At 42.2% G+C, this 125,098-nt stretch overlaps 5 protein-coding genes and 1 long non-coding RNA gene across 10 annotated transcripts; 5 read left to right on the plus strand and 1 right to left on the minus strand.

Moving 5' to 3' along the window:
• Positions 1 to 1,396: 1,396 nt before the first annotated feature.
• On the plus strand, positions 1,397 to 6,169 carry NRROS (negative regulator of reactive oxygen species). Of its 2 annotated transcripts, none has more exons than XM_030494551.1 (3): positions 1,397 to 1,550; positions 2,734 to 2,857; positions 3,107 to 6,169. In XM_030494551.1, the coding sequence occupies exons 2-3, from the start codon at positions 2,750 to 2,752 to the stop codon at positions 5,072 to 5,074; spliced, it is 2,076 nt and encodes a 691-aa protein (XP_030350411.1). In that variant the 5' UTR covers positions 1,397 to 1,550; positions 2,734 to 2,749; the 3' UTR covers positions 5,075 to 6,169. The 2 variants fall into 2 exon arrangements, with proteins under 2 accessions (XP_030350411.1, XP_030350413.1); XM_030494553.1 differs by lacking the exon at positions 1,397 to 1,550 and adding an exon at positions 2,110 to 2,349.
• A 2,216-nt stretch (positions 6,170 to 8,385) lies between these two features.
• LOC115611520 lies at positions 8,386 to 13,075 on the plus strand. Its single transcript, XR_003992603.1, has 2 exons — positions 8,386 to 9,398; positions 12,730 to 13,075. It is a non-coding gene; the product is annotated as an uncharacterized LOC115611520 (long non-coding RNA).
• WDR63 (WD repeat domain 63) lies at positions 9,916 to 36,100 on the minus strand. 3 transcript variants are annotated; one of them, XM_030494548.1, is made up of 23 exons: positions 35,388 to 36,100; positions 33,106 to 33,193; positions 31,727 to 31,765; positions 28,179 to 28,360; positions 27,513 to 27,617; positions 26,483 to 26,644; positions 24,809 to 25,008; positions 24,413 to 24,529; positions 23,588 to 23,778; positions 22,581 to 22,705; positions 22,387 to 22,476; positions 21,873 to 21,944; positions 21,019 to 21,147; positions 18,997 to 19,070; positions 17,476 to 17,623; positions 16,013 to 16,100; positions 15,153 to 15,232; positions 14,232 to 14,295; positions 13,683 to 13,813; positions 12,822 to 13,026; positions 12,327 to 12,418; positions 10,704 to 10,837; positions 9,916 to 10,155 (listed from the first exon to the last, which is right to left on the minus strand). In XM_030494548.1, coding segments are annotated over exons 1-23 (2,607 nt in total). In that variant the 5' UTR covers positions 35,478 to 36,100; the 3' UTR covers positions 9,916 to 10,154. The 3 variants fall into 3 exon arrangements, with proteins under 3 accessions (XP_030350408.1, XP_030350410.1, XP_030350409.1); XM_030494550.1 differs by lacking the exon at positions 33,106 to 33,193 and having other exon boundaries at positions 21,864 to 21,944; positions 35,388 to 35,405; XM_030494549.1 differs by lacking the exons at positions 33,106 to 33,193; positions 35,388 to 36,100 and adding an exon at positions 32,125 to 32,435 and having other exon boundaries at positions 21,864 to 21,944.
• A 3,591-nt stretch (positions 36,101 to 39,691) lies between these two features.
• On the plus strand, positions 39,692 to 55,761 carry MCOLN3 (mucolipin 3). Its single transcript, XM_030494554.1, is given in 16 exon segments — positions 39,692 to 40,115; positions 41,987 to 42,216; positions 44,003 to 44,170; positions 44,717 to 44,870; positions 45,356 to 45,440; positions 45,523 to 45,527; positions 45,530 to 45,606; positions 45,608 to 45,619; positions 46,233 to 46,332; positions 48,343 to 48,455; positions 48,536 to 48,685; positions 50,655 to 50,756; positions 50,867 to 50,989; positions 51,536 to 51,742; positions 52,103 to 52,232; positions 53,838 to 55,761. Coding segments are annotated over 15 exon segments (1,674 nt in total). The 5' UTR covers positions 39,692 to 40,115; positions 41,987 to 41,988; the 3' UTR covers positions 53,858 to 55,761.
• A 2,716-nt stretch (positions 55,762 to 58,477) lies between these two features.
• MCOLN2 (mucolipin 2) lies at positions 58,478 to 82,666 on the plus strand. 2 transcript variants are annotated; one of them, XM_030495341.1, is made up of 14 exons: positions 58,478 to 58,666; positions 62,493 to 62,652; positions 65,454 to 65,627; positions 69,910 to 70,054; positions 70,575 to 70,662; positions 70,822 to 70,918; positions 71,364 to 71,463; positions 72,967 to 73,082; positions 74,482 to 74,631; positions 75,981 to 76,082; positions 76,202 to 76,324; positions 79,141 to 79,347; positions 80,298 to 80,413; positions 81,729 to 82,666. In XM_030495341.1, exons 1-14 carry the CDS (start codon positions 58,617 to 58,619, stop codon positions 81,763 to 81,765), a joined length of 1,665 nt encoding a protein of 554 aa, XP_030351201.1. In that variant the 5' UTR covers positions 58,478 to 58,616; the 3' UTR covers positions 81,766 to 82,666. The 2 variants fall into 2 exon arrangements, with proteins under 2 accessions (XP_030351201.1, XP_030351202.1); XM_030495342.1 differs by lacking the exon at positions 58,478 to 58,666 and adding an exon at positions 58,731 to 58,955.
• A 9,844-nt stretch (positions 82,667 to 92,510) lies between these two features.
• LPAR3 (lysophosphatidic acid receptor 3) lies at positions 92,511 to 103,782 on the plus strand. Its single transcript, XM_030495884.1, has 3 exons — positions 92,511 to 92,806; positions 95,597 to 96,354; positions 103,093 to 103,782. Exons 2-3 carry the CDS (start codon positions 95,619 to 95,621, stop codon positions 103,440 to 103,442), a joined length of 1,086 nt encoding a protein of 361 aa, XP_030351744.1. The 5' UTR covers positions 92,511 to 92,806; positions 95,597 to 95,618; the 3' UTR covers positions 103,443 to 103,782.
• Positions 103,783 to 125,098: the final 21,316 nt, after the last annotated feature.

The raw sequence follows: 125,098 nt of genomic DNA on the forward strand, positions 1-125,098 counted from the left end.
GCAACATCATGGGAATTTTACCCTGTTGCAGAGCTTCTGCCATCTGCTCTGGTTCACTTGGATGAGGAGTGCTTCTCTCTTTTCCTTCTTGATTTTTATACTTCAAACTTCCTTGAAAATGGAGGAAATGAAACCACAGGGCTTTTTTGTGAGTGACATGGGAGAGCTCAGGCTCCTTCCAGAGAAGAAATGAAATTTAGGGTGAAAAAGGCAGAAAAAATCCCTCCTTCACCATTTGTGCTGGCTGCAGGAGTTTGGGGGCCATTTGATCTGGGATGTTCCTTGGTGGGATGCTTGGTGTGCCACAATAACACTGCTCATCTTCCGAACTGCTGCAGAAGGTCGCACCAACGCTTGGGATGTGGAGCACAGACATTGCAGGGCAGTACCTGCTGATCCCACCAGGCAGGGTCCTGTTGCAGGGCTGAATCTTTCTCTGCAGTTTTGATTCCTTTCCCAGCTAGGTAAATCCAGGCAAACTGTTTTCTCCCTCAGCAGATGGACTTGCTGGGGATTTGGGTGCGCATGAGGACCCTGGGAAGAGACATGGGGTGGGAAGGGAGATAGAGAGCAGGGATGGATGGGAGTGAGTAGAAACGGGGCCTCCTGTTCATATTGCCTTGGAAATGTGGGTTTTTGTCTGACTCTGTCTTAGCAGATGTAGGAAAAGCCATTTATGATGACTTGCACAGGGATTGGCACTTGGGAGGGCTCTGTATCTGGATGGGTCTGGGTGCTGGGTTTGCCAAAATCCCGAGCAGCCCCAGGAGACCCAAAGGTCTGCAGGTGGTGGGATCTGAGCACTCTGAATCTCACCTGGGCTGGGCACTGGTGTCCCAAAGTGGGGACTCAATCCGGAGACATGTTCACTCTCATATTGGGATGTAATGGGAAGTAACAGCATCTCCTCCCTTCCCTGTGGGAAGGACAGCCCTTGGCTCCTGTTGAAGCCCCCGTGCTGGGTGCTGGAGGCAAGCAGGGGACTAGAGGGACACAGTGCGAATAGTTGCCATGTGGGGGAGCGCTGCCCAGCCGGTGGCTTTTCTCCAGCGCCAGGAGGGTCGGTGGCATGGCTCTGCAGGCAAGAAACCCACACCTCCCCAGTCACTAACTCTGCTGCCCGAAACCCTTGCAGTATTTCACTGCTGGGACTGCGCAGAGGAGTCATGGTGCAAGGACTGGCCCCAGTGCTGGCTTGTCCCCAGGAGAGCCAGGAGCTACATGGCCCTTAGCAGGGGCTGGTTCCCCTTACATCTCCCTCCTGCCTGCCCGGTCCCCGCGGTTCCTCCTTGCTGGGGAGCTGTGTGTGAGTGCATGACCCGGGTTGTAAGTGCTGAGATCAGTAAGCGAAGTGCCTGGCCGCGCTCTCTGCCTCCATGTGACTGCAGTTTCCGTTGGCTCCTTCCGCAAAGGCTATATTAGCACTAAGCGAGGACGCGGGTGGGAGAGAAAACCCAGTGGGTTGCACCTACCCTTGGCCCCAAGAGCACACCGGAAAGGCCACTGGCTGCAGGATGAGTTGGGGACAACCCTGTGCACTACACCACGCAGTGAGTAACTGGCCCCTGATACCTTTACCAGGGGAAAGCCCTGCGGGGGGGTTTTGGGGAGCCCCCCCTGCCACCTTGAAGATCTGTGGTGGCCACACGTCACTGATGCCCACAATCCCAAGAGCCGTGGCTGTGTGGGCCGGTGCCGATGTGCACCCCAGGCCCTCCCAGACCTCTTGCATGTGGGCTCCTCTGTAGGGCTGGGGTTTCCTGCTGGTGATGCTGTCACTCCCCTAGCTGGGCAGGCAGCATCCCGGCAGCCCCATGGAGGAGTGTGGAAGAATGAAGGCTCTTCTGGTGTTGGGGGAGGCCAGCGCTAGGTGGCAAAGGAAGGCTGAGCTGGGTAAAGGAATGTGTGAGCTTCTGTGGATGGGTTCAGGGGCCGAAGGCCAGCTGGGGCCAAAGTCCCTATTGTTTTGGATGCAGTGAGGACAAAGCAGGGTCTCCTGCCACTGTGTCTGGTGCAAGGCACTGCCGGAGGGTGCAAGCTGCTGGGCACCAGTGCCAGCCTGGGGAAGGGGGCTTCCTCTCCATCCCCACCAGAATAATAAATGCTGTTTTGATAAGACACCAGCTTATTGCTTTAGGCTGTCCCAAGGAAGGAGACAACCCAGGATATGTTCCCTGCTCCCTCTCTGTTACGAGGCTTTGACCTGGGCTGCCAAAAATAACCCAGTTTCTTCTTCACTGGCAGTTATGAAGGCACTGCTTGCTGAGTCCTCACCGAGAACTTGCTGCTCATTTGCCTGAGGTTCATCTTTTCCCCAGATGCAAATGCTGTCAACTCCGGTTCCACCAAGTTAGTAACAGGGTACCTTGTGCTGGAGACCCTCTGCTTCCCCAGGAGGGGACCTCCAGCATGGGCAGGTGCTGGAGGGGACTTGGTGGTGGCTGGGTTGGTGTCCCCTGGGGGAGCATTCAGCACCAGAGGCGGAAGACACGAGCGCTGGCATGGGGAGAAGCCTCTGCTCGAGGGTTGCAGTTCAGTGGTGTTTCTGAGCAGCTGTGCAGTGAGATGGTGCCTTTCCCACATGGCAGCCCAATCCCTATCTCTTCTCCTGCCTTCCAAGCTCTCCTTGGTGGACCCCCACAAGGGCTCCTGATGCGGTGGGCTCCCTGGAAAACCTGTGCTTTTTGGGATGAGCAGTTTTTGACCTTCTCATCTCTGTCTCCATCTCCGCAGGAGTGCCACCGCTGAGATGGAGGCCCCGCTCCCTGGTCTCTTCCTGCTTCTGGTCCCCCTGGCAGTGGGATGGGGAAGCGGGGCGGTCACAGCCTGGGCAACATCTTCTGGCAGCTGCAAGCTCGTAAGTCCACCCTTGCAAACTCTCACCCTTCCGACTGCTTGGTCCTGCTCTGAAAATCCCAGGCACCTCAGCACCTTCTGTCCTTCCCCCCACCTGCTATTAGCTTAGCAAAGGACTAGACTGGGGTGCCAAGGCTCTAATATAGAGCCACCTCCTCCGTCCTCACTCTGCTCCCCAAACTGTTCCCTCCCCATCTCTCTCCACCTCCTGCCTCTGAGGGTGGCATTACAAACCCACTTCTTGCTTTAGGTGCAGAGCACCATGGACTGCACTGGGAGACGGCTGAGCTCTGTCCCAGGAGATCTTCAAGGTGATACTGAGGAACTGTTGCTTGATGACAACACTATTTGGGTTCTGGGCAATGAGTCTCTGCTCTCATACTACCAGCTGCGGTGTCTCAGCTTGACCAAGAACCGGCTGGAGCTCATTGAGCCGGGTGCTTTCCTCAGCAGCCAAGGCCTCCATGTGCTCTCCTTGGCAGACAACCTCCTCTTCACCAACTACTCGCTGACAGCAGCTGCTTTTTCTGCTCTGCCGGCTTTGAGGAGGCTGGATCTAGCTGGAAACCACCTCACTGAGGACATGGTATCAGTTTTGGTCTGGAACCTGTCTTCCTTGGAGTCCTTGTCGGTGGCCAGGAACATCATCATGAGGTTGGACTCATCCATCTTCACGAACCTGACACAGCTGTTGGAGCTGAACCTGGAGAAGAACTACATCTTTGAGATTGACGAAGCTTTCACAGGGCTGCAGCGGCTGCAGCGGCTCAACATAGCTTATAACTACCTCCCGTGTGTAGTAGAGTTTGACCTGACCCAGCTCAGGGTGCTCAATGTCAGCAACAACGCCATCGAGTGGTTTCTGGCCCTGGAAAGTGATGACCTTTTTGAGCTGGAGGTGCTGGACCTGTCCCACAACCACCTCCTCTTCTTCCCTGTGTTGCCTCGGCAGAGCAAGCTGCACTCCTTGCTGCTGAAGGACAATGAGATGAGCTTCTACCAGCGCCTTCCCAATGGCACATCCCTGGCGGATGTCACAGTACAGTTCCTGCTCATTGATGGCAACTCCACCAACATCACAACGGTCAGCCTCTGGGATGAGATCTGCCACAGCAACCTCTCCTCCCTGCGCCTCCTGGACATGAGCCAGAACCAGCTCTGGTACCTGCCGGAGGGTTTCCTGGCCCAGATGCCTTCCCTGACCCACCTGAAGCTCAACCAGAACTGCCTGGAGATGTTTCACCTTTCAGAGAAGGACCCTTTAGCCATGCTGGCAGAGCTGGACCTCAGCCAGAACAGGCTGGTGGAGCTGGAGGTGGAGGTGGGTGCCAGGGATGTCCTGCCCAATCTGCAGCTCTTCAACCTCAGCACCAACAGGCTGCAGGCGCTTCCTCCTGGGGTTTTCACCTACACCAGGAAGATCACTACCGTGGACCTCAGCCGCAACCGGGTTGACCTCTGTCCCCAGCCAGCTGTTGCAGCTGGGGCAAAGAGTCCCCCCTGCGTGGACATCAGGGGTGTCAAGACCTTGACTCATCTCTCCTTGGCTGGCTGTGGTCTGAGGGGACTAGAGGGCCACCCCTTCCAAGGGACATTGCTGATGCATTTGGACCTCTCTGACAACCATCAGGTACTGTCTGGGGACCTGGGCTGGCTGCAGGACCTTGCTCTGACGCTGCAGGTGTTGTCTCTGAGGAACACCAGCCTCTCCTCCACCACTGTGGACTTCTCTGCCTTTAACAGCCTTGCGCACTTGGACCTTTCGGGGAATTCGTTGACTGCCTTCCCCAGCTCGCTGGGTGCCCTGAAACTGCGCAGCCTGAACCTGCGGAACAACTGCCTGCCGGCTCTGCCGGTGGACGTGGTGCAGGCACGGCTGGGGAAGAGCCTGCGGGAGGTCTACCTCAGCCAGAACCCCTACAACTGCTGCATGCTGGGCTGGTGGGACTCCCTGCAGCGGGTCGAGGGGTTGTGCATCCCTGACAGGCAGGAGGTGACCTGCAGCTACGCCTCCCACACACTGAGCCCCAGCGCACTGCCCGAGCCCGTCCTGCGGAGCTGCCGCTGGCAGACGGCTGACGTGGCGCTGCTCTACCTGGTGCTGGCCCTGCCCACGTGCCTGACACTCCTGCTGGCCTTCGCCATCATCTTCCTCACACTCAAGCAAAAGCTGCTGAAAATGGTGAAAAGTCAGTGCGGAGTGTCCAGCCCTTACTGATGGCTGAGGAGTAGGAGGAGGAAGGGCTCAGGAATGGTGAATGCAAGTGAGTTGTCAGGATTACAGGCAGTAACCCCTCTGAGGTGGGTGAGAAGGAGACTTAGTGGATGGAGGATCCAGGGGGTGCTGGGAGAGCTGCTGTTCCTGCTATAGATGCCCTAAGGGTACCTGAAGGGTGTGGGGCCATGTCTGGTGATGGAGCCTGAGGCCATGCTGAGCATTCTCCAAGTCTTCAGCAGAAACCATCAGCTGATGTTGGCGAGAGTCATAGAAATCAGAGAATCAAATGGTTTGGATTGGGAGGAACCTTAAAGCTCATCCAGTTCCAACCCCCTGCCATGGGCAGGGACACCTTCCACTAGAGCAGGTTGCTCCAAGCCCCGTCCAACCTGGCCTTGAACACTGCCAGGGATGGGGCAGCCACAGCTTCTCTGGGCAACCTGTGCCAGGGCCTCAACACCCTCACAGGGAAGAACTTCTTCCTAATATCTAATCTAAATCTCTCTGTCAGCTCAAAGCCATTCTGCCTTGTACTGTCACTACAGGCCCTTGTAAAAAGCCCTTCTCCAGATTTCTTGTCAGCCCCTTTAGGCACTGGAAGCTGCTCTAAGGTCTCCCAGAGCCTTCTCTTCTCCAGGCTGAACAAGCCCAGCTCTCTCAGCCTGTCAAGTTGAGCAGACATGACACCAAACACCTCTTGGCCAAAGTGGCATGGACAGTTTCCCCCAGTGCTGTTCCCCCCCACCCTCCTTCAGGCAGTTCCTTTTATTTATTCACCCCAGCAGCCAACTCTCTGCTGCAAAACATCCTCCAGGTCTGCAAACAGCCTCTGTGAATTGCTCTGGGCTGAAGCAAGCATGACCAGGGCGCTGCAGAGAAGGGTTTCCGTGGCCACAGCTCCAGCAAACACACAGGCAGCCCTGGGCATGCACCCCAGTGTGTGTGCTGATAAGACAGGTGTTATCATTAGGGCTGAAAGACATGTTTTGGGGCGTGTTGCTTGGTTAAGTCGCAATCCCAGTTGGAAAAAAACATTAAAAATAGCCCAAGCTGCAACAATGTAAAATACTGATTGAAAAACAGGAGAATAAATTATATCACTGGTAATATTTTATTGCAGATTTCTTTTTCTCCAGTAACTGCTGGATTAAACAGATGCAAAGGAGATGAAACAAGAGAAAGCCTTCCTCCTTGTTGTGTATGCCCTGCTCTCTGCTCTCATGGGCTGTCAGCTCTAGCGGTGGTTTCTCCACCCAGCCCTGCTCACAGCAGTACCCGCACTCTTGTACCAGCAGCACTACCTGGGGGAGTGCTGCTTTGTTCCTGGGAGAGTTACTGTGGGTGGAAATGAGAAGTGATGGTGGTTTGTGTTGACTGAAAAGCCCTGCTGAGACCTGGAGTGGCTTTATGCCCATGGTACTGTAGGGCTTTTTCCAGTCTGCACAAAATGCAGTAAAGCTATTAAGATGGACTAATGAGATAGAAATTATAGTGTGATAATGGGTTTATTTCTTAAACTCATCAGGTTTTTTATCCTTTCTAGTCTCTCATTGCAAAGATTATCTACTGTTTTGAGTCAGGTACACAGTTCATGATGGATTGGGAAAAATGAAGGAATTCACTCTCTACACTAGAACTTATGAAGTCTTTAAAGTATTGAAGTCCTTAAAGTATTGCCTCTACACTCTGATGCAATCAGTAAAAGGCTACACTTGTCTCAACAACTACAAAAAAGAGAGTCTCTACAGCTTCACCTATATTGCAGTACTGCAAAGAAGGATTGTACAGTAATGGCTCAGCTATGGAATATCCAGGCATAACTTCAGTACAGGATCAGAGAATTTCTGAGACTGTGGCTCTGTGTGTTACTAGCGATTCTGAGTATACCTCTTCACCCTTATTTTGATACTGCAAGGAAATGTGAGAATATCCAGGTTTATTCTTGAGCAGAGAATTAACACCTGTCCATTGATGCAACCTCCAGCAATGATATTTGGGTCGCTTGGACTGAACTGAAAGCAGTAGATGTCTTCAGGACACTCCAACAGCAGCTAGAAGGAAGAAAACCAAAATAGTTGAGAAATACAAATCACACAGATTGTTTGTTCTCTTGTTGTTCAAACACCTGACATCTTGAAAAGTGCTGATGAAATACCTGAGGCTGGATAGGGTCAGAAATACTCCAAAAAAGTATTGCTGATTGCTGCAGCAATGACTTGTCAGAAAGGTTAACGTGTTCTTCATAAGCAAGCCTCTGTCTTGCTGACACTGCTATGATCCCTGATTGAGAAAACAAGTTTTCTCAGCAGAGACAATTCAAGTTTCAACATGCTGTTAATTATTGAGTGACTCGTACCTTCTGAATACAGTGAAAAACAAAACCAAAACCAGCCCCCTGAAAAACAGCCATGTATTGATATTTTTCTTTTTACAGATCAACTTTGAGCAAATTGGTTTTGTTACTTTAAGTTATTTAACAATGAGCCACAGAACATAAGCTTCATGATAAAATTCAGCTTTTTTGCTACTACTCCTGAATGGGGTAATACTGCACCTGAAATGATGTGACAGGCTTCTAGTGATGGCACCCATCATGAAATGAAATCCTCTGTAGCTGAATTCCTACGGGGGCTTGTGGCAGGTGCACAAAAGCCTAGACAAAGCGCTGGACAAAGCCCATGAAATCTGTGAGTGCAATGGCAAGCTCCGCCACAGACAGAGCCTGGGAAAGCTCCCTGCATGTGCAGCTCTTGTCCCACACACATGCTGTTGGTTGGTGGGTTCAGGGGCAGGAAGTTGGGTCCTGGGGAGCTACATGACCATGTCTGACCACAGGTTCGGTTAGGGTATAAAATGAGCCATTTTGGGCAGCCATTGGGAGTTGGTCCTCATCAGAGCAGCAGGTCTGCAGCTGGGGACTCTCACTTTGGGTTGGGACGTTGTCCAAGGTAACCTTCAAGATCGAGAGCCCTCCCTTTTGGGTGAGTGATTGTGCATTGTGGATCATTGGTCAGAAAGTTTAGGGTTCAGCAGTGTAGTGATGAATCCATGTGACATCCCAAATCTGTAGTTGATGGAGCTTTAATTGATTTTGAACAATAAATTTCGTTTAACCTCAGTTTGTGACATTAAACTTGGCACAGTCTGCAGGATGTTCACATAGGAATTGTCACGGCGGTAGGGATGCGCCCCTTCTCTCCCGGGTGTACAGTGGGTGAAGGAGGAGCGGTTGGTCGCACGGCCGGCCGTGCAGCGACCCGAGCAGTGGTAACGGGAGCGCGGGCGCCATCTTGGGCACGTGCTGGGTACAGGCACTGCACAGCTCTGCAAGGAACGGTTGGGAGAAGCCGTTGGAGCGGAACGTTTAAAAGAGGAATTGAAAAGAGAGCGAACGCGGCTGTTGGAACTAAGAATTAAAATTATTCTGGCACGAGCAAAAGAACTCCACCACAGTACTGTCCGAATTCGGGAGCTGGCTGCGGGCACAGTCTCGGAGGATTGGGACGGGGATACCTGCAGAGATTGTGAGGAGAACGGTGCTGAAGAGGTGAAGTTGCTGGAGGAACTGGACGTGTGACCTCTTGTTAACACCGAAAGGCAGAGGGTGCGCACGGCGGGAACCCCCAAACCACGGTCCGCGGGTTCCTGCGCAGACCTGTGCTCAGGGAATCGTACATGGAGTTTTCGCGCAAACCGGGCGAAACGGGAACGGGGCATCTGTGGAGAGCCCCTGACGGGGGAGGTCGGGTACTGCTCAGTGACGAAGAAGGGAGCGGGTTTGGGCGTCCAAGAGTGGTTGTGAGCAACGGACCGGTGGGCGATCGCCCAGTAACCTCGCGAGTGGCTTCTTGGGCGGGGGGTAGAGCCCAGGAGCGAGGAGCGCGGGTCACTCTGACAGTGGAAGGACTGTCGGAGCTACCGGAGGGGGTACACACTGCTGCTTGCATCCCAGCAGTGCATGAGAGAGGACTGCACGGGGTACCGATGGCCGCGCCGGGAGACCCCGGCCACCTCAGACCCCCCTCAGAGGATCACCAGATGCCCTGAGAAATACCCGTTCAGTCTGTAATAGGGAGAATGCCGGCAGCCATTGGGCACGATCGGCCCCTCAGAACCGCCCCTGCGCGTTTTGACTCGGGCGGAGACGTGACACAACCTAGGGCAGGAGGAGGGCTGGGCCGTTCCGGAGCGGAGCGCAGGCGGGGGCTGGAGAGAAGTGGTTAGTGCTGTGATTGGTGTGGTCATCTGAGATACCCGTGTGCCTGCATGCTTCCGCTTCCCCCTGCAACGGCAGCTCAGGGACACGGGGCTGCAGAAGCCGCAGGTAAGCGTTCTTTGCTCTGGAGTGCTTGTTGTCACCGTAGCTCCAGAGCAAGAAATATCCTGGACATCTCAAAAACCCTCAAACAAATCCAGACAAAAACAAACCCCAAACAAAACCCCAACAAAACCCTACTGCTTATCCCTCAGTTTTCAAGAGGAGTGAATACTTAGGGGATGAGGGAGGAGGTGCTTGCAGGAGCCGAGTAGCAGAATTTTGGTAGCCTATGTGAATGTAGCTCCTGGAGTTAGAAACTGTCTTCCTTTCTGGTGGGAGCAGGTGGAGGTGGATGTAGGGTGGAGGGTGGATACTAGCACATGGTGGATACAACAGCTGAGTTGTGTTTAAGATTTTTACAGCTTATAGAGTCCTGACAGACTTAGAACTTCGAAAACTATTATTTAAACAGACAGAACATTCATTATAACAGTATTAATGAAAGATAGTGGAGGAAGTGTGCCCCAAATAGTTGTTCTCTAACCACGTTGTTAGTAAGCAAATAGATAATGAAACACAAATCTCTAACTGCAAAATGCTTTATTTCTGAAGCTAAACATGTTCTGGTGCAATAAAGAGGTCATGAAATAAAAAGCTGGCTGGTTCCAAATGTGATAATGGGCTCTAAGTATCTGATGAGGAAAGTATTTCTTGCCCCTTTACTAGTCCTAAATCCTTTAGTATCTGCTTCTTCAAGTCCAGAAACACAGTATAGTTTGCATTTTCTTATGCCTCCATCTCTTCTGTTTTATGTAGTCATGCTCTGAAGGAAAAACACATACCAGGCAATAAGCTTTGAAACTTGTACATCACCCCATCGCTTTCCAGTGGATAGGATCAATGCTAATGCAAGTTAATGAAAACAGACATCACCTAGAGCTACGTTAACTGAATTGTCATTTCCTTGGTGGATTAGTTGGTATTATTACACCATTTATCAAAGAATGGATTATGTGAATGAAGAATGGAAGGCTTGAAGGAGCAAGGTTTATAGAGAAGTTGCCAAACTACTAACTTTTTGAAAGAATAACTGATGTAAAAAGAAAAGCAAATTCATAGTTGTTAAATATTGGTAGGCTTTAACTCTCTTGTAGGAGTTTCACTTGACCAGGAGCTGAACTCAAATGAATTAGGACCATCTATTCCACTCCTGAGATTTGTAAATATGAAATATGGAGCTGCTAAGCTATTTTGATTATGTCCATCCTGATTTTTGAAAATACTATGGGAAATCTTGCCTGGTGAAATAGGTGCATATTTTAAAGACCCAAAAAACCAAAGAAAATTCTCTTAGTTCCAAGTATAACATACTATTTTCTTCCTTTGTGCTTCCAGAAGGATTTCTGTTCTCTTGTGGCTTGAAGGTCTTGATATTCTCTAAACTCATGTTCACAGTGCTTCAGATATTTGACTTCTCTTTCAAAGTAATCAAGTACGCTGTCATGCTATTAACAAAATGACAAACAAGGGTCATTACACACCCAAAGACACAGAACTATTGCTGATTATTAGTTTATCTATATTGGGAATATAGGTATCTGTTTATCCAAATAATTTGCAGCAAAGCAATTTAAAGATGTGCATTGAAACCAGTTGATTTTGGATATAAATATGCATGGAGTTAAATAATTTTTATTACACTGATTCTCAGGAGATCATGCTTCAGGAACCTGCACTGAAATAACTAAACCAGTTTTAGGGTAGCGATTTTACTAAATCGGTCCAAATCCACACTGGCCCAACTTAAGGCACAAAGAAACCATAAAATACCATACTTCAGTATCACGCTGTACACTTACCTGGGACTCTGTGTTTTAGTTTTCATGAGCCTCTACAACCTTGGGCAACATGGTCTAGTGTGAGGTGTCCCTGCCTATGGCAGGGGGTTGGAACTGGATGATCTTAAGGTCCTTTCCGACCCTTAGTATTCTATGATTCTATGATTTTTCATAGAATGCATCAGTTAGAATGAATGTAATCTAAATATTAGTGACTGCTCCTGGGTTAATAATTCTGTGCCTTAAATAGCGTAGCTCTAAACCACACATAAGTTGGGCAGAAGCAATGTTATAGCACTTAGTTAGCTCCTACCTTGCTTTAGAGAAGAAGTTACTTTTACTAAAATGAGGCTGCTGACCTGGTGCTACACTGCTACATACTGTAGCTCTGCAAACAGCAAACCTTTATGGGACATTTATAAACTATGTAAGTGCATACATAACTTAAAACTGGGATAGGATGGGAAGATCTTGTGATGTAAAAACAACAGACTAGCTAGCAGGCAAGACTGCTAGACTGGATGAGATGAAAATGGTAGCTTGATCTTTGGCTGGGAGGTGGGGGGGAAAGAAAACCTGAAAATTATGTGGAAATAAAAAGAAATTAAATTGTTTTCATTGTTCCCATGGTCCTAGGGTACAGGTAGTCCTTATTTCAAAACAGAATGAATGAGTGGTGATGTTAGTTCGCTAAATGTGCTTTAACTAAGCTAGAACCAGCTGCTCAGATGTGTACATTGAAGTACCAAATTTATAGGGAAAAAAAATTCTACAAATGCGGACAAGAAGGTGTAAAGAAAAAAAGAGAAACTCAGTATATTTACATTACTGTGCCCTATATAGCATTGGTTTAGTGCATGAAACTAGGTGTCATTTTATGCATGTAGCAAAAAATGCTGAACTCTTCACTGTGTTTCCATGTAGCCAGGTTGGAGCAGTGGAATTCTGCCAACTGCCACCCAGTTTTCCTTTAGGTGCTTCCTATGTGAGCTCTGTGCAAAGCCAGCTTTGCTACAGGTGATCTTTGCAGAATATGGCCATACTGATCTCAGGTTATTGCCATGCATTTGAAGGGAAGTTTTTCCAGGCAGGCTTGTTTCTGTGTTGGAGTTTTCAGAATAAAGTGTCACAGAGATGAATAAAAATTCTTACCAACCTCATTCATTGAAGGGTCACTTAGTGCCTGACAGATTTCCAAAACATGCAGTACTCCAAGATCATCAGACACCGCTAAAAAATGCTGCTTTGCTGAAAGATATTTCACAAAAACATATAAACAATGTAAATTCCAACAGTAACACATACCTCCACCCAAACACAAGCCACAGAGTGTTCATTCTTCTTGTGGTCTTTTTGGTTTATTGTTCTCTGCAGCAAAAAGGCAGCCTTATTGCTTTCTTATTTTCTTAACAAATGAATTTCCCTTTAAAGTTTATACTTTTTTTTTTTAAATAGTTTTCAGTTGCTTTATGCTGTGATAGTATGCTTAGAACTGATATATGCCTTTGTACATACAGTGCAGTGTTAGATTAGTGGAAGTATGTACTTATCTATTATAGAAGATCATCTGTTACAAGATTAGTGTGCCTTGGAGTCATGGGCCGTTATGCAAACAGGGTGGCACAGGAAAGTGCTATCACCATCAACATACATGAGGCAATCCAGGGGCTGATGAAAGTGATCTTCGATTCGGAGATGTTCTGGAAATAAGATGGCTCATGAGTTTTCTTCAGTAAGTCCCAAATATCTACATTTCCATCGTCTCTGCCAATGAAGAAAACTCCTGGTCTTGTTAAGGACCATCGTCCTGCAGTGTATCTTCCTGAAGAGCAGCTTGACTGAAGGATTGCTCCATACTTGATTTTTTTTAAACAAATAAAAGATAAACCTGACAGTAAAACAGTACTATCCATTCACTACTTTAAATCCCCTATTGTTGAAGAACATGCACAATTTAAATGATCCTATTACAAAAATTGTATCAGTGGTAAAATTGGTATCACCTTCTGCAGATAAAGAGAATTGTGGGGAAGTAAAAAACATCATATCTCACTTCCAGTCTCTTAAGGTAATCTGTTTATAATCTGTCTACTCTTAAAATGTATGATTTTGAGATTTTGCCAGGTGTAGTGCATGAGAGGAACTGTAAAAATCCCCATGTTGGCTTTGTCTTCGCATGATTAAAAGACTGCATTTGAAATGAGTTCTTCAAACTCATTTGGCACACATTGCCTTTATTCTTCTATTTCCCTAGCAGCAGAAATAATTTGTTGAGAAGCTACAGTTTTTACAAGGTTGGAATGAAAGAAGGTCACTTAATTTCTTTCTTGTAAAAGGCAAGTCTACAATGCTATTTCTAAAACAGTTTTCTGATGTGAAGAAAAAAACATTTCTTATACCCAATTCTAACTATGAAGCTTTGTGACATACAAACATTTCTGAAAATACAGTTTCTGAGGCTATTATGGTTCTGTCTTGTAATTATGTTTCAGCTGTGTTCAAGGAAACTTACTGTAACCTCTTCTTTCCAAATGGCAAAATTCCGTCCTCCGATGCTTAGAACAATGTCTTTAAAAAACGGAGATCTCTGGAGAGTGTTGATAGTTTCAGTGTGGACGGTGTGTTTCTGAGCGTGCTTCTGATCTAATGGAATGAAAAAGGCAGTTGCTTGTAACTAGCGCTTTAGTGATCATCTTCACAGTGGGAGTTATATGGGGGGAAACAAGAGTGCAGGATCCAGCACAGGTTTCAAAGATACTAACCTCATTTTTTTGCTGACAAGATACAGGAAATGTAATTGCTGAAATCTAGTTACTTGAATGATTTGTGCCAATGGGTACATAGGGATGCACCTGTGCTACTGGAGAGGGCTTTTGCTATTTTGTCATGACAGCTAAACTGCTCACGCTTTTGAGGTGTACTGCTAAATCCTGGTGTCATCAGTGAGATAAACTATTACAGCAGATGAACAAGAACATTAAAATGACAGAGTATAGGTGCAAATATTTTAAAGTTGGCAATGTATTAAGGTTTAAACACATATTGAGAAACTTCAACTTACTGACTGGTATTGCCAGGTCGTTCTCGATTTCAATTTTCCAGTCAGAATAAACAATTTCTCCATCCTGTGATGGCAGAAAAATCAAGTAAATGCTAATGTTGGAGCTTGGTGTCTTATGGCAGAAAAATCAAGTAAATGCTAATGTTGGAGCTTGGTGTCTTATAGCAAAGTGGCTTGTTTTTAAGCTGTGACTATACTTAATTATAACCATCATTAAATATGTTCTGAGCAAATTAAAACTTAGACTTGCAGCCAGTGACTGAAAAAGCACTAAAGTTTTGGATCACCATTTTTCAGTTACATATTGCCAAAACAGCTTTAATTTCCATGATGTATGTAGGCAGTTCTTGCTGCAGAATTAGGTGCTTGGTTCATGCATTGCTCCAGTATTTGGGTAAAAGGTGATCAGAAGCAAAAAGGTAGCTACAAGCCAAATTTTCAATTCCATATGAACTCAAAAGTAGGAAAGATTTTGGAATTTTAGGTACATTGGGTAGATGGAGGGCTCTGAATAGCTGGGACTTCCCAAGTAGAAATAAGTTGTGAGAAAACTGTACTATAAGCGTTTGCATCTGGCATTTGGGGAAACACTAAAAAAATATTACTAATCTTATGGGTCCTGAAATACTGTTTGGTTCCTGATAGCAGGTAGTTAAGTTTGACGTGTTTTAGAAATATCTTCTAATTCTGTCCTTGAAGTAAGGGTTCACAGTCTACCAAATATTGGGGTTTTATTTTAAGCATGTAGCTAAATGCATGAAAATGGGAGTAAAATGTGGCATGCCTAGAAAGATCTTTTTAGTTAACACCTGAAGGAAACATGCAAGTCCATACATTTGTGAAAACTCTGTTACTTAATTGTTCAGTCTTTTAGGTATCTTGGATTAACATTTTCATTCGTAACCTATTATTTTCACTTACTTCAGTTCCAACAAAAAAATCAGTGGAGATATCCTGGATCCCTTTCAGACTTCTGCTCATCCCTCTGGCAGACACCCTCTCTGGGGAACAGGATGGATACATCTATTTATTATACACTAGAATTTGTCAGACCAAGAAAATACTTTGTCTTATAAAGGTAGTTCACAGCTAAGGGGAATTTCAAGAAGAGAAATGAAGAAAAACTGCCAAGTAAATCACCAGTTTTGTAGGTTAATTGTTTCCTGGTGGCATCTACCCGTTGCTGCAACTGCTCTAAAGTTAGTGCTTCTCATACACAGACAACTACTTAGGGTAGCACCATTCTATGCTTCATCAGCTTTACACAGCATCAGTGTCTCCATGGGAACTGCCCTTACGCATCCCCCTTAGCTGCTGCAGCCGGAGGGATTAGCAATGTGTCTCTACCACAAAGTACCATAATAAGAACTGATTAATTATAGAATGTGAAGTTCTGAAGAGTGATACCTCTCTCCAAAGCACTGCAGAAATGCCTACAATATATACTGTTACTCCAGGATTATTTTTCTAAAAGTAGTATTCAGTAAGGGCTGAAAAGGACATAGTGGCTCAGAGATAAAGAGACTGGGTAGAGGACTTGCATGAGCAAGTGAAACCTGGCCAAGCTACCTTGAATACAGAACTGTTCTTCTTGTATTCAATACAAGGATATATCATTGTAGCTAATACATGTATGCTGCAATTTGAGCACCAGTATATTTCAGAAACCTTTTTCCCCAGATGCATTTAGCTATACAACATTGTGTTGCTCAGCTTTCATTATACTGAAATATAAGCTTATTAAAAACATTTTCTCCAATAAGGTGTAATCAAAATATTACCTGAGCTTTTGAAATTGCAGTGCAGTACCCTTAAACTAATCCTGGTGGGACCGTACTCTCTGTTGATGCCGCTTTCGCACAGGTTTATCTGTTCAGAAAAAATGCATTTGCTAACTCACTTTGTCAGATCTTTGAGGTACAAGACTAAACAGCTTGCTGCTGGAACAGGTCTTTTCAGTTCGCCATATGTCTGTAATATTCCACAAACAGTATTTGTTGCCTCACATGCAAGCACAAAGGAAACACAATCCTGTGGCTTCTCTTGTGTTATTGTAGCCTTAAATCTTAAACTAACAATAGTGTGTGTGCCTTTACCATAGTGGAATACACCAAACTGTTCTAACTTACTAACACGTAGAGAGAAAGGAATGTTCAGCTGATGGGGGAAGGAACATCATAGGACTGATAACAACTAGGAAGACAGTACATAAGACCAAGGATGTCAGCCTTCAAGGTAGCAGAGTGGTGCCCAGCGTGGAGCAAGACTGGAACAGAACAGAAGCAAGGACATACCAGCTGCTAACTCCGCGCTAGAACCTTGTGAGCGTGCGCAAGCACTGAGGTCATGCAGTAAACACAGTGAGGAAGACTATCAGCGGCCACCAAAGACCCCCACTCAGCAAGAACGCGCATGTGTAATTAGGATGCAAATATTATAATTAGTTCCTGGAAAAGCTATGAATATGCATGAGTATGCTAAATATATAGCCGCTGTCGGCAAGTGTCGGGTGCGCTCACCTTTGTGAAATGATTCGTGTGTGTGCCCAGTACTGCAGTAAAGAATGCCTGCTTTCTAAAACTCCAGATTGAGTCTTAGAGAGTTTCTCCGACCGACTTTTACAGTAACATTATCCTTCTGTGTAAGGATTTTGCCATGTTTCTAGCAAAAAAAACCCCAGCTCCAGTGGTCATGCTTGTTCAACAACTGTACCAGCTGCAGCTATTCCGAGCAGCACATATCAGCAGGTCCAATATATTTATTTTTATATAAAATATGTATGTATATTTTTTTTTAACTGAACAGATTATTTTCAGCCTCACTTTTTTCGCAAACTGTTGTGACCATTTTCATCAGACTGACTGTTGGCTTGCCAGTAATTATGGTTCTATTGACAGTGACCATGTTTCACAGTTTGGGACCCACTTGGGACCCACTGAGATAGCACAGCTGTTGAAAAGGCTGATGGGAATTTACACTATTAATACAACTACTTCTGCAGCTATAGCAGTTTTGAAGAGGCAGCCATGCTCTTTCTTGCGAGTTAGCTTTTCAAAATGCATTTTATTGAAATTTCAGAGGAACACTGAAGTCTTTCATTTCGTGATCAGAAGGAAATTCACAAGGAAGTCATAATTTGCTGGAAAAACTGAAGAGTTGGGAAGCAAAAGAATACATTGCTATGGAGTTCTGGCCATAGCTACAGTTTGGCTTAATCCTTCTGTTCTATATTTATGTACACTACCTTTATGAGAGGTTTCCAGGAGAAATCTAGATGCTTAGAAGTATCTGGACCACCACGGGGTTTATAAAACATGTTTATCTCTGTTACTGTCTTAGATAAAGGTTCTTCAGAAAGTTTGGTGTCTGGAATATCCCAAAATAATACTGAGCTGCAAAACGATTGTGTAATGTTATTTCCTGGTTTTGTTTCAAAGTCAGATGCAGTTTTCTATTCATTTTAAAGTTGTTTCTTTAGCCTTTCGTGTTCAAACTTTACATAGAAATAGAGATTCTGAAAAGCAGACAAATACTAGATACCTAGTTGCTTCTTTTGTTAATGATGGCATATTTTCCTTTATACACCATTTCATCAGTTGTTAACTATACTTAAAGCAGCTAGACAGCACTCATACAGTTTGCTATGGAAAGTTACTGGGTGAAGTTACTGGAGGCTGAGAGAACTGGACAGAGGTCTGCAGTAGGTAATCTAGTAAGCCAAATAGAACCTCATTCCCAGTTCTTGTGTGTAACAATTTATTTGCTGACATTCAAGGCAAATGGTCCCACTCTCTTGAATCTGTCATCTCATTGGAGTTTTCAGCCTCTGATTGTTTCTGTTGCTCTACTCTGGACATTAATTCACAGATAATTATCCTCATTGCTGACATCTCTTTCCCTTTCCTAACAGGAGTTGCTCAGGGACTTGTTCTCTTCAAGACTTGTTCTTGGCAGTACAGTGATTTCCCTGCTCTTACTTTAGCCGAATACTCTTAACTTGGAGCCCTGGTGTGTGAGTAGTTTAAATTATTTCTTCCCTATCAATTACTTGCATTACACTCCAAACTTGTTAACAACCGTATGTACGCTCATTCTTCTAAGTTAATTCTTTGAACTCTTTATTTGATTAGAGAAAATAACTTTGTATCATTACCAAATTTTGCTCTGACTCTCCTTTTCTAACGAGCAAATATATGATTGAGCCCAGCTTTGCAGCCTTGAAGCCTTAAGCTTTTTGCCATCATGAAAGCTAAACATTTATTTCCACATTTTGCATTCTGCCCCCTTTCCGGTCTTTCACACACAATAATATTTGATTGTAATCATCATGACTATTAATTTTACAAAAGAGGAGATTCATAGAGAATAGTTTCACCCACTAAGTCTTCAAGTTTAAATCTAGTTTACAGTATTTCTGTGGCCTCAAAATCTTTAACAGCTTTTTGTCCAAGTCCCATAATCAATGTATGTCTGGAGGTGTGGCCCTCCAGGCCAATGCATGTGTGATCAACACTCTTCCTAAGCTATACAGAGAATATGAACATATACTTCTGAGGTTTTTTCAGTTAATGAACCCTTAATGCCATTACTGTAAAGGGCTTAACTGGCCAACAATTTGACGTGCTTGTCTTCTGCATACAGAATTTCAGTATTCAGGATAGGCTGATGGGAATCCAGAAGCGTGCTAGTTAAATAATGGAGTATGCTCCATAAAGCTTTCCAAAGGAAACTGGAAGACATCCTGTAGAGTATGTATTATATATACCAGTCAGGGGAGCAGGTTACAAACTGCACAGGAATTTCAGCTTTGTTTTCAGAAGCAGCACCCGTTCGGTTGTCCTAAAAATAACAGTAATAATAATTACAGAGTGAGAAGATTATTAGAGAAAAAAATCATACTCTGCTAAGAACTTCCATATGTAAAATGTGACTTCTAGAAATTAAGTCACTATTTCTGCTTGGGTGAGGTTTGAAAATTAGGAGTTACTAAATCATAGTTATAAAGTCAAGCTATTTTATAAATATACTTACAGTGAACTGAGAGCAGCTTTGCCTGCAGAACACCTAAAATTCTAAATTGAGTCAGCAGGACAAATACTTGCTGGCACCACTGCTCTCTCTGCCATGTTTGTAACGTTTTTTCATCCATCTTAACCAAAGAGCAAATCATTGAGAAATTTATCTCAAACAGTAAAGTGTACTGGGAGTGGTATCTCTTTGCCAAGTTTACATCATGGGTCATGTCTCTTAAATTGTCACTCAGCTAGACCACGCTGTGAGATGGGAATGGTGCCTTCAAATGTTAATTATTAGTAGTTTAGTTTGTGTATGTGGGATCCTGCAGGTTTTATAGTACTTATCATTTACCAAGTAGTCATTGTTTTATACCAAATTTATTTTAATTTATTCAGAAAAATAAAAGTGTAGGGAAACACACAAACAAATGATTATAGGCTGTGCCATTATCAAATATAATTTCCAGTACATGCAAAACATATAGTTTGGCTAAAACTATATTTATCAACCATATGGCAAAATTTCAGCTACACTTTTTTCCCTTCATGAGTCGCCTACTGGAGTCAAAATGGTAGTCTCACAACCATGCAAAGCTGAATTAGGTCTAGATATAACTTTAAATACTTTTTCATTGATACATAATAATGAACTGCAGATTTTAGGAACTGTGCCATAAAAACTGCAATGCTGTGCAAAGGCTGACACACATTGCATGTTTATATAACCAAATGTCCCAGCACATGTTGCTAAATATTGACAAAGTGATTCCTTTGTCAGTATTATTTATCAAGCAGGGGTTTCCTGCATCTGTTATTCCAGATGAACATGAAAACAGCTTTCTGACCCTAAACCTTGGAAAAAAAAACCCCACTGAAGCAACAAAATCCACATAGCATTCTGCTAACCAATCCCTTTCTTCATGTTTTACATCTGGTACTGATTCGTATCCATGGGTACTAACTGTAGCATAATTTAATAATGAATAATTGTATCAGCTTTCTTTTTATGATATATGTGCACCCTTTCCCTCACTCTTCTAGTAACGTTGCTATGGACTGCAAGATCTATGAAGTCTTAAATTTGTTTTAAAAAATTACTGATATATTCATTTGCATAAACGTTTTAAAGATCTCAGTTTTCTTCCTCTTGGCCTGCTTTTCCACTGCCATTATTTTGCATTTGACTACATTTGCATTTCAAATTAATTTGGGCAATCATTTGCAGTACTTTGATAGTAAATGAGCATCCAATATTCTTGTAATAGCATTGGACCCTCTAACTACATATACTCTAAATACCATAGAGTATTAAAACCATCACGGAAAATGTAAGTTTTGAGTACACAGGCAGGACCTAGAAGAGTTAAGGTAACTACAGTAACACCATTTTCGGGTGCCTACATATTTAGGTAATTGAAATAATTTCTCATAGTTCTTGATGGCAGACTAGATTGCTCGCAGTAGAAATTCAGCATATTTAGATATGGAATGCTTATTATAACAACTTTGAATTGCAATTTTCGGTAAAGCTGCAGAGATTTTTCCAGTATGAGCAGATTCATATCAGATTGAGAACACAGCACAGTTGTAAAGCACAGTGAATAGGACAAGTGGCAACAGGTTATTTAATATTTAGGAAATGCAGTGAGAAATAAAAAAGGCTATTACAAACAATTGAATCTTTAATATTTTATCTTGAGTTTACACTCTGGTTTCTGAGGTAGTATACTAGGAAAACAATAAAAAGAAGAAAAGTAAATTTTTAAGCTCACCTCAAAATAGTTTAGCAGCCAAATTATATCTGTTACTGGTTTTTTATGAGCATGCTCTATGGGCGAGTCCGCACAGGGTTTCACTAGAGGTGGCTGTGTGCTACTCTGCTGATCTTCCGCAGCTGATGGCTAGAAATATTTTAAAAAGAAATATCTTAGTATTTTTCCAAAATACAATAGTAGACCTGTCAAAGAAAAAAGGTTACTTTACATACTGTTAATGCTGCTTCACAGATTTCAGATCAGTTTAGAGAATTTTCTAGGCATCTAATACCTTCCTACGTTCTCCCCTTGGGCAGAAAAAAACCCATCAGGAAAGCAGCAAAACAGGCTTTTGAATAGGAAGCTCTAAAAAGAATTCCAATATGGCTCCACAGATACATGCACATCCACTTATGTTATTAGTTCCTCCTCTGCTCTTAGGTCTCTCTTCCACTTATTCCCTTTATAGTCTTCTTTCACTGAAATCTTCTTCTCATTTTCCGAGCTACCTTTTTCCTGTCCATAAACTTCCAGAATAATTTTCAGTATTACATTCAGCAACAAATGCTATATGTCTTTCATAGGCTTCATAAGGCAACAGTTGAGTACATGCTGGTGCTCATTAAAGAACAGACTGAAGTTTAAGTCTGCACAAAATGCAGTAACGCTATTAAATGGACCAATGAGGTAGAAATTATAGTGTGGTAATGGGTTTATTTAATGAACTCATCAGGTTTCTTGTCCTTTCTAGTACCTCATTGCAAAGATTATCTACTGGCTTGAGTCAGGATACTGTCACCCATTTTCCCCCACAGACATACAGATGTACTACAATCTGGAATGGAAGCATTTATCATACTAACAGCTGTTACCTCATTTCCATCAGCATCAGTTTTTGTATTTCGAAGCTTTTCTTTATGTTCAGAAATATCCCACAGTATAACCTACAATGAAAAATGAGTATATTAAGAATTATTCAATCCTTTATATTAAACATATTTTTTCAAATACAGTTCATGGAGGCTAGGGAAAAATGAAGGAATTCACTCTCTACACTAGAACTTATGAAGTCTTTAAAGTGTTGAAGTCCTTAAAGTATTGCCTCTACACTCTGATGCAATCAGTAAAAGGCTACACTTGTCTCAACAACTACAAAAAAGAGAGTCTCTACAGCTTCACCTATATTGCAGTACTGCAAAGAAGGATTGTACAGTAATGGCTCAGCTATGGAATATCCAGGCATAACTTCAGTACAGGATCAGAGAATTTCTGAGACTGTGGCTCTGTGTGTTACTAGCGATTCTGAGTATACCTCTTCACCCTTATTTTGATACTGCAAGGAAATGTGAGAATATCCAGGTTTATTCTTGAGCAGAGAATTAACACCTGTCCATTGATGCAACCTCCAGCAATGATATTTGGGTCGCTTGGACTGAACTGAAAGCAGTAGATGTCTTCAGGACACTCCAACAGCAGCTAGAAGGAAGAAAACCAAAATAGTTGAGAAATACAAATCACACAGATTGTTTGTTCTCTTGTTGTTCAAACACCTGACATCTTGAAAAGTGCTGATGAAATACCTGAGGCTGGATAGGGTCAGAAATACTCCAAAAAAGTATTGCTGATTGCTGCAGCAATGACTTGTCAGAAAGGTTAACGTGTTCTTCATAAGCAAGCCTCTGTCTTGCTGACACTGCTATGATCCCTGATTGGGAAAACAAATTTTCTCAGAAGAGACAATTCAAGTTTCAACATGCTGTTAATTATTCTGAGTGACTCGTACCTTCTGAATACAGTGAAAAACAAAACCAAAACCAGCCCCCCAAACACCAGCCATGTATTGATATTTTTCTTTTTACAGATCAACTTTGAGCAAATTGGTTTTGTTACTTTAAGTTATTTAACAATGAGCCACAGAACATAAGCTTCATGATAAAATTCAGCTTTTTTGCTACTACTCCTGAATGGGGTAATACTGCACCTGAAATGATGTGACAGGCTTCTAGTGATGGCACCCATCATGAAATGAAATCTTCTCTAGCTGAATTATTTTTCTACACAGGCTGCAGTATTGGCAATTAGTGTGCAGCTAGGACATTTATATAGAATTTAATTGTGCCTTTAAGCTTGGTTGTGTAGAGCAATAATCCATGGCAGGGAGGAGACATTTCGTATGCCTCGTTATGCTCCCTAGCACTCAGCAGAGCCGTGTCCCATTGTGGCTGTAACATTCCTAGCAAGTATTAGGCATGCATACAAGATCCAGCCATGGGGAAAAAGACAGTAGTTTGCAGAGCCACAGGAAGGACCCGGCACAGTTGCAGCCTCATTTAATTGAGCCTCATAAGGGAGAAATTTCCCTTTCCTATGATCTTCACTTACACTGTAGTGTGAGGGACTTTGCATGGCCTGTCCAAACTCTGTCTGTCTCATTTTCCACTTTGTCCCAAATCAGCAGTTGAGACAGACATACTGAATCTGTTTTGGTTTTAAATCTTGAAGCTGATAATTTTATGAAAGATGCATATTTTATAGCTCTCAGGATACATGTAAATCAGGTCTCAATTTGATATTTTAATTGCATTACCATCAATGTTTGGATGCCAGCAAACACAGCTAATAGTTCTATCCTTGGGATAACGCAGATCTGTAAATGATTCGTATGCTTGAAGATAAACATCTGGCTTGCCACCAGAACTGCTTTCATCTTCTGCTAGGGCCTTCCAGTCATCAAAAAAAGGGTTCATAATTGCATTTTGCTGCAATGCAATTTCCATTCTGTTTTGTGGAAAGAACAGTTAAGACTTTAAATAATCCAGATGTGACTGCTCAGTAGTAGAATCACAAATCTTTCTGTGTAAAGAGGCAGCTTTTGTTTTACACAAAATTATGACCACAGTAGTAAAAAGAGAAAGTATTAATTCCTCAGTGATGCATCACTGTAAGGAAACCCTCCTACATTTAAGTATAAATAACTAATTACACCAAGCATTTAACTCTCATTCTGTGTGGATCAAGTACAGTGCAGTTGTTAAATTCTTGTGCAAAAAGTGTTGATAAGTGGGATTTGTCCCATGACTACAGGCTGTAGGACAGCATCTTTGCTCTTTTGCATACACCTCTGCTTCAGTGAGCAGTTTTTGAAAGATCTGCTTTGCAGCTTTAGTGATGTAATACTATCAGCTTTAATAGTTCTAATATCTATTTAAACCATCATTCATCTATATGGCATAGACTTCATGTTAATTTTCATAGAAACAAATATTAATTTAGTATCTGTTAAAAAATAAGCAAGAGGAAAAACAAACAAAAATCCCCCCACCAAAGCCAAACCAAAAAAGTATATAGAAACAATTAGTATTTGATGAGACCAATGGTCCACTCCAACAACAGTTCTTGCTTGTAATTTTACCTTAAATGTACTGATGTAAGAAATCCTTTCAGCTTCTCAGATGACAGACACTCTTCTTTCTCTTCATCTGACAGCTGTCTAGGAGCATACTGAGTGGCTGCATTTTTTGGATAGGTCCTAACCAATTGGAATAATTTCAATGTGAATAAGTATAGAAACAATTTCAAAGACAGAAACCCATGTAATGTGTAAAATTAAAAGCTAAATCTATTCATTTTTTTCTAGAAACTCTTTGGAAAAGTGAGAGAAGAAAGATACAAACAGACCATCCAGTTCTGTTCTCTTAATCAGTTTGAGAAACTCCAGGAGAGTTGATTTAATTTACATAACTTTAATTGAGATCAGAAGTAGTGTGTAGCTTAATAAATAAGCAGATAAATATTTTCTCACACTTACCATTTTGTCTGAGTACCACTTTCTTTTACTTTTGGAACCATTTGTACGCCCACATCTTTTTCAAGCATTTTAATACTGAAAGTTTTGTCTTGATAGGATGTGCATTCAACATAACTGTCTTTTACATCTGAAGCATTGTTATCAGTAAATGTAATTGGTGCACCAAACTTCCTGCGTACTCGAGAAATCATATACTTAATCTGGAAAAGAGGTATTTCAGTAAGTTAGCAGAGGAGAAAGTTTTTGGAAAGTGTGTTTTGTAAAATGGCAGCATTTATATAATTGAGGAATTAGTTCTATTGATGATTTCTGTGCTGAGTTTACTTATATTTCTACATTTTGAAACTCTGAAATGCTCATATAAATAACCTATAACATATGTAATAAAAGACTGGTTTGTATTTCTAAAACAAGAAGTTGCCTTTACGTAATGTTTTGTCTAGTAGGATAAGAGAATTATATTTTCTAGTTCACGTAATATCAAAACTGCTCCTTTAATTAAAGGATTGATTTGCAGTTCCTATGTGATACTGCATTGGACATCCAAGACCCAGCTTTTCAGCTCTGCCTTCTTAGTGCAGTTCTCAACATTGGGTGAGGTATTTCACCTTCCCTTGCAGGGCCTAGGGAGAGAAAAGTACAATGAAGAGGATCCATGAAAATTTGAGTGAGGAGTTTCCTTATGGTGAGAACTAGGAAGGAAGGGATTTGACAGAGAGGTAGGCACATGATTTCAGGCAGCAGAAAGGTATTGCTTTGTCTTGGAGTCATAGCCAGGTACTTTCTCCCAGCACCTCCCACAGAAATGGAAAGGAATGTAGGTTGAAAATACTTCTGAGTGGACCTTGCCAGCAAGGTACAAGAATACTTGGACTGTGAATGTGGATTGAATTTCATGACTGTGAATTAGCTGTAGAACAGTCGGACATCTTTTTTAAGTATAAGCAACATGTCCAGTTGCTGAGAACTATCAAAACTTCGCCAGTTTTCCCTGAACAGGGATTTAGGTATTGGGTAAAAATCATAGATGGACAGTTAAATGCTTGGGGATGCCCCACACATCACAAATTAGGTGGCAGCTGTTGAGTAGATCTACTTTTCGGGCATAATTTTCTCAGTATAATACGTAGGTGAGGTTAATCAAGTATGTCCTTCTGTAACGTCAGTCTGTAATACCTGTAGTCAGTAACATTTATTCTGAGGTAGAGAGCCCTTGAAAGTTTTGCATGCCTCTTAAATGCCATCCATATCATGAAACAAGAGTTCACTGGGCTCCATGGAACTAGAACTAGGTCTTTGGGATATACTTACAGTGACTCAACTTGTAATTTGGCCAGATAGTAATTTCAGCAAAAAGCGGCAGAGGTGTTACTGACGAAAGATGATCAGGACTTTTGAACTTACAGCTTAAAAAGTAGATATGTCCAATGCAGTCTCACATGCCTTATTTGCAGGATTTAAATAGAAGAGAATTAAGAGAGAAAAAAGAAAATCTGCAACTGCAGCACTTTCAGTTTTTGTTAAAAGTTGAGATATTTCTCTTTGTTTTCTTGAAAGACCCCAGGCAAACCTAGGATTGCAACTTCCCTTTTTCTGAACTTGTTTTTAAGGAACTTGAAATATTTTTTTTCTTTTAAATATTTATTGGATTGACTAACATCTGTTGATTCTGACCTTTGTAACAGTGTCTTTAACAGATTCTTCTTCAACTTCTTTTTCGCTGCCAAGAGAAACCCAAGGTTTTTGGACAGGAGGCCTGTAAGGTTCAATTTCTAGAATCTCCTCTATATGTTCTTCTTCATTTTCTTCCTGTTTTTCTTCTGCAATTTCTGGAGGCTGTGACATCAAACAGTCAGAAATGGTACTTTTGCAAAAATTTGTTACTGAAACGTAAGTATGAACTAGAAACACAGTTTTCGGTCTTTATCTACACATTCTTTATCTTAATGCAGCAAGTCTGGCTATTCTGTGCCCCTGGGTATGATTGGGTTAAGTCCCATTCATTCATTTGTGCATTAGAATTTTCCGATACATGTTACGTATTTAATATTTAACTATTAAAGAGAAACCATTGTCTTGAAAGCAAATCAGTGTTATATAAAAAGAATTTATAGTGATTTCCTACATTAGGCCCTCCTGCCTGGAATTGCAGTTTGCTTTTCTATTAGTCATTTCTTCTCCTGATGCTGAGTTACAAACTCATGTTGAAAAATTATATAATCTACCTAGCCATAAACCTTTTCCTATGATGCAGTGCACAAGGGGAAATTTTCTATGATGTATGTAGAATTATTTAGAACTCAAGAACATTCTGAAGTATGATTTGAAGACTATATATATACATATTATGAAGAATAAGTATAATATTTCTTTGAAGATGCCAAATATAATCTTTTCTTTTTATGTCTTGCTAAGAAACCTGGCTCTTGGCAGAGGAAATTAATGCTTATGATAAAATGCAGCAGTGGGGGTTATAGTGGCTCACTGAAGTAAAATACAAAAATTTGATTCAGTCTTTCTCAGTATAAAAGACATTTTTACAGTGATACATGTGTTTTTCTTTGATCAGATTAACCTTTAGAGAAGCATTTTGGCATGCCAACCACATCGGATGCTTACAAATACAATACTGGTATGCGTTTGAGACAAGATTCTGAAATACTCATAGAAAGAACAATGCTGAGGTATACTTATATTTTCTTACATTCAGAAGGTTTTCCTTGGCTTCCTCAGAAGCAACGAGGTAAAAGTTCTGTCCGTACTGGAAATTTGCATCTAAAACTACCAAAAGTTCTTCCCCTGGATATTCCTGTTTTAATTAAAACAATTAGTGGAAAACTGAAAGCAAATAACACATAAAACAGACATGAGCCTGTGACTGGCAAAGCTACCACTAGTGTAAAATCAGTATCTTCGATTAATCTTTAAGTTTTAACTGAAGATTACATGTGCCAATTGAAAAGAACAGATGGATTTTATTTTGTAATAAGAATTATTTTGGGACCAAACTAATCTTTTCATACCAAGAATTGAAAAGAAACTGTTTTAATGATTCTCAATAAATAGGCAATGAATTAGGCGAGGCCAGAATATGTGAAGCTCTGCCAGTTCAGAGAATCAAAACTAATAATATTTATGTTACTTTTAGCATATATCAAATCTAGAGTTAGTTAAAAAAACCCAAACAAACAAAACTGTGCATGGTGAGCCATGAGAAACTTCGAGTTGACAGTGGTCCAAGACCTATAGCCTTTGGATATTACACCAGTAGTGTTTTTACGCAGAGTCAAACAAGGTCAAACCTTATCATTAAATAGTATATACTCTGAGAGCATGAAGTCTTAAAGCGAGAACGAAATAAGCTGCATACTAGGATAACATTTTTGATAGGGTAAAAATCAGAAATTTTAGCTCTTCTTTTCAGGTCCTGAATGATGTCCTCTTTTTTAATGATTTTGAAACAATTTTCTTCTGTGACATCTTCATCAACTCGGCAATTGAAAATTTCTTGGGTCTGTGTAGTGAAAACTAAAGGAAAGATTTCTGTGTGGCCTGTAAAAGAAAGCAAAATTCCTTGATAAACAAATTCAAAGTGTTGTTTAAACATAAACATGTACTTTAGTAACTTTTCCTTTACTGTTTCCTAGCAGAATGCCTTTGAATCTCTTGGCTTAGTTTTTGGTATTTTGGAAGGCATGGAGTAAAAATTGTATTACATTTTATTAATCTTGGAAAAAACTCTACCTAACACTTCCTACTTAATGAATATGTTAGTCCTAGTATAAGGGGTTTTTTTTTCCTCTTGATTAACAGGTCATTAAGAACTTCAGTGAAGAGTCATTAAATGGACTTTAATTCATTAATTAATGGTTTTAATTCATTAAGGACACAACTGCCTGGCTGTGATTTAAGAGAGCCCGTGAACAAATACACTCTAATCCTTCACTGTAGAACGTTGTCATGTTAAGCCAATGTTTGATCTAGGTGAGGCTTCAATGGCCTCCCAAATAAAGATGTTTTTCTGATTTTGGACTTTCATCTTCCTCTCACTGAGTTCTGGGTGCAGTTGAGTCTTTCTTGCACTAAGCAAGCAAGACTGAAGTAAGGTCACTAAGATTCAAGTCAGGTATTTATTTTCAGCTTTGCTGGAGAATATATAGCTGTTGTTTCCTACAAACATAGCCTCCATTAGGTTCATTCATATTAACTCAGAACAAGCTATTTCTTATCCTACCTCTGGCACTGTTATTTTCACTAGTTCTAGTGAGGCTGACCTGTCAACTGCACTTTGCAAACATTCAGTCTGAAGATAATACACAGTGCCTCTTGTTAAGTGTGCCACCTGTACGTATGTAGCACTGGTTCTTCCCATAGAACATGTTTTGCCCTCCAGCTTACATAACAGCTGTGTTTAAGATCATTATAGGCCCAGCTAGTTGAATCCTGCTGCCTGCGATAATAGCTGATACTATCTATAATCTTTGTTTCACTCTTTTTTCTTAGTTTGAGTTATTTAATATTTTATCTTAATTCCCAGCACCTGTGGTATTTTTATCTTTGTGTATGCCTTAAATTGGAGGTGATATATCGAAAATGATGATATCGACCAGCTGGCTCAGCATGTTTTGAAAAGCCATTTCTAACTCAAGCCAACAAGGACTGATAAAATGATAAATTCTCCTTAATCTCCATCATTTAGGAAGCTAAATCTCTGCATAAGGCTATCACATAATACATAACGTTTGACAAATCTGACATTTATCCTTTAAAATCAAAATCTTTCAGTGCTATTCCTCTACTGCATCTGCTCTGCTATAGTCATCCACTAAAATTAATGACATACTTGATGCTTCTGGTACACCCTGCACTATACCAAGTATTATTTACTTAGCATTCACTAGTAATTTTGTAGCATGCACAATCCATTTGTAGCATGCATAGTCCATTAGTTCACTTTCTTCACAAGCTGTGGTCAATACTGCATGACTTCCTTTTGATATTTTGGTGCTTTTCAAGATTTCTGTGTGGATGCTTCCAGAAAATACAAAATCAGAGGGATGTTGATAGCGAAAAACCTCTGAAAGTCATTTGGTTCAAGCTCACTGTTGGTAAGACCAGACCAAGTCAGGTCTTCTTTATCTTCAGGAGTCCCTGTGCTTGCCTTTTTGACTTCTACTCTCTGTAGGTAATGAGGCCAAGAGCTAGATTCTTTTGCTTATCAATTTGGCTCTGAGATGAGGCTCAGAAAAAGTGTTTATTCCAGGGTGACTTGAAACATTTGATGCCTTTAAGGAACTGCAAAACTTGATCTGCACGACTCCCAGGTTACCCTAGCCAAGGGCATGAGGCCTCATTAGGGTGTTATAGCAATTAGGAGGGCTAGAAGCTACAGAAAATTTATAAACATAGTTAGCTGATTCTTAGGTGATTTTTTTCAGAAGATTATTCCTAAGAGTCTCAAATAAAATAAACCCAAGCAATTAGATTTTTATTTTTCTATTCATAAAAAAATCTAACCAGTTTATTCAAGAAGCTTCTATGATGTTATTTTTAAAATGATGAATTGTGCATACAGTCTTTCCATAAATGCTAATGCTAAAAAAACCCCATCTTCTCAAAGAGATGTAGGTTTCAGTGTAAAACAAAACAATACAAGCATGCTTTAAAGTTAAGCAGAAATACGATAGACATGACTACAAGAGGGAGCAGAGTTGGACAGAAAGTCTTATTTTCTTCAATGCTTTCTTGCTGGAAGTCCAAGTTAAAAACAAATTAATGATCCAAATTAAAATATGTACATCTTTTAGTCTAACACACGGGGCTGATGCTGGAATTCTTACTATTATGAACATTTTTAGTGAATGCTCTTTTCCCATAAAAATTGTGTAGCATCTAACCAGAGGCTTCACATCGTTTTACTGATGGTATATTGTATCATAACTTTTGTAACAATCAACAGCTCTTAGTGCTGTGAGACTTCACAGAGGACCAAGAAGCTCTCAGAGAATTAAAGAACACTTGCAGGTCTTATGCTAAGGAGATACCGTGCACAGTCAGTGTCTGCATATAGTAGCATTATTTTCCTGCTTTTAGCAACAAGTGTTTAGCAATAGTTCAGCTATTACGGCTATAACCTTATTTGCCACTAGGTGGAGGTAAAATTCTCTCTTACTGACAAAACGAAGTATCTCCAGGAACACCGAAAACACAAATTTTAATTTATTTTTAAAGTAACACTTTCATCATCTGAGGGATCATTTATTGTCCATTTTCATTAGCTGCAGCGTAGCCATTTCGGTGACGCTAATCAAAGTGCAATTTTCACACGCACACATGTGTCTACCTGTTGCACCCATGTAGGAAGACAAGTGCAAAAGAAATGCTTGATATCTCTGTGACTTTTAAATGGCAGATTTTTTCCCCTACAAAGTAAAATATGTTACTCAATGTCTGTTGACATCTATGATTAACAACCGCAAGTGATACGCCAAAATAATCTCACCAAATTTAATAACTATTTGATAAAGATCAAAGATTTTGAAATTATAACAATATTTCAAGTTTTTCTTTCAATTGCTTAATTATTACTAAATGCAGACATTTTGCACCCTATAATTCTGTTGTTATGCTTTTTATTTCCCCTGGTCCCAGATCCTCTCAAACCAAGATAAAAACATCTTCTACAAACCCATACCTGTTTTGGCATTCCTTGCTGCACTGCCTGCTACTCAGAAAGTGCTTCTGTAATCACTGCTGTAATAGCTGTAATTCTTCATAGTTTCTAAATTTTCTCATTCATAAAAAATCTTTCAATTTCATTCATTTCATGTTCCTAATTTCATTAGTAACACTGAAGCTTCAAAACTCTTCAAGTGTTCCAAAACTATTACTTGAAAGCCCAGTCATCATAGCACTTACCTATACTAGCCATAGAAAGATCAACTTCATCTTTTTCATCTGAAATATAATGACATTACCAGTAAGTTTCTTCCTAACAAAGTTAACTATAAATATATAGTCCTTTTCTTGTTAGGCAATATATAAAATCTCTGTGTATATTTAAAAGTAAACTGTGAAGAGGAAACAAAATCATTTCTATTCAGTTTGCATTTAACACGAGAAATGAGTGAAGCCTTTCAAAATAGGTCTGTATCTTAAAGAGATGTTGGCATATTTTGAAACTATGGAGATGTAAAAATAATTTTTATTTTGAGCAGGTGTCTGCCTAAGACAGAAACTATAAGATATCTGTCATCTTGTGGTGCACACTGCAGTTTCCATGGTTGAAAACCGGACTGACTGCTGCCTGATAGTACCTGCTTGGGGCAGCTACCGTGTGAAGAGGAGATAAATGGGCAATGCTCACTAAGATCGGACAGTAGAAGAACTGGCAGGCGTGCAGGCAGGAGTGGACATTAGTCCCCTCTGACAGTGGTGAGGTGGGCAGGCTTGCTCTGGTAGCAGGGTGCTGCAGGAGCAAGGCTTTTTTCAGTTCCTGAGAGAGGATCTGCAAACCTCACAGCAAGGTAGGACTGGAAGAAATTAGCAGTGATGTGCAGAATATTCTCTGCAGCACAGCAGCTGTTAATCAGCTGGGAAGGGAAAGGTGATTAAAAGGCAAAAGCAACTTCAGGAAGGTGGCTGTCAGAGCAGAAAAAAGAATTGCTGAAACAAACCAAATAAAACCCAAGCAAGAGAACATCCCCACCTGTTCTGACAACGTGCATGCCACTGGAAAAAATACAGGCAAAGGCTCATTAGCCTTACGCTTCATTAATATATACACTTTATAAGTGACAGAAGTGAGATAGCACCTCAGCATATCTCAGAAAAAAAACCCACAATAAAATGCACTATGAAATTAAATTGTGAGACTTTAGTATATTTTCAAACTCTGTTATTGTACCTGTACAGTGTGATCCTGAGCCCCGGAACTCCTGCTTCTGGGGACACCTCCCTCTGCCTGATGCTCTCTCCCTGGGTTGTTAGCTTTTATGAATCTCCCCACTTAACATATATTAAGCCTCCCAATTTCCCATTCAATACTGTTATTATGACACCACAAATTATTAAATCTAAACTACAAAGACAAAGTGTAAATATTGCAATGTAGCTTTGTTATGTTCCATATACTGGTTACAAAACCATAATCATTAATTGTAGATCTCTCATTTATATAAAATAACATACTCTAATTTATCTCATGTTTACTTAAATGCAATGGCCCAAATAATCTAAGTAGCTCTTATGTGAGATCCTATTACTGCTTGTTTCATTGCCGCCTGTACCTTACATACCAGGCTGTTTTCCCTTCGGGGGATTTCTTGGCTGCGTTTTCACCTTTCTGTTTCTTTGCCTTTGCTTGTGACATTTTTTCAGAGTTCTCTAGAGAAAGATACGTATCATCAACAAACTGTAAACAGACAATGGAATGCACAATGCGTGAGTGAGAATTTTGCCCATGCTTTTCCGTAGTTTTATAGTAGTAAAGTTCATACACAGCCAAAGGTATGTTCCATAATTGTAAACCATAAACTGTATTTTTGATATGATATGCAATAGTTGGAAATACTGCTTCTTTCCAGGGTGGTTAAGTATGGGCACTGATTATCCAGACAGTGCAAGGTTGAATTAAGGGGAGGGTTTTCCCTACAGAAAGCTAAGGACATGAGCTTCAGTGTGAAGAGAGAAGAGTGAAAATTTCCAAGTTACAAATATTTGGCCCAATGTCCTTAAGTGTAAATCAACTACTCAGCTGCACAAAGCATTTCTGTGCTTTTCTATTGGCCACGTTAATTTTTTCAGTGTGGCTCTGTGGAGGGCAAACTTGGAATAGATAATGTATGCATTATCGTATGCCATGTACAGACCAGCACAGCTGGAAAGGGATGCTGTAATAGAAGGAGCTCGGTCTTAGTTCATTTATTCTCCCTTCTTCCGCTAATATCCAGGAATAAGGACTGATGAAACAGCAGTGTCAAGAAAAGGCTCAGTCCTAATTGCAACAAGAGGGTCGAATCAGTACAGGCTTGCCCGCAGTACAGCTGCCTCACCAGTACAGACAGGACAGCCCACCACCCACAAATACAACTGCCAGCACCAATCATGTGGAAGGTACACACATAGCAGATGACCAGAACAACTAAATCGAGATGGTCCAACTCTGTTAGAAGTATTAAGAATCACTTGATGTTGTTACTGAACAGCTGGAGGCTGGGATTCAACTGGGATAAGGAACAATGGGACTTTCAGTTTATGTCCTCTGTCTTCTGTATTCCCACTGTTTTTAAGACTCTAAATGGATCGGGAGAAGGAAACTATTTTTTTAAATGTCTAAAAAACACTACAGTAATTTTGGATGCTATTCTAATTTTAACACTTACAAGTGGAAAGCAGATGCACTGATAGGCTGCACCATCAAGAACTTTGTCATGACATAACTATTTCTGATGAACTCTTACAGGAGCTATGGCCTGTCTGCCTGCACATGTGAACAGCACATTTACTGTCAGGATGCTTTAAGATGCAATGGTGAGTTTATAAAATAAGTGTTATATCTTGAGACTTCCCCGATGAAAGGCCTAAACCAGTGTAAGCATTAAAACAAACATGCCATGGCCTGTGAATTTGCAATTTCAGTGGTCAATCCCTGGCTTTGGGATGGTCATTCCCAGAATGAGAAACAGCATTTCTGTTTTGTAACACAGTTCTCAAATACTCCAGAAGCAATCAATTAATTTAGCTTCCAATCTGAATTTTAGTTTGGAGATGGGCCCACTGAATGGCAGATAAAGGTCATGGATTAGAGCCTGGGTTTGGGATCTATGTTAACTTCCCAAGAATTCAAGGTAAATTTTGCTGTTGACTTTAATCGGAGCAGAGTCTGAGTGTCTTATTACAGTAATGCATTTTTCTTTTTCACTCCAATCAAAATAGAAAAATATACTCTATAAAGCCTCGGGCTCTTTTCTCTGACATTCTGTATCTTTCAGACCACTGGTGACAAGCTGCATCCATGGAACGTTACTGCATTTCTCTGTTGTTTGGTCATTATTGCGAATACAGCCCCTTCATTAATTCATCTGAAAAACTGTAGCAATTTAATCTTACACTTTTTCCAAAAAGTAATGATAATACCAATACAAAACAGATTAATGTTTCAGAATTCTGAAACTTTTGCCTTGTAAGGGATGTTTTTGGAAGATTAAAAAACCCTCACAAGTTATGTATAGTGAATGTAAAGGAGAAAGGAGTTTTTTCTGCCCTCATTCTCCCAATCTTTTTGTCAAGTACAGGGCTACAAACATTGGCAGTATATTTATGTTTAATATTCAATATATTTTCCCAGTTATAATCTTTCAAAGAAGCCTCTGCACTGAAAAATATGCTTATAGTACTGAAACACTTAGGACTACTTAACTTAGAGTGCATGTCAATTCAGATGGTTATAAGCGGCTAATTTTCCCTTATTTAAAAATAAAAGTGCAAAGCTATTTCTTATCCATCTCCTTGTATATTTTATGTAAAAAAAATTGTGACCCATTTTATAAATGGATTCTGTGACTAATTTGAAAGCAACCTTGACACCTCTGGATAAAAGAGAGAGTCCTCCAGGATAGGAGGAGGGGCCAGCTGTTTTAGAAATCGGTTGAAGAACAATACGAACCATCTCATATATGCTACAGTCACATTGGTTTACTTCACCATTTCCTAATTATACACTGAAGCAAAGCCAATTTGGAAATGTTGAGTTTTTTCTTCTGAGTAACCTAAACCCTAAGTCACATGAGTAGAGGAAACACAGAGGGCTGAGATAAGTCACATGCCTATGTTTAGTACAACAATTTGCAAGTAAAAACATCCCTTTTCCTTCAACTGACTTCACATATGTATTATACCTATAAAAACAGTTAAAACGTTTGAAAATTGTCTCCCAGTAATGCAGTTCCTCCTCGTTTACTGAAAGAATCAGGTGTAGAGGCACACACAGCACTATACAGCTAAGGGCAGTACTGGTGACCTATGCATATGTTAGTACAAAAAGTATTGCTGTTTAAGAGTTGCAAACGAATAGAGCAACCAATAGGACTGTTCATGGTTCCATCCCTGATGCACAGAACCTCACCAACTGGAAAGCAGATAGAAAAGTACAAGGTGATTATCTCCTCTTACAATACTCCTAACACCATATCGCCTCTGTCCCTTTGTCATCCTGTGGGCATATGATTGTCAGTGCTTAGGAAACATGTAAGGCCTCCAAAGAAAACAAAGGCAGAACTTCTGAAGACTTCTCTGGAAGCATTATCAAGCCCATAGCTGTTTACAAAGTATGTATGCAAAGCTGGTTTTTTACCCGGGATTAAATAACCTACTAACCCCGAGGTGCTCGTTACAGGAAGCCAGCATGCACTGAGAACTTTAAATAGCTACTGAAGAGCAATCTTTTGCACCCCTCCTCTTCCAAAACAGAAATAAAGGAACAAAAATCCTAACGGTTCTTGATATGTAAGATAAAAGCTGGTATTTTCAGAAGTTGCCTCTTGCTTCAGGGGTTTGGTATTTTTCCACTCCCTAAGTTTTTACACAAAGTACCAAATCCTATCAAGAAAACCATGAGAAAAAAAGTGTCTATATTTGAGTACTGTCTGAAAATATGACAAAAACGATTATTTCTTTAATCTGTGGTTAGTTCCTATCCTCTTAGGCATATTTCTGTATTGCTTATTTAGAAAGGACTCTAATAGGCATATTTGTCCAGAACCATGGAAATGTATTATGCTTTTCCATTAATGCTTATGTAAATTCATAATTCTATGATTGAGAACAGAGGTTGGAAATTACATTTAAATTAACATAATTTGAAAAATTTGAGAGTACAAAACTTACAAAAAACTCCAGCTTTGATTGAAAATCAATTGTCATAAAGATTGCCATGTATTTTGTTTTTTAAAAGTCAAGGCCAGGTTGGATGGGGCTTGGAGCTACCTGGTCTAGTGGAAGGTGTCCCTGCCCATGGCAGGAGGGTTGGAACTGGATGAGTTTTAAGGTCCCTTCCAACCCAAACCATTCTGTAATGCTGTGAATACTAGAATTCCATTAAATATGTTCAGTCTAATTTTTCAGTCAGTTTTCAGTGGAATACAATGTTACATTATTTAATTGTTAAAGCCCAAGTAAATATTTGACAACTTTGTTTAACATCTTGTAGCTGAGTTTATTTATAGATGCCTGTAATATTTTGAACGTTAGGCTCAAAATAAAAAATAAGCTCAGAGTGTTCTCCTAATTATTTAGTGTACTGAAACATTTATAGTTGTAAACCATATGCATGAAGTTGCTAGGTACTGCACCAGGGGAAAGTGAATTAGCTCTCAGTGCTACAAAAGATGCTGTCTGAATCGAGGACACAGAATGATTCATTAGTTGCCTAATTGAATGGTTGAAGGTCAAGCCTGTGTCCATTACTAACTTAGCACTGCAATTTACTACAATTTGCAATGAAAGATTGAGAGCACTTCCATTTAACAAAAGCACTACAAGGAAATTACCAAAACCATGTGCTGCTTTTTATGTCACTGTCAAGCTAAAAATCACATTTCTGTCTGTAAACATTTAGGAACTTGTTAAAAATACTGTCTTGAGGATGATGTAGTCTCTCCAGAAGTTCATACACAATGTTCCCTTTAATTACATTTATTCTACTTTGCTCTATAATACAAACACCTAAAGCTTGTGTTATTAATAATGCTTATGCACATTTGGACACAACTTCTTTGTATAAGATTTAGAGAGTAAAGCTGAAGTTTTGGCAACTGCCAAATCATTTCAGCATATGAATGGTTCTATTTGAATGTACCTGATTTCACACGTACAATTTCTCATTAAATTAGGCCTACTTGAACCAGGTGTAGATTTTGTTATTTGATAGAAACCAGTAGAGGTAGGTAGAGGCTCTGGGGTGATAAGCACAACACATGTAAAATTAGGTTAAGAATTAATAAGAAAGGCATAGACAGCAAAGTTGAGAACTTCATTAAAACACTGGATAATACTGTGTTCTGTTTCTCGCTTTTCTTTCATGAAATGAGAAATAGAATTGGAAAGGGTATAACATGGATGATTGAAGATCTGTTTTATGCTAGGAATAAACTAGGATTCTGCTTAGCCTGGACTGAAGAGGCTATGATAAAAGTCAATAAAATCATGAGAGGCATGGAGAAAGTGAGCAGGGTGTGATTATTCACCATCTATAATGTATAAGATCTAGCTAGCATCACATGAGCTTACCAAGGGACAGACTGAAAACAAACAAAAGGAGTAGAGAAGTGTTTCATTGCACAATAGATAGTTGAATTATGGAGCATACTGCCTGTGGACAGGATAGCAACCAAAAGCACACGATTTCACAAAGTAACAGGGTAAACTGGCAGATGAAAAACGATGATACCTCTATTGAATGAAGCCATAAAATATAAGGGGAAAAAAGGTGTGAAAATGGAAGTATGGCTTTATTACAATCTTACCCAGGCCCTTACTGGCCCAGACAGAACCTCTGGTGTGAGGCAGTAGGTTGCTAGAGGACAAGCACGTACTGGGGACTGGACGAGTGCGTGTTAATTTGGCCGCCATGTGCAGCAGCACAAAGGGTCGGGGTGTTTTGCAGACCGATATAACTGCAGCCTGTGGCACAGCCACCGGACCGGCCGGGCGCCTTCAGGCGCGGGGCAGAGGAAGGAGACGCTGCCCGGTTGCGCGTGAACGGACACGGCTGAGGCAGGGCACGGGGCAGGCCGCGCGCTCCGCGCCGCAGCCTCGGCCCGGCCAGCGGTGATTCCCTGCCGGCTGCTGCCCGTGCCCTGCCGTTTTTCACCCGCTCCACCAGCGCCGCGGGGCCGGTTCCTCGCGGTGCCGGGTCCCTCCGCCCCGGCTACCTGCGCGCCACCGCCACCCCGGCTCCAAAGCGTCCCCGGCGCCGCGCCGTTGTCAGGGCAACGGGGCGGGCCAGGATTGACGCTTCCAACTGCCAATCAGCGCTCTGCTTTTCAAACCCGCCCCTGCCAGGGACGCGGCTATTGGGGGTTCCTCGCAGGGGCACGGCTGCTCACATCAAAACTACACGTCCAGCATGCCATGCGCGGTGGCTCGCCACCGCAGAGCTGGGTGGGGCGCGGAGCATCATGGGGGCTGTAGGCGGCAGCTCCCTCCCGCGTCCGCCTGCCCGGCGTCCCCTCGCCATTAGCTGCCAGGGGAACGTCCCCAGCTGGGAAGGAGGTTTAGGTGGTCCCATGCGATTCGGCAATATGAAGATTTGTATTCCACATCTTTCATATTTTTGATGCATAAAATTAGTTTGCTTTGCTGCGATGTAAAACGCAGGAGCCCCGAAGTATCTGTCCCTCTGTGGAGTACCCAGCGGTAGTCCCTGGTGGCACGCAGGGACCATCCACCCTCCTTACGGCAGGCAGAAGGGATCCTTGCTATCTGCCATGTCTCTCTCTACAGCTCTCTTAAAATGCCCACCACTCTTTTTGGTTTAGCCTTGTCCTTATTTCCCCTTCTCCTCTCACACCAGCGCTCTCCCGCGTTCCTGCAGCACGAACTGGACAGCCGGTGACCGGTCGCAGCTACGGCAACGAAGGCTTTATGCCGGGCATTGCCCCCGCCAGGCAGCAACACCGAGGGGACCGTATCCACGGTGCGGTGCGAGTGGCCGAGACCCAGGACAGGAGACCGTTTCCTTGAAGTCCAGTTAATAACTTTAATCGCTTAATTGCATGTAAGTGGAATGACTCAAGCAAGTCAGTCATTCCACTTAGCTCACCGTGCCGCTGGCTGCCCTTTGTAACTACAGTTCTTTGACCCGAAGAGGGATTTTATTAAAGATGAGGCACAACTAATGATAACATAAGCGTTACCTTTTTTCCTCCTGATGCAGAAGCCCAGGTTAATAAATTTGGAAACGCCATTACCATCCCTCAGAGAGTATATGTCCCGTGGGGAGCCCTCACTCACGTGCGGCGGGGACGGAGATATGAAGCAGAAGGTGACAGACGCCCTGTGCGCCCAGCCCTGCCCCCGGGGCTGGGACGGACTAGCAGAGGCTGACGGAGCCGCCAGCACTGCTCCCCGGCGAAGCCGCGCCGGCCGGGAGCGCGGGGGACCGGGATCGGGGCCGGGGTCGGTAGCGGCGGGGTGTGTGTGGCGGCCGGGCCGCCCCGCGGCATAAGCAGCCCCGGCCCCGCTGCCTGCGCGGCGGGAGGGCAGGGAGCGGCGGGACCTCGGCGGCAGCGACACGCCCCAGCGGCAGGTATGCGGTATGCCGTGTGCTGTACGCCGCAGTCTCTCCTTTAAAAGCGCGAAGCGGTGCTCTCGGCCTCCAGCTCTTGGCTTTAGGATGCCACGGTAAACTAGCGCCCGCCGGGCCACGCCACGCCGAGCCCAGGAGGGGCAGCGGGCGGCCGCGGCTGCGGGCGAAGCCGGCGGCGGCGTCGGCTGCTCCTGGGGAATCGCCGGTGCCCCGCGGCGGTGCGACCTGAGAGGCTGAGCGAGTCCCGGCTGGCTCCAAGTGCGTTGCTCAGCCATCCGTGGCGGCTCGGAGGAGCGGCGGGCGGCACGGCACCGGCTGCGCTGCGGGGACGGGGCGGGGGACGGGACCGGACGGGACGGGGCGGGACAGGACCGCCGGGTTCGGGCGCTGCCGCTGCGGCGCCTCTGCTGCGGGGTCCGGGCTGCCTCCGCATAACACTGTGTGTTGTGTTTGCCTGGAACATCAACTCAAGCCGGTACCGTGAGGTCAAGAAGTATTATTTATATATTTATTTATAAATCAATCACGCACATTGCCAGGAATATTGCAGTATCAGAGTAGGGCTTCACTTAGAAATGGTTGATCAGTGGTAAGAAAGACTAATGGGAACAGTGGCATGCTGTATCCTGCAGGACAATGGCGACCTGGTGAAACAGGAGCTGATTTTTTTTTTCTTAAGCCTGTTTTTATGGGCCTGTTCTTAGTGTTAAACTGCTGATTCAAAACTTTCTTGCCCTCTCTGACAGCTGGGGAAGTTCAAGGTCTTGAATCGTATCTGAAAACAGCCTCGTGTTCTGCTGTGTGCAATGGTTGCTGGAGGAGAGGGGATGTGATCGGTGCGGTTTTAAATATTCATCTTGGTGGTGGCTTGTTAAGTTCTATCAGAAACTTTCCTTATGCAAATTGAAAATGATTTGTCCAATATGACACATCTTTAAATTTATTCACAACCTAAGCTGTCTCTTCTGTTCTTAATGTCAAGAACCTTTAATCTGAAATAAACATTCCTGGCTACCTCTTAAGTACTTCATAAAGCATTTATAAAATGCTTGGGAGTCAGTGAAGTTAATAACAGCTTAACATCTAAACATGTTGAATACTATGGAAAGTAACATCTCAAACTGTGCTTATAAGGTTCTTTTCCCTCAAACTCATCTAAACTGTGAGCCTCTGCAGCTAATCATGATGCTTGGATACAATCACCTTTTGGTCTTTTTGTCTGGTTCATGATCACCACTGGTTTGCACTCAGTCTTTTATGGCTGAAGGAATAGATATAATCTTGCTAAATGACAAGTTAATGCACTCAGATAATTTATCTGAATTGCAATCTGGCATGCTGGGTCTCCATTTCCAAGAGTGCTAATACTAATGTCTAAGAAAAATGCTGCCTGTCTTGGAAATTCCATTTCTTTCAAGGACTGGACAGCAGGCTTGGAGACGGGGGGGAATGCTAGCTACAGAAGTAGGTAAGTTTCCCAGAAGAGTGAACACTCATGAGAGGCTTTTGGTACTCTTCTGGAAACAGAAGGAAATGAGTCAGGATGTCTTGCATGTATGATGATGTTGACAAGTGAGAGAGGAAGAAGTTTTTAGCAAGTGACTCCATAATTCCAAAGGGACAGAAATTCCTCTGTTAAATAAATGTCCTGACAGCCTATCTGCAAATTTAAGAGCTTGCCCAAACTTTTCTTTGGGTTCTGCAGAACATGTGCAATATTACGAGGAAGGTCTTAAATTCAGTGTAATGTGCAAGTGCCTTTCACAGAAGATAAACATGTTTGGAGTCCAATTGTCAGTGCAGACTGATGGGATGCTACTATATTCATGCTTGCCTGTTTTCTGACTGACATGCACTTCTCTTCATTTCAGAAATGGAAAATCCTGAAGTGGCTGTGAGCGGCTGCAGTGCTCACGATGACGAAAATCTTTGCAACTACAAACGACATCCGTCAGTATCACAGGAGGGGCTTTTGGAAGACCAGCTTAGAAGGAAGTTAAAATTCTTCTTCATGAACCCATGTGAGAAATTCTGGGCCCGAGGCAGGAAACCTTGGAAACTTGGGATTCAGCTGCTCAAAATAGCAATGGTTACTGTTCAGGTGAGTAACTATAGAAGCAGGGATTCTTCTTAGCCCATGGGAAGTCAAATGAGTGCAGGTGACAAATGCTACTCATGGCATGGTGCAGAGAAGGGGAGAGGATAGACTGCAAAACTATCCTAGTTGCATATGTGTAGCTTAGATCTCAGATGTCATAGTTTTATTATAAAATTATTGACTGAAAAAATAGCTTTCCTAAGAGTAGAAATGAAAGGAACCATGTTTAAGGGCTCAGCTTTACTTCTTACTTTACTTTTTTTCACCCCCCCCCCAAAGGATGGCATCTATTTCCCCAATACCTTCTTCTCTATGAGTGTCTGAGGGAACGAACAGTTGCTCATGTTTCAGTGTCACAGTAATAAAACGTGAAACTGGTGGCTTTTTCACTATGTTTGCTTGTATCTTGTGTATGGTATACAAACTCTTGTATTGAACCCCCCCCCCCCAAAATTCTGCTCCACTCTTCCTGTCACCCAGACTTGCACCATAGATTTCAAATAACACATTTATCTGCTGCACAAAGGCAATTGATTGTCTCAAAGTTTTTGTGGTTTTGAGGTTAAGGAGGAAGAAGATCTTTCACAAAACCTTTCTAGTGCCTCGGATGATGATCTTTGCATTTCCCACATGTGGCTTACCTTTATGGTGGTGTCAGTGCCATGACAATACAAGTATAGGGAAGAATGTTTTCCATGGTTGCATGACTGATGGGACAAACTGCAGAAATGTTAGTTCGCCTGCTATACATCTGGCATCATGTTTGTAACCCTTCCTTACTGCTTCAGTTTTAAATGTATCATCATCCTCTGATTGTCATCTGTCCCGTTTTGCAACTAGAATAAAATCTGATGGTGGAAGAACCTAAACAAGAAAGAAACTAATGCTGATTTACCCTTTTCAGAGAAAAAACTGCCTGTAGGTAATTCAGTCTTAGCACTGTTTATTTGCTGGTGTATTCCTTGTGCCTAGCATGCTGAGCTTGCCCACAGAGCATTTTACTATCTCTGTAACTGAGTTGTCCTTATCAAAACACACATATCCAGTTTGCATCGTGGCCATAAAACTAATCTGTAGGCTACTGATTCAGACTTATCTCTGATGAGTTTCTTCACAATGCTCTTGGCACTAGATTTGAAACAATAGTCACTGAAGAGAATTGTGAGCTCCCACAAACAATATATCACATTCTTCTAAAAAACTTTTCCAGCCTGGATAGTAGAAAGCAGGGGTTTATGCTATTTTTTGTTGCAATATATTTATTAATTTGTTTGTCAGAGGTTATGCTGTACAAGCACAGTTTTGATCAGTTATTCTCAGAAGCACCTTTCACTGAAACCTGAGAGAGTGATGCCTTGTTTTTCTGTCCTCAATTGCCTTTTGTGTGCTGGAGTAAGGACTTCAAAGCAGGGTCTGGCTAAGTCCTTGTACTGCCTTTTTGCTGAGGCAACACTGATATTCTCCAAGGCAAGTCATGTTACTGTCAGGCTGAACTAACAAAGCACCTGTAACAGTATATAGGTAGCTTGAATTTGAGATGGTATCTTTTTCTTTGTAAAAATGCAAGTCCTTGGCCAAGATGCTGGTAAACGTGTGAAAGGAACATTCTTGAAACCTATTATTTCCTTAAAGTCAAACTTCCTTTGACCAGCTGCGAAATGGAGTAGCTTGCATGCAACTGCTGTGTCTACCGGTGTGAAAAAAGAGTGGCTGTTTGTAGGACAGGATTCATATGCTAATACAGAAGCCAACTTTGTCTTTGAGAAGGAAATATAAATGTCTTTTTCAGCTGGTGGTTTTTGGACTGAGCAATCAAATGGTGGTTGCCTTCAAAGAAGAGAACACTGTTGCATTCAAACATCTCTTCTTGAAAGGATATATGGACAGAATGGATGATACCTATGCTGTATACACACAAACAGATGTCTATGACCAGATATTCTTTGCAATAAACCAGGTAAAGATTGTTGCTGCAATATATACCATATATATGCTCTTTACCTGAGTACCTTTTCTTCTTCCACCTTCCGTAATGGTGCCTGGAACTGAACTTCTGAGCCTGTTGCTTAAGACTGGAGTGTTGACTCATTTAGGTTTTCTGTCATTGCCAGAGCATTGTACTGTGGCAACATTCTTAAAGCTAATCAGCATACTACTTCTGCACTAAATGTGCAGTCTTTGGAGTTGAGCCAGAGTTCTTTGCAAGTAACAAATTAGACTTTCTAGTAAGGATTGTAAAGAGAAAAAAATAATAAGCAAAAAGGTACCTAGACCCAAATCCTGCACTTACTGTGTTTGTCAAATACCTTAAAGTATTTGAGAACTCAGCTGTAGTGTGGTGTAGGTTTCCAAGTTCTTTAGGTGACCTTTTAAATGAAAAAGATGGGTTGTGGCACAGATCCAGACACTTCTGGCTTGTTTTTCTGGTTAGTTGGGTATTTTTTCAGAGACTAGCAGTTTTGGTGCCATCTAAGTTGGTTTATCTGTTTGTTCTGAACTTTAGTACTTACAGCTGCCCAACATCTCCGTTGGAAACCATGCTTATGAGAAGAAGGGAGCAGAAGAGACAGCTCTGGCCCTCTGTCAGCAGTTCTACAAACGAGGAATAATCTGTCCTGGAAATGACACCTTTGATATAGATCCAGAGATTGTGACTGGTGATGAACCTAATCTATTTTATCAGTTCTTTGGGAGGGGGACCCTACATTTATGATAAATTCTTAAAAACCCCTCACTGTACTGTATAGTCCTATCACATGATCTGTACTGAACTTATTACCAGCCAAAACTGGTAAGAAAACTAGCACGCAACTAACCTCTAGCCCTCACCTCCGTGGTAACTGTCTTTTATGTCTACTGCCACAGAACAAGTGATGAGCTGTTGGCACTGATGGCCATCTAACACAAGTATTTTGGGCTAATTTCAGGAGCCCTCCCTGTGCATTCATGATTAATAACTTGGCTAGTGTTCAGGGAAGCCAACGTATTTGTCAGCTGGCTTCTCAAATGACCCCTCACTTAAGTGTGCTATCTTGTCTGGTATAGTCAACAGCTCTTTACAGCCTCGGGAGTGGGAATGGCAGATTACAGTTAAACAGCGTGATAACCCATGAATGTTGTTGTGAGTCCTTATCCATTGCAGACTGCTTGTACGTTGAGCCAATGACGCCGTTAGACAACACAACAGTGGGAAAGCACAATTTGAATTTCACTCTGGATTTCCACAGGTGAGGGGGAATCAGCACCTCCTGTATTGGGGTATTTCATGCATTTCCTCTGCTGAAAAGCTAATACGAAGCTCTCTTGCAGACTGGTGTGGTGGAGCTCAAGTTCAATCTGAAGGCAATTAACCTCCAGACTGTTCGTCACCATGAGCTCCCTGACTGTTACGACTTTCACTCTGAGGGTATGTACGAAGCCTGCCACGTGTCTTTCTGTTCCAAACCAAGAGATAGTTCCTGCTGATTTACCATACACAGTCAGTGCAGGTGCTTTCTGAAGTGTTGGGCACCACAGACTTGTCCCCACTGGTGGCTGGATTACTCTGTCGTGGCTTAGTGTACCCTGTAAATACCGCTGGTTGTCACTGTGGAAGGTTAAGATATGAGTGCTCATGACGTGGTCCAGAAGCACTTGTTTGACATACAGCCTTTTGTGCTATAATCCATCTGAAGTATAATGAAAGCATAAACCTCTTCTCTTCAGAAGATGCTTCTAGGAAAGGTTGTTTTCAAGATCACAGAGGAATGAGACTGTAGTTTAAAAGAATTTCATGTAGTATCTACTTGATCAATCAATTCTATGGCAAATATATGGTTCACCAGATTTGTCTTTCACTTTGACAGCCATTTATTTGACTAAAACTCGAATTGCCTTAGGCTTAAACATATTTCGTAACTTCTCCCCTAGGAGAATTATTCTGAATCATTATGCAGGCTTAGCTTACAGTGTGCTACATACGTAATGGTTTAACTTTAAAAAGACATGCACTTTTTTGTTTGTTTGTTTTGTTCACACAGATAGTGTTTGATAACAAAGCACACAGTGGAAGAATTAAAATAAGTCTAGACAATGACATAGAGATCAGGGAATGTAAAGACTGGCACGTTTCTGGATCAAGTAAGTGACATAAATACATTCAAATTTCATGTTAAATTTTGCCACACTAGCACAATGTTTGTTAAACTCCTTCTTTACTAAAAGATGAGGCACTATTGACGTACATTCTCTAGTGGCTTGGCTCTAAATCCTGATTTTCTAAGGAATTGTTCTTCAGCCTCTGATCTGAAACCCTGGGAATCCAGCCACACCATTATTTTCCTTAGCAGTTCTCAAACCTTGCACCATTGATACTGCCCAAGCAAAACTTTTCACACCTCACTGTGCATCCTTCTAGCTTCGGCTACTGAACTTATGCTCCTCGTTGCTTAAGGTAGGCTGTGAACTGCTCTTCCAGCACTAGGCAACAGAAGGACACATGATAGTGTTGGAAAGTAGAAACCGATTCACTCTTATTTCAGGATGTAGCACCAGGAAAGATAAGGAAGCGCTGTTGATAAGGCTTGCTAGAGTGGAATTGCTAGAAACACTTCTACTGGTGCTTAAATGTTGTTTGGCATGTATTTTGGTGTATCAGAAATGCACAGAAATGCATTATAATATAGTGCCTAAATTATATTAAATAGTTACTGACAAGAGCACCCTTGTTGGCAAGCTGTTGGGTCTGGTCAAAACATTGGCTGAGATCTTTTTTGATTAGAGAAAATAATATCTTTGAAAGTCAGAAGCTTTCCAAGACTTTACATTCCACTTATTTTTCATTTTTTGCTAAAGGAAGCAATAGGATGAATCAGGTCCATTTTTCTACTTGGCCACTTTCCCTTTTGCTGTACCTATATCAGGAAATGAAGAGCTGGTAGTGAAAAAAGAGAAGTTTGGGGTGTTTTTTTTAAAGATCCATATTGGAATAAATTTGGAGGAATTTAATGAAATGTATTACAGAGTACAGAACACACCCCTTAAGCAAATGCATACTCCACTACACACTGTTTACAAACTAGCTTTGCTAGCTGCCGTGTTACAAATGCACACCAGATGGCATGCTACCTCTAACAGATTGCTAGTGCAACAGTACAAGAAGGTTTTGATACCAGGCTTCTGTAATAATCCACATCTGATGTCTGTGTAGATTTCCTCTATAACAGTTTTACAAAATCATCTCCTGGAGTCACTGTATTATTTTCTGAAAGCCAAGGAAGAATACAAAGGTAATGATTACAATTGGACAATAACAAGTTGTTGCTATTCTGGACTACGCTGCAAACCCAGTTTAAATGGCAACAGTACATGTGTTAGTGACTTTGGTATAAGCAAGAAGTAGGTGAGCTTTTTCTGAGTAGTGCAGTGAAGTCAACTAGAACGTCAGTATAGCATTTTGGAGAATTGCTACATCTTCTTGAAAATTTAGCATTAATTTATTTCAGTTGTTTTTCTCAATCACTTTTTTAGCATTAAAAATCTAATCCTTACACTGTCTCCCTGAGCTTCAGCTATATGATAGGTATGAAAAAAGGGGTCTAGTGGTAGATTAGGTACAAAATTTGACCTTAGTTGATCAAGACTGTGAATTTTAGTAACATAAGAGATGGAGAACTGAAGTCTAGCTCAATGTTGGTCTTGGCTAGCTGAGCAGCAGTGCAAATTATCTGTGCTAGTCTAGGACAGAAAACCCATCTGATAGTCAAGTACTGGTCTGGAACAGAAGATGCAACGTTCCTGGGATTTTTTCTTTTTGACAAGTTCTGTCACTCCAAAGGCCATTCCAGTGCTTGTAAAATGGACGGTTCTAATTCTGCAGGGCTGTAAGAAGCACTCACGCTCTGGTATACTTTTGATGTGGTATCAACCTTCCTAAATTAACTGAAGTGGTGGTGTCCATAGTGCAGATGCACTTGTGTCTCATGAAAATATGTCAGATGATAAACTTTTCCGGGAAAAATGCTAATATTTTTCTTAATTTAGTTATATAAATAAAGTTCACATCAAAACTTGATTCTTACTTCCATATTCAAGATGGTCAACAGGATGAAATGCATCTGACTATAAACATATACATTTTTGTTCTTGCAGTACAGAAGAACACTCATTACATGATGATCTTTGATGCTTTTGTTATATTGACTTGTTTGGCTTCATTGATCCTTTGCACACGATCAGTGGTTAAAGGAATTCAGCTCCAAAGGGTGGGTATAACTCTTTCCTTGGAAAGTCTTCATGTCTTGTGTAAGTCTGATTAACTTTTTTCTTTCCTCCTTTCCCGTAGGAATTTGTAAGCTTTTTCCTCTATTATTATAAGAAAGAAATATCTTTCAGTGATCAAATGGAATTTGTCAATGGGTGGTACATCCTGATTATGGTCAGTGATGTCTTAACTATTGTTGGATCAACTCTGAAGATGGAGATACAAGCCAAGGTGAGCTTTTTACACTGTCAGGTGGAAGCAAAACTGATTGTTTCTGTCCCAGCTAGGTTTAAATCTGTCGGAGGACTTTAGGCTGGCTATACTTCATTCTGTAGTGGCATGAAGTTTTAAAATTCAATCTTCTCTGGAATTGTAACTGAGATGTGTTGTTTCCAGTTGAGAGATTAAAAAAACTCCAATTATCTCTAGATATTTTAGTTCTAATTAACTTTGCTTCTTTGTGACACCAAGGAATAAAATTAACTTAATCTCTGGAAGTCTGAGACTGTTGACTTTCTCTCTTCCCCATTTAGGACCACTTATAGTTGCTTATTTTATGATTTTTATTTTTTTTTTTAATTTAGCATTTAACTTTCTGTTCCCTATTTAACAAGTGTTTAACTAGCACAGAGACTCTCTCCTTAAACGTCACTTTGCTGCTTTCCCAGCTTCTGGTTTCCAGCATGTATGTAACAGTCAGCCACAGCCAGGTTCTAGGCCTTCAGTTTCTAAAATAAACTTGATAATGAAAAAAAAAGGCCAACTTTTAAAAACATATTATGTGCAACCAGAATTAGGGAAGAAAAATTATTATAATATGCAATCCTGAAGCACTCTAATATTCAGATAATGTTGTTGTTCACCAAATCTGGACTAGACTTTGAAGTGTGACATTGCAACACAGCAGACTTTGGACAGCAGTGATGAAAGGATGGGTCTGAAATCATCTGGTGACAGCTTGACTATCCTTAATGCCCCGTACAAACTGCCCTATCTTACCTTAGGAACTATAAACTCAGGAGTAGGAAGAAGCTGTGAGGAAGTCGGCTAAGAGATAGCTTCATCCTGCTTCAGGAGAAGCAAAGACAAGAACGAGACTGCAATAAAATCTTGTATTTGGGATTCCAGTATCTTATAAATACATCTATTTATATATGTTTCTATTCTAAGAGAGTGTTTTATTAAAACTCTTTTCTACTCATACATTTCATTTTGCAAGCCTTGCAGACCATAACAAGAAGATCTTGTTCCATGTTACTGTGCAAAAGTCAGTGGCTGAATAACAAGTTCACATTAAAGTAGCCTAAATTTGTGTTTTGTCAAGCTGTAAATGATTTATGCTAATATAAAAAATTAGAAACCCCTTAGGGGAATAAAACCAGATAATAGTGAAAAATTCTTACTCAGTAAGTTGTCATGATCCATTTCAGAGTAGAGTGACAATTCAGGGAAAAGGGTATATGCTAACTTGGATGAAAACAAGCCAGTATGTATATGTGGAAAAAAGTAATGAAGTGCCGATAAAATATAAATGAAGTTCTGGTTAGAATTAATTAGAAGCTGATTAGTCTTCTCCTTGATAACTTTCTATACTTCACAGTTCCTGGCTACCTAACAAGATCCTCCTTAGTACTTATCTGAGCTCTGCTGACAAGTCACACTGTTTTTTAAAAACTGCTTCATGTACATACTGGAAGAACCTTCTATGCTCTGTTGTTCTAAAGTCACATCGACACTGTCCACTAGGATGCAGTGGAGAAATTCCCAAGCTGTTCTGGGGAACCTGCCAATGCAGATTCCAGAAGCAGTTGCTGCAGGTCTGGAAGATGCATGAAAATGTTTGCAGTGCCACTCTGCAGGTCTCAGTGAGCCATGTACAGGGGGGGTGACTCTGCACACGCCATGCTGCTGCGATCTTGGCCTTGCAAATGAAGCTTGTCTTGTTAGGAATCTGGTTTTACAAACAGCCAGATGTAAAGGCATGTGAAATAAGTTATACTTCAAAGTGCCCTTCCTCTCTGGTGGGACTTCCGCGCTCTAATGCATATTGCCCCAAACTAAATTTTAATGGGAGAGATTGCTAAGAAAAATTATCTTTCTTAACAGATCTTTGTAGTAATGAGTTGCAATTTAGAACCTGACAGTTGTTTTAATACTTGATATATATTTTTTATTTATTTTTCCTTTTTTTTTGTTTTAGAGTCTGACAAGTTACGATGTGTGTAGCATACTCCTGGGAACATCCACTATGCTTGTGTGGCTTGGAGTCATTCGCTACCTAGGTTTCTTTCAGAAGTATAATGTAAGGATCTTCTGGGATCTTCGTGCTGTTGGTATTTATTCTGTTTGTTGCTATAAGAGGGCTGGAAGAAATGCCTGGTTGAATTCTAACTGTCTGCATTCTTTGTGCAGCTTCTCATCCTAACGCTGCGAGCAGCATTACCCAATGTTATGAGGTTCTGCTGTTGTGCTGCTATGATCTACCTGGGCTACTGTTTCTGTGGATGGATTGTACTGGGACCATACCATGTGAAGGTAATATACTTACCATGAAAAAAGACAACTTGAATAACAGAATGGATTCCAAACAAATGAGAGATTACTACTGTTGTCTTCTAAGTTTCCATGTCAAGGCTTCCCTTAATATAAAAATAGCGCATCCTCAACATGATGCTGCTCTGTTTGAGGAGTCTGGCTTCCATGACTCAATCAGACTTTCCTGGAGTTATGAAAGCTCTGAGTCAGAAGTGGAAGCTGCTGTGACTCCCAATCACATGCTAGTATTTTGAGAAATAATTTTCATCTTGTGGAACTCCAGTGTCAGACTTAAGCTTTGGACTTTATACTTATCACTTTTAAAAGTGAAAATGGCTTATCTGAATTGAATGTGTATATGTACAGGAGATGCCAAACATTGCTCATTCCTCAAATGCTTTACTGTTTGTACTTTGTCATACCCTGAGTGTACAAAGAGATCCGAGGCAGCAAGTCATCAGCTGTGCATCTTCTTCATGTTATGTACAGCCTTTGGATCCAAATAAAGCAGCGATGGATGTCCTTCTCTTCTTCTCTCCTCTCTAGTTTCGCTCTCTGAACATGGTTTCTGAATGCCTTTTTTCACTGATCAATGGAGATGACATGTTTGCTACCTTTGCAAAAATGCAGCAGAAAAGTTACTTGGTTTGGTTATTCAGTAGGATCTACCTCTACTCCTTCATCAGTCTGTTCATCTATATGGTTCTGAGTCTCTTCATTGCACTCATTACAGATACATATGAAACTGTCAAGGTAAGCATGGACTCTTTGTTTGGAATAAAAAGGCAAGATTGGTTCTGTCAAGACTCTCATCCCCCTCGATATTGTGACTTGCAGTGCATGCCAATATAAAGGATAAATATAATGGCTACTTTAGAGGGTGTAGAGTGATGAGAGGCTTTAAATCCCTTCCTACTTCAGTTTTCTTACAAGCCTATCTGATTTCCAGCTCCAGTGGAAGCTAAATACCTACTAAAAAGCAGTAATTTCATATTCAGTTCTGAAAATCTTATAATTTCGGACTTGAGCAATGTTTGAAAAGCAGTCTGGGGAGAATTTGGGTTATTTTATGTTTTAGCCGTGTCAAAGGTTTAACTAAATATCAATTCCTAGCACTACCAGCAAGATGGGTTTCCAGAGACAGAACTTCAGAGATTTATATCACAGTGCAAAGACTTACCAAACTCTGGCAGGTACAGGTTAGAGGAGGAGAGCTCTGCATCTCTCTTCTGTTGTTGTAACGGTATGTATCTATATTAAAATTATACATTAAGGTATATGCAAAAGCAGCATGGCACAACATGTCCCTGTTATAATGTTTATGAAGAGCACTGAATTTTTTGCGGGGAGAGGGATAGAGGGAAAAAAAGCCCCGCCAACGTAAAAATCCCAAACTGTTTCTAAAACTTTAGAATGGAGCACTTTAGTGAAATGTCTGCAGCCAAAAAAACCCCTAGGAGAGGTGAAAGAACTTTTAAATTAAGAATCACTTATCATGAAAAATAGTACAGAAAGTTAGACAATATCTATAGTAACTTGGGAACCCCGTATGCGTAATGTGCAAGCATTAACATTGCCTGTACTCGCTGCAATAGACAGGGCTCGTTCAGTGTCATCTTACCCGCTTTTTAATGATGCCTTGTGCAGTAAGGTGTCCTAACTTAAATGGTAGTGGGCCTAAAACTTAGGGAGAAAAGCTTGCCAAGGTTTTTTTACCTTAGCATGCAGTTTAAGGTATTATCACAGCACCTGGAAAAGCATTGCCTAACAACTTGCATTATGGAGAGGTTAATGCTTCAGTTATTTGAAGCTTTGTTTCTTCAGGAATACTGATTGCAGGATATGTGGTTTATGTTTAACCTGGCTGGCAGCAACTCTGAGTTTTGCTTGCTAAATGGTCCCTTGGTGGGGGAGCCTTAAAATATTTGCAGCTTGGTTAAAAAGATCAAAGACATTTGCAGATCCTTGGTATTGGGCTTTTCTGGGGTGCTCTATTGTTATATGCCAGATAGAATATATTTATGAAGGGGAGGAGATGGGGATGTATTTCAGAACAGGGAGAAAACAGAGCCTTACTGGAGATGAAAGTGTGGGGTGAAGCAGAGCAGGGCATCTTGCTCCTGGGTAAAGGGCACAGACATGTTAATATTTCCTTTTCCGCACACACCTCAGCTTAACCAGGCAAGAAACCCAACATGAGGCGAGACAGGGTGGGGATGTACTTTTCCCACTGACTGTAGAGCAGGGAATGGACCTGTAAAAGAGCATTCAAAAAGGAAAACTTGGATAGTCTCAAGCAACTTGTTCTTCAGGAGTATTGGGCATTTAAGTACCTCATTGCAGAGCTTTGTTTCCTAAACAGATTACCTGCTCTTCAATTGTTTTATCCTGGTGCCAAATGTCTTGGTCCACTTGCATGCCTCATACCATGCATGCTAATGTTACAAACTGGTTTTTGTGTGGAAATGGTGTGTTTCTTTCTTTAGAAGCTAGATCAGGGGCTGACTTTGCAGTTGCCTATAAATACTGGACATTGCTCCATTAGCTCTATTATTGTGGCCTTCTGGTTTGACTTTAAAACAAATGATCTGTAGGAAGAAGTAAGTATCTTGAGTGGGATGTTGCATTATGGCTTCTGCTCCTTCATTAGTTGTGTGGTCCTACAGGACATGCAAGGCTCAATTCTTTCACATGGTCAAAATGTTTTATGGTGATTCACCGCAGTTTGTTATGAGGGTATGTCAACTTAGTAATTAAATAGTTCAGAGGTATTTTTAAGGTTCTTTGTACAATGAAACTATTATTTTGATGCATGTACCTGACAAATTTTTCGCCCTCTCCTGTACAGGTTGTAGTGAACATATGTAATGGATTGTGGGAATGTATCATGGAGGCTTTAAAGGAGCACATATCGCAAGAACTGGACAGTGGAGCTTGTGGAAAACCTTATACCTAAAGCCTGAATTTGCTTTTCTCAAAAACCAGTGTAAGCCTGTGGCAGAAGCTTATGGTAAACTTACAGTCTTTCTGATTAGGCACTCTCATTACTAGTTCAGCGGTTTGGGAGGGGTGGTTTTTTGTTAGCTTTGTTCTATTTGTTTCCTCAGTTAAATTGTGCAAAGGGCATTAAAAAGCTGTCTTGTGTTCAGACACTTGGCTAGATTATGTGAGTAGACTAGAAATGCAGTAACTTTCAACAAGAAGTAAAAATAGTGCTAGACAACTGCAACTTTGAACACCAACCTAGCCCTCAGTACTGCAGGCATTATCTGGCTATGGCTGACCCATCACTGAATGAATGAAAACTCACTTTAGAGCTCTTAGCATCTTTTGTTTATTTGCACTCATAGTACAAATAAACTGTAATTTGTTTCTGGAGACATTAAAATATAGCTGAGAGCATAAACCAGGTATTTCTATAAGCATAAGTACCACTTTCTATAAGTAGCAGTCTCTTCTCAGAGAGGCCAAGGATATGCCAGGCCAGAACTGAAGCTTGAGGGGTTTGTTGTGGAGAGCAATGTAGATGTTCTCCTATATCCAGTGCTGGGTAGGATCAGTTACAGTCTTCAGCTTCGCAGTGTGCTGACCTGATGCTTTTAAAGGAAAACTCAGACAAAAGCACTTTCAAAATATCTATTTTTTTATTTGAAATCTTCCTCTGGTACACAAGTCTGTAAACCTGAAATCTAAACTAATTTAAATACAGAGAAGGTATGTCTCTGGGAGTCATTTCCATGTGTTAGAAACTGGATGTTTCCTACCAACCTAATAACCTGGTACTGTCGGTTGCTGTCTTAAATTTTAGATCTTATAAAAGTTCAGTTTTCACAACTTAGTTTATAGACCTTGTTGATTGTGATACCATTTATTGGATGCCTTATTTTCTGTAGTCTGTTCACTCTGGGAACAGAACAGAAAACCAAAGGGAAGCGTATTTTAGATAACTTACATTTGTGAGCAACATTCCTGTAGCTGTGTGTGATAACATATAATGCTGTGCACAAAAGTGGAGGACACTAAACATGTTCCCTCTGAATGTTTAAACATAGTAAATGTGCTACAATAAACAGTTCTGGCTGCAGTAAGAACTGGGTGTGCCAGTATTCATTTTAAGAGTAAATATGTCGTGAGGTTAATATGGGAGCTTTTTTTTTTTATAGCAATACGCAATAATTGGCATGAAACTGTGTGGAGTGCATGAACTTGCATTTCCTGTAGTCAAGATAGTTCCTGTGTACCCTGGTGAAGACCTGTTCCCATGTGATCATGTTCAACGGCATTTCAGAGTTTGCCATATGAACAAGTCAGCAGGTATTAAACCTTATGCTCCTGTACATTATGTGAAGTTCAGCAAAAGCAAAACAAATGCAACATGTAGGCAGAACAGATGATTCACAGTATCTGAGTTTCCTGTATTGAGGTCCTTGTCTTCCAACAGTCCCCTAAGATTGGAAGATTTGAAGCTTTTCAAAAAGATTCAAGGCAATCTGGCCTTGAAAAGAAAACAGTAAGTGACCGTGTTTTCTGTTGACACATTAAACTCCTTATGGATCTTTGACACCACATGATATATGTAACGTGAACATCACTATTGTATAAAATAGTTTGTGCAAGGAATTCTGACAAGGATGGCAAGCACTGTAAGATCACTCAAATGCAAGCAGCTGACTTACTAGCAAAGCTTTTTCATACAGAATTAAGAGAAAGCTAAGATTAATAGTTTGCTCAAAATACAGGTGCATTTTGTAAACAGCTATGGACTTCTTTGTTTGTCGATACAGTTATAAGGCAAGTAGTAGTCTGATTTCATTTAGAAATGGGGCAGAGCATATGCTTTGTCACTATTAACTTACGAAACTGGCAACAAATTTCAACAAGATTTGACAGAGCTCTAAAATATCAAATTTCTATAAAGTTTTATAGAAGCAGAGAGAAATCATCTTTCCCAAAGCAGGAAAAGATATTGTATAGAGATTCGTTCAATTCCTGACAGGAGGAATCTTCCACTGAAGACTGGTTTCTGTTGCCTGAAGGACAAACTTCATTGTGAAGCTTGTTTTGCAGTTAAATCCATTAGGGTCTTTAAGTAATGACCTGTGCTTCTGCTACAGCTAAAAAGTCAATCAACTGAGACACAGAAATTCAATTGAAAACCACACTCTGTTACCTCTGCTGGAGCACACAGCTTTTAATATAGCATTGCTGGCAGTTGTGTGGGTTTAGGGAGGAAAGAGTTGATGAATGGTGACTTGCCTTCAAATAGTAATGGGCAGGGTCACAGTGTGAAGCCGGGGGAGGGGGGGCTAACTAAAAGGAGTAGACAGATGTGTAAAGCAAAGGATCTGATGGGGTGGGAGGAAAAGAAGGGACAACTGCTTATGAAGATAGCACAGCAACAATTGCAGGCTGTTACGTAAAAGAAAGAACAGTACCCTGAAAGGTTACTGGCTTACACCTCCTCAAAATGTCCGGTTGTGACTGGAAAAATAAATACTGCTCGTCTTACATATCTGATATCTATCTGTATTTTGTTTAAGAAAACCAGACGCTCAAGCATGTATTGTTCACCTGGGTAGTGCTGCTGGCAGTTTAAGTGCTTGCTGTCCGGGTTTCTGGCCTTGATCCTTGGTGTTCAGGATCTTCATCTGCCCAAGTATTCCACCCACCTAAGAAGCCAGTCAGTGCTGTGTTTTCTAGCTTAGTGGCTGCATTTGAGATGAGGTGCAGCCCTGCCAGGAGATCTGTGGCTGCTGCTGTTCTGTGTGTGGTGGGGATTTTAAATCTCATTTCGTGTCAATATATGATGTGCTTGTTGTGGCCTTGCAGAGACAAGAAGTGAAACAATGATCTTACTCAAAAAAAAACACAACCCCTTGTGCCTTCAACAATATCAGTAATCTCAATATTAGCAAAGCTAGTAATGCATGTAAAACTGCATCCTAGAGACATCGGTATCTTTATGCTGATACAATCAAGCAGGCATAGGTAGAACTGTAAAATGCAGATTGGGGAGAGCAAAGAAGCAGATAAAGCTTCAGATAAAATTCATTATGCTTACAAATACCATCCCAAGGAAAACAGGGCTCTTGGTGCTGTCCAAGAAGGTTCAGAGGGGTAAGAGAGTTCCTTTGTTCTAGCTCTCACTGCTCTGTGGAAAGAGTTGCCCAAACAATACTGATAGCATTTCCTCATGAAAATAAGTTGCAGGGTGCTAAACTTGGGTAAAAGCTGCTCCCCACCAAAGCTCATTTCAATGCCATTTCATGCTCAGGCAGTGAGAACTTGTTTTCAGCAGAGCGCTGAGCTCTTAACAGAATGAAGTTACACTGAGGGGAAGAAAGAGGTGGGGGCCATACTTGTTTCTAAGTGCCAGTTTCCATGCTGGATCGAGGCATATGCTCAAGGGAAGGCAAACAGTGTGCATGCAAAAGAGGAAGAAGTCAAATCCATGTATGCTCGTATCTTTCCAGTTTAAAAAAAAAAAAAAATGTGTAAAGGCATAATTTATCTTTGGCAGATGGAGGAAAAACACATGCTGCTGTAAAAGACCAAACCTGTGATTGCATATGTCAGGAGCACTGTCCTGCCTGAGCTAACTCCAGATGCTTCTGTGGAAGTCTTAAAAAAACCTTCAATGCAATAGCTGCTATAATGCTCTTGCAGCTAATTTTGAGAGGCTGCACACAGATGTTTGCCTGGGCTTTTGCTCCTGCTTCTCCCTTAAACAGTGTGACTGTAACCAAACAGCATCATCTGAGAGTATTACTTAAGAGCCACACACTGCCCATCCCCACCATGTGGACAAGCAGAGAGCTCACAGTTGCTGTGATGAAGCCTCTTGTGAGTCTGCATTCTGTTTTCACACAGAATCACAGAATTGTTGGGGCTGGAAGGGACGTCTGGAGATCATCTAGTCCAACCCCTCTGTCAACGCAGGGCCACCTAGCGCAGGTTACACAGAAACACATCCAGGTGGGTTTTGAATGTCTCCAGAGAGGGAGACTGCACAGTGTCCCTCGGGAGCCTGCTCCAGTGCTCTGCCACCCTCAACATAAAGTTCTTCCTCATGTTGAGGTGAAACTTCTTCTGTTTTAGTTCATGGCCACTGCTCCTCATCCTGTCACTGGGCACCACTGAAGAGTCTGGCACCAAAACAACCTAGGTTGTTTTTTTTTTTTTCTTTTGAAACACCCTAGTTTGGAGTAACCACATTAAACCACATCCTCTGCGGAACAAAGCACCTTTTCAACCTCAAAACGACCTGCTCTGTAGCAGCTAACCTAACCTGACAGTCTGCCCCGCGTGCTATAACCTTTCCCACAACACACGGCCGAGCCGTGCCCCCCATAGGAAGACCCCAGCGCCGGTCCCCCTCTGTCGAGGGCAGAGCCGCGGCAGCTCCACCTGCTGCTGCCGGGCGGGCGGGCGGGCGGGCACGTGTGCGGTGGGCGCCCTCCTCCGCCCGGGCCCCATAAAGCCGGCGCGGCCGGCGGGGCAAGACGTGAGGCTCGCTGGCGGGATCGGGCCGTTTGGCCCAGGCCGCTTCGGTCGTGGCGCCGGCTCTCCCCCGTCCGCCGCGGGTTGTTGGAGCCCCGCCCGGGCAGCGGCGGAGCCCCGCGGCCCCATGGAAATCTCCCTCAAGTACCTGCCCGGCGGACGGGCCGCCGGCAGCGGGTGAGCGGGACGGGGCTGGGCGCGACGGGGCGGGGGAACGGCGCGGCGGGGAGCGGGGCTCAGGGCGTTCCTTCGTGGCTGCGGGAGGAGCAGGGCGCCCCGGGGCACGGCACACGTGTGGGGCCGCGATAACGGCTGCGTCCCGCTGCCTCGGGACATAGCGGCCTGGGGTGCCCGCTGTTGGGGGGGCGCGCCCCTCGTACCGCGCCCCGCAGCGTTCAGGCACCTGGCGAGCAGCGCGCGGGCGGAGGGGTTACTCCGAAACCGTGTCTTCAGCTTGCGGCACAAGGTAGGTCCGACCCGTCTGGTCTCTTTGAGGTCCGCGCTGCCCGGCCGCTCGGCAGCCGCAGAGCTTCCCGCGTATAGCGATGCGGGTCCTGCGGTCGCGGCAGGGAGCTGCGGAGCGTTCGGCTTGTGCCCCTTGCTCTAGCTGCTGCCTTTGGTAGTGGAGTCTGCTGGTGCCGCTTCTGCGGCAGCTTTAGTGGCTGGTATCGCTGGCAGCTCTGTAAAAGGAGTGGGTTTTTTTTTCCCCAGTTTCTTAGTGTTCTCCTTCCTGAGGAGTGCTAGGTGATGCCCTCCTCTAGGCGAGCTGTGAACTTGGTAAAAGAACATAAAGGTGAGGCTGGGGCTGCCCAGTCTGGTATGTAGAACTCAACTCTGTGGTTTATTTTTTCTTTATTTTTTTCTCTTCCCACCCCCCTGACACCCCACTAATCGTGTGAATACCTCTTCAAGATGTAGAGTTCAAGTAGACTTTTTACAAGGGCATGTAGGAATAGGGCAAGGGGGATGGCTTTAAACTAACAGAGGAGAGATTTAGGTTAGATACTAGGAAGAATTTTTTTCACTGAATGTGGTGAGACACTGGCACAGGTTGCCCAGAGAAGCTGTGGCTGCCCCATCCCTGACAGTGTTCAAGGCCAGGTTGGATGGGGCTTGGAGCAACTTGTCCTAGTGGAAGGTGTCCCTGCCTGTGGTAGGGGGTTGGAACTGGATGAGCTTTAAGGTCCCTTCCAACCCAAACTGTTCTGTGATTCTATAAATTCTCTGGATCTGGAGCTCTGATGGACACTGTTAGTGTTGCTCCTGTAGTGAATTACCCATTTTAAAAAAAGTGGATCTGGACTTTGCTACATTTTAGCAACTTGATTGAATGGTGCATTTTCTGCTAGGTGAACAGCTATGTATTGAAAGCGTATTTCATAAGTAGGTAACTGTAAATTATAGTCATTACTGTTGAAACCTCTTTCTGGAATAGAATACTGAGCTTTAAAGTGCCTCACTGCAAAACCTTATCCAAATAACACATTGACCTACTAGATACAGCATTGCAGTGGTGGCTATAGTAATGCAACTTTTAGAATTGAATTAGTAACAATTATTATTTGTGACACATGACACTTAATGGCAGTTAGATATACATTTAAATGTGCCTAGTAGAGTTAGTAGTCATTCACAAAACTTGCTTGTATCAGTGCTTTACGAAACATATTATGGAAACCTACTAATGGGTGTTAATTACTGTGTCTGAATGGAGTTGTTCAATTACTCTGCCTTAAACTGGGTGTTTCATGGATTATTTTTAGATTATTAGGCTAACAAACATTTGATAGAACTGGATTCTATCCATTTAACAAACCATTTAAAACTGGTTTGTTTTAAATGCAGTAAGTCATTGTGAATCAGTTGGAGCTTTTTAACTTTATTGCTTTGGTGGAAAGTTCTAGTTCTGCAGATTTAATGCAATTTATTTGGATGTTACTTTGAATCTGTCTTAGAAACAAATATATTATAAAACAATTGCCTTATTTCACCTATTGACAAATGAATTATTTCTTAAATACTACACCAGAGAATGCCTGTTCTATATTGGCAGGCAAAGCCCAACAGCAGTACAGGCTTGAATCTCATCTCTTCCTCTTACACTGAAAAAGCATGTTGCTTTCCTTGGCTAAATTTCCTACTCACAATTTCTACAGTTAATTAATAAAGGAATCTAAAGATATCAGTGAAAATGATCCCCAGCCAGTGGAGTTAAGTGAGAGTTGTGTAAATGTGAAAGTATTGTTATTAGTCAACATCAAATTTTTAGAATAGTAAGGGCTTGAAAGACAACTTTGGAAAAAACCACCATATCTTCTGTGGTGTGTTTGTTTATCAAAGGAAATGGTGTTTGTTATAAAGTTTGCTTTTTGATTTTAAGATCTGTCACTACTGGTACTCTTTTACTGGAAACTTAGGGGAGGGTTTTGATGAGGTCTTAGAGGGGTTCTTATGTCATACCTTTGTGCTTTAAGTCTTGACCAGATCCAGCTTAAACCTGCTCCATTTCCCCTTTCTCTCTCACCTACTGCTATGAGTTTTACTCTGAGTTAGGTCTTGTTCGCTGTGTACCCACACAAACGCTTCTGCCTGTTGAAGAGAAGCTGCTACAGGAGCAGCAATGTCTTTGAGTTTCAGTGCAGGACTAAAGAACGTATGTACCTGTTTCCCTAGACAATACTCATGGCTATAATTATCATATCCTTTTCTGTCAGATGTGTTTAAATTCTTTAATTTTTTTTATGCCTTAAACATTATTAGAACAAGTCTAGTATGTTTTTATTATAAACCTAAATAGTGGTATATTCCACAGTGTCTTTTTCTTACAGACTTTGCTGTGTTTTTCTTGTCTCAAAACCAAAATCAACTTACCTCCCATCATCTTCATGAATGATTGATTTAAGGCTGTGCAATAAAGATAGCCTTTGAGCTTCTAATGTTAAAATAGTTTTTTGTGGTTTTTTTTTTTTTTTCACTTCCTTTTATGAGGAAACATCACACTATTCTCTTCTTGTGAGACAGCTGGCTCTAGCAAATCAAATGTACTTTATGGTCTACAGTTTGGGCTTAAATATCTGTACATTTCAGACAGGAGAGCACAAAAGAAGTAAAAATGCATCTGAAAACTTGGAATCTATGCTTTTGGTTTTGACCTCGAGAGAAAATGTTATCTTTTATAAAATTCAGAATGTGGGGTGTAATTTTCTGTATGGTAAATGGAATTGATAACAGGCTTATGATACTGGCTTCAGGTATGATATGATAATAACTGATAATTGGCTTCAGATGTGATTGCTCTGTCTTAACACATGGAGGGAGGAAAAAAATTACAAGCTTGATTCTGATCTTTGTGTGAAGTAGGAAAGTTCTGACAATTACACTACTGGAAAACAGGGTTTAAAAGACCAGGAGAAGGGGAAAGTTTTCAGTGTCCTGCTCAGTGGAGAGGGTGAAACTTGGAGTGATTTAAGACTCCTACAACAGCAGTGCTCTGTGCTTGTTCCTCTGATTTTTTTTATTTTTTTTTCTTTTTTTACATGCCCAGATATTTAAATAAATAAACGCCTGAGTTTAGCCCTTAAAGCTGCCTGTTCATAACACAAGTGTGCTATGAAGCCTGCTCTGGTTGTTTAGTCTTTAAGACACCTTTTTCTAGCAGTAGAATGTGGGTTATTCAGAGAAATGTGTTAACAGTGACCTCTATTTCAAATATTTAATCTTAAGAAACAGCTAAACGTATACTTGCTGTTACTATTACAGATCCTCATATTTGATACCTGTTTCCTGAGGAATAGTTGTGTGGATGTTGTGTTTTGATGATCTGATATGGTTGAATGATTCTTTTTTTTTTTAATGATGTGATCATAGGGAAATATTTCTTGCAGAACAAACAGAAAACTTTTACAGACCTCTAAACTCATGTGGTGATTTGAGGTGAAACTGCAGTATGAGGAAATTGCTAAAACATTCTATTGGTTTCTAATTAACATATTATTTGTGACAGAAACATGATGGCTCTGTCAGATTTAGATCTAAAGGAGGCTGCTTTGAAAGAGGATTTGAAGTTCTACTTCATGAACCCATGTGAAAAATACAGAGCAAGACGTCAAGTACCATGGAAACTGGCTTTGCAGATTTTGAAGATACTTATGGTTACTACACAGGTACTCCTTCCTCTGCTTTTACTCTTGGAAAGCATAGCGATAATGTGCAGGACAAGCAGGTCTGTGGTTCTGTGCCTTTGCCATCCCTGGATATTTATTATTGATTTGAACTTCCTGCTTCAGTCCAGAGAGGAAAAAAATACTATGAAAGGTGTGTTGAAAGGCAAGAATAACATAAACTAAATCACAAAAGCTTCCTGGAGACTTTGGGGCAGTATTTGACCAGATATTCTGTTGTTTTTAACATAATACTTTAAAGCAAATTATGCAAATTATTTAGTAGTAACCACTAAATCCAACACTCTGTTCAGGCTTGTTGTCACAGTATGTTCTGCTTCCTGTTATGTTCATGGATTAGAGTTTCATTGGACTGTTTCAAAAGTGGTATTTCTCGAAATCTAGTCAGTAACTTAAAATGTACATGTTCAATGTACATGCTGTAGTTCAATGAAAATGCTATGGTCTCCAATGATGATGCGGATGGCTACTAGAATCGGATGTGCCCCCTGCTTCCGTCATAAAATGATGCATGCTGAGTTGCAGGGTTATGGGTTTGACTTGCCCGCTGGAAGGAAGCGTAACCCCAGCCTGGGTGTCCCTGTGTTTTATTGGCTACTCCTGCTTTTCATCTCCCTGCTGGAAACACATGACAGGCTCTTGAGCCCCACTGAGTCCTGACAGGGCTTTGTCTGCAGGCAGGAGTGGGATGCAGTGGTCAGTCTCTCTAGGCAGGACTAGCTAAAATAAGTTATATACACTAGTGCTGGCACTTTTATGACCTGTAGGGACAGAGCTGCTGAGACCAGGGAGCATATTAAGGTGCATGGGAGGGGAGGAGAGAGGGTGGGCAGTGTGAGCACAGTGTAAGCTAAGAGGAAAGGGTGCCCCATGTTTCTTTACTGGCAGCTGCACCTTGGATGTGGGTTATTGCCCTCTTTTCAAAGACAGGGTGGTAACCTTTGTGTGTCAATAATGAGACAAAATATAACTTCACATGGCTCTGAAAAGGATCAGAACTTTCAGTGTATCCTGACTTAAATTCTTTGGGGAATCGCTGAATGTGTGCTTTTTCTGTCTGCTCTCCCAGTCTCCCACTATGCTTTGTGAGCAGAAGGGGTGCAGTGGTCTGCTGCTTGGCTTGTGAAGGCCACAGAATTTCCTGGGTAACCATTTAACGTTTTCCTTGTCAGCCCTGGGTCTTGCTCAGATGCCAGGCAGGTAGTGGACAAGGAAAGAAAAATAGTTTCTGCGGGAAAATGTGTTGCTGCTCTGTAGGGAGGTTTCAAATGTGAGCTAATAGCAAAAGGACAGGTTCAACAAACATCTCTGTACTTCAAGGGTCTTGCCCTTACTCTGAAAGACAAGCTAGCAGCTGGGATATCTGCCTGACTGAAGAGCAGAAGAGGCTTCTGTCCCAGTGTGGGGAGTAAACTTTATTCCAACACTGTGCTGAAATCCCTTAGGGAGTCCACCAGGGGAACCCTGCTGAGTGTGTTTTATTTCTCTGTATTGCAGCTGGAAGATCCCTGATTTTATTTATTTAATTTTTTTAGAGATACTAACTAGGGTGCTGCAGCTTTATTTGTAGCATTGTTAGTGGGTTTTATTTGTTTGTGGTTTTTTTTTTTTTTGTAGTCAACTGAAAATACAAATAGTTGATTTAAAACTTGGCTAAAAGCATGAAGGTTCAGTTTTTAGTCTGAAGACTGCTTATGCGCAGCAGAGTTGACATCCCCCTTTCCTTGTCCTGGCTATGACTTTGCAGTACAACCAAACAGCCTTGCACTAAATGGTCCTGCTGCGTGCATTCTTTTAGCCTGGCCCAGATCTAAGCAATTACTTTCTAGATCAAAAGATGATGTATTTCACTGGTGGTGTAAAAATAATAGGTGTGCTTTCCAGTTCTCATTGTTTTGAATGAAGGAATTTGGATGTTAGTGGAGCCTCTCTGTTTGCTGTGAGGGATTTCTAAATTCACAGTTCTCTTGCTTGCAGTTTCTCACTCTTGCTTCTTCCCTTCCTCTGCCAGTTTCTTGTGGAGCTTGGAAACTCCATGCAGTAATGGGAGTTTCACATTTGCTATTACTAAGCTGTTTAAACCTAGGATGAAGGGTTAGCTATTTGTGGTTTGGGTTATCCTCATGCTGCTATGCCTGTGAATAAACTTTTGTTGCTTGATTATTTTTTTTCAGCTCCTGTATTACATTTAGGTTTTCCTTGGTGGTGGTGGGAATGGGAGCATCCATAGGGTAGGGCAACACAAATCCTGAATAGTAACTTTGCTGTCCGTTTCTGCTTCTCATTATAACCTCCTTAACCAGCACCTGGGTCAGGCAGGTGATGCTTTTTGTTGCTGTGGGGTCCCACATAGGTTTGCTCTAATCCTGTGCCATGCCAGAGATAGGAAAAAAAGTGCAGGAATCTGTCCCATAGCAACGCAGGGCGTTTCTGGGGCAGCAAGCTGTGTTATTAGTTTAGGTCTTCTGCCATTTGCATCCTCACCAAAAGTTTTGGCAAACTCTGGTTGAAGTGGTTGGTGTAGGATGCATGAAAGGTGGCAGTGATGTAGCTGCCTCTTTAGTTCCTGCACTGTAAGTTTTGGAATCGGTGGGAGACTTGGTTTTATGTTTCTCATAACCCTGCTTGTGGTAACCTTTGGTAGTCTTATGGCATTAGTTGTTAGCTCCTGTTGCTGCAGGCACCTTTCTATCTTGTGCTTATTATAATTCAAAGCTGTTTCCTAAATGTTGCTGCTTGACCAATGTTCAAAATACAAATTTATTTTCTTTTTTCCTTGTCAGCTTGTTTTTTTTGGTTTGAGTAACCAGCTGGTGGTCTCTTTCAAAGAAGAAAACACTGTTGCTTTTAAACACCTATTCCTGAAAGGCTATTCTGGAGTTGATGAAGATGACTACAGCTGCAGTATATATACACAACAGGATGCTTATGATAGCATTTTTTATGTTATTAACCAGGTAAGTGTGTGTGTTTATAATGTGTTTATAAAGCCAAAGCTATAGCTATAAACTTCTAAGGTTCTGGTTTTCTGTCTCCATTCTTGGATTTCAGTTTTGGTGTTTCAGTGGATCAGTGAGGAGTCCTGAAGTTCATATGTAACATCTGCATTTTCATCTCTTGGCGATGAAGCTAAACCAAAACTTTACTGGGGTAGTACTGAAATCCAGAAAGTCTGAAAATCACTCATCTTGCATGAACTGGAACCTTTCTTTAGGCCTTACTTTGAAGAGCTGTGGGGCTGAATATACCTATGCATGGTATTCAAAAATTTCATGCTTACAGCTATACTGAATTGCAGCTTTGTAGTAAGTGCCAGAGGCCTCAAAATGGGGAATATGGTCCTTCCAGGAATGTAGGGGCACTCGCCCTGCTTAGGGATGGTATTTTAAAGAACAGTCCCTTTACAATCATGTGAGGAAAGTGGGGGGGGGGGGGAGGGGAGGGGGTGAAAAAACTGGGATGAAAATTCAGTAAAAACTTTTGTATTTAGTTGAACATTAATATGTTCAGAAGTCACAAGCTGAAAGGGGGTGTGCGTGTGTAAAATGAAACTTCTTTTGTGTTTGGGTATGATAAGCCCAGAAACAATTCACACTGGATAAATGGAAAATGGCTTTAAACCACCTTCCATTTTCCCTGACTTCAGGACATCAGCTCTGACACTTGGTTTAAAGCAGTTTTGCTGCTTCAGTTATGCCCAGCAGGCATCCTGGAGCCATAGTGGTTTGAAGGCTATACCTCCTTCTTAAACATGATGCTCACATGGGGGCTTGCTGCTGTAGCTTAGAGCAGAGGGCAGATGACAGAGGAGCAGCAAGCCCTGGATGATGCTCACATGGGGGCTTGCTGCTGTAGCTTAGAGCAGAGGGCAGATGACAGAGGAGCAGCAAGCCCTGGATGAGGCCAGGACTCCTGCTATGTTAAACAAGTGTTGAAGTAGTTTTCTCAGTCTTCCTTTAAACTCTCAATATTGCCACTATTTCTGCTATAAACTGTGCTTGTTTTTCTTCCTTGCTTGCTTTGTCTCACTTTCCTTCTTTTGTAGGCACTAAGGCTGAGGTGAAGTGCAGATAGAAGACAATAGAGAAATAATAGCTCTATATCCTCAAGAATGAGCCAATGTGTGATACAGGCATCAAAAAAAGGTCTCTTCATAAAATGTCTGTTGTGTAAATGTAGACATATCTTTTAAGGAGATTAAACTTGTGTAATCTTGCTTTAGTGTTATATGGAGTTCCTAAAGCTTTTTGTTACATGTAAGACTTTGTAACATCTGCCTCCAGGTGAACATTATGACTGATGTTGCTTTTTGGGGGTTTGTTGTTTTGTTTTGTTTCTAAAGGATGCCTGCTAGGAAGAGCCAACCCTGGTGATTCCTAAGCTAAAAGCAAAGCTTTTTTTGTGATGGGCAACTAGAAGCCATAGGTTTTGGTGTTTTATTTTGAACTGCATGGTTGGTGGAGGGGTTGCAGGGATGGGGCAAGCAGAAGGATATGATATTACAGAAGACGGTGATAGTGCACAGCAAAGCTGGAGTTGTAAAAACTGAATTTTAGGCTTTGTGTAATATACCACTGGGATGTTTTCACACTTTGGGGGGGAAAAAAGCCCCAAGAAACCAACAAAAAAAAAACAAACCCAAACATACTTTTCCACTTCCAAGAGTGCACAGCTTTTCCTTACTCCTCTCCTGGGTCTAATTTGGAAGCTTCTATTACAAAGAAGCCGTGTGGAGTTGTTATACTTGTACCTGCCCTCTGGCAGAGTCTGTGGGACCTGGATGTTCTTCTGACTGCTCTGTCTGCAGCTGCTTAGAAATGTATAAATAGGAATTTTGCTCTTACTGTTTCATAGTGTTTGAAAGTGGCATGTGGGTAACCCAGAGCCACATGTTCCACTGTCAGGAGGGCAGAGGCTGAAAACACACATGGACAGCAGTTAGATGCAGTGATCTGGAGATGTCAGAGGGATGTGGAGCTGTGACTAACTACTGTTTCCACTCACTTGACCTGCCTTAGTCAGGCTTGGCTTCCTTATTTTACTCTGAGTTAAGATAATGTTTTGACAGAGTATGGAGACTGCGCTTTCCTCCCAGGCTGTCTAAACTTGTTGCAAGCTCAGCTGTGAGGACTTGAAGCAGTGCTGAGGCAACCCTTTGGATGGAAGTGTGGGAGTTCCTGGTGCAGTTCCTTTTGGATGTGGAGTGTGGTGGTTAATGACTGCTGGGATTTTTTTTTTTATCCCTCAAGGTGGGCTGGTGGCCATAATGCCCACAGGAAGGAGAAAAATAGGATGACACTGAATGATTCATGATAACAAAATCCATGTTTAAGGGGGGTAAAAAACAGCTGAATGATAATCTTTTTTAGGAATGGGAAGCCTTGTCTGACTTCCCATGTTTATTTACTTCAGGCCTTCTGGGAAGCTAAATGCTTCCTTCAGAGCACACCAGTGCTGTATGGTGCCCCAAGCTCTTTTGCTAGGTGAGGTAATGGTAAAAATCCTGATGAATTACTAGATGTTTATGCCTTATTTCTCAAAGGGCCATTGGGTCTATTTGGCTTCTCTTGAACAACATTAACTGGTGCTAAGCTGAGCTGGCAGGCAGCTGCCTTGCCTTCATGGTTGGTCATTGATCTCTTCAGCTGTTGAGGAGCCAAGAGCTGTGGGGAGAGCTGTGCCCCAGGAGTTTGCCTCACTTGTGCAGGACTGGAAGGTGTGACACCAGGGATCAGAGAATATATCTTGCTTCCAACAGACACTGAGGATCTGGAAGGGAAGTTGTGAGAGGGCTGGCCTTGAATGGAGTTCTTTAGTGGTGCTCAGGGCTGATCCATGAGTGGCTAATGCTTGGCTTGGCATAACTTTATTCACTTCCACTTCTGGTCCTTGTTTTTAAGTGTATCTTGCATATGAAAAAGGCGTCTTGTGCTGTATTTAGAGTAAGTGGAAAAAGAAAGTACATTCCTCATAGGCATGTTTTTGTGTCATGGTTTAACCCCAGCTGGCAACTAAGTACCACACAGATGCTACCTCACTCCTCCTGCCCTGGTGGGATAGAAAGAACTGGGAAAAGGTAAAATCTGTGAGTTAAGAGCAGTTTAATAATATAGTCAAATTATGTAATAATTATATATTATATATAATTATATCATATTAATTATATATAGTATATACAGTATATAATTATAATAATATATATTATTATATATGTAATAATAATGAAAAGGGAGATAGCAAAAAGAGAGGAATAAAACTCAGGAAAACAACTGGTGCACAATGCCATTGCTCACCTCCCACTGACTGATACCTAGCCCAACCCAAGCAGCGATTGGCCCTTTCCAGGTAACTCCCTCCAGTTTATATACTGGGCATGATATGCTCTGGTATGGAATACCCTTTTGGCTAGTTTGGATCTGGTGTCCTGTCTCTGCTTCCTCTGGGCTTCTCGTGTACCTCCTCACTGGCAGAGCATGAGAGGCTGAAAAGTCCTTGATCAGGGTGAAGTGCTACTGAGCAACAACTAAAGCATTGGTGTGTTATCAGGATTGCTTTCAGGCTAAAGCCAAAACACAGCACTGCATTAGCTACTAAGGGAAAAAAGTAAACTCTATCCCAGCTGAAACCAGGACACTTCTGTGCTTGTGTAAAGCAGGCAGGTTAAATTACTTTTGGAGGCTGCCCAAGCTCTGTGTGTGCCTTGGTTGCTGGTTATGTGGTGAACATGTGGCTTCCCTCCTCTATCGCTGCACAGGGAGCAGGTTTGGTTTTGCACTGGGGGTGGATTTGATAAGAACTGTGACTTGAATTGTACATAAAGCAATTGAGCTTCAAGTGGTGTGAAAACACCTTCATAAGATGAATACGTAAGATATCCCTGGAGTGTGTGTGGCTAGTAGCAATACTGCATTGAAACCACTGCCAGGCATCTAATTAAATGCTGTATGCTGGCTTGCTGTCTGGCATGTGGGTAACCATTTGCAGGCAGCCCAGTAGGCAGAGGGCTCCCAGTCACTGTGTCACCAGGATGCTAATCACTACTGATCAGTGGCCAGCAGCCCTCTTAGCTTCCTGTGTAAGATCCACTCCCAATTTACAGACTTTATGTGAAAGTAAAGCTTTTTTTTTTTAATGTAAAAAGCTGTGTCAATACATAGAACTTTGAGATTACAAGTTACCTTTTAATGTAAAAAAGATGACTATCTCTAACTTAACATTTCTGTTTTGTTTTTAAACCAGTACAGGCAATTAAAGAATGTATCCTTGGGGACTCTTGGTTATGAACATGAAGGATCAGGTTTAAAAATCTGTAAACAACAGTACAAGAAAGGCACAATGCTCCCTTCCAATGATTCACTGAACATAGATGTTTCTACTGAAACAGGTATAGTACTGTTGTAGTAAAAAATGGCTTGCTGTGGTGTACTTATATTCTAATGCTACATCAGTGAAGTTTAAAACCAGTACATTTTTGCATGGCGATCACATGAACATTAGCATGCCTCTTCCCCTTTTTTCTCTTGGTTTTTAGTAACTGCCTAGAAATGACAGCTGTGTAGACTATAGGAAGCTCTTTTCAGCTGCTGTCATTAGTGGGCTGTGGAGGTCTCTGGTTGTTTCCACCTCTCCAAGCAGAAGGTTCACATACAGAATTCTGGGTGCTGGTCAGTCTGAACATTCAGTGGGTGGGTGTCCTTCATGCCTCTTGGACCTGAGTCCTGGCTGCTAGCTGATCACAAATTAGTACATGAGCCTGCTTCTGATCCCACTAGCTGGGCCTCTGTGCATAGGTTGGCTCAAAACTAACATTTTGCATGATTAGGACTTGCCATTCAGCCTGATTATCTCAGTTTTATTCTGTTTGCTATGAAAAGCTTTTAAGATTACATCTTTTCACTTTCCAGAATGTATCTTTTTAAAGCCAGAGGAGCTAGCTGGTAAGAAGGCTGAACTGAAGCTGAACTCCTCTTTCTTCAATCTTGAATTTTACAGGTAAAGTGGTGATGGTGGTTTTATATTTTTCTTTTTTTTTTTTTTTTTATATTTCAGCTTGTCCTTTCACATGAATATGGTGGATTCTGACTTGTGCAATTTGCATACATGTATTTGTTTTGTGTGTAATTATATTAATACACTTTTTAAAACATCCAGGCTTATAGAGATTGAAATCTCCTTCAAGCTGAAAGGCATTGCCCTACAGACCATCCATGCTCGTGAATTGCCTGACTGCTATGCATTTCAAAATACTGTAAGTGAATATGAGGTATTGCACCAACACTGTATATATAAGAGCTTAAGCTAAGGGGTAGGCATCATCCTCCTATCTAGACTGCAAGGAAGAAGCAGTTGAGCATGTCTTCGCCCTCAGCCCTCCTTGACAGCTGCTGAAATAGTGTTTCCATGGGACAGTATTGTTTTGTAACATATTCCAGCTGGTAACTTCATAACCTGGGAAGCACATAAGTAATTGTTGGTTTTTTTTAAAGGTTGAACTTTGGCTTCTGAAAATACTACTTTTTATGCAATACATGACATGTTCTCAAGTTGTCTACACACCATTTATGCTGACAGCTTTCTGAAAGCTTACCTGACCAATGAGTATTAATACATACTATGTCAAAGCACTTAGCAGGATTTGTTTTCTGGAAGGGAATTCTACTAGTGTAATTTCTGATGCACTTCTGTGTTTCCAGATAACTTTCAATAACAAAGCCCACAGTGGAAAAATCAAAATCTATTTTGATAGTGACACTGATATTCAAGAATGCAAAGACTGGCACATAGTTAGCTCTGGTAAGTATGATGCGTGTGTGTTTGCATGATAGCAGTGTTATGCATCTTCTCTCACTTTCCCTGCTCTGCAACGGTCTGTGCAGCAGGATACTCCCCATCCTGTTCATCCCCTTCCAGCCCTTAAGACAATACAGCTTGCCTTGTGCAACTCATTATCTCTTTGTAATTAAGAGCTAGGAAATAATTCCTTTTTGTGTGGGTATTGAGGTGAGATGACATGGGTATGTCTGTTGTAACAGTGTGTGTTAGCGGCAAGCTCTAACTGGAAGGAGGATGAGTATTTCTTCTCTAGATTTTAATTGTTCTACTACTCTGAGATTACTCAGATAATTTAATGCACTAACAATGGTAAATTCCCAACTCAAACCTTTCTACGGCTTTCATTTTTTTTTTCCCTTCTAATTGAAGTCTTCTATTTCTGAAAGTCGGGATTTTATTTTTGTGCCACTGCTGTTAGGTTTAATGGTGTGCATGAGCATAGGGTGGCATCTGCCTTGTATTTGTGATGTTAAGGCTTGCTCTGACAGCTAAGAAATGAGCGCTGAAGGCCCCTTCAGAAGAATAGCTGTGGCTGAGCACCATACAACTGCTTCCCCAGTGTGTTGACTTGCTGTAAAGGACTGCGGTGGAGCAGTAGTTTTCAGTGTGCTATATAGGATCTTGATTAACAAATATGTCAGATGGTCTGCCTTTTGCCTGGACAAAGCTAGCTTTTCTCTGATAATACTATGTTGTACTGATATTGAAGTGGTATCTTATGGTACATTCTGCACAACCACAAAGTGCTTTGCCTTGCATCTGTGTACAGTAACTTCTTATGGCTATCTTTCAACTAGCTATTCTTTAGTTTATTTTGTATGTAATCAGCTGAGGGAGCATACATAATTCTGTAATAAAGGTAAGCTGAAATGCTACTGCAACAAGTGTTTCCCTATATTTCATATTGTTAAAATCTATGTTATGAAAAAGGTAGGGACAATTGATATGAGTAAGCAAAGGAAAACACCTGACTTGGTTCACATGATGACTTCTAAACCTGTGGATGAAAAGAATACAGTACAGAAAATCAAACAAGTTTCCAGTTGCAGGTCAAGGAATGAGAAATAAGGCAGGATTTTTTTTTTTCTTAAATTTAATTTAATAGTGTCGATACAGCCCAAAGTCTGCATTTCTCTTACCCTGTGTGGTTGTAATGCTGTTAGAGCACAGATGGACAGGTAAACTTCATGGAAAAAGGGGACACCTGCATTGATATACCCATTTACTGGTTTTATTTTGAAGAACTTGAATATACTTTTCATTCCTGTGGCCCAGTCTCTATAGTGGTCTTTGTGTAATTCTCTGATCAGTTGTGCTTATGATATGCTTGCAGGAAGAGTATTTCTTATAACCTATCTATTTATGTGGCAAGAGTATTTAAATGCAAAATATGGGACATCCCATAACAATTTCTTTCTGGACATGTGAAGAGGCTAACTGTACTTCCTTTCCTTGGCTATACAGTTCTCCAGAAGAACACTCAGTATATTCTAGTCTTTGATGGATTTGTCATTTTAAGTTGCTTTGCTTCTCTCATCCTCTGCACGCGATCCATTGTTCTTGCCATGAAACTACAAAAGGTAAGTTCAGTGCTCATAATCTCCATGCTTACTTTGTCTTATTTGCTGCTAGTCTTGTGAAGTAATGCATTTTGAAATATTGAGTAGTAGATCTGTTGCAGGATGTTGCTCTCTTGCTAGAGATCTCTATCTCTAGAAAGGTTGTATAGATGCCTGTGGTGAACAGTTGCTAGCTGTTTGTGTAGTGCTGTAATATGAAGTATTTTGTTGTATCTCTCAAGGCCAAAAAAAAGAGACTTGCAGGTTTGGGGTTTTTTTGTGTGGGTTTTATGTGGTTTGCCTTTGTCTTTTGTTGTTGTTGTCCAGGATTTTACACAAGGCTTCTGAGTCTTTGTGCTGCTACCAACCAACACATCCTGCACCTTCAAAACAGAAATTCTTCCTTCCCTGGCTTCAGAGCAGGATTCCCATAGAGGGCTTGTGATAAATTAATGCTTTAATGAATATCCCTCAAAGCCAGCTCTAACTGGAGAAAATGTAAAGCATAGCACACAGTCTGACTCTGGCTGGGGTTTTTTGTTTCTCTGGGGCTGGAACCACCCTCTTTCAGTTCTTCTTCCTCCACACCCCCTGATCAGTCTGGTGTCACCTTCTTCGCCACTCGCCCTCCTTTGCAGGCTGAGACTAGCCCTGTCCAACTTTGTTGCAAGCTGCTTGCAGAGCTGTGTGTCAGCAGATTCTGCTCTTCTGGTCCAAATGGTAATGCAAAAACACAAGCTGGTCCCTGAGGTGTGCCAGCTTATAACTGCTAGTTGATACAAACTTTGCAAGCACGTGGCTTGTTGGAGTTGGAAAAAGAGTTCGGGATAGGTAGGATATGAAAGCACAAATACCTGTTTATCTTGTTCAGTATATTCTCTTTGTAGCTTTAAAATGAGACGAGTGAAGAGAATGCAGTTCAGTAGAGGCATTGTCAAACTTGTGTCAGGAATAGGGCTGTCAGCTTTTATTCTTGAGCAAAAAGAGCAAGTAAAAGCAGACAGGCTTTATTGGGTGTGGCAATTGGTGGTGTTGACTGTATTGAACATGAGAGCTCTTGCCTTATAGTTCTCTTTGAGTTGTTCTCTTTCCCACTCCTTTAGTTGGGTGGTTTTCCTCTGTTGGAGGTGGATAGAGACTTTAGTGAAGGGGGCTGAAAAGGGGATAATAAGCCATAGTTGGGCTAGTGGGGACTTGTTACGAAGTCAGCTGTTCTGTGGAAAGTTGGTTGTCACCGGCCTAAACCAATCTTATTTTTTACTCCGTTTATTTATCTTGCTATTGAAAATTAAAGCTCTTATTCCAGCAAATGCTAGAAAAAGAGGGTATCTGAAATTTGAGCACTGCTACACTGCTGGGCATCTGTACATATTTTTCATCTAAGATGACCTGTAACTAACACCTATATGCTTGTCAATAGAGATTTGTGAACTTCTTCTTGGAGAAATATAAGCGTCATGTCTGTCATGCTGATCGCCTGGAGTTCATAAATGGATGGTATGTCCTGGTAATTATCAGTGATGTGATGACAATCATTGGGTCAATCCTAAAAATGGAAATAAAAGCCAAGGTGAGAGTTTAATATTTCAGATAAAATATTAGGCTGGTTACAAACATATGTAATGTTGGGGACAGTTGGGGGACAAGTGAAAGTGAGCTATCACAGTCACTAGTCATCTTTTTTTATTTTTGCTAGTTGTTATTTCTTAGTGTTAGTTGGACTAATAACTGGTGGTCAGTCACTTTTCCCAGGATCTTTCAGTAAGACCATGTAAGCTATTTAAACATCCTATTTCTACAGTACTCACCCTGGTATAGGGCCTGTGGGTGAACAGTTCCTAATCAACCAACTACAAAAAACTAAATCAACTTGGGTTGTTGTTTCTGAAAGAAGTAGCAGTACATACTGCAATGGGAAACCAAGAATCATTCCCTGGGATAAAACAGAGGTCTGACAGCTTGTTGGAAGCATGACTGTTACAGCTTGCTTTCCTGCCCTGTCCAAACTACAAGCACAGACAGTGTCACCTGCTAGTCCTTGACCTCCCAGTCTGGGCTTACTGAAATCAGTATGTTCCATCCAGCTGGCAGCTCTTCAGGGGGATTTTGGTTTGGGACTTTTGTTTGCTTGCTTTTTCCCCCTCAAAGCTGTATGTCGATAACTCATGTATTGACAAAACTTTGTATTCTGGGAAAAACAGTGGAGGTAGTATGCTGCTTCTGCTTCATGTGTATAAGGCTCAAAGGGCAGATGCCCAAGTGCCCCTCAGAGGAAGCACTTGAGAACCTCCAGCTGTATAGCAAGGTGAGGATGAGGGTAGGAATTCTTGAGCCAGATGGGTACCTCGTGCTTATTGTAACCAGTTCTAGCAGTCTAAAGTAAAACGTAAAATACGAGTAGAATTGGTTATAAACTTCACTGGTAGTAAAATTGATGTTCAGGCTCTGAACAGCTGGTAACCTGCTCAGAGATTTTAAATGCGTGTAGCATGGAAAGGGCTATAGTCCTGAGCCTCACTTTTCACTTAAATGATGGCTTGTGTTTTTCCAAATAGGCAAACAAGCTCTCATTCACTAACAATAGTTTATATTAACCTTTTTTTTTTTTTAAACAAAAATTGGGAGGTATTCAATCTAATCTTATAGGCATTATAACCAAAGCAAGGGCTGTAGTTCTTCCAGACTTCATGCAAACTTGAAGAGTATCAGCATAGGTGTGCTTTCATTTGCAGCACTGTTATGTTTGAGTGGTCTCAGTAAATAACTGCAGTTCACTTTGGTCTGATTTTTGTGATGTAGCAACATCCTTTCAGTATTGGACTGCCCTGCTTTGTTTGAACTGCTGGAACTCAAATAGCTGTCAAGCTGACATACCTACTACTTTGTAACTTGACCACCTGCTCTGTTTGGATCCCTCAGAACCTCACAAGTTACGATGTCTGCAGCATTTTACTTGGAACATCAACTTTGTTTGTCTGGGTTGGAGTCATCAGATACCTGGGATATTTTCAGACCTACAATGTAAGGCAGAAATCAAATGTTTAACAATCAAAGCATGTATTTATATTTGTCACTCTTACTCAGGTCTCTAACTTGTGGATTTTTTCTCCTCTTCTCCTTTCCTCCACCCTGACTTGTAGGTGCTCATTTTAACTATGCAGGCATCATTGCCCAAAGTGCTAAGGTTTTGTTGTTGTGCTGGGATGATTTATCTTGGCTATACTTTCTGTGGTTGGATTGTCCTGGGACCTTATCATGAAAAGGTATGTCAGCAGTGTTACTTGTTTTCTAGTCTTATGATGTGTGAATATTTGTGTGTCTATAGATCCTAGTCGTAACAACAGAAATGGGTCTTAATGTTTCTGTTTAAAAGCTGTAATGTGAAGAACATGGGAGTGTTTCTCTTTACATGTACCTCCTGCCCTTTTAACAAAAGAACTGTATTCTTGCTTTCACCGTGTGCTTGAACTCAGTGTAATCTCCAGTACAAGGCTGTGTTTGTGATGAACCGGTGGTTTATCCGCGTAATGTCTGTCTGGAGGGTAGAGGTGCATAGGTCTGTATCTCTTTCGCCCTCTTCTGGCAATCCCAGTTCAGTGGGGTTGAAGAGGCACTGAGTAGGTCACTGTTAGAATTTCTGGGAATCTCCTTGGCTCTGACTTTGTTTTTCCAAAGCTTTCCTGTGTCATGTAACTTCAGCTCCTAAATCATGACTTGTAAAGGGGCGGGTGAATGCTTGTCTTGTTTTATTTGCTTCCTCTGTGTGGGTGTGTTGTAGGTTTTTTGTTTGGTTGTTTTGGGTTTGTCATGCTGTGGTTTGTTTGCTGGTTTGTTTGTGGGGGTTTTTTAAGGTTGATATTGGACTATGTGCCTGGTATATTGCCTTGTCTGAAAGGTACCGGAGTAAGGCTTTGTATATTCCAAAACACCAACAAAACAGCTGTTAAGCTTGTGGATGTGGTATATGATGGCTTGGAAAAAAGCAGATTCCTGTTGTGATGATAAATTTGAAATGTCCATCAATGAGTAACAAATGTATCATTTCTCATTCTTGATCTCTGGTCATACACAGTATATACTGTAATAGAGACACATGCTGCAGTGCTTGCCTCAGCTTCTTGTGCCCCCAGAGCTGGAATTCCTCTAATATAATGTAATTCCGTCCTCTGAGAAATGTAGGTGTTTTACCTGCACGTGTTTTGAATTGATGACAGCACATTCTTCTGTGGGATGCTGGCTGCAGTGGGATCCTCTGTCATACGAGAGGCTCAATTGATTATAATGGGCACAGCATAAATACTGTTGTAGCATCCCTGCAGCAAGTACATTAATATTCTGAGCAAAAAAATGTGGTCAATAATATGCTTTTCTATGAAAATGTTACTTCTTGCTAAATACCACAGATCAATGTCAAGGAAAACAGCTGCAGTTGTGGGGTTCCCGTTTCTGTCAGTTCCCCGGGACCCCACTGGAAGGCAGTGTGGCTCCGTGCAGAGCCAGACGAGCCCCGGGCTGCTCCCGTTATCCCAGCTGAGAAATGGGAAGAGCCTTCCCTGCTGAGCAGGTGCGCAGGAGAGAGGTCCTTGTGCCCAAAACCGTAGGAATACCAATGTTGCTCTTCCTTCCTCTACTCGGCTGGAGAGAGGGAATAGGAATCCCGTGTTTTATGTCAGTCCAGGGGCTTGCAGGTGAGCAGTCTTTAGCAGGGCACTCACTTGTGCCAGTGTGTCAAAACCTGTGTGTTGCTCAGAAGTTACCTGTCCAATGCCTCCCTTCTTACCAGATAATGTACTGCTGGGTTTCATAATGGCTTCAAAATTATTAATTACAAGCCATAGGTAAAAGCAGACCTGCTGTTCCTGTGCAACAGTATGTTCTCCTTACAAGTATATGCCTCTTGATATCTTGTTTTCAATTTAGAACCCCAGTATAAGTGGGTGTATTCATGTTTTTTCATTGCTAATAGCCCCATTAAAACATTGTGCATTAATTCATATTGTCCAATAAAGTATAATTAACAAATCCAGTCATTTGGGGGAGAAGGAAGGGGGGCAGAGCAAGAGGGGGAAGTCTGCTTACCTGGTGGATGAGTGGAATTTAGCCTCAGGATATAGTCCAGCTTGGGGAAGCGGAGTTAGGAATTTAAGATAATGTCCTTGAAATGAAACCATGGTTTTGTCCAGGGTGTGCTTCGGTAGCTTCACAGTACAGCTGTAGCTTGGACCTGCAGCTCAGAGAGGGCTTTCTGAATGACAGATAGATGATGTTGTTGCAAGATAAATTTAATTTAGACAATTTGAACTCTGAAGGCTATATGCTATCTCTAACTCCTTAATACAATATTAACTACCTATACTGCAGTAATGCTGCAGAGCTGGGAAACCAGAGGGTGTGGATTCTGTTCCCAGCATACCACCACTGATTTACTGTATAGATTCTGTGAAATCACTTTATCTGCAAATGGAATGATATCTTCCCGTGGGTCTAAAATGGATTAAAATTCAGTAACTTAAACTTTCTGTGGTAGTCAGTTATTGACCATTTTGCCTGTTGAGCATCAGAAGTTTATTTCTTGCTAATAAATAATCTTATTTCTGATGTTGATATATAATTGTAGAATCATAGAATAGTAAGGGTTGGAAAAGGACCTCAAGATCATCTAGTTCCAACCCCCCTGCCATAGGCAGGGACACCTTGCACTAAACCATGTCGTCCAAGGCTCTGTCCAACCTGGCCTTGAACACTGCCAGGAATGGAGCATCCACAGCCTCCCTGGGCAACCCATTCCAGTGCTTCACCACCCTCTCTGTAAAGAACTTCCTTAATGCTTAGCCCTTGATTATTTTTCTACATGTTTCTATTATTGACATATATGTTTTGGCCTGAATGCACAGAAGAGAGTGTGGTAGCATTTGATTGACTGGTTTGGTTGCTTTTCTAGAAGTAAAACTCTGTTATAAAAAAAAAAAAAGTCTATTTGGTTGTGTGTTGCTTGGCTTTTTTTTTTTTTTCTCCACTTTCCCTGTCATCCAGCTGATTGCTCTTCATATTCTATTAATAATTTTTACTCATTTTCTAGTTTGAAGATCTGAACACCGTGGCTGAGTGTCTATTTTCTTTGGTCAACGGTGATGATATGTTTGCAACGTTTGCTCAAATCCAGCAGAAGAGCATGCTGGTGTGGATGTTCAGTCGGTTGTATCTGTATTCCTTCATCAGTCTGTTTATATACATGATCCTCAGCCTTTTTATTGCACTCATTACTGACTCCTATGACACCATAAAGGTAAAACAGTTGTTTTCTGTTATACTTCTAATCAGTTTGGTATTCATTCTTGTAAATCACTCAACACCATAGTACTTAGCATTAGGCATGATGACTGGTAAGACTATTAACATCTTTTAGCTTAATCTCTGGTGAAATTGGGAGGATGGCTGGGTAGTCATCCAAATGACTAAGCAATGATTGGTTTGGAAAATAATCCTCAGCGTGTGTCCCTGTTTGTATTTTCTGCTGCTTCACCTGGTTTCAAAAGGGTAACAGCTAATGGAAGCATGAGTGGAAAGAGTAAATTTTTACATGTAGTTATACAGAGCTGGATGAGGCTTGTTTGGAGTGAATGTTTCTTCTCATGGCCTCAGAAGCTGAGGTCAAGAAGAGTTTGCTGGCCTCTCGGAGAATATCCCCTTGGCAGGAGTGTGGCAAGGGCCAAGCAGGTAACTCTAAACTCATTTAGGTGTGCAGGCTTGCTTAATGTGCTGCTTGGAAATGTGTGTCTAAAAGGAAATATCTTCTGAAAGACCCACTGCTTCTTGCTCAAGTTAAAATTGTGCCATCCAGTTCCAGTATAAACTGCCTGAAAGTGAAATGAAGCTTCCAGTGGTTACCTTTTGTTCTTGTGCTGTCTCCCCTTTGTGCTCCTGGTAGCTGCAGTAACCAGTGGGAAGGCAATGTGGATCTTGAGTTCTTATCCCTTTCTTCTCTTAATGCCAGATAAACAGGCTAGCACAATAAGGCTAGTCTGATAGGAACCACACCTTCTAGACCAAGCAAGAGCTCCACTTCCTAAGCATCTCATATAAGGTGTTTCTAGGATGGGGTTTTTTTTCCCTGCAGCAATACTGAACAGATGAACCAAATAGACTAGTTTGATTATCATAGTCTAGAGGAAACTTTAGAACACCTCATGTGCAGTAACTTCTCATGTGTTGTAAATAAAATGCCTTCTCTTCCAGAAATACCAGCAAAATGGGTTTCCAGTAACAGATCTCCATGAATTTCTGAAAGACCGTGGCAGTGTTGGTTACAGAAAAGAACAGGCTTCCATACCACTTGTCTGCTGCTGTGGGAGGTCAGTAGAGTGTTTCTAATGAGTGTTTTTGAGAGGTATGCAGGCTAGCTTCTTCCTGCAAAGTTCTGTATCATAAATGCTGGAGCATCCAGAATTTAGCCCATGGAGTATTTGGACACTTGTTCCTCTTGGGCTTTGCCTGCTGTTAGATCTGTAGTCTGCTGATGGTGCAGGGGTGGCAATTCTGAGTTTAAATGCATGTCTTAAGTGTTCTGCTCATATGAAAACTACCATGCAGGAAGTGGTGGAAGTTGATGGGAGAACTGCAGAGTAAAACATGGAACTGCCAAGGAGTCAGAAACAAACTAACTCTCTGCTGCTTAGGGTTTTGCAAGTCTTCTGTTTCTATAAAGCTTTTCAACTAGGCTGGGAATAGTAGCAGAAAGCAAGAGTATGTGTTTCAGCCAGGGAGTAGTACTTGATCACAGAACTAGGCTGTATCTGTAAGACAAACTGCTTCAATGCCATCTGTAAATACTGGAAACACACTTGTATATGTCTGCCACCAAACTCAAGCCCTTGCAGGTCTTAGTGGTGCTTTTTAAGCTGGTGTTTGTGAGAAATGAACATCTCACCCGGCGCTTGCTGGTCTGGAAGTAGATTCTTTGAATTCTGTTTCTGAGGAAACCTAACACACCTCTGAATGCCTGATTTGAGAGGGGAGAGATCTTGTTGCTGTCGCTAGGCAGTTCAGGAGAATTCATGCTTGAGCACAGAATGGTTATGGGTGCTGTGTAAGGAAACCAGGCTATGGGAGAAAGAATAGAGCTCAATGTGAATACTTACTTGATCAAAACTGGTGTAACAAATCCTATTTTAGCAGTAGGATACTTGTCTACTTATATACTGAGGCTTTGTGAAGTGCAACTTTATACTTTTGATGTATTCTGGCAGAAGGAAACCTCATAGCTAAAAAGGAGCATGTGAGATGATGGTGGGCAGGTATCCCAGCAGTTGCTGTGGACACTTGAAAGTCAACTAACCACAAGAACTCCAGCCAGGTACAGCTTCAAGTTTCACATCCAAGTCATTGTGCAGGATAAGAGATTTTTGTCTGCTTGAGCATAATAAATATGCTTTACTGTAATACACTGTAGAGAATTGAGAGCACAAGCCTGGTAGCTAAAGTGAAAATCTAGAGCTCTTACTACTATAGCAGTTTCTGCTTGGTTGCCTTAATGCAAGTGCTGGAGTTGCTTGCTAAAATGGGAGCATGCAGAACAGAAGGATCAAAGTTTGACTTGGTTTTGTATGGGTAAACGCTTTCTATTGCATTTCGTGCTGAATGAGAACTGAAATTTTTTTTCTTTTGCAGACAACAGAGTGATGACAACTTGATACTTATTAATTGATGATTACAAGTTGAAATTCACCACTGATACGCAAAGAAAGAATAGCTGTATGGAGAAGAATAATTCTCCAAATTGCAATAAACCCCACTATCTGGACCTGCCTCACTGTGAGCAGGCTAATCTTACCTAATGAAAGTGCTGTGGGAAGAAAAGCTGCTAATGTGACTTCAGGTGGCTGACCAGGAGGAGAGCCCAAAACCTGTGCCTGGAGGAGAGCTGTGAAGAACTCTGTATTCTTGCCCTACATTCTACCACATGAAGGAAGGCTGATCCTTAAGCATTGTCTGTGGGAGCCCTGTTTTCTAATTGCCTCTAGGAGGAAGGAAAGTGGCCCTGAATGAACTGTTGTTGTTAAGAGAATTATATGAAAATAATTTTAAAGAACTAATTCCTTGTTTAAAAAATATTAACAGGTAGTCAAGAAGAGAGGAGTTTTCCACTTAAAGTCATGCATTCAGCCTGTAACTTCTACTTGGCACAATTAATTTCCTTGAAATAAATCTATGTAAAACTACAGAGCTGCACAGAAGTGCAGAATAATTGCTGTTCTCCCTCTTGTATATTGTTTTAACGCAAACCATCTATAGATTACAGTCTTTAACAGCTTTACTAAAAACAAAAGCAGTTTGTTATCCTCTCTTTTTGTCTGTGGGTCTTTTCTGTTATACCTGAAATATTTGATGCATACTGTGTTCAAATTAAACTTACTACTTCAGCTATAGGTAAGTTTTTGCATGGTTGGAAACTTCCTTAGCAAGCATTGTATGAAAGATGATGAAAAGATTATTGCTTTTTTTTTTTGAATTTACTTTTGATTTATTAGTATTACACTGTTGTGTTGCCAGAACCTGGAGGACAAATTCAGGCAGAAACAATGCCATACAGTTGACTTGCCTAATTACTTCTTTCAAGCACATGTTCACTGGAAGAAAATATGTAACAGCTCAGTTTAGCAGTTGGTTTGGTCAGGTGTCTTTGGGATGGTCATCGGTGAAGCACTGTATTTCCCCCTTTGATCTTTATAAACTTCTTTCAATGAGAACAGAGCTCTTCCAGTGTATACTGCATAGGTGTTAACCAGATGCTCTGGAAAGCTTTCAGTGCTACCGACTGCCCCAGGGCTGGATGGACTATTACATTAGGCATTCTACTTTGTCTGAATGGGGTTATCTGCTCCCTAAAAATGCTTCCTGTAGGAGATGATGTTCGCTTCAGTCTGAGTGTGTTGGCTAGGGCTTGGCCTTGGTATGTGTTCTTAACTGCTAGGGGTTGACTTGGCAAGTTCTGGCTTTTTAGTGTTTCAGATGGCAAAGGCAATTTGGAATGCTGTTCTGGTGTGAGTAAGGTGAGTGGCAGCTTCTTAATTTCTTTTTTTTTTTTTTTTTTTTTCCTCTCCCTTCTGAGAAACTGGAGAGTGGGAAAAAATAGTTCTGGGTTCACACCTTTTCTGGTAGGCTGAAGATTTTCTTTTTTAACAGGCCTGTTTTCATTTTCTGCCTCTCCTCTGGGATGTGTAAAGGAGAGGTTTGCAGCTTCTCCAGCAGTATTTCTGGCCATTGGTAGGGAGCGGTGGTGACTGAGCTCTGGAGAGATGTGGTGTTACTCAAATCTTTCTTGCCTAGTATTTGCCTTCCTGACAATGAGTACTTTTGTTGGAAATTAATGCCATTTTGTCTTGCTTAGGCTGCTGCTAGATGTCTAGCAGAGATGGCTTTTGTGTATTACCATGCATTCAGGCTTTGCAAATTTTCATACTTGATGAAATGCCTTTGACAGAGAATCTCCTCCCCATTCCCAGTCTGAGCAATGCTTTGCTGTGGCCTGAGCTGTCACTACAGCTTGTGGGTAAAAATTATATTGCTACCAATAACCAAGACTTTACACTGTTAGACAAAGATTTTTCTGTAACTCTTCATCAAACAGATGCTAATTGCGTGATCTAGAACAGAGGATTACTGCCTTGCACTCAGGACATGACTCAGTTTTCCTTCCAGTGTTCACATGTACCACTTTCTGGGGTCAGTGTTAGCCTCTTAGTGCATGCTCTAGGGTCTTGGATAATCAAAGTGCTCTTTTGCAGAAGACATTAAGTGGTTGCTGGCAAAGTTTCTCGTCCCATGCAGCGTACAATCTTGATTTTTCCTATGTGTAAGATGCTCGTGTTTTCTGCTTTGTGAACAGTGTGTCAGGCTCACTTCCTTCTGAGATCTGATGCTCTCTCTTCCCTAAAGCAAGTGAGGTACGTCCTGGACCCTTGGTACTGCGAGCCACAGTGAAGGAGGCCCTAAGCTCTGACTCAAACTGCTTCTTTCCGATTTCATGTCCAATTAGGACATAGAGCATGACCTGCCAAAGCCGTTGCTCAGATAAATACTTTGAGGGAATCCTCAGGGAATGAGACAAAGGATTATCAACCAAAAGCATGTAGAAAATACTTAGAATTCTGACTGATTTTAAGACTTAACTTCTATAATGGCATCACAAGGACTTCTTGACCATTATTGATTTTTAAATTTTTTTTATCATATGAGCTGCTTGCTGTCTGGACTCCTGCTTCAGCCCTACCATATTAGAGCAGGTTTCTAATGTATTGTAGAAACCAGTTTGTGTCTTCGCCATCTGTTTGTGGTGGAGTTTTTTTCTCTTGGGGGGGGGGGGTGGAAGATAAGAGCTAATTGCTGGAGCTTCTCATCGGTTCTCTATTCCACAGAGGTTAAACTTAACAGGAAATCTGACATATGTTGACTCTTAATTCTGTGCATTAGTACAGACTTGAATACAATAGGTGGTCCCACTCCAGCTGCTAAGGAAGTGATGCACAGTAATGGAAGCAGAACTGGAGCATAAGGTTTTGCAAAGTGTTCTGAGAGAGAAGCTGTTTGGTTGTCTCGTTCCCTGGGAATAAGAAGCTTTTGCTAATTGCTTATAGAAGTTAACAAAGGAGGAGCAAAGTGGATGGAAAGGCAGTGACAAGGTTGCAATTAGAAAGGCACAGGCAGGAAGGAGGAAGAGAAAGCTTCCTGAGCCATCTTCAAGGTGAGCATTCAGGTGATGGGGACAGGGTGGGTAAGAGTTTGGGCTCTTTTTTTAGGGACTTAGAAAAAGCTGCTGGTATGGAGGCTGTTTGGCATTTCATGTATTATGTTCACGTGCAAGACTGCACCTAGTCTTTAACACCCTGTCTCTGTTTTATGCTGTAATCATTAGCAGGATTTCTGAGAAGTGGAGCAGAGATTTTTCTGCTGAGATTTTCTTTTGACAGCTCTCCAGCTCTTAGCAGACCTGTGAGTAGCTCTGTGCTCCTTGGATATATGCCTGGTCCCAGTGAATGGTTCAGGTAGGTAGCAATGGGTCAGATCTATCTGATCATGATCTTTAGATAAATTTGGTCTTGTACCATCTTCTACATTTGAGTTCAGCTTGTCTTTCACAGCAGAGCTGTGTGTGCTTGGTCCTGCCCTATGGAGATGACACAAGCCTCAGTGTTTCTGTATCAGGGTTGGGTGTGAGGTGGTTCTTATTTGCTTTTACACTATGAAAGAACAGCTACATGTGTTGCTGGAAGGAAGTGGCACATATACCTGTCTATGCTGTCTTGATCTACTCATAGAAGTTATTGCTGGTTTATTTGGGTTTTGTTTACCAAAACGTGGATCATGGACCTTCTGACAGGCTTTTTAGGCAGCACAACTCTTCAGACTCATACAGCTCTGGGTGCTCCACGGTCCTGTGTGCTGTGCCTTGTCTCTGCCCGCATCGGAAGAGCCAAACCTTGGTACCTGGCAGGAAACAAACGCACCCAACCAACTTTTCCCGTTGGCCTCGGCGCAGGTGCCGGGGCCGGGCGGCGGCGGGGCCGGGCAGCGCCGGGCGGGTTAACGTGGGGCGGGGCGGGGAGCAGCGGGCGGGCGGACGGGCCCGAGCGGCGGCGGCGCTCCGGAGGCTGCCGGTGAGTGGGGCGCAGGGGAAGGGGGAGAACGGGGACGGGGCAGAGCCCCCCCGGCACCAGCAGCCGGGTGGGGCGGGCGCGTCCCGGGCCCGGCGGTGGGAGCACCTCTGCCGCGGACGCGCTCAGCTCGGTGACTGAGTAACTGTGTTCCCGGTAGCCGGGCAGAGCGAAACTTCCTGCAGTTCTGGTGAACTCCTGCTCCGCTCGCTGGGGTCCCCCCCGGGAGCACCTGCCCGTTGCCGGTGAGCAGGAAGGAGCGCCCGGCTGGGGCTGGCCCCCCGTCCCTACGCCGCGGTGCCGCAGCCCCGGGCAGTGCAGGTGCTGCAGCTCCGCACCCTGTGCGCGTCTCCGTGTGCTTAAATATCTGCAGGTATGGATGTTGGCTACATGTACACATGCGAGCGTCTATACACTTCAAGCTTCATTTGCATATCGCTGGATTTGTGTGTGTATCGTGTCTTGCCGAGGCGCTGGCAGTGAGTTTACACCGCGTGGTGGGTGGCACAGATTCTTTATGAAGTTTTCTATAAGGTTATCATCTTGATCTGTGCAATACACGGACAAATACAATGACATCATTTTGCATTATATCTTTTGATTAGGTTTTTCCTTAAGGAAAAGGGGGGGGGGGGGGGGGGGGGAGGGAAGAGAGGGTAATGCATGTTTGTACCTTTGTGTTTCCAGAGGCTGTATAGGTAGGTCTGTTCTCCCTTCTGTGATGTAAACCTAGGAAGACATTTCTTGTTAGAGGTTGGTAAGGTGCTTGGCTGTAGCTTTGTTCTTTACGCTGTACTGAGTGTGTGTTTTTGTGCATGTGCTTATGGTCTTCTAAGGTGTAGTGGGAAGCACAACTCACATCTAGCCATATGGTGAAAATCTGATTTCGCCAAGTTTATCTGGGTACTGGAAATGAAGTGAAATTAAAAGTTTGCACAAACAGTAAAGAAGCAGCAGCATTTATTGGCATGTAAAGCTGAAAGATGTATTTGACTCTGCAGCATGCTGGACTATAGTTTCAGACAAGTTGGGTTGACATTATCCTTATTGTCTTGTGCTGTTACGAGCTTTAACAAACATCCTTCATCATAGTCTTTATGCTATCAGATAATAAAATTTCTGATGTGATCATATAGAATGTATTCCTCTTGGGTATTAATCTTAAAGATTTGCGTATCTGGATTCTACTTTTAAGCCATTAGTTCCACTTCCATGTCTCTAGTAAGTATTTCTCAGAGCCTACCAGTTCCACTGAAATGTCTGCTTGCAAACCAGGGCCCTGAATCTGTTAACAGATCAGATACAGTCAGGTGGCTTGTTTTAATCAACAGTGGTGTGATTCAGGTCCTCATCAGGTATGTGCTGAAAATAAACAATAGCAGATCACTTTGGTTGTGACTGTGCCGAAATAGTTCGTGTTTGCATTCTGTAGGTCTTGTGAAAGAAATCTGTTTTGTTGAATTGTAAAATGGAGCTGATAGTGATCAATGAATGGACCTTGAAGTTCTGCAGAAATGGAAAACTTAGTTTAGAAGCAGAGCAGGTACTTTCTTCTAGGCATGTTTCACAATGTACAGGCTGTTTGAATGGCTTTTAAATACTTTAAATGCTGTGTCTGTTTCCGCATTATAGGATGACCTGCCAGCTCCTTCCAGAACCACACTTAAGGAGACTAAATGAAAGCTTTGCAGTAAAGTTTTTAGTTTGAACTCCATATATAGATTTAGTAAACCATAATTTCAGAAAGTCTTAAATTACCAAAGTCTGAAGTCTAAACTTGTGGTAACTAGCAAGTTACTTTAGTATCTGTCTCTAGCAGCTTTCTGCAGTGGATCAGAGCTTTAAAAAGCAATTTAGTGCAGTAGAGCAGCTTTCAGCTGAAGGGATTTCAGGACCTGGTGCATGAGCTTTGTAATACCTTGGTGTAGGTGCCACGGTATCTCTGTGCTTCACTGTTCCACTGCCCGTGCCAGCCTGCAGCGGCTTGCAGAGGAGCAGCACTGTCGCGTACATGCACAGGGTGACACTTCTGTGCCCCACAGTGATTTTTAAGCCTCTTATCAGTTTGTGTGTACAGAGTGCTGTCGTCTGTGGCTGGTGGTACTACTTCCTCTCTCTGCAACTTAAATATTTAGTCTTGAGGTTCTACGTTTTTGGTAGGTTTAATACTTTCTTAAGAATCTTTGTTTGTACCATATAGCTTTGGTGTATGTTACACAGGATATATGACAAACAATAAAACCTTAGATGTTTCCACCACCAATATGTAAGTGTTGCTAAAGAATCATCTTGACTCCCTTCATGCCACTCCCTTCCCTTTTCAGTCCAAAAGATGATGCCATTAAAATGGACTGCTACACTTGGAGTGGAAATAAATGTGGTGCTCTGCTCTCCTTATTCTAAAAAGTATTGAAGACCAAGATAATGGGGATAATGCTGTTTGTGCATGCTTGATTTGGGTTCAGCCAATTACGTGAAATTGGGAATACTGAAGAAAAAAATATAGCTAAACACAGCCAGAAGTAGATTTTTCTTGGTGGTAATCCAGTTCTCTGGACTAAAAACTTAACTCACTGAGTCTTGAAGTTTTTTAATTAAAACTTTTTTCCAATTTGTAAAGCTGAACTTAAAAAATGGCTTTTAAAAAGTGTATTCTCAGTTCCTTAAAGATGACCATGTAGCATGTGGTTCCAAGTACAGGCAGTACCCACAGAATTTCCTTAAACAAAATGTAAACCAGTTGCTTCTGAGATAATCTGTCTCTGTAAAACCTACTAAATGACTGTCAGCTTCCCTTGCATCCTCTGACAGTACCAGATAAAAAAACCCCTTTACTTTAGACTGAGATATTTGGGCATAACTTTGTTCTGTGTGCCTTCTTTCAATTTGTTTCTCTAAATTGATTTTTTTTTTTTTTGTTATAGTATCAATTAACTACTAAAGACAATTAAAAGCAAACCAGAGTAGCTACCTCACAAAACTCCTTCTTACAGTTACATATTAACATTTTTGGCCTCTGCTGTGTTACACACCCTTTTCTGCACTGGTATTTCTTTCTAAGCTGAGGTAACCTGAATGGGTTTCTTGGGTTACTGTGCAATCATTTGGCTGTGTTTTCCTCTGTGGCCATACATGTACGCAGGGTGTGGAGGGCGACAAGGGACCGATTGCCTTTCCGAACTGGTATTACTTGTATGTATAGCTTGGCTGCCTACTGTCCCAACTTCCTTCTGCTGCCTGCACCTTCCTTGTGGGAGTGAGGTGAGAGCTTTTCAGTAACAAGAAAAAGAAAAGCAGCGCCACAGTTTATCCAGAAGAATAGGAAGGGACAGAGGGTGTTCATGTCTGCCTGTGGCACAGCTTCAGGAGCAGGAGTGCTGTGGTGGGAAGCCCTTGCCAGGGGGTGTGTAGCCTGCAAGCCTCTAGATGCTCCTTCTGTGGTACAGTAGCAGGGCTAACTGCTGCTTATAGGAGAAGTTTTAAAATGCCTGGGCAATTGCTGTGGCTTAATGTTTTTCTGCAGTAATGGTTTGAATGCAAGGAGAGTCTTTTCTCTCCTAGACTCTTTGCCACCAATGCTTGTGATCAGTCAGCATGACAAACTCTGCTTTCTGAAGAGCAACTTTTGTAATAAGTTTCAAAGTATCTTGGAGATCTGTATTTAATACCTGATCTCTGGTAATGGGCAAGGGGAGGCAGGGAGGTGAAGTGCTGGTGGCCTGCCCACTTTACAGGCTGAGCCTGGGCACAGCTTGCTCCTCTGTGCCATTCCCTGGACCTGCATGGACTGTACTGGCTTCACTTCTGTTCTGGCATGTAGCATTTTGGATGCTGAACCATGCCAAATTTCTGCACAGAAATCCCTGTGCCAGCTCAGGGGAACCAGCACTAACCCAGGCTGGGGTTCTGCCTGGCAAACTTTCCCAAGCTAGCCTTCAGCCCTGCTATAGGACTTCACTGCTATAGTCCTCTAGGTTCAGTCCTGCTCGATGGACCTCCCAGTCCAGCTGCAAATATGCCTTGAATCCTCTCAAGGTAGCTCACTGTGCCAACCCGGGCTGGTCTGCTCCCTTCCTGTTGCATTTTTACAGGAGTAGAGCAGAAGCCATCAAAGTTCCCCATACTGATGCCAACCCTTCAGTAAGCTTGTGGCCAATGTATTGAAACAGCTTAGGTTTTAATGGACAGGAGAGAGGCAGAAAACCAGTGTGGTGTGACATGAATCACGTTATGGCTTGCAGATTAGGCTTTGTAATGACCTTCTCATTAAGATACTATTGAGTTTTCCTTCAGAAATGTCTTCATTAATAAGTGACTCAACTGACAGCTGACTTACGGGCTGAATTTTATTTTTAATCAAAGTGACTGAAGTGATTTTAATCACAGTTTGAATTGAGCAAAATCCTTGATTTAAGTAACTTATACTAAAAATCTGTATATTTGTATAGAAATCTAATAATTGAAGCAAACTAATTTCTAATTGAATAACTATTAAAGTATATTAGCTTGCAACATCCAAAACATTATCTAGGTGATGTTTTATTTTGCTAAGTCTTTATTTAGGTAGCTTAGGTAGCTAGTGTAATATATTTCTGTATACTCATGCAAATTCTTGACTTTTAAGAATGGTGTAGAATATATTCTGACTTGATACAAGTTGCACTTACAAATAGGAATTTAAAATCAATTCAAATGTACAAGCTGTCTTTAAGACAAACAGAGCTCAACATGTGCTGGATTGGAAAGGATTCTTCTTAATGTATGCTTTTGCATTTGAAAGCAGTTTAACTGAACTGAATCCACTGAGGTTTTTTTGAACAGATGTTTTATGTTTACTCAGAGTTGTAGAGGAAAACAGACTTTGCACACCATCAGTTTCTGATCTTTGCAGCCACTATTGGCTGAACTGAAGTAGTTATTATATTGAAATAAAACCTTTTTGACAAGGGTGTGCATTTGGAAGTTGCAAAGTTTTGAGGTATTTGCTTGCAAGTGACTTGTGGCAAGCTAATAGCTCAACCCATCTGTAGAGTATGTAGTACATAGTTACTGCTGTCAAGCTTTTGGTGGTCTGTATGAAGGGCTATAAAATACTGAGTGACATAGAAGAGGGGAGTGAGTGTTGTTTGCTGTCCTTTCTCATAAAAAAAACAAGAAGCGTCGAGCACATGAGAGCCATTTTCAAAGAAGAAGAGGGCAGTTCTTCCTGAAGTGAGTAGCAGAACTTGGAAGTGCTCTGCTGCAGACTGCAGAAGGCTGTTGTCTTTATAAGGTTGGGCTGACCTGTTTACTACTACTTGTTTCTATTATTTTTAAATTTTTGATCAATATTTTGCTTGAATCTTCAAATTTGAGTGTACTTAATAAATCTGAAATTTATTTACTTATCTGAAATCTAATCTGAAACTTATTTACTTAATAAATCTGAAATTCCCACACGACATCCTTGTCTCTCCCGCATGACATCCTTGTCTCTAAATTGGAGAGACATCAATTTGATAGATGGACCACTCGGTGGATAATGAACTGGCTCGATGGCCGCACACAAAGAGTTGTGGTAAATGGCTTGATGGCCAGTTGGAAACCTGTAGCGAGTGGTGTCCCTCAGGAATCGGTGTTGGGACCGGTCCTGTTCAACATCTTTGTCGGCGACATGGGCAGTGGGATTGAGTGCGCCCTCAGCAAGTTTGCCGACGACACCAAGTTGTGTGGTTCGGTTGATGCACTGGAGGGAAGGGATGCCATCCAGAGGGACCTTGACACGCTTGTGAGGTGGGCCGATGCCAACCTTATGAAGTTTAACCAAGCCAAGCGTAAGGTCCTACACCTGGGTCTGGGCAATCCCAGGCACTGCTACAGGTTGGGCAGAGAAGAGATTCAGAGCAGCCCTGCAGAAAAGGACTTGGGGGTGTTGGTTGACGAGAAGCTTAACATGAGCTGGCTTCAGTGTGCGCTTGCAGCCCAGAAAGCCAACCATATCCTAGGCTGCATCAAAAGAAGCGTGACCAGCAGGTTGAAGGAGGTGATCCTGCCCCTCTACTCTGCTCTCATGAGACCTCACTTGGAGTACTGCGTACAGTTCTGGTGTCCTCAACACAAAAAGGACATGGAGCTGTTGGAGCGAGTCCAGAGGAGGGCCACGAGGATGATAAGGGGGCTGGAGCACCTCCCCTATGAAGACAGGCTGAGAGAGTTGGGGCTGTTCAGCCTGGAGAAGAGAAGGCTGCGTGGAGACCTCATAGCAGCCTTCCAGTATCTGAAGGGGGTCTGTAAGGATGCTGGGGAGGGACTCTTCCTTAGGGACTGTAGTGGTAGGACAAGGGGTAATGGGTTCAAACTTAAACAGGGGAAGTTTAGATTAGATATAAGGAAGAAGTTCTTTACAGTGAGGGTGGTGAGGCACTGGAATGGGTTGCCCAGGGAGGTTGTGGATGCTCCATCCCTGGCAGTGTTCAAGGCCAGGTTGAACAGAGCCTTGGACCACATGGTTTAGTGCAAGGTGTCCCTGCCCATGGCAGGGGGGTTGGAACTAGATGATCTTGAGGTCCTTTCCAACCCTTACTATTCTATGATTTTATGAAATATGTAATACTTAAGGTTGTTTTTTCTTTTTAAGAAAAACATCTCTGATTTGGATGCAGAGGAGAAGACCTGGAGCCAAAGGCCTACAATGTTCTGAACTGTAACATGCTAAGAAATATGGGATATCCTATCATACATCTCTTGCGCCTGATGGGGACTGGGGCAGGACTGCTGAGGATACAGCTGCACAGTGCTCCTGACGTCAGGCTGGCTCTGCTGGGAGGACTTGAAGTGTGAAATATACCACTGTCTGGAAGAACCCTGGTGTGGCAACTGCTTTTTGTACGTAGGCTGGTACAGACAGCCAAGTGCTACATCTCTGCTCTGAAGGACTGGGGTGCGAACTAGCTCCACTTCAGCTACCACTTTGGTGCAGCTTCCATTTGGACATCTCCAGAGTTTGCCCTTTGACCCTGAGACCTCAGCTGGGTGCTTTTCTACTCTCTCTCATCTTACCTCAACACCTCAAGACATCACTTTCAAAATCAGTTATTTGAGCTCTGCCATGTGACAGTGAGTGCTTAATTATTTTGGTGGAGAATTAGATGTGTGATTTCTTTTTTTGACAATCCCCCCTGTTTCTGGGTACTACTTAAAATGAGGATGGGATCTCAATAAGATGAAGCATTTAGAATAAGTTCATAGTTGATATTTTGGATTTCTTTAAGCTTGCTCTCTAGATGAGATGCAAAAAGTATCTGCAGATTTCTTTCTTTTCCTGTCACTGCAAGTAAGAGATTCATCTGTTGAGATGATTATACAGTAACATACAACATGTTCAGAAGACTTTCCCTATAATTTTCACAGATTCTACACTCCCCTCCCCTGCCATTCTTGCTCAAAATGCTGCTTCTATTTGCAGGCATTTGGGCTGTTCACATCAAGCTCGGGAAGTCCTTTACTGCCTTGGTGGGTAGGAGCAGAGCCATCTTGGCTGGCAGGATTCCCAGCATTCTACTGCTTGAGTAGTTGTTTTCTGCAGCTCCTCATGGAACTCTGGTCACTTACTGACTTGAGTACTTCCTAGGTGAGGATGGGGAACGTACCAACTGCCCAACTCTACTGTACTGCCACAAACAGGGAGTGGTAGGCATTGAATTCAGGTTGACTTCTTATGGTGGATCTGAGCTGCTAAGGCTTTTTTATTGTTAGTTGAAGGGATGCTCTGTAATACTTCAGCACAAGGGACGCTTTACTTGTTTCCTTCCACTTCTTGTCCTTTAGTAATTGTCCTTAGTTCTGTGTATTTGAATTTGATTTTTTTTTAATAATATATTCTTTTATAAAAGAAGTGGCTGCCTAGGTTCATGATGGTAATAAAATGGACAGCACTGTCAAGTGATCTGATTTCATGTTGACTGTTAGATGCGGGGTGGGAACTGGGAACCAAGGAGCTAGCTCAGAAAATTGAAATATTAAAAAAAAAAAAAACAAACCACAAATAAAACCCCCAGAAAACCACTCAAATAAACAAAAACCAAACATCCCCCCCCAAAAAACCCCAAACCCCCAAACCAACGCTGCTGAAACAATCATTACGGAATTAATGAAACTGTTATGGAATAGTGCAAGTTGATTTCAAATTAGGTAATACAAGTATTGCATGAGAGAAATGACACAAGTAGCATAACTTAAATGGCAGAAGATGAACCTTTTAACCTTAAAACTCAGACAGAACCTCTAATATAGATGTGGCTTGTTAGCCAGCCAGCTGGGGATTGCTTAATTTGCTTCCCTATCCCTGGGGAGATGAGATATAGCTGTTAGGCAACCGCAGGGCAATAACAGATAAAGTGAACCTGATCTTTATCTGTAATCAATTTTAGCTGTAGAGATGAAAAGCTTATTCTTTTTTGTATCTTTCTGTCTGTAACCACTTCTAGGTGTGGTTTTCTGATTTTTGTTTTTTCTTTTCAACCTCACTCAGTCTATCACTGGCACACAGGGAGCTTTATGAAGATTAATAACCTTGCTGCCTCTCCTGCAGCTTTGTATCCTGAAACTTCCTCCTCTGTGTCCTTAGTCAGGCACTGGTTTGTCACTCTGTGTAATTACCTAACATAATTTTAGGATCTTGTGCTATGGTTGGGTTCCTAGCTTTTGCTAAATCTATTAATGAATATATCATATCTATTAATGAAGTAATTGTTAAACCCCTTATTCAGATACTGACAGCAAATGTGAACTCCAGTGATGATCAGACACAAACTCTCCCTACCAGGCTGTGAGACCCTGCATGGGGTCTGGTCACCACAAGTAATTGCTGTCAGATCTGCCTGTGTAAATTAGTTCAAGTTCAGTTTGATTCATAATAAAGGCAGTGAAATTGCCAAGGCAGCTGCCATTGACCTCACCAGAGTAGCTGAAGTGTGATGTCACCTGGAACACAGACTTCCCTTCCAGCATGGTTAATAGCCCTGTGTGCAAAATAGTGCTGAGTGGGTATAAGAAAAAACCCAGTACTACTGCTGTTGCTGGGGCCTGCTTTATCCTGTGGCTGGGTAGGGAACAGTGTTTTGGTTTGGAAGATAACTGGGCTGTGTGGTGCTCACAGGGCTCTGGGTTGACAGCCCGATAAAAAAATCCCTGGCTTTAAAATAGTCAAATATGTAGAATTTTTTTTTTTCCTTTTCATCACACTTAAATCCTGTAGTAGCAAATAACAGGCATATGCTCAGAATATATATGCCTATAGTATCTTACATACATTTTATACATTATTAGTATATAATTAAAAAACAACAAAAAAAAGGTGTTGGCTTTGGTTCCCCCCCCAGCCCCCCAGTAATAGGCCTTTTATTGCTTAGTCAGGAAAATGGAAGAGTTATGTTTTATGCTTCCCTGTCCTGACTGGATACGTTGAGAAATGGAAATAATGATGGGGCTGTGGCTCAAACATAAGATTTCATGGCAAGAATGGCTTGGCTGTTGCTCAGATTTTCTTTGTGACCTCCAGAGAGTCACTTTTAACCCTTTAACTTTCACTTTGTTGCCTGTACAGTATGGCTACTAGTGCAAAGGGACTGCATTGGGGGTTTGTAAGCAGGTAAGTCTCATAAAAATTTCTGGTCATTCAAGCATCATGCACTGTAGTCCTCCAAGGGACAGAATATCTTTTTCTGCATTAACTGTGTACAATATGAGTTACCTGAGGCCTCCAAATACATTCCCTCTCATGTCCATGTTCTATCTCCTTCCCCCTCCAAAAGAAAAAGCCACCCTGTTAGGTATGGTGACTGAAGCAAGGACCAATAGCTGGGTTTTTTTAATCCTTCTTTCTTTTTTCCCTTCCACCCCTCCCAGGATGCAGGGGCTTTAATCCAGGATGAATGAATGCTACTATGATAAGCGCATGGACTTTTTCTATAACAAGACTAACACAGACACAGTAGATGAGTGGACGGGGCCACAGCTTGTTGTTGTTCTGTGTTTTGGGACGTTTTTCTGCCTCTTCATTTTCATTTCAAATTCATTGGTCATAGCAGCTGTGGTCAAGAACAAGAGGTTTCATTTTCCCTTTTACTATCTTCTGGCCAACTTAGCTGCTGCAGACTTTTTTGCTGGAATTGCCTATGTCTTCTTGATGTTCAACACTGGCCCAGTGTCTAAGACATTAACTGTTAACCGCTGGTTTTTGCGTCAGGGTCTTCTGGACACCAGCCTGACAGCTTCCCTGGTGAATCTTCTCGTTATAGCTGTTGAGCGGCACATGTCGATAATGCGGATGAAGATCCACAGCAATCTTACAAAGAAGAGAGTCACCTTTTTGATTATATCTATTTGGGCCATTGCTATTTTCATGGGTGCTGTTCCTACCCTGGGTTGGAACTGCCTCTGTGACATTACTGCCTGCTCATCCCTGGCGCCTATTTACAGCAGAAGTTACCTGGTGTTCTGGAGTGTCTTAAACCTGGTTGTCTTCTTCATTATGGTGGTGGTTTACATAAGAATCTACATGTACGTCCAGAGGAAAACCAATGTCTTATCGTCGCACACTAGTGGATCCATTAGCCGTAGGAGAACCCCTGTGAAGCTTATGAAGACTGTCATGACTCTCTTAGGTAAGAGACTATAAAACATGGCATGCAAGGCTGGCAGTGCCAATGAATGGGTTTGTGGGGTTTATTTGTTTTGTTGTTTGGTTGTTTGGGATTTTTTTAAGCAAATCATACCCCCCTCAAACAAAACCAAAAAAGCCATCACCAAACTTCTAAGTGCTGGAGGCATTTAGACTTCTGTCTGCTCTAGATAGTGAGGCAACTGTTGCACCACACAGAAATAAGTAGAGGACTAGTCAATATGCAGAAGAAAAGCATCTCTATTTCAGCTTGTTAAAAACACAAATTATCTACAGGTATGTTTGGGGAGGGGGAAAATACAAAATCATTTTGGAGGAAGGCTTGTGAATAATGTTCTATAATATCTGCCCAAGGTAATGAATCCTATGGCTGGATGTGGATAGTTTCCTTTGCACTTCTTCCTCCTGACTGTTTCCTAAATGTACTAACTTCCCCTTGAAACGCATCCTCCCTGAGGAAAGGAGCTGATGCCTGGTGGGTCTGTGACTTTGGCAGAGATTTGCTTTCCAATGGGAAATTCGTCTTCATTCTGTGAAGATTGCATGGTGCAAAATACTTTTAAGTAATGATACAGTATGGCCTTGGATCTCTAGATCATAACACAAAATTTGGCTTGGATTCTGCCCTAGAGACACTGTTGATGTTTGGGCAGCTCAGATCACTGCGTCAGCTAGTTGTAACGTAGCTGCTAGTTAAATTAGAGATGCACAGAGAGGATGATTGGTCATTGGAACAAAGTACTAGCTGTAGCAGTCAATTTTCCCTGGGAAGACTTGAATCTGCATGAGGTGTTTTCTGGAAGCCGGGTTGCTGCAGCTCACTGTGGATGGAACTGGGGGGACACTGGGACACTTGTGAAGCTGGGCTCAGGTGGCGGGGAACTCTAAACCCGCAAATATGGCTTTAGAGAAAAGTGTCACTTTTTATGGAGGTAGGAGTTGCCAGGGTAGGAAATTGAGGCTGAGGACACTTCCCCTTGCGGTCTATGGCTGTTGCACAGTCTGGTATCTGGTTCTCTTTCTTCTTCTCCCCCCGCCAAGACATTCCTCTCCCTCCCCTTCCCCTCCCCCCCCCCCAAAATAACAGTGCTGTAGTACACACAACACCTTTGTCTACCAAAGTGATATTTTAAAATGCTTTAGAAGCTGAGATCATTTCAATTTTACAGTGTCTGACCTTGGAAAAGAAAGTGGACTGATGGTTGGAGTGAATACAAGGTTCTCACTTATACTCCTGTGTCTTCTGAAGTTGGTTTGTCCACTGTTAGAGCCTTTCCCTTCTAAAGTACTCCCCAGTTGTCCTTCACTTCCCCCCCTTGATTTTACGGCACCTGTAGAGAGGTGGTGATTGTTCTTATCCCCCGCTTGACTTGCAGGGGCAAGATTTGATCTGCTGCCCTGCCTGAAGCTCTTGTGCAGTGAAACTTAACCGATGACCTGGAAGGAGAAAATTTCTGTAGAAAAGCTCTGAATAGCTCCAAATAGGACCATGCCCTAATGCCTAAGCATTGAGTAGACTGTAGTTAACTGCTGCACTGGAAAGAGATAAAAACAAAAGTGCTTGAAAAAGCAGTTCGCTGAGCATTTCTATTGAAGACAGAACTGCAGGCTGCTTTCTGGGAAGCCACATGGGAATAAACCATCGTGCATAGCCTTGTCTAATTTATAAATATATTTATATAGTTAATATTACTTTGATTTTGAATAAGGCAAAGATGGAGGGTGCTGAGGCAATGCTGGAATAACACTGTTAGCTCTCAGTGCCACCCATGCATGTTTGCAGGTCGGAGCAGAGGTGGTCTGTGTGCTGGGGGACACCCAACTGGCTGATGCAGGAGTTGGAAGGACAGTGGTGGCTGCCGTTTGCTAATCCCTCACGGTCCTTCAGCCTGTAGCAGATCTTCAGTGCTCACCATGGCCATGCTGCTGTGTGGAAGTAAACCCCACTTTAAACTTCATTTTCAACTTATCCTTTCTTTTATTAGGGAGAGGAGCCTTAGGACTACGAGTTGATTTAAAGATTAGCATTAGCTTTCTCTTACTCGCAGAATATGGCTTTTCAGATACCAGATTAAACTATAATTTGGGCAAGGCATTTAATGATTTAGTATGCTGGGCCAGACAAATTTAACTTAGAAAGCCTGAGTGCTACTTTAGGTATCATAATTCTGTATATTTACTTTGTCAGTCAGAAACAACACCAAAACAGAGCCTGCCTCCAAAGAAGTGGACTTTGTGTGTGTGTGTCACTGGATGCAAGATCTACCCCAGACTCCAGTGTCAGAGGAAGCATATCTTGGCATGTTCCTTCATATCAGTTCTCCCAGTTTTGACTCTGAGAGGCTTTTTATAAACGTTTATTTCTAGGAATGAGAATTTATTTTATAAAACAGTTTGAAACATGCATTCCCAGCCAAGTCATTCAAGCACACTCTGCAAAATGTATTAGAAACCAAATAGCGTGTTTTCTGGACTTCCCCATTACCAAAGAAGTTACCAAGTGACCAAATTGATTCTTCCAAAATTCTGTTTACATCCACTGATGCAACAACCTCGAGCTATATGCACATGTGGATTTTTGCTCAAGGCAGTTATTTCTAATGGCTTGTTCCAAAACATCTGAAAATGCTTTGGAGTACACGTCTGATACAGTCTCAATTAAAAGCAATTCCAAGATACTCTGTTGCTGGATGAAGCATAATGAGAACCAGAGTTCTTGTTAATGTGCTCTGTTGGTTTCATGGGAGGTTCAGGACAAACTCCTGCTGACAGGCTGCTCCTCCTGTCTGCCTCCACCTCTCTTCTTGGGGAGCCTGGGCCTGTGGCTGGCTGCCCCTCCAGCAAAGCGTCGCTGTCCTCTCTGGGTGTTCTCCTCCTGTGGTCCTACACTTAAGAATTGGGGGAATCTGGGTTTCCGTGTGACTTCATGGATACATGGTGGCTTTTTGGCCTTGGATGACACCTTCCAGTGACTGGGACTCAGGTTCCTGTCATCTACCTTTTTCTACCATAACCCCTAAAATGGCCCATCACAGGATAGGAATAAAGCTTTGCCTTTGGCGTGCTAAACCGTAGGAGGTTATCTGGTTGAAACTGAAAGATGAGAAACCTAGCAAAGGTGGCTAAAATCCTCTCAGGCTGACCTTGTGGCATAGTCCTAGCTAATCCTGTGACTATAGCTTTGAAGAAGGGTGGCTGCAGGTGTGCGGGTGTGTGATTTTTCAGATGGTCTGTATGTGGTAGCTCATCTGAATTTGGCAGTGAGATTCCTGCTGAAACAGCTGCTTTGGGGCAGATGATTTTCAGTTTCAGTGAATTTATAGTTTAATTGGTAACTTACTGTTTTAACTCGGGTGCACATGTGGCAAAGGCAACTGGAAGCTACTGCACTCTTTTTCTTCTCAGCGTTGGCATGCCCAGGGACAGCTTTGATGTGCAGAGTTTTATGACGTGGTGCTGCCAAAGCATCAGTAGTGCTTCCAGGTACACAGGAATTCACTTTCAATCAGAGATAATGTAGCCTACAAGAGAATACGTATTTTAAATCTAATGGGAAATCCTTAGACTAACCTTGAGTCATTGTTAACACCTGATCTCCTATAATCTGGTGGGAAGACTCGGAACTGTTCTGATCCATGTTGCAGCCAGGCTATAGTTCATGTCACTTCTGTGAATTTTAGAGAGCCCCCGCAATTAAACTCTTTTTGGAGTGTTGCACTTTGTCAGAGAGAGGAATTCCTATGGAATACAATGTCTGCAAACAAGAAAATCAACGAAGGGCCAAGACAAAGGTATTTAGACTTAACCATGGTTCCCTCTGGAAGATCTGTGGTAAAAATAGCAAAATCTGAGCAAGGCTGTGAGTCTGAGCCATGCCTCGCTTTCATCTCTGCGGTGCTAAGAGCAGGGTGTGAATCGCTTGTGTTGTCTCCATACACAGAAAAATATATTTTTGATGGAGTCAAAGCAACACCCCATGTTAACAGGAGAAAGTAATTAACATCATTAGTCAGTAACTTCGATGCAGTCACTGTGTTGCCTCCTGTTCTTGTCTTCAGTCATGGGGTGGGGGAAATGTGCAGATATTTGTCTGCAGGTGTCTTTTATCTTCCCTTATTTTTGTCACTGAAACGTTTTAGGGTTTTGCCTGTATAGATAGACAGGGATATATCCTAGGAGTTCACGGACTAATCCCCCTGCAATCCTGGGGTTTTATTTGAAGGAGAGATTTCTGTGTCTTTTGTTAAATGTGGCTTTGGGGTCTATTTCCTGCTGACTTCCATGAAAGCAGGGTTGGATGTTGCACCCTTTGTGGAATAAGTGGTCAAAATGCTTTCAGTGCTTGTTCTAAGGAGGGTTTGTTACCATCTTAATTTCTGCATGGAGCTGGTGTGTTGGCGACTTTGCCAGTGACCCTTGGTGGCTAGCAAAAGCACCCTGTCCAAATATTTACCGAGACACTCAACTATTGTTATATGGTTGTCTGGGTGGTCTGGGTGGTCTTGGTGAACCCCAGGGCAATAAATCAGTACAGTGTTTTCTGCATTGTAGACTATAAGAGAGAGTTGGTGTCACAACTGCTGGAGCCAAACCAGTATGTAGTATAGAGACTGAGCAGAGAAAACAAGTGTTGTGGTAGCAGCTTGCAGCTCCTGATGCCAGTGGGCAAAGGAGGAATGTTACTGATGTTAACCAGTGTCTCAAAACTAACACCATGAAAGTAGTACTTAGCATCACAAAAATCCTGGTACAGCAGAGTAGAAAATGCAGTTTCTGAAGAAGGTGGTCTCTTGCCTTTCTGTTCTGTAAAATACTGCCTGGAAAATACTAAATAAGTGGGTTGAATTTTGTTTGGACCCCAGGAGCATAGATTTGCAGCAAGATCTGTGGTACTTTGTCCTGGATACATTTTTCAGCAATCCTAATGCTTACTAAATCACATGAATTCACTTTATGTACCATTATGGCTTGCCCATCAGAATGGCACAGTCTCCATTAAAACCCTCGATGGGGAGAAGCGTCCAGTGCTGCCGAAACCAGCCTGTATGCACAGCATGGCTGATGGGATGCCTGAGGTGCTGCCAAGTCCTGGCTCTGGTGCTGCCTGGGTCCCACTGCTTGCTTGCACAGCTCAGCTATGGGAAAACCAGCAGCTTCAAAACAAGCGAGCTGGACTTGCTTTCCCTACAAACATTGTTGAACAGATACCAACACTCCCAGGAGAGCTTTTTAGCATGTAGCTGCCATCATCCTTATTTGTTTGATTATTTTTTCTAAGCCCCAAAAAGGGGAAACTCTGCTGTTATAAATGATTGGAATTTCCTCAGTACGTTGTTCAAACTGTGACTGTTGTGCAGAGTTGTAATTTTCTATTTCAGTATGTCAGACAGCAATTGTGGCTTGTGCTAAGTTAGTATTATCATGCACGTGGCTACTCCTTCCTTTGGCTTAAGGCAAGGGCTGACAGGCTGTGGTGCTGGAGGAGACAGGAGGGCAGATGGGGCAGCTCAGGGTCCCTCCCAAGCTTGTGCCCAAGGGCTGCCTTTGGTTGCCATGTTCCCCCTCCCCACCAATGCTGCCCACATACCTGCCTTCATGATGGGGATGTGCGGTAAGATGGAAAGATGCAAATGCAATATTGAACTTCATGTTATCTTCACTGTAAGATCTCTCTCCCTTATTCCCTCTTTCTGGTGGGAGATGAGTGCGTTGTCCTACTTTGTGTCTTTCAGCTTTTATTATCACCATATGTCTCACTTCTTCCTCACAGGTGCTGTTGTCATTCCTGCCCAGCGGTTGAAACACAGGGAGAACTCTGTTGCTCTTAGGCTTGTCCTAAGAGTTTCTTGCTACACTACAAAGTTTTCTTGTTCCCCCATCACTACACTCCTACTTCCTCATCCTTTTTTGTCTGTTTTCTTTTTTATTCTGTTCTTTGCTTCATTTCTTTGCCCTCACTGTTACATCCTTTGATTCCTCTTCACTAACTCATCTGTTTTCTTTCTCTCTTTATTTACAACTGAACTTGTTTCTTGGATCCAAGTTGTTTGGTCTCAAGTCCCCCACATGCACAGGCTGGGAGAGAGTGGTGGAGAGAGGTGGGCTGGTGGTCTGACAGGCGCCAGCAGTGCTTGTGTGTCACAGGCAGTGGCGTGCACCCTGTGTGTCCTGTGGGATTTCCACCCAGGATGTGTTTAAATTATATGATTCCTATTTTATGAATTGGGCATTGTGCCCATAGCTCTCAGAGTTAGCTGTAGCGTGACAGAGGACGTGTCTCTTTGGATCATATTGCAGTAGTGGTGGAAGTGAGCCGCCTGGTATCTTCATCTCCAGCATATGAGAGAGATGAAGAGAGGAAGTCTGAGTTCGGAGTGCTAGTTTTCTGCTTGTTAATGCTCCAGAGCTCTTGTTTGTTTATCAGTGTGGACAAATCACTGTTGTGATGACCTTTCCCCACTTGTGTTTGAGCTGATGCTGTCAGCAGCTGGATTCTTGCTCCCTGCAGCCTTCTGAGAGAGCTGCCCTGCCTCGTACCCAGGGCTTGATGGAGAAGTTGTATGGATATAATTTTGGATACTGTCATTAGAATTTTGTCCTCTCCTGCTTTTATAATTTTTGTGTGGAATTTCGATGAATACAATAATCTTGTAAGATGCAGAAAACCCCCAAACTCCTACCAGTTTAAAGTGATTTCTTTTTTTTCCTCCTTTATTTCTAGGTGCCTTCGTTGTCTGCTGGACCCCTGGCCTTGTTGTCTTACTGCTTGATGGTCTGAACTGCACCTACTGTGGGATTCAGAATGTTAAAAGGTGGTTTCTTCTCCTGGCCCTCTTGAACTCTGTTATGAACCCAATAATTTATTCATACAAAGATGATGAAATGTGGGGTACCATGAAAAAGATGATTTGCTGCTCCTCTGAGGATAAGAGCCAGGACAGACGCTCTTCACGGATCCCCTCGGCAGTTCTCTGTAGGAGCACGGATACCTCGGGGCACTACATTGAAGATGGCATTATTCAAGGGACAATTTGTGGAAAAGGAGATCTGGCTGACAAAGGAAACTCCTGAGCTATTCAAGGGACTGACTTGGCTGGAAAAGGAGAGGGGGAAGGGAGAGGTTTTGTAAGAGATTGACTGGCAAAGCTAGTAAACAATATATCCACTTTGTTCCAGAGCCTAAACTCCAGTGTTAACAAAAGTTCTTATAAATAATTGCCTGATGGAAAAACACTTTGTAATGAAGAAAACTTTCTGTGCTGCCATCTTTCTCCTTTTCTTCTTTGAAGTACATGAAATTGTTTTTTTGTGTGAATGGAATAAATACACCTCAGAGACTTCTTTTGCATGGAAACAAAATGTAAGCGACATACTGAGACCCTCCTTAAGCTCTTACAGAGAGAATAAACCTGCCTCACTGTGCAGGTTTGGCATTTATGGAGTATTTATGCTTTAAACAGTTTCTGTGCTTCTTGAGGAGGATCATAGGTTTGGTTGGTCAGAAGCAACATTGTGACCTGTTTTCTTGGTTTACAAAGTTCATGAAATAGGTCATACTCACCTTCTCTCTTCCTTCTCCTTATCTTGCCTTCAGAATAGGTAGTTTGATGGTTTATTAAAGCTATGCCAGAAACCTGGCTGTGATGAGAAGCCCAGACCAGTGTGCTTGATTGTGAGGATCAGTACAAAAAGCACAAAAGCCATTATTGCTTCCATCGTTGGGGTGAATGCTGCAAGAAGATATATTGCACTCTGTGCTGCTATTGTGTAGGCAGATGCTGAGGGTGGATTAACAGAAGAACAGTATGGCTGTGTTCATTATGCTCATTTATTACTTCCCCTGATAACATCAACTGGGTGTGCTCACTGCTCTTTAACTGCTATGCCACTGTGAGAAATGAAATCCCAAACTCTGTTTTAAGAGGGTGAACTTTTAAGGGGAGTTTAAATCTACATACATACAGGTTCAATCAAGCCATTTAAAATAGAAAGTAATTTGCAGGAAAAAAACCTGAAACCAACCTAAAGCACTGCAAAAGTACAGCGTGCATTGATTGATCTCGTCTGGACCACAATTTAACTTCTGATTTGCAAACAGGGTACTTGAAGAGGCCATGAAACAGAAGGGCTTTCAGCATTATGACTAATCAAGTCTACTGTTGATGCAGCCACAGCCCAAAAAGTTGAGGTTTTGGCTTACAGAGCATAATCTAAAGGAGGATCCAGCAATTTAAAGCTCTAAAGTTTTTAAATTTAACTTTAAAATAAAAAATTCAAATGTAGATTTCTCAGTCCTCTAATAACCTGGCTCCAGCTGTCTTGTTTCAACAGCAGTGAGCTCCCTGCTACCCATCTTAATTTCAAGGAGACTTACTTGTGTTGTGTCCTAGAGAAAGCCTGATCCCCGATATTAAAGCAAGTGACTGCAACCAGAGGTCACGTTGGGAAGTTTTAGAAGTTTTGACTGCTTGGAATTGTCAGAGAACACCACCAAGAGCATATTGTATGAGGCTGAAAGATAAAGATTGGCTGTGGCTCGGGGAAGTTTGTCCTTTGGTGCAGGTTGCGTGTTGGATTGTGTTGGCCAAAGTGGAACCAGCACTTGGCTCAAAGGACAATTTGCAGTTTTGTAGAAGGCACTGGGAGATTTCATAGCAGGCCTTAGCTTACAAATACACGAAGCCCCTGTTCAGAGAGAATTCCTGTAACACAAGTCACCTTGTAGGGATATGCCCTAAAATTCAAGGTAGATGCTGTATTTGAGTAATGCTGAAAAGGTTTATACGTGATTTTTCGCAATTATAATGCAGTGTTCTTGTGCAAATACTACTTCATTAGTTTGGTGTTTTGAAAAGTAGGTAAAGTGGTGCTTTCTAGAGCTGTGGTGGGTTGACCCTGGCTGGACACCAGGTGCCCACCAAAGCTGCTCTTGTCGCTCCCTCCTTCTGGGACAGGAGCAAGAAAATATAGTTAAAGGCTTGTGGGTGTATATAGATAAGGACAGGGAGAGATCACTCACTACCATCATAGGCAAACCAGACTCAACTTGGGGAAAAACTAGTTTAATTTATGACCAATTAAATCCGAGTAGGAAAGACACCTTCCATTCCACCCCTCCCTTCTTCCTGGGCTTAACTTTATTCCCAATTTTCTCTCTCTCTTTCCCCCCTGTGGAGCAGGGGGTTGTGGAAGAGGGATTGCTGTCAGTTCATCGCGTTGTCTCTGCCACTTCTTCCTCCTCAGGAGGAGGACTTCTCACACTCTTTCCCTGCTCTAATGTGGATTCATTCCTACAGGAGACAGTTCTTCATGAACTTCTCCAGTGTGAGTCCTTCCCGTGAGCCAGTGTGAGTCTCTTCCATGGATTCACACATCCTGCCAGGAGCCTGCTCCAGGGTGGGCTTTCCGTGGGGTCATAGCTTCCTTTGGGCATCCACTTGCTCTGGTGTAGGGTCCTCCAGGGGCTGCAGGTGGATATCTGCTCCACCATGGACCTCCATGGCTGCAGGGGGACAGCCTGTCCCTCCATGGTCTTCACCATGGGCACTGACCTTGGTACCCGTGGAGCTGTTTCTCTCATATTCTCGCTATGCTCTCTGGCTGCATGTTGTTGTGCAGGTTTTTTTCCTCCTCTTAAACACGTTATCCCAGAGGCAGTACCACTGTGACTGATGGGCTTGGGTTTGGCCAGCGGTGGGTCTGTCTTGAAGCCAGCTGGCATTGATCTGTTGGACATAGGGGAATGCTTTTAGCAGCTTCTCACAGAAGCCACCCCCTGTAGCCCTCCCACCACCAAAACCTTGCCATGTAAACGCAGTAGAGGTGGCATTGCAAAGGCATAGTATTGAAGCATTCCTGTCCTTAGAGCTACCTGCATTGCACAGTTTGTGTTAACTAGGCTGAAGCTCCGTATACAAAGCTAATGGAAAATAAAATGCTACTTCAAATTAAAATACTTGTTTTGTTTCCTGTTGGATGGTGATTGAACAATACCTGGCACTCCAGTCAGCAGTAAATGGCTGCTGTTACTCTTCCTCTTTTCCACAGATCCATCCAAGTTAAAACTGATCAAACTGCAGATATAAATGTAGATGGGGAAGTGTTGTTTCATGTTACCATGGAGTGGTGGTGGAGGGAGGGATGTTTTAGTAAAATTGTAATGTTTACTAGCAATACTAGGTAGTGTAATAATTGGTTGAATTAGGCCCTGAGCTGGCATAATTCACAGAGAGCTTGGATGAAGATCTGGAACATCTACGGCGGTGGAGAAAAAACTAGGTCTCTCCTGCAGAGCTTCAGATTCGTGTGCAAAATAACTACATGTGGATGATTTTTTCCAGGTAATCAGGAAAAGGTGACTCCTCTAAAGGTTAAGGATTGTGTGCTTTGTAGAGCACCTCATACAGTGGATTTCTGGTCTGGATTAAGATCTGAGAAGTATTATCAATCATTCTGCTACAAGTAAGTGGGAAGATTTGAGGTCTGCACTCTTCTTTCTGTTTTCTCATTTGGAAAAAAAAAAAAAAGAAGACAACCAACAAAAATAACGCCAATAAACCAAAAAAACCCCAATAAAACAAACTAACCAACCCCCAAAAGCTTGCAAACCGGTGCTCAGTGAGTGGTATTATTTGCAATGACATGCCCTCTATTTTGGCATGACGCTTCTTCAGAGCTGCTACCTGATTGTCTACTACTATAAACTACAATGTGACATAACTGGAACAGGAAACTGATCTTGCATCAAACTTTCCTACAAACTGCTACAGCAGAGAGTGTATAATGTTACCTATACAAAACTGTCTAAACATCCAGCTACTCATGGTGGGGAATTTCTTTTTAACTCCATAAACATTTATCAGAACAGTTTGTCTCAAGAAAAACATTAAAGCACTATTTGTATTTGAATAAAAAAAAAAGGAAATTAAGAAAACAAAGGGCAGATGGTGAAGGCAAGTTCTACGGGGTTTCCCTGTTGCTGTTTACACTAATATCCCAAATAGAAGATGTATGCTTGGATGTGCGAGATGAAATTTTTATGTATATATGGATAGGCGAGATGAAATTCTTTCTTTTGGGGAAGGCCTTAGGGTGAACACCCACAGAAACACGAGGCCATTAATTCCTAGGAGGCAGAGGAAGGCATGGGTAGAGTTACCATTAAGTTGGATAGTTAGAAGGTTTCGCATGTTCCTGGTGATGCTGGAGGCCTTCCTGTGTCTGAGAGCGCCTCAAGAGCAGCTGTATTGCAGTAAGTAGCAAGCAGATGCTTCTAATACAACATCTTCACAGCAATTATGGTTTGAAAACCTTTGTGATACTCTCCTCCTTTCCCCCTTTCCAGCTGTTTGTCTCCCAAACCAAAGTTGCTCTTCCAGTTGGTCAGTGTGTCCAGGAAGAAACGCTCCACAGCTTTTCCCACGGCAAAGATGCGTGGTCTGTCCTCTGTCGTTAGCTCTCTCATAAAGCCTGTGTGGTCACAATCATTAGAGATGCTTTTGAGAGAATTACTATTAAAAGCTGGGAACAATGGGGCTTTACTTTACATGATAGATCTTTTGAATCTTTCTGGATAAGCAGCTAGACTGGTCATTGTTTAGTAACTGTGTGCGTGGGAGAGAAGTTTCTCTAATATCTGTGCTGTCAGTTTGACCTAAGCGGTGTGGGTGATGAGTCTTTCTGGGAGAGCAGCCAAATAGCTACAGCTTCAGTGGCTCTGAGGCATGGGTGCTCCACAGCTTTGGGGCTGCTTTACCGTGATTACTGTTCCTTCAGTATGGGGTTTTTTATTTGGCTGGGGTTTTTTTAGCAGTTATTGCAGACTGGTGAAATACATCTGTATTAGTGCATATGACAGCTTGTGCGCGTATTTGTGATCTGCAATAATTACTGCAGCTATGTGACATGATGGTGCCTTTCTCCGACCAGATCTATATTTTATATATATTTATCCTTTTTTTTTTTTTTTTTAACTTCAAACTCTCTTTCAAGTAGCAGTTAACTATAGGAGCAATATTTCTACTATAATCCTTTCATGGTTTTAGTGAACTCTGCATGGAGATTTCTGAACTACTGGTTATTGGAAGATGATGGAGGAAGGGTCATTTTAAACTTGTCATATTTCTTATGCTCTTTGCCTATAGCTCTGGCTATTGGCCACTATCCTAGCAGATGCAGTGCATGGGCAGCCTTTGGTCTGGCCCAAAGCAACTGCTGCTTGCAAGATTAGAGCCATAAAGTGAAAATACATGGAAATGTTGAAAAGAAGGAGGCAGGGAAATTCTGTTGTTTATCCTAGCCTATAATTCTAATGAAGGTTTTCAATCATTTGGAAGAAGTGATCCCACTTTCCCCCTTGCACGATTCCCTCATGCTGGTGCAGCCATTTGTGAGACCATATGGTGAACCATAGAGGAGCTGAAAAATAACCCTAGATGATATACATTGCTAGTAACTAGAGAAGATTTTCCACTTGCTATGAATCAGCAGCTGTGTTATTTCCTTGATTTGTTATTTAAAGTACCACAGATTATTTGTTTTCTAGAAATCTTTATAAAATACAGTCCTCCTTGAATGCTACACTTCGCAGTGACTAGGCATGCTTCTATAAGGGGAAAAGGAGAAAAAATCCATCTGGAAACAAGGAATTAGGTCATGATAGTCTTCCCCCCCTGCCAAGGTCTTTTGGAAGATAAGGAATTTAGACATTTCCATGCTTTGAGCCATTCTTCAAACATCCTGCTTATCTTTCAAGTAGTAATTGGTCCCTGGGCTTCTTTTATACATCTTTTTATAATATTGAGGGTGTTTTCTTCACTGTGGCAAGCAGAAGCATCTGTTTTCTTCCAATGTACTTAGAAGTGCTATTTTGCAGCCCATAGGTATGCTATTTTGAATCATTTTGTATATACATCTATGCATCTTCTCCTCTGTGTGTGGAAATAAATTAATTTTCAAACTAACCTCTGCTATATTTACCACAGATAAATGTGGAAGGAACAGCTTTTTTTTTCCTGAACTAACCTTTACTTATAGCCCAGTGGTGCACTTAGGACTCTGACGTACAGCCATATATGAAAATCAACATGCGGAATAAGAAAAGCACAAATCATTTACTAATCTCTTCTCACCAATACTTGTACCTTAAATGTTAACTTCATTGAAACTATAGATATGGTCTGACTTCTCTAAAAAACACCAAAAAAAAAACCAACCCCAAAAAAGTTCTGTGTATCTGTAGGCAAGGAGTAAGTAAGCATACTTATGCTCCCTAACCTGTAGTTTACTTGGCTTGCTTTGATATATGTAAAAATAAGGGAATCGTGTTTCTTAGCACAAGTAATTGTCTGGGGTTTCAGAAGGCAATCTCCTGGGGATGTGCTTCTTACCTAGAGAGGTTCTTTCGCTTTCCTCTAAAGTTGCTGTGGAAGGGGGTGGAATACTGGCTCGGGACCACCGTTTTTGATCTTGCCCGTTATTGCATTCTGTATGTGTAACAGTTAATATCTATATCTACCCTTTTGACCCTTAATGTTAAGATTCTCCTGCATAGGCTAGAATCTCACAGTGCTGCAGGGTTAATTTTATCTCCGGCATCCATTTGTATTTATGCAGTTGCCTGGTGTATTGGCAATAATTATGTTTCTATTAGGAATATGTTCAGTTACTAATGGATGTCAAAATGCACAGGAGTGAAAAGGCTTGACTTCCAGAGATGGAAATGTTATTAATGCTTAAATGATTCTATTCAATTGCCGGTTAATGCATCAGTTGTTATGAATGTCAGTGTATTTGTTAGTGCAGTGCACTCTGTGATACTGGCCTGGGATTTTCCCACAGGTATAAACGAGTTAGTTTAATTAGAAGCATAAGGTTTTGTGCCCATAGGGATAAAAGGCCCGTAGACTGTGAACTCACAATTGCTCACTCCACATGCTTAGCTTCAACTTTCTGCAAAGTTGCATTGCTATCAGTAGATCCCCTTCTGTGAAAGGAGTCTTGCGTATGTTGGCATATGTGAGATGAAGACATTTAATGTCACATTTTACATTGTAAGTTTCTGCTATATGGGAAGCTGTCCCTCTACCAAGCGCAGCTGCAGCAGGCTGGCTTCCTTCACGCACCAGTCCCTTGCAGACACAATTGTTGATTTTACAGAGGAAACATTTGGGCCCATAAGCACAAATTTACAATGTTGGATTACGTCCCAAATTTGACCTACGTTGTTTTGTCCTATTTTCTCCTTTATAATCTTTTTGCACAGCCCATGTAATTTTTTGTGTGTTCTGCTTTGTTCTTCAAAGCGCAGATTAAACCACACTTTTCTCTACACAGATAAATTCCAGCAGTATTGGGTCCTAGAGCAACCCTCCAATTTCACAGACCAGAGAGCCACAAAAAGAAATAAATATGGTTGAGCAGAGATTTTAGTCTTGTGTTTCTGCAAGGTCAGAATACCAATAATAGCAACAAAAAAGTTATGTTTGCATGAATTAGTTAAAACATTGGAGAGTAATACTTTGGCAAAAGAAAATTACCCCTAAGCTTGTGACTGATTTTTGCAATTAAAATGTGAGTTGCGAGTCCTAGACTGTTAACTGGTGAGTTTTCTGAACAGCAGAACTGAAGAAATTTGACTTCTTCTCTGAGCTGGAGCAAACCTGGAGCTGGAGTTTCACCTGGAGCAAAGCACTGTGAGGGGATCCAGGCAGGTGGGTGTTCTTCTGAACCCCTTCCCCCAGCAAAGCTCCAGCCCACGTTTCTGTCTCCATGGGCACAGGAGCTTTACCAGTTCATGGAAACGAAACCAAGCCCGAGGATGGAGGAACTGCTGAACATGGCATCAGCTCTGTCTGGAGACTTTCCGGCAAGTGCCTGTAATCCCTTCCCCCACAGTGGCTGAGGTTGCACCATGATCCTTCCGTGGAGGCAGGAGCAGATTCTCCTCTACCTAACTACCTATTTTCCCCAAACCTGGTGGTGAGGCAATACCTTTATATCTCTTCCTCTTGGCCAAGTTTTATTGAAAGAGACTGATGGTTTCAGAAATGATGAGGGACTTGTCAGGTGAAAAGCAGTACAGCTGCACATGTCTTGTTCCATTCAGAAATCGGGATAAAACTGCTTTCTGGTTCAAGCTATGTAAGTCATGGATGCTTGCCTGTGCATAAGTGAGGGCTCCCTGGGGAGTGATGAAGGCAATCCCCAAAGCTGCTTCACAGCAAATCCTGGCACCGTGATATCCCACCACTACTGCACCTCTACTCATCTTCTCACCCAGTCTGTGCCAGGAAAATACCAGAATATGCCATATCTTTACACCATTTTACAGCCAGTAGAATTGTGAAGGAATTATTGGGGTGAAGTAGCTTTGACTCCATCTCTCTGCAGGAGTATGAGTATGGCTTGTGGTTCTCCAAAAAGCAGCAGGATAACCTGCAAAGAGCTGTCAGTCCATCTGTAAATACACAGTTACAAATGAAGGAAAATCAGGCTCCCACACTTGCTCAGCTTATGCATGGTCTGTTCACTTCTCGATGGTTGAGTTTCAGAGGTTTTGCAAAGTGGCTTGAGGATTTGCTTCTGTGTGTGAATCCTGAAACCTCTCTCCAGTGGGAGTGGTTCCAATAAGCCAGAGATCACAGACTGGTTGACATGAGGGAGCTTCAGGGGATGCAGATGGTCAGTGCAGAGGGCTACTCTTATTAACTAAACCTGATGTTATTGACTCTTCATTGGGCTGTTCAACTACTAAAAGGGCTATGTTTATAAGCCCTTTTTGTCTGAATGGGAATGGGCCATCCCAGTACTGCTGTAAGTGTTCACAGCCTCAGCTGCCATGGTCAGGGGCAGCAGGACCAGGTACTGTCATCCAGCACCCAGACACGAGGGTAGGAAGCTTAAAGGAAAAATAAGAGGTGACACCTCGATATCCCTAGGGATTTAAGCCCAAATAGCTTGCTGAGGGTTGCCAGACAGGAGTCTCTGATGGATGACAATTCATTTCTCTCTGTTCCTTCTTCTCTTGCCCTCTGTTCCTTCTCACCCTTTGCAGCAGCAGCACAAGCTGCAGAGTTGAAGTGCAAAGAGCTTTCAGCAAGTAAAGACAAATGCAGATTAGAAGAGGTGCCAGGGATGAGATAACACTTGGATTTGGTATGAGCAGTCCGTCCTTCCTTGTGGCAGTTGCACCGAATATTTTGACTTGCTACAATAATTTCCTGTGTTCTGGTATGCACTGGTTTGATACAAATGGTAGCAACAGGCTCCATCAGGAGCTGCCCTGAAGGATTGTTGATTCATTTAGTCCCACAATGAACATTGAGTGAGCTATTATTTCAAAAGACAAGCTGGATCCAGCATGTATTTGTATCAACACGCCAAAGATGACACAACCAGTGCCTCACCCAGCCCAGCAAAGTGGGGTTTTGCTAATGCTTTATTTGGTCTCCATGTTCGGCTGGGAGGCAGGCAATGCTCTTGTGGCGTGTGATCTTTATGAACAGTAAACTAAAAACATTCTCTATGAGGGGGCGGCTCTGCTGTGTTCTGCTCACTTGATTTCTGTGCGCCTCTCTTCTACATAGGTTAAAGTGGGAGACGTAGCTGTAAGGATGAAGACCTCAGGCTTCCTGAGATGCCGCAGTGACTGGGACGCCTGCCCATCAAGTGCAGCTGGGAGCTCCTTACAATTCCTGCTGTGTTTTGGAAGTGACAAGGAGAGCTGGTGGGTGGCATTGCTGATGGGGTACTGATGGTCCCGATCAACCAGCATGCAGCGTCCAGTTCCCACCCACATGTGGGGTCTTCACAGGTTCCACACCACCACTGTCCTGAAGAGCCCACAGGCATGAACACATCTTTCCAGTTATGGGATTTAAATCTTTGTGCCTCTAGTTTTTAGAGAACATTTTTGACATTGTCAAAGTTGAGGCAACTGAAGCTTTCTTTGATCCAGGGGTGAAGGTGACTCAGCTCTGCTTTGCCCAGTTTTATATAAAGACCATGACTACCACTTCTGAAATGTTACTTGCGAATGCTATGTTATTACATTATCTGGTTTTCCATCTGTTAAATGCCATGGTTCCAGCAGCAAAAATACCACTGTCTGACAGTAGCAGCTGTCAAAGGTCTTATTTAGTCATCTTCAAAAAGTAGTGGAACCTGATACCACTAAAGATAAGCCAAGTTTTGTTACAATAAAACTTTCTTCTGATGTGGTGTTAGGAATGTTACTATTTATAGTATCCCTAGATTTTTACTGCTGAATAGGAGGGAGGTTGTACACATCTATAATTTGAAGTATAATGATTTGCTTATTCCTGGTTTAAACAATGTCACATTTCTGTTTATAACCTGTGTACAAATATGCAGCCCTCCATGTAAATTTGGCCTTGGCATTCTGCACAGTTGTTCTCTAAACCTGGGAGACAGCACCTATGAGCAGGCTGCTTCACACAGGATAAAGAAGTATTGCTTGGGTTAAACCCATCTCCCACCTTCTGTGTAACCCAAATGACTTCATGACAACTCAAAAATTGAATTATAAGCATAGCTCCAGAAGCAGGAGATACTCTGAACCAAATCCTGTATATCACTTAGAAGTGAAAATTACAGTTCCGTAGTGAATAGTGCACTTAAATATGAGTGATAATTGGGACAACAAATTAGATGAAGCATTGTTTATATTAATTGTGTAGTTCTGAAGACTTCTTGAAGTCAGGAGTCCCATTAGTAAGCATCATCTAATGGACTGTTATTTCCCTGGGGAGCCTTGCAGCCTCAGCCTGGCACAAGGAAACAACCAAAGAGGTTCTGCAATGTTGCGGCTCCACGGTGCTGCACACAGACAAGCTGCATGACTGCAGGAGGCTTGGGCACCCCGCCCCTGGTCCTGGCTGCTCTTACACCTCTGTCCCCATGAGCTCAGCACCTGCTGGTCCTTCAACCTGCCTGGAAAACTACTGAAGAGCACAGTTCTTCCAAGTACAGCCTGGCAGGGACAGGGACAATGCTGTGATGGCCACCAGCTGCTCTTGATGTACTCCACATGGAGGCTCACAGGTGAGCAGTACCTTATAGCAGCTGGAATACACATCAGCAGCACCAGCAGCTCTCCTGGCATTGCACGGGCACCTCCCTGCTCAAAATCGGGGATGTATAAATGAGGTGTTCAAGAAATACATGTTTTAGGGCTGAAACTCTAAAACATGGGAGCGAGTTGTGCTGAAGCGCAGGCTTTTCCTGGTGGCAACAACTGCAATCCGCTGTCAGGTGAGGCATATTTGTGGTGTGGGGTTTGTTTCTTCTTTCCTTTTCCCCGAGAGCACTAGCACCGTTGGTGCTGCCATGGGGCGGCTGGCAGGAGTCATGCCGGGGGGTGGCACGGCACGTTCCCTGCACGGTACACAGCGCTCCCAGGGCCACCCCTCGCCAGGGGCCTGCTGGGATGGCCCAGCGCCTCGGCAGCGTCATGGTTTGGTGCCCACTGGCCATGTGCCATCCCAAGGGCTCCCTCACCACCCCGGGGGCTTCCCCATGCAGTGCAGATCCTGCCCAGTGCCTCAAACCCCTCACTGGGCGCTGGGTAGGGGGGTGACAGGGTGGCTTAGGGGGAGGGCAGGCAGAGGAGTGGGAAGATGGGGGCTGTTGATAAGGCTTCAACCACCAAACCGGTCCGGAACCGTGTGATTTGGCACAGCACAGGGAGCTGTAGCTAACAACACAAAAGATGAATAATTGCAGGTTGTGGCATTCATCCTCCCTATTTAAAAATGATTAAGCTCTGGGTGAGGGCAGGCAGCTGCAGGTTTGGGCTGCCTTCGTCCCCCTGGCAATAGCTAACGCAGCACTGACGTCTGGCAGGACGTTGCCTCCAGCAGCCCCCTTCGCCCAGAGCAGGGGCACTCCAGGGTGGCCTCCCTGTGCCCTACCCTGACGATGGGTTTCAGAGGGGATTGGTGCACAATACGAGTCCAAAGGGTCCTCCTTCTCTTGCTGCTCATTTCTCCACCTGAATTAGTGGAGGGGATGTAAAGCCACAATGTGGGGTAAGTCTCCAGGAGATGGTAACCAAAGGGGCAGGAAGGGAGAACATCAAACTTTGGCTTAAGACGGGCATGCCCAGGCTGGCTTTCTGCTGTGCTGCTGCCTTGAGTCACTTCCCAGGCCTTGGGGCCAGAGCTTTAGAGGGCTTTGTGGGCTAATGCACCTGCCTTTAGTTCTGTATTTGAAAATAACAGGTATGTTTAACTAAAATGAAATAGCTAATTGCTGGGAGCAGGGAGTTTTTATAATGTTAGTGAAGGGGAAAGTGAAAATAAAAGGGCTGGTTTCCAATTAGAAAACTGTAACCTATATAAAACTGTATCTTATCAGGATTGTCTTATCTAATTTTACATTCTCCTTCAGTACTTGTGAGGTGGCACATGTTCCTACAAGTGCATGTGTCCTTGAAAAAGAAACAGTAGCTGCTGCAAGTCATTGCAGAGGGCTTGGACTGAATAGGAAATTGGAGGGATATTGCTAGTAAGTGTAGAAATGTTGACTTCGGGGCTGCTGCTGTGTGTTTTGAGCTAAGGGTGTGTGTGAGTCTTGCCGTCAACCCACAGGGACAATGCTTTGGTATGGTTAATGTGGTACCTCAAAGCCTGAATCCTGTAAGAAGGAGGCTGAAGCTAAAACAGAAAGGAATGAAATCACCAGTGTTTGCTAAATGCTCCTTTCCTCTGACTGCTGAAGGTCTTTTAATTCCTTCCCTATTGGAGTCTAAATGTCTACCGGATCTTCTCAGAGCTGCAGCATTGTTGGCCCAGGAAAATAAAGTATTTTCTTTTGACTTCCAATTTTTTTTTTCCATTTCACCGAGCAACCCTTTGCAAACCCCCCACTGGCTGTGTGCATGCTTTTAATGTGCCTTTGCTGCAAAGCTTGCAGAGGTGCCTCCCCAGCTAATCCTTTACAACAACAAGTGATGTTGCATAGACCTTCAGCACTGGTAAGGTTGAGGAAGAGGTGAAGTCTGGGATGGTGAGCAAAGCATAAGGTTGCTAAAGCATGAGGAGGAAAATGCTGCCTAGTGGAGCAGCAGTTGCAAGTCAAGGAGTGTGTTACAGCAGACCTGGGAAAGGCTGATGTCTATGTCACTTCCTTTGTCTGCAGTAGGTGGAGAGGTGAGGGATGCAGCAACCAACAGCTCCAAGCAAGTCCATCCAGTGCATAGCACCCTCAAAGGCTGCATAAACTACTAGGCAGGCGAATTGCCTCCTGTGAAGAGCAACTCCAGATTGTCGTTTAGTGGGGAAGTCCAAGTAGTGCATGGAGGGGCTGTCCAGAGCCAAAGAACAAGGCTCATGATAAAGTACATTTCCAGGCCATTTGCTACCTTCTCTTTGCAATATTAAAATATTGCATACTGAGCTAAGATTCACAGCTCTGTCATGCAAGTTTGAAAAGTATTCGATACATCTTATGGTTAGGACTCATTCTACTATCCAGGGCAGGTCATACCTAGCTAGCAGCTCTTTTATGGGACATAAACATTCATTTGGTTTGGAATTGATTGATGACAACTTAAAATTAGACAAAGTTCTTGTTCTGTAAGACTTCATGTTTCCGTTTTTGTCTGCATCGTTCTTTCAAAGATCCTTGTGTAATTTTTCTACATTATCTTCAGTGTCATTCTCTGTACCTTTCTTTTATTCATTTCCTTCTCTTCTTTTCTTTCCCATGACATGTTTTTCATTTCTTCTATAGGCTTATAGGCTTTCTTTTCCTTTTTCTAATTTCTTTCCATCAGACTCTGCTTTTTCTGTTCCCATCACCATATTTTCATGCAGCCCTTTCTTTCCCCGACATGCATCTCTTTGCCTGCCTCAGATTCCTGCCTGTGAATCCCCAGTGGCTTTGGACATGTGGTCCAGGTGAGGGTAGTGAAGAGATGAGGGAAGCCTTGCATTTCGAAGAAGAATCAAGTGCAAAGATAGAAAGGGCTAAACCTATCTTCTATCAAAAAACCCCCAAAAAACTAAAAAAACCCAAACCAGAGCAAACCAAAACAAAAAAAAAAAAAAAAGGGGGGAGGGGGGGGGAGGAAAAAAGAAGCCCAAACAAAAAAACAAGCAGTGAAAAATGGGTCACAAACTGAATATGAAACACTGATTTAGGCTGTTGCAAGGAGAGAAAAGAAATTACATTAATAGGACGGTTGCATCAGCAGCATGGGGTACTTGTTTTGCTTGATGGTGGGAGGCCACATCCAGGACACTGGGTTGAACTTTCTGGGTAAACTGGGAGATGCCCAGAGGACAGCGACACACCTGGCAGGTGTGGAAAATATGACCAGTGAGGAAAGGCTGAAGGACTTGAACTGGGCACTAGACCGGTCTTATTAGGGAGGATAAACACCATTATTGAGTGTTTTTAAAACAGAAGAGATGAGTGTGTACGTTGAGCCTTCAGGCATGGTTAGGTATATAGATTTAGGCAGAATAATCTTAATTTTTTTCCAGTGCTGTGTTCTGAGGCTTTCCTGTGTTATTGCAGATACCCAGCTGGGGCTGTAAAACTTTCATCCTTCTTGTTTTACAGGATGAGGTGGGAGGAAGGTAGGCTGGCAGCCACAGCACAAGCCCTCACAACCAGTGTTCCCAAGCTCCACTTCTGGTTTCACTGCCAGCCCTGAACAGTGTTATCTGCAGGTAATAAGGTTACATTTCCTGTCCTTCTTAAAGGGTTAACAGCTACACTCTCTTTCCTGAAGTGGGCTGAGGTCTCTGTGTGAGTGGGGCTAAAGATCTCCAAGTAATGTTCCATTGCTGTTAAGAATGCATGAAGAATAAACTATTCTGGCTCACATATAAATATTTGCTGTTACAACAGGAGAAGAGTAACTGGAGAAAATGTGAAAGACTCATGATTTTATGTTGTCTTTTAAAGTTTGCTTTCCTCAGATGAAATACCTTTTAAACAGTTCTAAGGCAACCACAGGACTACAAACCGCACATCCGCTTCCACTCAGTTACTTTGACAAGCTCCAAAATGCAGGTTAGTCATTGAGTCTCAGTGGCTGTCAGTGTTTTAGCCAAAGCACACATCTGCAGGAGCTGGTTCTTTTTCTTTCTTTGACCAAGTTAAAAGGAAAAAGACACCAAAACAAAAAAGTTATGGAAATGAATGCCAGGCAGTTACAGCAGGGGAGATAGATACAGAAATAATCTGTTTTACTATTCAAAGATAGCTCTGAGCATCCAACAAGTGCTAGGCCACTCATCAATTAAAAATCACCTCAGGACAATAAAGCAAGCTGTGCACTATACACTCCCATTTCAGGTAGAACAATTATAGAAAACGTCTTAAAGCAGGTACTAAAAATGGCAGGTTAATAACCATCAGGCTAGGTACATTAGGATATTAGAGATTTTCCTGTTCATTTGCAGTTTTTTGACATGAAGAAATGACATAGTTCACAAGCCTCTCTGGGGCTGAGAGTGCTGCTAGTGTAAGGACGTGATGGGAAATCTGCAGAGATTCACATCTGCCAGTAGCAAATCCTGTAGAAAAAGCAAAGGCAGACTTGTTAAGAGTCATCTCCTCAGAAACAGGGCTGGGAGTGGCAAGACTTGGAATGCCCTGGTCTTTCACAAGCACCTCATAGGTGGGGAGGGATGGGATAAAGCTATGAGGAGCATCGTGAAAGAAGAGGATGCTAGTGCAGGAAACCCTTCCTGCAACCTGGGAGAGCATGGGTGCTGTGGCTTTGGTGGTGCAGAGCCGTCTCCTACTGCTTTCTGCAGCACAGGTGAGGTGGATCTGGGTTTTCCCATCAAGGGGAACACAAGCTCTTTTGAAGATTAAAGTGGGCAGAAGGTGAACAGGACCTATGGACCACTGCCACCTCTGAGGCAGAGCTGTTCCCAGAAGTATATTCCCAAGCACTTAGTTTGGTTTAATTTTAAATGACTCTGACTGTGGCTTTCCTTGTTTCTCCCAGAAGTCTTGGTTCATTAGGTCCATTAGTGCAATTAGGGATCCAACACAGCAGGCCACTTGAAAAACACCAGTCCAAAGAGTGTTTCACTGGCAGCTGATGTGACTTTGACTTCTCTCTTATTACACGGGAAAAGCTGTGTGCACAAAATATGAATGCTTGAGTGTGGGAGTGTAGCATTTCATTCTCCATGAAAAAACAGGAGTCTTGACGTGGCACTGTGGTCTGATGGCAAAGCAGAGCTTGCAGGGCTCCGCATTACAGCTAGGCTCTGTGACAGAGCATTCTGGGTGTCTCCCTGCCACCTCAGGCTCAGCCTGCATACCATGGGGAGATCATCCATCCCAGAGGAGCAAACATGGTCCCTTATCTGGAGGCAGAACATAAGTAACTGGAGCAGAGGCACTGTCAATTGGCGGTCAGCATGGCCCCACATCCCCAGACTGTGCTTGTGGGTCAGTGGCATCACACACAGCTGTCTGCTGGAGAAGGGGGATGTGTACCATGAACCAAATCCTGCCATGGCTGCTCTTGGAGAGCGGGGTGCCTGGGAGTGATGTGGGAGGCAAGTTTCAGCCTTGCTTAAACATCAGTTTTCTTCTCTCTCACCTGGAGGGGAACTAGTCAGGTTGTGGGCCAGTGCTGGCACTGTTTGGACCAAGCTGCAAGCCAGGATTGAGCTATTTCTTGTTGCATGGATTTGGAAGAGGCACATTCTCCATGTTGTCCAGCTTATAAACTTCTGCTGAATCAGACAGTTAGTGCAGTGAGAGGAAAATCACTTTTCTGGGAAAGATTGATAGCATATGCTAGAGTTGTTATGGGAATGTTGCCTGGCTTTGGACAACTAGTTTTTGTTTGATAATGTGGGAGATGATCATGAACCACTTTCAGATTTCAGTATGGAATAATATAAGACAGCATCTCTTGATTTCAGTGGGAAATGAGCCTATTTATGCTAGACAGAATTTGGGCATGGCAAACCAGAACATACATATGCTGCACAGTATTATGCCACCCTCCCCAAGTACATTTCTAGTTAGTTCCTTATAATTCAATATGCTCAAAGTAGGGGCAGGCTGTGATGTGTTTCTGGCACTTGTGCAAGCAGAAAATCCTATTAGGAGCATAAAGCTGCCTAACCCATCGACTGCTTGTTACATGCTCAGCACCATCAATCACTGCCGTGCTGCAGCAGCTGGGGAAGGTGCAAGTGTGCCAGAAGTGTTTTGGCAAGGAGCAATGCCATCAAGGCTCACGGCCACAGTTTGGAGGAGGGGGTTTACTGCAGTGGTGAAATCACAACCCCTAGGCAACCGCCTCACCCACACCATGGATGAATGTCTTTGTGGGAGATGTGGCTGAAGGGGATGTACAGCTCCACCCCAGTCACTACATTTTACAGCCTGGTGTGTTAACCTAGACCTTGCAGGGTTTCTGCTTGGGTTAATATGCAGGACTGTGAGCTATGGCAGCTGTTCAGGACATACTCCTGCAGCAGCTATGGTTCCAAGGGCCACAGCTACATCCAGCTGCTGTTCAGCCTGTAACCAGTGTGTGCAGAGTACGTACCTTCAGAGGGCTGTACTGACTCTTCAATTAGTTGAACACCTACAAATATTCCAGAGTTTTGAGTCTTTTTCTCATACAAACTTTATTAAATTGAACAAATTCCTCCTTAGAACATCTCACCCATCACATCCTCAGTCTACCCAAAATACTGTCAGTCACCACATCCCAGTGTATAAACCTGGCCATGCAACTTCACCTTGCACTGTGTATGCACAGTGATACGGGGGCTGTCGCCTCCCTGCCAAAGGCTGGGAGCAAGTCAGAACTGAGGAGAAAGAGAGAAAGCACTTCATTAGAAAAAAAAATCAGGTGAAGTTTCTGACTTCAAAGGCTTGTGCTACAATTAAAATGCAGGTATTGGAATTTCTGAGCCAATAAACGTTCCTTAAAAAGACTCATTTTATAAAATCTTTATAAAGAGAAAGTGTGCAATAAATAATGGCTCAGGGTCCATTAATAGAATATTTATTTTTCTGTTTCATTTAGCTAAAAGCATTGCAGTGGAGACTAGTTCCTAAAAAAGTGTGGATTGCCGCTGTTGGATTGCCGTCAGCCATGCTCAGCACAGGAACTGAACATCACAGCCTTCTGACAACTTTGCAGATGGATGCATCTCCTGTTGCCATGGAAATGGACTTGAGCTCACTGAAAGCTGGGTAATGGGCTCTAAAGTCATCACTCCTTATATTGAAAAAATGCTGGGGTGATATCAGTTAGTAGTAGTAATAATATTAATAATAATGATGTCTCAGTTTGTGGAATATAGTCTTTGCTGGGTTTATTTTACAGTAGTGTTACGTTCATATTTGTATTTGAATTATCTGGTGAAATATAACCCTCCCATTTGATTTGCACTTACTGACCACAGTGTTGCAGTGGTTAGATACCACCCAGACCCAGCAACAGGGAGAACATCACTAAGAAAATGGATTTGAGGAGGAGGATTGTTTGCTTTAACTAACCAGGCGTATGGACACAACTGACCATATCTTTTATCATCAGTGTTCTGTTGCACAACCACTTTCCATTAGTCCAGAAGTGTTTACTTGATCCATTGCCAATATATGTTAAAGTTCAATATAATTATGTCCCACATTAACGTCCTTTCATTTTGCTGTGCTCAGCAATCTCCAGCTTTGCCCTAGTTTCACGGGGTTCTTAGTTGTACTGAAAATGTTTGCCTCTAGCTTCATAGTAACATCTTGCTAATCAAAAAATACTGGCAAAGATAACATGCTATGCAGATAAACTTGACCATGAGAATTTATACTGTAAAATTTAAAGCTTTTAGGGAACAACTGTGGCTGTAGTCACAGGGTGAAATGCAGGGCTGCAAACAAAGAAAATACGAGATAGAAGTCATCTTCTCAGCCTATGGTTTTGTGGAAAAACCTTCTGTGCTTACTGAGTCCTGCAAAAACAATGTACTCATATGCCAATCTTCACCTTGAGATATTTTGATAGGTTGCTCTTAAATTATTTACCTTCATCAAATTGGCAGAAGAGTAATTTTTTTACTCTCATATCAGCTCTTGAGAAAGAGTATTGTACACCAGAAACTACTGCGATTTTTTATTACTGCAGCATATTAAAATATGATCTTGAAATGCTTTTAAAACTGAGCAGCGAGCATATCAATACACTATAGGAAAATGAGATGTATGCTTTTAATTCCTGGGAAAATCTGTCCCTCTTAGAGGATGTGCAAACATCTTAGACTGAAATAATACTGAAATGAACAGTGTGTTCATTCAAACTCTCCACCTTAATTTGTATACTTCTTGTGTGCTTATTTTTATTTACTGATCAGCTGTTCTGTGGGCAGATAAATGGGTTTTGGGGCTATTTGCTTTCAAAACGTCCTTTGTCAATCCTCTGTCAAGTTAAAGAGAAAATTTGGTAACCATTTTAATCCATTTCCCAAAATCTGATTTATCTCCTTATGGTGCCTAGCAGCACTACTCAGAATTATTTCCAAGCCTATGCAGAGGGTCCTGCTATATTTGTTTTAAAAGATGCCTAAACTTTGCCCATTGTAGTTAGAAGGAGCTCAGTGGAAGAGATTGGGTTTGCACGTTCAGAAAAGATGCTGGTAATGAAGGAAGCAAGTGCTTCTGTAGTAAAAGTCATTAGGCATGCAGCCAAATTCAGATCTTACAGTCTTCCTCCAGGCCATGCTTGTGCTAGTCAGGGTTATTTTAATTATATTGTTTCTTTCAAGTCGATTTGAAAGGAAGAGGATTGCACTGTTTTCCTTCAGTGACTACTCTTTTCAATCTCGGAGGCCAAGTAAAGCATCTCTGATTGTCAGTTCATTTCTGAAGAATCTTCTCACACTCGCTTTTGTATGGAGATTGTATTTTAGAGTCAGGATTGTGATTTAGAGATCTGAGCTGGTGCAGACTGCCACTTGCAGAGTAGGGTTAAAGTTCTCCAAGCCACCACCAAATCAGCACAGTCACTTTAGATACTATTTACAGGCACCACCAAACTAACGCATGGTCCTTAGATGCTCAGGAGACATTGAGGAATGCAGTGGACAGGGTGATCTCCAGAAAAGTGAGTCGATACAGAGCTCTAGGAAGAGTTTTTCACAGGACTTGTCTCTTTTTCAGAATGATTTGAAACCTGCATCCCCTTTTCCTCACATTAGCTCCCAGTTTCAGTTCGAATGAAGTCAATGACAGATCCCCCACTGACTTCAAAGCAGCAAAGTTTTGGTATTTAGAGGAAAATCACTATGAAGAAGAACTATGCAATATAAACACTTCTGTTAAAAATGCAAATGTAAATAACACTTTTTTATAGCATTTCTTTAAATCCTTGGGCACTGGTGGAAAATAGGTCTCCAAATAAGTCTCCAAATAACCTAAATAGTTTGGCACATTAAACTCTCAGCCTTTACAAATATCGGTAGTGTTTCAAAGAATGCATTTTTAAGTGAGCAGTAAAAAGCAATTAGGCATGTAATTGTTGTTTTAGAGATTTCAGCCAATTCCCACTGCAGTCAGTGGGAGTCTTTACATCAATGGGGATTGAGTTGGGACCTTACTCATTCGAAGAAAGGGAAAGAAAAAGAAGGGAGGAGCAAAACTGTACAAAATCAGAATTGCGCATTTCATAAGTCTACATAAAATGGACAAAACATTTACATGGCAGACATCTTTTGCTAGGCAGAAAGCATCCACTAAGCACAACTATTAGAACAGGCAGATGGAAAGCTTTGATATATATTTTGTGATGTTACTTTGATTGAAAGTAAAAACTGTATTTATTTTGTTAGATGGAAATTCAAAAGAGAAACTAGTCAGAGCATTTCCAATTACTTGTAAGAATCATGGTTAGTGTATCTATCTACACTGCAGAGATCTGAATTCAGGATTATAAGTATTTAGTTTTCCCCTTTCTTGATGTGCAAATATATAATGACTGTGAAGGTGTACAGCTCAAAACCAAGTGCCCTGGATGAATCTTTGAAGTTTTAAGTTGTCAAGAGTATAGTATATTTGAGGGGAAAAACTATTATGCTTGTTACAAGATTATAGTGTAATTTTACTGCATTTTTTTTTCCCCTGAGGAATCGCAGCATCTCATTTACAGTATTTTGTTTCCTGCAGAAATGAGACTGCAGCAGACACTTTTGTCATTATCAAGTCAGGGTTAGGTTCATTGCTTTAGCTAAAATCTAAATGGAATAGCAGAAGATAGATGAATGTAAATGAGCTACTCGGAGGTCTGGTGGAGTAAACACCCTCTTTCTTTTCAGTGCAGGAGGAGTGGCAGCAGGCATTAAGATGACCAGCCTGGTATGAATGTGTGAATGGAAGCTCTCCACCTACAATATAAAGGTGAGACTCTAAACTGAAATATTTCAAATCATATTCTCCTCTCAAAATGCAATGGTATTTTCAAAACATAAATGATGGCTAGTAAGGAGACATGATGCAACTCACTTTAGTGACATGGTTAAATAAGCTTCCAAGGGTTTATAGCAACCGAAGTATTACTTCTGGTGATATATAAAGCCACACACAGATCTTCCTCTAGACAACCAGAGGAACCAAACAGAATATAGCTGAAATGACGTATTACAAAACAAAACAACATAGCTGCAATGATGTATTACAGTTTGTTTGACCTCTTTCATCACAAGAACAGAGTCTTTAGA

Source organism: Strigops habroptila, chromosome 8, assembly GCF_004027225.2.
Source record: "Strigops habroptila isolate Jane chromosome 8, bStrHab1.2.pri, whole genome shotgun sequence".
In the NCBI taxonomy this organism is placed as follows: domain Eukaryota; kingdom Metazoa; phylum Chordata; class Aves; order Psittaciformes; family Psittacidae; genus Strigops; species Strigops habroptila.

Excerpts from the sequence above, each read along its gene's own strand:
- NRROS (XM_030494551.1), top strand. The coding sequence starts at position 2,750 with ATGGAGGCCCCGCTCCCTGGTCTCTTCCTGCTTCTGGTCCCCCTGGCA. Across the intron at positions 2,858-3,106 it reads CTTCTGGCAGCTGCAAGCTC|GTGCAGAGCACCATGGACTG; the intron begins GTAAGTCCACCC and ends TTCTTGCTTTAG.
- WDR63 (XM_030494548.1), bottom strand. The coding sequence starts at position 35,477 with ATGGTTCGTATTGTTCTTCAACCGATTTCTAAAACAGCTGGCCCCTCC. Across the intron at positions 33,194-35,387 it reads TTTTATCCAGAGGTGTCAAG|AGAACTCTGAAAAAATGTCA; the intron begins GTTGCTTTCAAA and ends ATCTTTCTCTAG. Across the intron at positions 15,233-16,012 it reads CTGCAATTTCAAAAGCTCAG|AGAGGGTGTCTGCCAGAGGG; the intron begins GTAATATTTTGA and ends CCTGTTCCCCAG.
- MCOLN2 (XM_030495341.1), top strand. The coding sequence starts at position 58,617 with ATGGAAATCTCCCTCAAGTACCTGCCCGGCGGACGGGCCGCCGGCAGC. Across the intron at positions 70,919-71,363 it reads GCTATGCATTTCAAAATACT|ATAACTTTCAATAACAAAGC; the intron begins GTAAGTGAATAT and ends CTGTGTTTCCAG. Across the intron at positions 76,083-76,201 it reads GATATTTTCAGACCTACAAT|GTGCTCATTTTAACTATGCA; the intron begins GTAAGGCAGAAA and ends CCTGACTTGTAG.
- LPAR3 (XM_030495884.1), top strand. The coding sequence starts at position 95,619 with ATGAATGAATGCTACTATGATAAGCGCATGGACTTTTTCTATAACAAG. Across the intron at positions 96,355-103,092 it reads GACTGTCATGACTCTCTTAG|GTGCCTTCGTTGTCTGCTGG; the intron begins GTAAGAGACTAT and ends CTTTATTTCTAG.